The following is a 144,179-nucleotide window of genomic DNA, read 5'->3' on the forward strand; positions in this document are numbered from 1 at the left end:
CACAACACAACACACCACAACACAACACAACACAACACAACACAACCCAACACAACACAACACAACACACCACACCACAACACACCACACCACAACACACCACACCACACCACAACACACCACACCACACCACAACACACCACACCACACCACAACACACCACACCACACCACACCACACCACACCACAACACAACACACCACAACACACCACAACACACCACACCACAACACAACACAACACAACACACCACAACACACCACAACACAACACAACACACCACAACACAACACAACACACCACAACACACCACAACACACCACACCACACCACAACACACCACACCACACCACCACACCACAACACACCACACCACACCACAACACACCACACCACAACACAACACAACACAACACAACACACCACACCACACCACACCACACCACCACACCACAACACACCACACCACACCACACCACAACACACCACACCACACCACAACACACCACACCACAACCCAACACAACACAACACAACACAACACACCACACCACACCACACCACAACACAACACAACACAACACACCACAACACACCACACCACACCACACCACAACACACCACACCACACCACAACACAACACAACCCAACACAACACAACACAACACACCACACCACACCACAACACAACACAACACACCACAACACACCACACCACACCACACCACACCACAACACACCACACCACACCACAACACACCACACCACAACACAACACACCACAACACACCACAACACAACACAACACACCACAACACAACACAACACAACACAACACAACACACCACAACACACCACACCACACCACAACACAACACACCACAACACACCACAACACAACACAACACACCACAACACAACACACCACACCACACCACACCACAACACACCACACCACACCACACCACAACACAACACACCACACCACAACACACCACACCACACCACAACACAACACAGCACAACACACCACACCACACCACAACACAACACAACACACCACACCACACCACAACACAACACAACACAACACAACACACCACAACACACCACAACACAACACACCACAACCCAACACAACACAACACACCACACCACAACACAACACAACACACCACAACACACCACAACACAACACAACACAACACAACACACCACAACACACCACAACACAACACAACACAACACAACACACCACAACACAACACACCACACCACACCACACCACACCACAACACAACACACCACAACACACCACAACACAACACAACACAACACAACACACCACAACACACCACAACACAACACACCACAACACACCACAACACAACACAACACACCACAACACAACACAACACAACACACCACAACACAACACACCACACCACACCACAACACAACACAACACAACACACCACAACACAACACAACACACATTCAGGATTATAAATTAAAGGGGCACTTCACCAAAACAGGGCTCTAGGGGGCACTAGACCAAAATGTATTTTGCACATGATCTGAACTCTAAGCCCCACATTTCCCACATTAATTTAGTTTGACAGTTATTGAGAGTAAATTAGTTTGAATATGGTCATGAACAACAGTGTGCATCTGGTGTGCTGACCTACAGTGTGAATCTGGTGTGATGACCTACAGTGTGAATCTGGTGTGATGACCTACAGTGTGAATCTGGTGTGATGACCTACAGTGTGAATCTGGTGTGATGACCTACAGTGTGAATCTGGTGTGATGACCTACAGTGTGAATCTGGTGTGATGACCTACAGTGTGAATCTGGTGTGATGACCTACAGTGTGAATCTGGTGTGATGACCTACAGTGTGAATCTGGTGTGATGACCTACAGTGTGAATCTGGTGTGATGACCTACAGTGTGAATCTGGTGTGATGACCTACAGTGTGAATCTGGTGTGATGACCTACAGTGTGAATCTGGTGTGATGACCTACAGTGTGAATCTGGTGTGCTGACCTACAGTGTGAATCTGGTGTGATGACCTGCTACAGTATGAATCTGGAGTGCTGAAACACAGTGTAAGGTCAAAGGTCATCCAGGGTTGAAGAAAGTCTTACCAGGTCCAAAAAGCAGCATTATGTAATTTCTATTCTCATTGAGGTCTGGGATTAAATGGCAGTATTTCATATTCATAAAGTCTCTGACTAAGGTGTGAAATATTAGACACACCGCACTCACTCAGAGCATCAGTGACAGTAATACATTTACATTTAGTCTTTTAGCTGACGCTTTTATCCAAAGCGACTTACAAGTTCTGTTACGACAAGACAGCAATAATAGTAATAGTAATAATCACAGTGATATAAGCTGTCCAGACATGTTTTCCTGTAGTGGCTGGACATTAGAGGCTGTATTTTACCAGATTATGGCAACAAGGTTGAATGACTTTGTATAGAATATCAATACCTCACGCTGGTGATGTGAGCAGGTCTCCAAGTCGACGAAATCTAACCGGAAAATACATCAGAGGTATTATTAAACCTACACTTTCCCCATTTCTAAAGGTCCATTTGTCTGCAAAACAATTGGTATTAGCAAACTAAAGATGTTCACTGAGGAACGCGGCGCTCAGGGGGAACTTGGCACACAGGGTCGTGGAGTGTAGCAACAATCCCTCTTGCTCCAAGTTCCTGATAAGCAGATAGTCGCCCCTATCTGCCCAACGGACCCAGATTACAGCACCCATGGTCACGTTTCGTTGGCACGAAATGTGATCCGCGACGAGCCGTTAATGTTTTGACACGACTGATTAACTAAGACTAAGTGAGATTATGGCAACGTGCAGCAGGAGGAAGTGGGATTCTGGAGGAGGGGGGAGGAGGAGGGTGGGGGTGAGGGGTGGGGTCCTCTACATCTGTGTGAATGTGTGTGTGTGTGAGAGGAGAGGTGGCAGGGGGGGCCGGGTGGGGAGGGGGGGGGGGGGGGGTCACAGAGGATAGCGGTTGCTTTTCTTAGAAAAGTGAACTCATCTCTCCCAAGAGACAGATGAGCAATGTGGTCGGGTTCTGCGGTTTTATGGACAGAGAACAGACTCCTCAAGCTGCCGGGGGGGGGGGGGGGGGGGGGATGTTCTCGCAGAAATAAAAGAAGAAAGTCTTTACTCGGAAATAACTGACAGTTGTGTGCCGGTTCACACTGGCCTCGCAAGAGTCTAAATATTAAGGTGTCAAAACAGCTTGGAGGATGTAATATTAAAACTATAGCTTCTCCTCCACTAAAGACATCCTTATAGAGATATATTATTAAAACTATAGAGCTTGTCCTCCACTAAAGACATTCTTATAGATATAATATTAAACCTATAGAGCTTGCCCTCCACTAAAGACATTCTTATAGATATAATATTAAACCTATAGAGCTTGCCCTCCACTAAAGACATTCTTATAGATATAATATTAAACCTATAGAGCTTGTCCTCCACTAAATACATGCTTATAGATATAATATTAGAACTATAGGGCTTGTCCTCCACTAAAGACATTCTTAGTCTATGAATAGTTAAGGACAAATTGACCAGTTGATTTAAATTGTGTTTCACACACATGCAAATGTGCAGAAGGAGCTTTTTAAATCTCGTACAGGTACACTTACCAGAGATGTTCTTATCATCTTTCAAGGGAGAAGAAATTATTCTATTACTATATATTACTACTATATACTATTTGGAGGCCGATGGATGTTGTAAGAATGTGTTTTATTCAAATAATTAAAACCAAAAAACCAAACCCTCATGTCTTCATCAGGGTTACATACAGTAATGGTCTGTTTCCCCTGTCGAGACACATTTATAGGATGCTCGATATTGGCTTTTTTACCGATACCGATATACCGATATTGTCCAACTCTTAATTTCCGATACCGATATCAACCGATATCAACCGATACTGATATATGCAGGGTTCCCCCCCCCCCCCCCCCCCCCAAAACTGAATTATTTCAGGTAATTAACATTACATATCTCTTGTTGTGGAATTAACACAACATTATGCATACTTTTGACAATAAATAAAATCAGAATTTGTTCTTACTTGCTTGCCTGGGTAAATAAAGGTTATAGAAATGTAAAAAAAAAATCCGATATCACATTTTAATGCCAATATCGGACATCCCTACACTTTATTGTTCATTCTTTGTCATGTAACCTTGATGAAGGCATGTTGTCGTAACGCATTGGATGTAATTATATGAGTTCTTGTTTCCAGTTCATACACCTTGATTGAAGGACGAAATTGCAACGGATCTTTTGTTTCTCTTATCAGGAAATAATTAACTCATTATGGGGAAAAAAATACATAAAAATCTACTAAAAGACTAGCAAGGTTTCGGTCGACACAAAAACCAAAACAATCAATGAATTGATGAATGGACTACGAGGGGACAACCCTAATTTAAAAATATTCCTAAATTAAAAGAATATTCCTTAGAACAATAAACACAGTCAAACACCTGTCTTCTGAAAATGTAAGCAAGTTAGACTTTTTTTTTAACAAGGTCCTAACCCATGTCTCAAAAATGAACATACATCTTTGAGACGAGACTGTACATCACCGATGGGTGTTTTCTCATGCGGTGCGCGAGCATTAGACAACACTCACGTTGACCTCTGACCTCTGTCATATGGTCCGCAGTATAGCCAGACTGGAATCTGTGACAAAAGCGAGCCACACGGGGTGATATTATATGATTGATTATTGAATGTTTGCATGTATTTGTACTGTTTTTGACAGTGCATGGCTCAGGAGGTAAAGCAGTCATCTGGTTCCCGGTTCGATTCCCGCTCCTCCCCGGGCAGCGTGTCGAAGTGTCCTTGAGCAAGACACTTAACCCCCAATTGTTCCTGATGAGCAGGTTGGCACCTTGCATGGTTGCCTCCGCCATCGGCGTGTGAATGTGTGAGTGAATGGGTCAAATGTGAGGAACAAATTGTAAAGCGCTTTGGTTTTTGGGCCATTTACCATTTATTATTGCTATAATTGATTGGCCTATGTGCTATAGCCTACTAAATTGGCTGACAGTGATGTCAGTGTGATGTCATTGGCTTTAATACCTATATACACCTTCTACCCATTTGCCTGATGAATACACTGCTGGGTTGAAACGTTGCTTTTGTCTTCATTATCAATATCAAGTGTTGGGAGCTGTAATCCAGTGATATACATTCTCTTCAACCGCTGTTCTAAAGCCAAAGGAATAAAGTCCCTGTTGGGTAACATTTACACATGTTTACACTTATTACAGTACATTTTACTGTATATTTTGGGCTGTATAAGATAAGATAAGATATTCCTGTATTGATCCCCTTGGGGAAATTCAGGTGTAGTTTATATTTTATATTTTAGAATGTATGTCCCGGTCCCGGACCGTATTTTATTCTGTATTCAATTCTTACTTTTTTTTTGTTATATTAATATTTTAGTCTTATTGACTACCTAAATGTTTAATGTTCATTTTGCTGTATATTTAGTGCTGTATAAGATAAGATATTCCTTTATTGATCCCCTTGGGAAAATTCAGGTGTAGTTTATATTTAATATTTTAGAATGTATATACATAGCAGAATGTATATCCCGGACCGTATTTGATTCTGTATTCTATTCTTACTTTTTTTTTTATATATGAATATTTTAGTCTTATTGACTACCTAAATGTTTAATGTTCACTGTGAGCGATCGGGTAGTGCCGAATTTCCCTCGGGATAAATAAAGGATTTCTATTCTATTCGATCATCTCCAAATAAGGACATGGTCATTTTTATTATCTTATTAATCATACTACTTGACCGCACCTTTGAAAATGTAAATAGATTCTTGTGTTAAAGGGAAAACGTCAACATTATGGGAAATGTGCTTACCGTCTTCTCCAGAGTCAGACACGAAGATGCATACCAATTTCCTCCCTGTGGGTTTAGTAGTGAGCTATCCGGCTGCAAGCTTGCCTAGCTTAGAGCAAATTAATGGAAGCTTTTCAAATAAACGCTGACAAGTCCATAGCGTGATTAGACATTACTATTACTATTACATGGGGAGTGGGGACTCAACTCACAGGGACTTGAGTCTGACTCAAGTCATGGCTTTACAATTCCATTTGGTCATTTAGCTGAACCTTGTATCCAAAGCGACTTACAAGTTTTGTACGACAAGTCAGCGGGAAGGGTACAACTCTATCAGCTGAGTAGCAATGTTCATCAAAGTGTCGAGTGCTACAGTGTAGGTTAGTATATTAGGACGAGTGCATGACAGTAAGAAGGTTAGTTTATATTTTTTTAATTTCAGATATCGATTGAAGAAGTGTGTCTTTAGTCGACGGCGAAAGATTGGACGGGTTTCGGCTGTCCTAACTGTGGTGGGAAGTTCGTTCCACCATTGTGGAGTGAGGACCGAGAATAGGCGGCTTCTCTTTGATGACCCTCCCGGAGCTCGGATAGGAGCGGGTCTGAGGCGGCCAGAAGATGCAGAGCGTAGTAGGGGTCTTGAGGGTGTGTAGTTAGAGACCATTGACTGGAGGTAGGCGGGAGCCGTTCCCTTCGCTTTAATGACTTAGAGACTTGCTTGACATACAGTAAGGGGAGATTTTCCGAGGCTTGCACTTTCTAGACCTGCGGGGGTCCAGGAGGTAGAGCGGCGGTTGTCTGGTAATCTGCAGGTTCTCAGTTCAGTCTCGCCGCCCCCCCAGGAGTGTGTCGACATGTCCTTGAGCAAGACGCTGCAGGACATTGCCCCCCTCGACGCTTGTGGCAGCCCACTGCTCCTGGGTAATTAGGATGGGGGTCAAATGCAGAGGAATAATTCACCCTGTGCTCCCATGAATACGACTGCAATGAGGGAAAGGTGCTCTGATTATTTCACATTATTCACTTAAATGACAATTTCTATTTACAAGTATAGTCCATTTAGGCAACACCAGATTGGAGCTCATATCCACAAGTCATAGAACTACATTGTTGTCAGAAAAGGATATGACTGCAATGAGGGAAGGGCTCCACTCTGATTATTTCACATTATTCACTTAAATGACAAGGCCAGTGTCATTTTATACACTGCTCAAAAAAATAAAGGGAACACTTAAACAACACATCCTAGATCTCGATGAATGAAATATTCCAGTTGAAAATCTTTATTCGATACATAGTGCAATGCGTTGAGAACAAAATAACATAAGAACGATCAATGGAAATCAAAATCATTAACCCATGGAGGTCTGGATTCAGAATCATACTCAAAATAAAAGCGGCAAAATCAGATCACAGGTTGATCCCACTTCTGTGGAAATTCCTCAAGACAATTCAAAATGAGGCTCAGTAGTGTGTGTGTGTGTGTGTGGCCTCCACGTGCCTGTATGCCCTCCCTACCACGTCTGGGCACGCTCCTGATGAGACGACGGATGTGCTCCTGAGGGATCTCCTCCCAGACCTGGATCAGGGCATCAGACAACTCCTGGATAGTCTGTGGTGTGACGTCATCATCAACCTTTATTTATTCTCGAAATTACAATTGAGGTCGCCCTCATTTTCAATGTAGTCGAGACTTGACATTTCAATGCACACATTTCTACATAACAATAATAAATATGAATAACTATCTACATAGTACTCTCAGTCCAGAGTGCACCACAGCAATTAGTATAAAAAATGAACATAGGCATAAAATCAGCACACAAATTGACAAAATAAAAAAAGTTGCATTTACGTTTCAGACATAAGAATAGGTATAAAAGACAATAAAAGTAGTGCAATGTAAACGTGCAGATTTAAGAATAGGCATAAAATAAGTAGAATAGTACAATGTCGCTCAAAGGCATGTGAACCCCCCCGGAACAGTCAGTCCCCCGAACACCTCACACATCAATCCCTACCGCATCCCCATCCAAGACACACCCCCCGATAAAGCATGTCAGGACTGAAGGAAAACACAAATGTGGCGTCGGTGGATGGAACGAGACATGATGTGCCAGAGGTGCTCGATTGGATTCGGGTCTGGGGAACGGGCAGGTCAGTCCATAGCATCAATGCCTTCGTCATGCAGGAACTGCTGACACACTCCAGCCACATCATGAGGCCGAGCATTGTCACTCATGCATGAGAAGGAACCCAGGGCCCACTGCACCAGCATATGGCCTGACAATGGGTCTGAGGATCTCATGCCGGTACTTCTGTCTGCACATGGAGGTCTGTGCGGCCCTCCAAGGATAATGCCTCCCCAGACCATCACTGACCCACCACCAAACCGGTCATGCTGGAGGATGTTGCAGGCAGCAGAACGTTCTCCATGCCGTCTCCAGACTCTGTCACGTCTGTCACATGTGCTCAGTGTAAACCTGGAGAGCACAGGGAGCCAATGGCGAATCTGCCAATCCTGGTGTTCTCTGGCAAATGCCAATCGGGCTGCACGGTGTTGGGCTGTGAGCACAGGCCCCACTTGTGGACGTCAGGCCCTCATACCACCCTCATGGAGTCTGCTTCTCACAGTTTGAGCAGAAACATGCACATTGGTGGCCTGCTGGAGGTCGTTTTTTGTAGGGCTCTGGCAGTGCTCCCCCTGGTCCTCCTCGCACAAAGGACCAGATAGCGGTCCTGCCGCTGGGTTGTTGTCCTCCTACGGCCCCCTCCACGTCTCCTGGCGTACTGGCCTGTCTCCTGGTATCTCCTCCTCCATGCTCTTGACACTGTGCTGGGAGACACAGCAAACCTTCTTGCCACAGCGTGCATTGATGTGCCATCCTGGATGAGCTGCACTACCTGAGCAACTTCTGTGGGTTGCAGACACCGCCTCATGCTACCTACCTCAAGTGGTGAGGGCACAGGGCAAAATGCAAAAGTAACCAAAAATCAGCCAGAGAGGGTGAGGACGGGGAAATGGTCTGTGGCCACCACCTGCAGAACCATTCCTTTATAGGGGTTGCCTCAGCAGGTGAAATTGATTGAGAGGGGTTGCTTCCTGGACAGGTTGATAATATCCCAGAAGTGTGATTGACTTGGAGTTACATTGTAATGATTATGTGTTCCCTTAATTTTTTTGGAGCAGTGTATTTTTCTTATTGGCAACATACCGGTAGCCTATGTAAAGACCAACACCTACCATGCATTTCTCCTACTTAAAAGTATAGTCAATTTTAGGCAACACCAGATTAGAGCTCGTATCCAGAAGTCATAGAACTCCATTGTTGTCAGAAAAGGGTTACAAGAGGTCTCAGAGCCATACTGTTGCTTTGGTCAGTATATATATAAAAACACAACAAGAGATATGTAATGTTAATTACCTGAAATTATTCCGGTTTTTTTGGGGGGGGGGGGGAACCCTGTATATATCGGTATCGGTTGATAATACATTACAATTAGGGATGTTCGATATTATCGGCCTACCGATATTATCGGCCAATATTGGCATTAAAATGTGATATCGGAAAATATCGGTATTCAATTTTTATTTATTTTTTTTACATTTCTATAACCTTTATTTAACCAGGCAAGCAAGTAAGAACAAATTCTGATTTTATTTATTGTCAAAAGTATGCATAATGTTGTGTTAATTCCACAACAAGAGATATGTAATGTTAATTACCTGAAATTATTCAGTTTTTTTGGGGGGGGAACCCTGTATATATCGGTATCGGAAATTAAGAGTTGGACAATATCGGTATAATATTATCGGTATCGGTAAAAAAGCCTATATCGAGCATCCCTAATTACAATATTTAAAACTGGAAATATATGTTTGCAAGCTGTATTTAATGATTTTAGTATACAAGGGGAAAGTATGGCTTCCTGGTTGAGAGCTGCTATAAAGGTAGGAGAGTAGGATGAGTAATGAAAATGAAAGTAGAAGAAATGCATTGTAGGTTTTGTTTTTTAGGCTATGTTGATAATAAGAAAAACATTTAATTACACTGACCTTATCCTTTAATGCTTTGAGATTGACTTTGGTACATTTGGTACAAGGTTGACTTGGCCATGCCTCTCTGTTACATAATCATTGTTTGCTACAACTGAGAATGGGGTTTTAAATCAGATAGGATGGACGATGGTCATCCAAACCGCTAAGAGAATTCCACATAATGGAATTAAAGATGTACAAGATGGCAGCTGAGAAAGCACATCATTCATCCAGATGTTTAACTTCCTATGATAGACTTTTAATAATGTTTTCATCATGTCATGGAAATTAGATGGAATGTTCATCCAAATGATGTTGTTGCATTGGCGAAGGAACAGTTAATCGGGCCGATATGTGGCATTTTGAAACAGCACTGGCCAGATAACCACACCCGCATGGCCAAATGTTAGCACTCCTCCTAGTGTCAATCCCATGTCAATTGATACAATTTTTTTTTTTTTTTACATTTGTGATTTTTAAATAATAGATAGAGTGCAGATATACTAAGGAAAAGAAGATTTTTTTGTGTCTCATTTGTTATTATTACAATATTAAATTCTTGTATTTTGTCACAAAATCATTGTAGCTATATTGGTCATCGGCCGCACTACCTCTCGGTATTGATATCGCGTCGGCCATCGAAAAACCTAAATCTAAGTCGACCGCTAGATAACACCTCAACCTTCTGAGTCGCATTCACCAAAGTCACACCGATTTCCATATTGTACAAGACCAAAAAATATATATAATAAAACACTAACTGTCCTATACTACCATGCACTCCTCCTACTATACTAATAATGTCTTATGTCTATGCACTCAATACTGCAGCGCCCGCACGCTTCAGCACTGTTTGATGAACATTGTTACTCAGCTGAAAGAGATGTACCCTTCCTGCTGACTTGTCGTACAGAACGTGTAAGTCGGATAAAAGCGTCAGCTAAATGACTAAATGTAAATCTAAACGTAGGCTGTTCCATCAGTGCACAAGCAACTTTCACCAGCCACACCCAGACCTCGCTCTCCCTCCTGTGCTCCTCAAGGACCCCCCCCCCCCCCCCCCCTCTCCATTCCTTCCCTCCCGGCACATCTTAGTGCAGTGATGCTGCAGAGCAGACACACCCAGCCACGCTCTGCTCCCTCTCACCCAGAGAAGTTCTCCCTCCCCAACACTGCAGACAGATCTCTCTGAGAGATAATGCTGCAGTGCCTCCTCTCCATCTCTCTCTAAAGCACGATTGAAGGGATAGAGGGGAGAAAGAAAGGAATATAAAAGGCCTTGAATGTCTCAAGTCGTGTTTCGTTTGTGTGCAAACTCCTTTTGGGAGTGGGAAAACGGTGGCGATTTTATGACATTGAATCAAATTGAAATGCTTTTTGAGGCGGTGTGAATGAAACGTGAGCCTATATAGGAGATACTTCTGCGTATAGCAGGCTATACCTATACTGTACGTATTGAACAGAAACCGTAGGCCTTGTGCGTGTCACGGTCAAACTGTTCACTTCCTGGGAGGCTCCCCTTCCTCCCAGGACCCTCTATTTATTCAATTATGGAAATGCATCATGGATTTTCTTTTATCTGCCGAGCTGCATGCTGCCCACCCAACGCCACGGTGCAGCTGTATTCCCCTCCAGTTACACTGCCACTTCAGAAACACTGCCACTTTACTGCCATTATTTTAGTTTAAATTATATTAGTTTACTGCCGTATCCATCATCTCACTGCCATTATTTATCAGTTATACTTACTATGTACCACTGCTGCTAAAAAAGATTTGCACTAAGTTCTCTTTTACCTCCTATTTATTTCAATCATACATTAATTTTTTTGCCACCGTTTATACTGTATATAGTCCTGTATAGTGTATGTACATCGTGTCCCATGTTACTTATGTTTATAGTGTCCTATATGTTACTTTATGTTTATATTAGATATTTTTTATATACACCGTGGGAAGGGGGAAAAACGCAATTTAATTTCTCTGCATGTCTTGCACATTATGAGAAGCGACAATAAAGCCGACTTTGACTTAAAAGAGAACGCGAGGGAAACTATACCGTCATGGGCGAACGGCGAGGGTTGGATGTGAAAAAGCTTCTCTCACGAGGAGAGAGGAGCACGACAACACTCCTCATATTGATCCCAATCGTATTGATCCGTGCACCTAATGAGCCGGCAACTAGAAAAGATGATCACAAAAGGGAAGAGAGAATCACTTGAATGTCCCATACGCCGGTTACGATAAACACAAGATTAAATACGGATAAATACAGTTGAATGTATTATTTCCTCAACAATTGCTTAGTGCACAATGTTTGCCTGTGGAGGAGTGACATCGGCCTCTGATGGGCTTTTTTATTGAATGAAGCCCAGAGACTAAAGAAACAATGACCTCGTCTGGCCTCTGGCTGAACGGTGGCGTGAGGGAGAGGGTGTGTCAGACACGTGTCTCCGAGAGAGAGAGAGCGAGGGTGGAATACAGATGCACTGCGACAGAACCTGACTAATACGGACCGAATGGGATCAGAGTAGAGATAGTTACGCTGTATCACTGTAGTACATACATCTGATTAGCACTACACTCTGTAGTACCAATTTGTATATGTTGTGTACCCAGTTTAATCACATGTACATTGTATATTGGTGTTGCACTTTACTGCACATTTGCATTCTGATTAAATATCAAATTTATTTTCGTTGTACTGTGTACTTGTGTGCTGTATAATGACGACAATACATTTGAATCTAATCTAACCTAAATGTAAAGGTTGCATCCACTCAAAAACATGTTACATATGATGACAATATGATACATATTTTTAAAACATGTTTTCTTATGGCCAACTCCTCTCGGAGACATGACTTCTTTTTTTTATCCACTTTTTCTCCTTATTTTTCTGTTTTTCTCCCATCCCAATTTCGTATCGCCAATTCTCCCCTCCCGTCTTGAACGTTGCTAGACTATGCCTCCCACTGGTCGGCTGTAGTGAGGATAGAAGCCTTGTATCACGTGTCCCCTCCGCGTGTATGCCTTCTACAACAGAACTTCGTTTCCGCGTTCGAGTTTTGCGCTCCGATTGGCCAGGTCATGTGACATGTGCGCCAATCGTGGGACAGCAAGTTCTGCGCCTATTTCCGGGTCTAACAGCCTGCAAACTACCTGGCGTTCTATCGCCATGCTCTAAGACAAACTCTAACCAACTTCGAAAGAGCGCCTAAGCTTAACCAGTGTAGAAACTTGCGGTCCCACGATTGGGCGTACATGTCACATGACCAGAAATTACCTGGCCAATCAGAGACGCGGAAACAAAGTTCTGTTGTAGAAGGCATTCAGGCGTCCCCTCCGGTACACGAGGAGGCAGCCTGTCGCATCTTTTCACCTGTACAGCGCGGACTCAGTGGCGAGGAGTAACGCGTGGGAGGCTCACGCTGCCCCCGATACTTCCTGTGCTGTGCAGGCGTCACCCAACCGACCTGTAGGAGTCGCTGTCCACAACGTCCAATCCCCACCCATCGACTTTCCACCCGCTACCTCTGTCAATTGAGATAGTATGACGACTGGCCCAAGCCGCAGGCAATGCTGACTCTGGGAGTCGAGACCGGAGTCTCTTGCATTGGTGACGAGCACAATCTCCGCTACGCCACCCAGCCGCCCTGCGAGACATGACTTTTAAGACTATACATATTGTTAATTCTTCATATTCTTCTCACGGTCCTCCCAGGCAGCGTGTCGAAGTGTCCTTGAGCAAGACACTTAACCCCGAATTGCTCCTGATGAACAGGTTGGCAACTTGCATGGTTGCCTGTGCCGTCGGTGTGTGAATGTGTGAGTGAATGGGTGAATGTGAGGAACAAAATTGTAAAGCGGTTTGGGTAAAAGCGCTATATAAATCCACCATTTTACCATTTACATGTCTTGAAAGAATATACAGTAAGCTGCCGACTCTGTTCTTGTTGGCAATTTGTATATTCACTCTCAATGAGGGTAAAGGTGTAGAGATGATTTAAGCCATTTTCAGTAGTTAATTAAACAATTTGGTAAAAAAAAAAAAAAAAAAAACATTCAATATAGAAAATCTTTCAAATACATCTGGAGGGGATGTTTAAAAAGGAGGCAGGTATAGAAAACAAAGAGTACTCTTTTTTGTTTTATTTCTTTCTTCCAGCTGCGACATACTGTCCTGTACATACTGTCCTGTACAGCACAGTACAGATTCCCAACTTGTCATTGGATTTTGCACACGTCACAGTTTGAAATGTTCAAAAAAAAGAAGAAAAAAAAGATGATAATCTACAACACAACTATGAAAAAATGACATACGCACAAATCAGAACCTATAAAAAAATATAAAACAAACAGTACTCTTAATAATCTCAATTTGACAAGTACCATTTCAATAAACATTAAATGCACAATTGAGCAGACAAATTAAAACGGAACCATTCGTTTTTTTTTCGTTTTTTTTCTTTTAAATAGGAGGGGGGAAATACATAATTGTCATCATGCAGAAGATGTCATATTAAATAATGAATCAAACAAAAAATAATATATAATTTCTCTATATATTTCTCTATTTTTTTTTTCTTTTTTAAATTTCAAGTCAGAGCACTCCCGTCCCGTACACAGGGAGAAAAAAAACAACAACACAAAACATCTTAAAAACACCAGAGAATCCACAATGCTTTCCATAAAGATAGCTGCCGCATGGCCTTTTTTTTTTATCGAAAACATTTACATCTCTTTTTTTTTTGGCACCGAAAAGACGTAGATAATGGCAGTAGCATTTTGCATTATATAAAAAAGAGGGGCGGAGCTGCAGCTCTTATTCCATAAAAAAAAAAAAAAAAAAAAAAAAACATTCTGTGCACCGACATCGTTCGGGAGGGGGGGGGGGAGTGGCGTCTCCCTGACGACCTGTGAGGCAAGCGGTTGTACCAGAGCACAGCCCTCCTTACTGGAGCATGCTCTTGATAGTCTTGTTGGTCGATTCATCACTCAAATGCTTGGTTGTGTACCTGCAGGGTGACAGACAGACAGATATGTGATATGTTGTCTCAGTCATAGGATGAGGGGGGGGTACATGGCCTCGTCAACTGTAGGGGCTGCGAGTGTGAGGCGAGGGGTGAGACTGGGGTGTCAGAACTCACCTACTTTGATCTTTAATTAAGAAACACTTCAGGACACAAACCCAAATCTAAGATCGAGGCTTAAACATTGCTGACTGACCTGACCTGGCCCGTCAAAATGAATGAATGGTTATTGTGTGTAGACTAGAGAGGAACGTGAACTGAGGTGACATCCATCACACCAGAAATATAAAACCAATTATATATTTCAGTCAAGCAATTTGTCTTCATGTGTAACCAGATTAATCTATTTGGCACTGAAAAGGGGCAGCTTTGATATAAATGTACTTAAAAAAAATCTAAATAAACACAGCATCATAGATCATCAAGCTAAATGGTTTGACACCGAGTTCACTGCTTGTGAGCTGCCACTAGGTGGCAGAGTGGCTAACCGTGAGTTAATAACTGACTGAGCATATAGATACTTAGAGTGATGTCATAGAGATGTATAGAGTGATGTCATAGAGATGCATAGAGTGATGTCATAGCGATGCATGGAGTGATGTCAGAGATGCATGGAGTGATGTCATTAGGGTTGGGTACCGTACTTTTAAGGGTACCGACCGAATTACGTCGGTACTACAGAGTAGCGATTCACTTAAGATCAATCTGTGCCACATTTCGGTACCCAAGACCCGCCCAGTTAGAAAATAATCAGAATTCCAATGACACGCAATTGCCATTTCATTATAGACACAGACCAGCGCGGACCTTCAATGACACGCAATTGTCATTTCATAATAAGACAGACCAGCGCGAGCAACGGGTCCAATGTGTCTAACATGCTTTGCATCCTCGCCATTCCTGTATGTCCGCGTTGGGGTAAAAACCTTAACTAACGTTAGCCGCTAGCGCTAACTAAGATAAGCTAACTAACGTAATTAAGCTAACCCTGGAAACGTTCACAGCGGAGTGACTCCACGACACCAGTTTAAGTTTCGAGTTCCATTAGTGAGGAAAGGGGGGGGGGGGGGGGGGGGGGGAGGCTGAGCCTCTCTCCCTCCCGCTCTCTGTCTCTCTCTCTACGTTCAATGATTTAAAGTAGCCAAACGTTACACTATAAAAACGAACTGGATGATAAACATTTAATTTCATTAGCTGAAGCATTCTAAAATCATTACGTCTGCTATAAGCCATTCTCCCTTTCTGTGTGTGCGTGTGCGTGTGTGTGTGTGTGTGTGATCTCTGGTCTGGAAAAACCAGATGCGGTCAGAGGAGTTTGATAGTGAGGATGACCTCAGGTTCCACAACCGTGGGCATGGACTGCTGCCAATAGTTGGAGAACTAACGGCGGAGAACTAGAGAACTGTTAGGACTGTCTGACTCTTAATACTAAACACTGAACGGACTCTGGTGGAGTGTGCTACGATATATATATATATATATATATATATATATATATATATATATATATATATATTTACATTTACATTTAGTCATTTAGTCATTCAGGCTTTTATCCAAAGCGACTTACTAGTTCTGTACGACAAGTCATCAGGAATATATATATATATATATATACCATGTGTACTATATTACTAAATTATTATTATTGTTATTATTGATTGATTGAATTCTGCCACTCATGATCTTTTGTGCCTGTACCCCCCCCCCCCATGCTGCTATGACACCTGAATTCCCCCAAGGGGATTAATAAAGGTTAAAAAAGCTTGTATAACAGAGCCAGGTTTACCTGAGAGCGTTGAGAAGACCTTCTACGCTGTTAGGAGGCTGATCTCGGAGGACTTTGATGCACCCTTTCATCTGCAGAAACAGAAACACCAGGTGAGTCCGAGTCAAGAAGACAGTCGTGACTCCGGGTTCACCGAGCTTATAGCAAACACTAAAACCAGGCGTGAAAAAGAACATACACTTAACAGAAATAAAAATAAACTAGATCTAACTAAACGAGATAATTTTGAAACAATAAAAACTATAAGATTTTAAGGTGCTATATAGATAACATTCGGCCACTAGTTGTTGTACCAGCACTTCATTTATCCAATCAGGTGCGTTCCACGTGGATAAACAGGAAGTAGGGAGGGGATACATGCATGCAACAGGTAAACAACAACGTTGATTTTGCGCCCCGTCACATTTTTATCAATAACTTTTTTGTGGGAAAAACAATACTCTTATTCTGCACCTTTCTAAAAGCTCTGTGAATGTATTATTTATATAAAAATAAATACATTAAATAAAGGTACTCTATATAGTATCTATAGGACCTTTAAAATTTTTTTTTTTATAAAACCAATGGCTAAGCTAGGGCTGACCCCTATTAGTCGATTAGTCGACTAATCGGTCGAAAGGAGCCGTAGTCGACTAACCAACCTCTTAGTCGAATAGTAAATTTTCTTTTAAATAATAATATAATATTTTTATTCATTATAATTTTTTTATCATTCTTTCCAAAAGAAAAGAGGCCTAGAAGCATGGCTACTGCTAATGGCACGCATACCAGAGGCTAACTGCCTACGAAAACAGGCACAGAGGCACTGAAAGAGGATTTCACCCATCTAATGAACACACTAGACTAGACAAATATCAAGATGTATCCATCAGTGGACCAATTGCATGCTTTTGCAGAGGACAAGAAGCCTTCAGTCGACTCCTTCAGACATTAAGCACCCCCCACAGCCCAAATGGAACGATAAACATTTTTTTTTTTTTTTTTTTTTTTTATATTTCCTTTTTTTTTTTTACTAACAGACAATTTTGGCCAATCATAGTCGACCATCCATTCCAAATCCTTAGTCGGGGACAGCCCTATACTCTATGTAGTATCTATAGCACCTTTAAAATATAATTTTTTTTATAAAAACCAATGGATAAGCACAACGTGATGAACTCACGTCGATTTTAGACGACTTGGCGAAGGCCCCTACTGGATGGACGTAGTCGTACAGGATGATGACCCCGACCATGACACGTAGACAGAAGGAGACCGTCTCCTCGCTGGCGAAACGACTGCGGTACTCCCTGTGGACGCACACACAGAAAACATTACACAGGGTTACAGTTACAGTACAGTAGAAACATTCATCAAAGTGTCACTACAGTACAGTAGAAACGTTCATCAAAGTGTCACTACGGTACAGTAGAAACGTTCATCAAAGTGTCACTACAGTACAGTAGAAATGCTCATCAAAGTGTCACTACAGTACAGTAGAAATGCTCATCAAAGTGTCACTACAGTACAGTAGAAATGCTCGTCAGTGTCACTACAGTACAGTAGAAATGCTCATCAAAGTGTCACTACAGTACAGTAGAAATGTTCATCAAAGTGTCACTACAGTACAGTAGAAATGCTCATCAAAGTGTCACTACAGTACAGTAGAAATGCTCATCAAAGTGTCACTACAGTACAGTAGAAATGCTCATCAAAGTGTCACTACAGTACAGTAGAGTATAATTATTTTAAGTGATTTAGCCAGGAATTAAACGCTGGCTAAACGAACCCATGGGTTTCAGTTTCACCTGGTCCGTAGACTGTAACTATAAAACCATCTGAATATCACATGAAACAAAACAGAGAAACAAGAATCATCAATTAAAGGGTCAGTTTACCCAAAATGTATATACCGTAATTCCTCTAATAGTAACCCCGGCTTGTATTTGTTTCAACTGTAGCGGATACCAGGCTTGTATTAGGAGGAGGCATGTATAAGAGAGAGGCCTATATTTCTAATTTTCAAACAGATCATAATGAATAAATCAACATTTTGTGTCAATTTGAACCCAGTAAAATGTACTGGGTGCATTTATTGAAACCAAGTACTGTATGAAATACGGTAGTAAACAGTGCAATTACAGGTGGTCAAAAAAGTTAAATAAAGTAAAATAGTGCAATCACAATACTGGTATAATAATAATAATAATAACTTCGTTTTATACAATTCTGAAGTAGGCTTACTCTTACTCTTACTCTTGGTAAACATTAACACCATACCATTATATGGTATTTACTACACAGCCAGGCCAGCATATAACAACAATAACTAAATATACCCGGCTTGTATTAGGAGGCCGGCTTATAATTGCTTAGCTCAACAGCGCACCCGGTCATTAATAGAGACCCGGTTTTTAATTGAATACCGGTTACTATTAGAGGAATTACGGTATATATATTAATATTTCCCCTATCCATCCAGATCGTTTCTGTGATTCCCTGAGTTTTGGAGACACCTGCAGCAGAGATGTTCACGGTCACTCCTATACAATGGAGCTGAATGGCACTGAACAGCAACGTCTCTTCCCAAAGATCACAACACGGTTACACAAGAGAATCACAGACCTTGTTGTGAGCAGTTTCATGTAGGAACTATTTTCTAGGGCTGACCTTCGAAGCTTTTTTTGGCAATCGAAGCTTCGGGCCGAGCTTCGATTTTAATTTGAAGCTTCGAGAGATATTTTTTTTTTTTATTATTATAATTTTTTTGTATCTTATGTTGTGGGACTTGTACAGCACTTTGGTAAACTTTGTTGTTTTTAAATGTGCTCTATAAATAAAGTGGATTGGATTAACGAATTAAGTAGCCCCTTTCGTGACTGTGACGCAGCCAACAAGGTTTCACTCGGCTGTGTGATTTAATTCAAGGTGGATCGCTGTTGTCGTTTGAACCACTTCAGATTTCATGGGAACTACCAATCCCCCAAATCAAGAATGTTTAAGATGAATGAAGTAAGATTTTGATTATTTGAAATATGGCCTGTGTAGACTAAACTATGCACAGAATTATGTCAGTCTACAAGGTCCGGATTCTACAAGGTCCGGATTCTACATGGTCCGGCAATGTAGACCTTGTAGACTCCACTACTGACCAATTATCAGTGAATGTTCATGCATTTTTAAGAAGGGCTACTTCCACAAAAAAACAAAGAACTCACCAAAACATCTCAGTAGCACCTTATCTAAATGTTCTATTTCATATATGGAGATTCATATTTATTTATGTATTGCATGCATTTCTACATTTTATTTCCTATTTTGTTTATTCATCCCAGTATCTTTCTTTCTTATGTGTGGAATTCTACAAGGCATGTAGGTGTATATGTGTTTGAGGATGATATCCTTCAAACAGGCAATAGTGATGATATAATTTGGGCAGTGCTGAGCTGGGTTACTTTCCTCCAGTGTGTATTAGTCCCCCGGCCCCACCCAATGGCCCCATGCGCGCGCACCGCGCACGCGCACACACACACACAAATCGAAGCAAAAAAAATCGTTGAACTTTCTTTTTTTGAAAAATTAAAATAAAAAAAAGGTTTTTAACTTCGATTTTTTTTTATGTTCGAAGCTTGTGCCATCGAACGAAGCTTCAAAGTATTTAAGACAGCCCTACTATTTTCTATAATAATATATGGTGGGTGTACTTAGAAACTGGACTAATCACACCAAAACTATGTGGATGGATAGATGGCATACTCAACAAATAATATGTTGTTTTGGTTTTTGGCGCGACCAGTACTTGGAATGGCGATCAGATAATTGGATTCTTTTTTTTGCATTACATCAGAGACAAGGTAAGGACACTATATATCCAATCTTGCGTTGATCGGATCTTTTTTTCTTCCGTGATCAAAGCCGTCTGTGTGGACTGTGTGTGTGCTGTTTACCGTTGGTCACAGCACGCATGGGCGCCCCGCTACAAGCCCCCTTCCATGGGTGCATGAGGAGACATAATAACGATAATCTAGCGTTGATTTCAGGAAGATTCAATAAGCAGGGCGAAAAATTACAACGTGATAACTGGATTTCACTAAAGGCCTACTTTTGAGTATTTTCCTGTGATTACTCAGAATCACCCAAACTATACTTATATTCACCACGGTATAAAACGGAAATGTACGGATGAAAAAACAATCTGTTTTTTGCATGTTAACCAGAAGAAACTCACTGACAATCGACAGCGTTATTAGATCCATAGCTATAATATTTCATATAGTTTAAGCACTCGCAAACATGGCATTCTCTCCATTGAACAAAGCGCTGGCACGCAACGGCCCAATGCCCATAGCGCCCTCTGGCGTCCAATGTGTTAAGCTAATGAAGAAAACAGTGAAAACAGACCTACAGGTGGTTTCAACAGGAAGTTACTTACGGTGTCTCCAGCATGACTTTACAAACGCTTGCCATCGTGCTTAAACAGTCTGTCGTGTTCTCGATAGGGAGGTTCTTATTCTGAAAAACCAACGACAGGGTATGTTTGTATGATGCCAGCGGGTGGTGTAGCTTCTGACAACCAGCCAACAGATGCTAGAGGAGGCTAGGACTGTCACTCTTTCCTAAACATGTTTAATCCCTATATCTGATACTTGATGCTGTATATCCTGTCTGAGTTACAGAGCACACCAAAGAGAGAGAGAGAGAGATAAGAGAGAAAGAGAAGAAAGAGTGAGAAGCCATTAGGCAGAGAGCAGAGAGCAGAGAGAGAGAGAGAGAGGAGAGAAGAAAGAAGAGAAAAATAGCAGAGAAGAGAGGGACAGAGGAAATAGATAGAGAGAGAAGATAGATAGAGATAAGAGAGATAGAAAGAGAAGAAAGAGTGAGATGCCTGCATTAGGCAGAGAGGAGAGGATATGAGAGAGATAAGAGAGAGATAAGAGAGAGAGAGAGAGAGAGAGAGAGAGAGAGAGAGAGAGAAAAGCCATTAGGCAGAGGAGAGAGAGAGGTTTGTGGAGCAACACAGCCCTACATAGCTTTACCTGTAAAAATACAAGTAAATACAAAGTTTGGGAAACAATTGGTTAACTTTTAGCGTGGTTACATCACACTGGACACTGCGACGCAGATTGTGAAATTAATAGAAGGGCCAACTGCCCTCCATCTTTGAACACATCATTACAGTTCAAACATTTTACATTTCACCAGGTTCAAACCATTATTTGAACTTCAAAAAAAAAAAAAAAATCGCCTTTGTCACCATCTCACCTCCGAGACAAACTTAGTGGTGCCGTCGCTTAGGGCTTTCAGCATGGGCGTGGCGTCGGCGTAAAACAGAGATATCCGATTGGCCAGTTCGTTGTTGACCTCGTTCTCACATTCCGCCTGCAAGTGAAAAATAAGGTTTGGGGGAAAGAAATACCATGTTGAAGACACCAGGTGGAAACACAAAGGATCACGCTGTTGACCACTGCACTCTTCCGCATGCGCAGAATGCCCACGGAGTCTCCCTGGATTGTCCAGAGATCTAGGTTTATCAATCTGTTCGGGAGCAGGTGCGGAAAAGTGACTAAAGCTCGGCCGAGAAAGTGCCGATCGACTTGGGATTGGTCTCTCCGTGTTCAGGAGACTCAGGCGTAATACATGTCTATTGGATCATGTCTCCAGCACCCTGACAGATGTAGCTACAACGCTCTCATCCACATTCATTCATTTTCTCCCCCCCCCCCCCCCCCACACTCTTGCATGATTTCAGTTGTTGCGGTGGTCTATTGCTTCAACAACATGTTCTAAATCCATATACATAATTCAACGATAACAGTCTAGTCTGCCTTCTTTTATAAAGATGACACAGAATGATATAAATTATCCATCACAACGTTGAGGCAAAAAAACAAACACAAGATCACACCGACTGAACAACCACGATGCAACCGTCTGTGAGGCGACTAAAACATAGCTGCCTAGTGCTGAGCTACAGGGAAGGACGGCTCGCTATAGAGCCTACGTTCACATTGGCCTGAATCAGATTTGTTTTTTTGTGAATGTGATATTTTGAGCTCCGAGCCTCGACACTTAGCCGTTATCCTATTTTCATACTAGCGTTCGTTTGTTTCCCTATGCTTTTTCTTTTGTTGTTCTTAGCTCTATTTTATTTAAATCTTTCAAAATTTTTCTTATGTGCCCCAGTTGCTATTGCATGTGTACATATGTGTTTTATTACACGTATATGTTCATACATACCAACTATTTTCGCCTGTTTTATTCTCCACCCCTTGATCATCCAAGAAGGGGGATCCCCCCCTTGAACGGCCCTTCTAAGGTTTCTCTCCTCCACATTGCCTGTGGTGCTTTTTTCCTATTGCTAGGTTTTTAGTGAGTGTATCCGTACCTTTGCTGGGGTATGTCTGGGAGTGTTGCATTTATTCATTTTACATTTATTTTGGATTTCATGGTGGGTTTTTTGTTCTTGATTTATTGTGATGTTTCTTCTTGACTTGTTTAAAGAAGACTTGTCCCATGGGGACATTAACTTGTGATTTCGGGCTCTACAAATACATTTCATTTGATTTTGTTTTTGTTCATACAGTATGTGACTCAGATAGTGTACACACATATCATAGAATCTGATCTTTTTCATTCTGATTTGGGCCACTTTCATATGTGGTTCTAAATCAGATACAGGTCTGATTTTTTGCAATGTGAACACAGTCATATGAGAATTCATGCGACTTCTACATCACTCTGGATCGACATTCGTCACAATTCTGTGGCGGGAGTCACTCAGTGACAGCTGTGATGGAGGGACAGTGGAGGGACAGTGAGGTGTTTATCTTACAAGTACCAGAGCTGAGCCTGCCTCCTAGGTCGTTACTTTTAGTCCTTTTATGCCCTATTTTTGTATTCTACTGCACTTTTCTTTTTATTCTTCTTTTATTTTTATTTCTATCTGAACCACTGCACTTATTTGTATTTGCACTTTTTGCACCATTATATTTAGTGTATGTATTATTGTATATGTATTTTTTCTTTGTTCTATGCTTTTATCTGTGAAGCACTTTGATACAGTCACAACTGTTGTAAATGTGTTATATATACCGGTAAATAAAGTTGATTATGATTAAGTATTTCAGTTCTGGTACAAGCTAAACTTGAGGGTACGCATCATTAACCACACTTAATGTTTGAAAGCATATTGAAAGAAGAAATGTCTCTTTCCCCTCTTCTCGCCCCCCATTATCAAATGCTTACAAATTGGCCTCCACTGCACAACTTAAATAAATTAAACCATAATTGCATCACATCAGATCCGAGCAATGAATCAGAGTTGAGCACCAAGGCTTGCAGTGTGAACGTAGCCATAGTGGCGTCCTAATAGCAGAGACGTTTTTGATCTGTAACACTAGATATATTCAGAGAAATCCATTCAATGTGATATAGGAGTGCCCTGGCGTGCAGGTAAGCTTGTGGATCAATGCATTGCATCCTGGGACACAGTCACCTGGAAACACTCCCCTCTGGCGGGAGGCTGCGGCCCTCTGTAGTCTCTTCTCTAAGTGTGTGTTACAGAGGCACGGAGAATAAATATCTGTAAGGTCAACCAGTGTTGCGGTGAATTAGGGGTTTTCCTTTCACAGTTAATAGGCCTCAGTGGTTCTGCTCCGCTGACCCCGGATCAGCTGCCGGTCCCACGGAGACCTCGAGTCTCCCGCCACGCTACTGATCCGGGGTCAACCGCTTTGCTGCGTGCCGCCACGCACCGCTGCACTGCAGGCAGGGCCCCCAGCTCGCTCCACTGGTGCTCCCCGGGGAGATCCTGCTCGCCAGTCACCACACATCCTCACAGATACTAAGTCTCCATCCTTCACTCCTGCCGTCCCCAAGGTGCTGTCCACCATGTGATGGGATAATAATAACGGTTTGTTCCTGAATGTCCATCATGTGATGGGATAATAATAACCGTTTGTTCTGAATGTCCATCATGTGATGGGATAATAATAACTGTTTGTTCCTGAATGTCCATCATGTGATGGGATAATAATAACAGTTTGTTCCTGAATGTCCATCATGTGATGGGATAATAATAACTGTTTGTTCCTGAATGTCCACCATGTGATGGGATAATAATAACTGTTTGTTCCTGAATGTCCATCATGTGATGGGATAATAATAACTGTTTGTTCCTGAATGTCCATCATGTGATGGGATAATAATAACTGTTTGTTCCTGAATGTCCATCATGTGATGGGATAATAACAACTGTTTGTTCTGAATGTCCATCATGTGATGGGATAATAATAACCGTTTGTTCTGAATGTCCATCATGTGATGGGATAATAATAACCGTTTGTTCTGAATGTCCATCATGTGATGGGATAATAATAACCATTTGTTCTGAATGTCCATCATGTGATGGGATAATAATAACCGTTTGTTCTGAATGTCCATCATGTGATGGGATAATAATAACCGTTTGTTCTGAATGTCCACCATGTGATGGGATAATAATAACCGTTTGTTCTGAATGTCCATCATGTGATAGGATAATAATAACCGTTTGTTCTGAATGTCCATCATGTGATGGGATAATAATAACCGTTTGTTCTGAATGTCCATCATGTGATGGGATAATAATAACCGTTTGTTCTGAATGTCCATCATGTGATGGGATAATAATAACCGTTTGTTCTGAATGTCCATCATGTGATGGGATAATAATAACCGTTTGTTCTGAATGTCCATCATGTGATTGGATAATAATAACCGTTTGTTCTGAATGTCCATCATGTGATAGGATAATAATAACCGTTTGTTCTGAATGTCCATCATGTGATGGGATAATAATAACCGTTTGTTCTGAATGTCCATCATGTGATAGGATAATAATAGGATAATAATAACTCTTTGTCCATAATGTGATAAGATAATAATAATAATAACTCTTTATTCTGAATGTCGAAAATGTAATAGGATAATGGTAAATGGCTGCATTTATATAACAGCTTTTATCCAAAGCGCTTTACAATTTTGTTCCTCACATTTTTACCCATTCACTCACACACAGAGGGCGGAGGCGACCATGCAAGGTGCCGACGCAATGGTTAAGTGACTTGCTCAACTTCGACACGCTGCCCGGGAGGAGCGGGAATCGAACCGGGAACCCCCGGATTACCAGACGACTGCTCTACCTCCCCGAGCCACTGTCGCCCAGATTTAATAACTCATGTATTTATTAAATACATAAGTGTCCCACAGGAGGATATAGTAAGTATAGCAGAATGACGGAGTTAAAATTGTATATTGTATAGTAGTGTATACATACACTACTAAGGAACCAGTGCCTTCTCAGGAATTTAGCATGTCTATTTTTATCATGCACATCTTATGTCTTCTTATTACCTGTTTTTTTTATGTCTATTTTATTATTGTATTATTGCACAATCGATGCGGGCATGACCACCCGCATTTCACTGTACATTAGGGGTGGGGGAAAAAATCGATGGGTAGTAGTATCGCGATACTTTGCGTGGCGATACTGTATCGATACAGGGACGCCAAGTATCGATATTTAATTTTTCATAAAAAAAATTAAAAATAGTATAAGGAAGTTGGCATTGTTCATTTCAATACCTGTAATAGTACAGTAATCCACACACACACGTGCATTCAGTTAAGTTGGAATACGACTGTAATACAAACAGTTCAGTTTGTCAGGTACATGCAACACAGATTTCTGCTCGAGAAAATACCACGTTCTGCCATAAAAATTATTGAAGTGAGATGAACAGACTGAACTTTATTTTATTAGATAAAACATATTTTCTTAGATAAAACATTACTTTGCAGTAAAAAAAAAAAAAAAAAAAATTAAGATATCGCAATATTCGCGATATATATCGAGCATCGCGATACTATCGCATCGCGGCTCAAGTATCGCGATAGTATGGTATCGCGAGGTCTCTGGCGATTCCCACCCCTACTGTATGTATACACCCTGGTATGTATGCGACAAATAAAACTCTTGAATCTTGAAGCTCACCGGCACGTTGTTGATCCTCATGCGGCTCAGCGTCCTCCTGTAGTAGCTGAAGTCGTTCTGAATGGCCGGGTTTATCATCTGCAACGAGAAGCAACACAATGTACATCTCAAAAAACGGAACGTCTCAGCGCGCGCGTGCGTGTGTGCGTGTGCGTGTGCATGTGTGTGTCTCCCCTCTCAGCAGGACACTGGGTTCACCATCACATGGCAGGGTTTTTTTAGCAGACAAGGCAGAGACATACAGAAGAACACGGATACGATGACTATTTTATTATATGCAGCTGAACTGGATGTGATTTACATGTCTGCAGGTCTCCCCCCCCCCCCCCCCGGCTCTGTGGAGGGCTTATGTGCCGGGGTGGCCGTTATGGACCGTCTTCAAACTTGCCGTAATAAGTAATGGAGGACCACCAGACGGAGGAACCATATATACGTCTGTTTTAAGTTTTCAGAGAAACAATGTTTTCAAACGTTACCATCTAAAAGGTGGTAAGTTCGAGTGTTGTGTTCATTCATAGTTAAAGACGGTATAGAGACTGAGTCATGGTTATAATCGTAGGTATATATGCTTGTGAAATAAAGACTATAGGCCTTCATCCAATCTTTAATCAAGTTAAATAGGGGGTCGCGGACAAGCATCACTCACACACACACACACACATTAGTTGATCTGATATCATGCGACTGCTTCCTATGAAATATGAATCACAGATGTACAGTATGGCCTGGAGGTGAGCCGACTCCGCCAGGAAGAAAAGAAAAAGAAAACGGCCAATCACACAGCCCCCCCACCAGCTTCATCAACAACCGACTCCACCAATGACGAGGGGCCGTCGTCTGGCTAACTATCCCCTGTCGTTGCTACATCAGCAGCCTGTTACAGAGAGTGCTGTGGTGGCGAGACTGGCAGCAGGACGCACGACTGGTAGTAAAGTCCATGTCCACTTAATGCCAGGCGAGGCGGGCGGCTTCACCGGGGAGCGGCTGAGTGCCCCGATGACGCGGTAACTAGGTCAGGAGCCGGCAGAGCGGAGTAAAAGATTGATGAATGGGCCCGGCGTGCCACCTTGTACCCCCCTACCTACATGCTTTTATCGGCCTGGGCACTGGGCATTAATTGGGGCGTCGCGCCAAGAGTGCCTGAGGGTGTCGGGGTGCGGGGGGAAAAAGGGGGGGGGGGGTTCAGAAGGCATCCAGGGGAATGGGTTCACCCTGCAACTAACAAGGCCTGTCTGACGAGATGGGAGCTCTCATTGGATTGTCTCTTTTTGACAGCGTTAGGGCTTTTGTCCCCGATACTTTGTTTGGTGCTTCGAAGCTTCAGCGCCAATTATTCAAAAGGGGCGGGTGGGACTGTTATGTACTTTTCTTCAAACTCGCTGTTATTATTAATCCATTATGTCTTCATCACATGCCACCATTGGGCTTTATTATTGTAAGCATTAAGCTATCCGACAAAGGCAGAATCTGACTTCAAGGTTTTTTTTTATTGGCTACAAAATGGGCAATAATCAAATTAAATAAATGACAGCCTTAGTCTACAAGAAACAAATAGCTCATAGACATGATGGAAAAGAAATAGCCTGTGCAGCCTATTTGTTGACCGCAGTAGGCTAACCCACTAAATACATAGTATTTGAGTAGAGGAGAGTATTTTAGTAGAACAACATACAGTCTCAAGTTCAAGTTTGTTTATTATTTGTCATAATAAAATACAGAATACGTTATGATGAAATGCTTATTTCTCTATGAGCCCCATGAGAGTGTGCTTCATACAGTAAAAAAAAATGTAAGTATATATAAAAAAATAAATAATCATAATAATAAAAAGGTATATCTCTTTATATAGGCTTAATCAAAGTGAGTCTATCGAACAGCACGAAAAAAAAAAGGAATAATAATAATAATAATAATAATAATAATAAAATAAAGAACGAACTAAAAAGAAGGAAGGAACAAAGGACAGTAATGGGCTCTTACTTTAAGCTCGTCAAAGCGCAGGGTAAAGTGTAGTATCTCAGCAAACTGCTTGGCCAGCGCCTGCTCCCGCTCCAGGTGCTGGGTGGGGTCGTCGTACGTCTCGCTGGTCAGAGCTCCCAGAAGGCTGTGCAGTGCTGCCTCTGTACAACACACACACACATGGGGTGGGGGGGCAAGGTAGGTGTCAATGAGTTGTCTAAATCTATGATTACTGTGTTCTAGGGCTGCACAATTAATTACATATGAATCGTGATCACGATCATGTGATCACTGAGCTAAACGTGTGTATGGAACTAACTGTTTTCCAACATGGAGAGTATATGAAATGTATCTACCGTAATTCCTCTAATAGTAACCCCGGCTTGTATTTGTTTCAACTGTAGCGGGTACCAGGCTTGTATTAGGAGGAGGCCTGTATAAGAGGGAGGCCTATATTTCAAATTTTCAAACGGATCATAATGAATAAATCAACATTTTGTGTCAGTTTGAACCCAGTCAAATGTACTGGGTTCATTTATTGAAACCAAGTACTGTATGAAATAGTAAACAGTGCAATTACAGGTGGTCACTGGTCATTTCAACGTTTTCAAAGTGAAATCAAGTAACTAGCTCAGTATGCAGCTCAGTATATTAGTAACCCGGCTTGTATTAGGAGGCCGGCTTATAATTGCTTAGCTCAAGAGCGCACCCGGCCATTAATAGAGACCCGGCTTGTATTTGAGACCCGGTTACTATTAGAGGAATTACGGTATATGATGTTGTTTTGTATATGTGATGTAGTGTTTGTAAACTAATTAATGTAGATGTTTTATCTTCCTGCCCAGGGACCTTGATTATGGCCAAAGACGAGGTATCTGTGCTTTTAAAAAGAGCATCGCCTATCATTAGGAATAATTTTTTGTGCAATGAAGGTGTTAAGAGCATGGTCAACACCGACTGATTTCCCCAAGGGGATCAATAAAGGAATATCTCATCTTATCCTGCACCACAGAGGTAGGCTATTAAACAAAATTCCACACGCCAACACTCTGGTTTAGCCTGTAATGGTCACTTGTCACTAGGGGTGTAACGATGCATCGATTCTAATGTGACGATTCAACTGCATCGATTTGAAAATGTTAGAATCGATTATAATTGAAAATAACCGGGAAAAAAAGAAAAAATATTTTTTTTTAAATGTTTTTATACATTTTTTTTATTGCCCTATAGTCCATTCATGCTGAGTGAAATAGTTCCCCCAGCCACATTTGTGTATTCACATTTTTTGGGGGAATTAACTGATAGAAAATGTATCGAATCGAATCGTGGTTTCATGATGCATTGAAGCGTTGCCTGAAGAATCGTAATCAAATTGAATCGTTGCGCGGTCGCATCGTTACACCCCTACTCGTCACTGCTCCCGTTTCTATCCCACATTTCAGGTAATTCTCATTGATCATTAACAAGCGTCTTTGCTGTGAGCCGCATCACACGTTCCTTCAAACATTAAATACACAAGGAGCGATATGGACTAAAATAATCTATAGTGGGCTAAACATTTGCGTATAAATAATGGTCTAACTTTGGGATAAGGACACACTGTAAGAGAATCACCAAGACCCAATCTACTAGAGGAAGATGACAATTACATGTATTATGACATCAGACAGCCTGAAAACGAGACTTTGGTATCATCTGGCTCTCGGTTTGCTTTATAGGGCGGCACAGTGGTCAGCACTGCTGCCTCACGGCACGAAGGTCCTGGGTTTGAACCCCAGCAGTGTGGAGTTTGCATGTTCTCCCTGTGTTCACGTGGGTTTCCTCCAGGTACTCTGGTTTCCTCCCACACCATGAAGACATGCATGTTAGGCAGGGACTACAGATGGAAACTAGCTCATTAGATAATTCTGGCACATTTACATTGATGTGGAAACTGAAGATGTTGATTAATAGACCGGGAGCTAAAGCAGAACAACATGGAGCTAAAGCAGAACAACATGGAGCTAAAGCAGAACAACATGGAGCTAAAGCAGAACAACATGGACCGGGAGCTAAAGCAAAACAACATAACATGGATTCACTACCATTATCTGAATGTCTGAGTGCTGCAGTGAAGCTCATTCCTTCAAAAGCCCAGTCTGGCAGAGTGCCCTGATTAAGACAGAGATAGATAATAGGGCGGTGGTGGTGGTGGTGGTGCCCAAACCGGCCCAGGGCCCCGTGCCAGAGCACTGGGGGGGGGGGGGGGGGGGGCTGTGTGTAGACGAGAGGGGTAGAGATGTGTGGCGGTGGGGGGGGGGGGGGGTGTAGAGGCAGGGGTAGGGCTTTGTGTAGAGGGAGGGACTAGGGCTCTGTGTGTGTGTGTGGGGTGTGTGTGTTAGGGCTGTGTGTGTGTGTGTGTGGTGTGTGTGTTAGGGCTGTGTGTGTGTGTGTGTGTGTGTGTGTGTGTGTGTTAGGGCTGTGTGTGTGTGTGTGTGTGTGTGTGTGTGCTGCTTTCCTGAGACATGAGCCTAATTATGTCATTGACACAAGGGGGGAGGGAGGAGGGGGGGGTTCATCCAGGATTACACTCATTGTTTTGACAGTGAGTAAATGCAGGGCCTCGACATGGTATCCATCATTAACCAGGCAGAGAGAGACAGACTGTGGGGGAATGTGCCGTTCATTAGATTTCCATCAAGAAGATGGTGAAGGAAACACCTTTCAGTAACAAAACTGGTCTTGAACTCTAATCCGTGTGTTCGTGCGTTATTAGATCATACAATGGCAACACCTCAAACACCTAGATGAGACCACCCCCCCCCCCACCCCCCCTTCCCAAATAATGCAGATGGCATTATGACTTCAGAGTCTAGACGCTGCAGATCGCTTTCAATAATGAGATAAGGATATAATCCCAATGAGCCAAAGCGGATCGTGTACTAGGATTGTTGACGTTTTATACACTCGATTGAGCGCGAGCAGCCGACAGACAAGTGCATTATACCCTGGACGCTGCCCGGCCGGCGGAGAGAACCGCCGAGAGGGCAGTGGGAAGGCGGACAGCGGGGGCTGCCGGGGTGGGGAGGCAGTAAATTGTGCACGTTTGCCATTCGGTAATGACCCCCATCTGCTTGGGCCAGCGTTTTGCAGACGAGCGCCTGATTAAAAATGGTCTGAGTGGTGCGTTTTTTTTTTCTCCCCCCTTTTTTTTTTTTCTTCCGCCGTCGTCAAAACAGAAGTTAAAAGATGGGAGCAGCTTTCGGGTTTTTTTTTCTCCAGAAACTAGCCACTCTAGTATGTCTGGAGTCTGGGGGGGGGGGGGGGGGGGGGGGGGGGGGAGAGGCAGGGAGGGAGGGAGGGAGGGAGGGAGAGAGTGAAGGAGGGAGGGAGGTAGGAGGGAAGGAGGCAGGGAGATTGAAGGAGGTAGGAGGGAAGGAGGCAGGGAGAGTGAAGGAGGGAGGGAGGGAAGGAGGGAGAGAGTGCATGAGGGAGGAGGGAGGGAAGGAGGGAGAGAGTGCAGGAGAGAGAGAGTGCAGGAGAGAGGAAGGAGAGAGTGCAGGAGGGAGAAGGGAGAGAGTGCAGGAGGCAGGAGGGAGGCAGGAGGGAAGGAAAGATGGAGGGAAGGAGGGAGAGTGCAGGAGGGAGGGAAGGAGGGAGAGAGTGCAGGAGGGAGGGAAGGAGGGAGAGTGCAGGAGGGAGGGAAGGAGGGAAGGAGGGAGAGAGTGCAGGAGGGAGGGAAGGAGGGAGGGAAGGAGGGAGGCAGGAGGGAAGGAGGGAGAGAGTGCAGGAGGGAGGGAAGGAGGGAGAGAGTGCAGGAGGGAGAGTGCAGGAGGGAGGGAAGGAGGGAGAGTGCAGGAGGGAGGGAAGGAGGGAGAGTGCAGGAGGGAGGGAAGGAGGGAGAGTGCAGGAGGGAGAGTGCAGGAGGGAGGGAAGGAGGGAGGCAGGAGGGAGAGTGCAGGAGGGAGGGAAGGAGGGAGGCAGGAGGGAAGGAGGGAGAGAGTGCAGGAGGGAGGGAAGGAGGGAGAGTGCAGGAGGGAAGGAGGGAGAGAGTGCAGGAGGGAGGGAAGGAGGGAGAGTGCAGGAGGGAGGGAAGGAGGGAGAGAGTGCAGGAGGGAGGGAAGGAGGGAGAGTGCAGGAGGGAGGGAAGGAGGGAGGCAGGAGGGAAGGAGGGAGAGTGCAGGAGGGAGGGAAGGAGGGAGAGAGTGCAGGAGGGAGGAAAGGAGGGAGAGAGTGCAGGAGGGAGGCAGGAGAGAAGGAGGCAGGGAGAGAGTGAAGGAGGGAGGGAAGGAGGCAGGGAGGGAGGGAGGCAGGGATGGGGGGGTGGAGGGAGGAAGGGAGGCAGGGAGAGAGTGAAGGAGGGAGGGAAGGAGGCAGGGAGGGAGGGAGGCAGGGAGGGAGGCAGGGGTGGAGGGAGGAAGGGAGGCAGGGAAAGATGGTGTCTGATGGCATCAGGTCAGGGTGGAGCAGGCGAGCGGAATGCAGGTAAGCAGGCGGTAGAGGGGAGGGTCAGGGCAGTAGAGAGGGTCAGGGCAGTAGAGAGGAGGGTCAGGGGGTGGCAGTAGACCTCCGGAGGAACCCACGCTTTACACCCCTGGTGGTGGAAGACCCTGAATGACTACGGCCCGATCCCAATCCCCTTCCCTTGGCCCTACCCCTCGTTCCGGAGTGCCCTCGACTGGGTAGTGGGCCTTCAAAACAAAGCTACAAGGGGTAGAGGTTGAAATCTTTACCTAGGAAATGGGGCACCCCTCGTTTAATTTAATTTAAGGACTTACGTACTATGTATCAGCTTATTTGTTTTTTTTCAGGGCCTAGAAACTACGTACAGTGTAGTTACATATAATAATGATAGGCTACATATCTATTGTATCAAACATGGCACTTTATTTACAGCGTATACATTTAAACTGAAATGTTGTGAAGCTGAAATATTTGAAACACTGCATCTCGAGAAAAAGCCTGGGTTTTTCCTCAATATCTCTGCAATACTTAAAACCTGCGATACTCTTAATCTGCAGGGGTCGTATACGGGCACTCTCGGCACTTTGCGAGCGTCTACCGGCTCGGGCTGCATTTTTCGCCGATCATGTAATATACCGTTTGAAAAGTTTAATTTGCCACCTTTCGATCGCCACCTCACTCGACCAATTGCGTGCCTCGGTTCTCGAGTTACACGACGATATGTCAGGCGAGTGTCTTTTTACAGGCCGCGTGTCAAATGACCACGTCTGACTGTATACACTCTCGAACTGACCAATCACCGCTGATGGGGGCGAAAATTATTGGTCAGCATTGTAGCCAACGAGCGTCCACTTCCAACGATGGAGGGGTTGTCCCTGATGGCATGGAGCTTAGCCAGACTCCTCCTCTCCGCCACCACCTCTAGAGAGTCCAGTTCCACCCCTTCCAGAACTAAGTGAATCACACCGCAATGATCTGGATGCATTAGATAGCATGTGTGTCTGTCCTCATCAACAGCATCTCACATCCAGGTAGCCAGGAGACATGGCGATGCTGGGACCGAGGCTCTGGGGTGGGGACACACTGTGGCCCCTGGAGCCTAACGTCAGCGTGGTGGACCCTGGGCCTGGGAGGTGACCTACTTCATGACATAACAGCAGAGGCAGACTGCGTCTACATGGATGGGCTCACGGTCCACTTACTTTGTATGTATGTAAGGGAGGGGGGTCATGTATGTGTATGTAAATGTCATGTACGTGTATGCAAGGGAGGAGGGCCATGTATGTGTATGTAAAGGTCATGTATGTGTATGTAAGGGTGGGGGGGGGGGGGCATGCATGTGTATGTAAGGGTGGGGGGCAATGTACTGTACGTGTATGTAAATGTCATGTAAGTTTATGCAAGGGAGGAGGGGGTCATGTAAGTGTATGTAAGGGAGGGGGTCATGTATGTGTATGTAAAGGTCATGTATGTGTATGTAAGGGTGGGGCGGGGGGGGGGGGTCATGCATGTGTATGTAAGGGTGGGGGGTAATGTACTGTACGTGTATGTAAGGGTTGTGTATGTAAGGGAGGAGGGGGTCATGTATGTATGTAAGGGTCATGTATGTGTATGTAAGGGTCATGTATGTAAGGGAGGAGGGGGTCATGTATGTGTATGTAAGGGTAATGTATGTGTATGTAAGGGTGGGAGGGTCATGTATGTGTATGTAAGGGTCATCATGTATGTGTATGTAAGGGAGGGAGGGTCATGTATGTGTATGTAAGGGTCATCATGTATGTGTATGTAAGGGAGGGAGGGTCATGTATGTGTATGTAAGGGTCATGTATGTGTATGTAAGGGTGGGGGTGTAAATGTATGAATGCATGCGTGTTAATTTGTGTAGCTCAGCAGCCAATACTGCAGATGGGCGTTCAGACAATTAGGTCATAGAAAGAGCATGTGTCTATATTAAACCTCTAGTATTAACACTTTGAATGCCATCCACAAGTTTTCTCGTGTTTACCCCCCGCGGGTTGAATGCCCACTCACGAGAATATTCATTTTATTCGTTTTTTTTTTATTAGCGATCTGAAATCATATTGCATCAAGCGAGTCTACCGTTGGAGATCCAGTCACCCCAGGCGCTCAGATGTGAAAAAAGCGCCCCCTATCGTCTCCCAGATGGTAAATCACCCTTTTGGATTGGACCCAATGAAAAAAAACCCTGCACTCCACATTTTACTTCTCACTCATGTAACCGGGGTCTACCAGAGTTCACTCTGGAGCCTCGGAGCCGCGGGGAATATGTGTTTTACTGTATACACGATGGATCAATCAAATGAGCGATTTATTCGAATGGCGATCGGGAATTGGAATAAACCATTTGGATACCATCTGATCTCAGGTAAGGAATCTATGTTATCAGTATTAGGATAATCAGACTCGTTTTCACAGAGATATAAGCTTTTATGTGATTGTGTGTTATCGCTGTTTGACTGTGCGCGCCGTCAGGAAATAAAATACTCTATTTTCGGCTCGCCGCAAGAGCATGCGTGCGTACACATACTATCGATAATCTAGCGTTTATTTTAAAACGATTCATGACATGGCCGAACAATGACAACGTTCTAGAATATTCCAGTAAAAGGCGATTATCATGGAATGTGTTGTTTTTTCCGTGAAATCGAGTGATTTTCAAAATGCTAGAAAACGGAAATTAAGCGATAAAAAAAAAACAATCTGCCATGACAATGTTGACTGGAAAATGAGTCTTTGATAAGTGACGGGCAGATTAGACACATAGCCATAATTTAAAACATAGATTAGGCGATATTAACGTTAACATTGGAGTGGATGTGGGCATTCAAGGGACTAATAAGAAATTACACTTGGGCAGTCAAAGTGTTAAAGGGCATGTGTCTATATTAAACCTCCAGTATTAAAAATCATGTGTCTATATTAAACCTCTAGTATTAAAGGGCATGTGTCTATATTAAACCTCTAGTATAAAAGAGCATGCGTCTATATTAAACCTCTGGTGTTAAAGGACATGTGTCTATATTAAACCTCTAGTATTAAAGGGCATGTGTCTATATTAAACCTCTACTATTATGCAGCCAACATGTGTCTATATTAAACCTCTCGTATTATGCAGCTAACATGTATTGCAGCCATGTATATGAAATTATTTTACATCCAGAACAGCGGTTGACAACCGTTATGCTCCTGAGGGACACTTTGGCAAAGTGCATGTTTCCAAAAGGCACACCAAGGTCTTTGACCCCTCGACGCACATCAAAAACTATTGATTGTTTAGAAATATCACACAAAGCCTGGCAGGATCACACCGGAGGGCAAACGAGCAACGAGACAAGAGCTAAACGGTGTGAAGCTGCTCGTCACTACAGGAGTTAAATGGGCACGTACGCACCATCCAACGAATGCACCCATGGAGCGCAGTGGATATAGAGGTAGGGCTGATATGGAAGCAGGGACCGAAACTAAAGCCCGCCGCCCGCCAGGGGCGGTCTGTTTTTACCTTTGGCGCATGACACTTAGAGGGCTGCCCGCCGTGTGGCGTGTAGACGTGTAGTTCATAACGATACTCTTGTGCGAGTACAGATTATAGCCGCTCGTCTTTTTTTTCTCCGCCGCGAGATCGTTAAAAAACTACAAGTCCCACATTGCACTCAAGTCAACGGTCCAATCACAGTAGAGTGACGTGACTGGTTTCATGAGAAAAAAAAAGCAAATGACCAATCGGAAGCTATCATTTGGCTTGTTTACTTCCGTCTGCTCTAGTCTATATCGGACCTCCATGAGCTAACGTTACTGTTTAAACAATGACCCAGTCAACTATTCACTTTTAGTTTAATACATGACGAGGCATTGTCTAACGGTATCTAGCTGGCTAGCTACTGATAGCTTCTGATATCAACAAATGCTCCAGCAATAGTCTACTCGAGTGCATAATACCTCCGTTCCCTCGTTAGCTAGCTTAGCTAGCTCTCGTTAGATCCATCTGTCCCAGTAAACTAAATTGTCTTAACGTTATCTACCGGGCTAGCAGTAGCTACAGATAGCTCCTGATATCAATGTCTTATAACATTGATTGAATGCGTATTCTAGCTGAGGGCATGTTGAATGTGATTTGACAAAAGAACCGTAACGTTAAATAGGGTCCAGCTGCATCGCCGGAGAATCCTTGCATGCTGAATGTAGGGTCTAGCTGAATATAGGGTCTAGCTGCAGGGCCGGAGAATCCTTGCTGGAGCTGGAGGCTACTCAAGTATACACACAGACAGTGGAGCTGTTTGCAGATAGCAAGCATTTTGACTTATTGCGTGGTGGCGATGTCTCGCAGATAATACAACTACAAGTATGATTATATAATATATATTTTATTTAAAAAAAAATGTATATAAAATATATATATATTTTTTTTTAATCAAAAAAAATGTTGGCAGGTAAGAAATATGCTTGGCGGGTAGACTCTTCCCATCTACCCGCCACTGGCCGGTGAGTCAAAAAGTTAATTTCGCTCCCTGTATGGAAGATATTAATATCACAATAATCATAAGGACTTTTTCTCTCTCTCTCTCTATATATATATATATATATATATATATATATATATATATATACACACCATGGTATCTGATCATGTATGTGAAATCACAGGTTATATAATCAATTTGTTAGTCTTCTTGAACTGTGTGGTAATGTAGACATATTGAATCATCATCCAGCCCCTTGGGAGTCTTCCTCCATTCACGTCAGATACATACCTAATCTCTGGGAAAACTCAAAGAACTTCTTCAGTTTCACCACTAGGGGGACCACCGCTGCCCACGCCTGCTCCTGCAGGCCCTCATCGGACGGATTCTGGATTGCCTTTGGGGAGTCAAAGAAAGAAAGAAAGAAAGAAAGAAAGAAAGAAAGAAAGAAAGAAAGAAAGAAAGAAAGAAAGAAAGAAAGAAAGAAAGAAAGAAAGAAAGAAAGAAAGAAAGAAAGAACGAACGAACGAACGAACGAACGAACGAACGAACGAAAGACACACACACAAATACAAATGCAATTAAAAAAAATAAGAAATACTGTTGTTCAAAGTCAGATAACAAAGATAAACTATACTGGTCATGGTAACAAGGTTCTGATCATGTTGGTGGAAAGGGGTTCTACCTCTCTATCTCCTGGCCCGCTCCCTTCATGTTTTACCTCTCTAATCTCCTGACCCGCTCCCTTCATGTTTTACCTCTCTAATCTCCTGGTCCGCTGCCTTCATGTTTTACCTCTCTAATCTCCTGGCCCGCTCCCTTGTGTTTTACCTCTCTAATCTCCTGGCCCGCTCCCTTGTGTCTTACCTCTCTAATCTCCTGGCCCGCTCCCTTCATGTTTTACCTCTAATCTCCTGACCCGCTGCCTTGTGTTTTACCTCTCTAATCTCCTGGCCCGCTCCCTTCATGTTTTACCTCTAATCTCCTGACCCGCTGCCTTGTGTTTTACCTCTCTAATCTCCTGGCCCGCTCCCTTCATGTTCTACCTCTCTAATCTCCTGGGCCGCTCCCTTGTGTTTTACCTCTCTAATCTCCTGGCCCGCTCCCTTCATGTTCTACCTCTCTAATCTCCTGGGCCACTCCCTTGTGTTCTACCTCTCTAATCTCCTGGCCCGCTCCCTTGTGTCTTACCTCTCTAATCTCCTGGCCCGCTCCCTTGTGTTTTACCTCTCTAATCTCCTGACCCGCTCCCTTCATGTTTTACCTCTCTAATCTCCTGGGCCGCTCCCTTGTGTCTTACCTCTCTAATCTCCTGGCCCGCTCCCTTCATGTTTTACCTCTCTAATCTCCTGACCCGCTCCCTTCATGTTTTACCTCTCTAATCTCCTGACCCGCTCCCTTCATGTTTTACCTCTCTAATCTCCTGGCCCGCTCCCTTGTGTTTTACCTCTCTAATCTCCTGACCCGCTCCCTTCATGTTTTACCTCTCTAATCTCCTGGCCCGCTCCCTTGTGTCTTACCTCTCTAATCTCCTGGCCCGCTCCCTTGTGTTTTACCTCTCTAATCTCCTGGCCCGCTCCCTTCATGTTTTACCTCTCTAATCTCCTGACCCGCTCCCTTCATGTTTTACCTCTCTAATCTCCTGGCCCGCTCCCTTCATGTTTTACCTCTCTAATCTCATGGGCCGCTCCCTTGTATTTTACCTCTCTAATCTCCTGGCCCGCTCCCTTCATGTTTGACCTCTCTAATCTCCTGGCCCGCTCCCTTGTGTCTTACCTCTCTAATCTCCTGGCCCACTCCCTTCATGTTTTACCTCTCTAATCTCCTGGCCCGCTCCCTTCATGTTTTACCTCTCTAATCTCCTGGCCCGCTCCCTTCATGTTTTACCTCTCTAATCTCCTGGCCCGCTCCCTTGTGTTCTACCTCTCTAATCTCATGGGCCGCTCCCTTGTATTTTACCTCTCTAATCTCCTGGCCCGCTCCCTTCATGTTTGACCTCTCTAATCTCCTGGCCCGCTCCCTTGTGTTTTACCTCTCTAATCTCCTGGCCCGCTCCCTTCATGTTTTACCTCTCTAATCTCCTGGCCCGCTCCCTTCATGTTTTACCTCTCTAATCTCCTGGCCCGCTCCCTTGTGTTTTACCTCTCTAATCTCCTGACCCACTCCCTTCATGTTTGACCTCTCTAATCTCCTGGGCCACTCCCTTGTGTTTTACCTCTCTAATCTCCTGACCCGCTCCCTTGTGTCTTACCTCTCTAATCTCCTGGACGCTCCCTTCATGTTTTACCTCTCTAATCTCCTGGGCCGCTCCCTTCATGTTTTACCTCTCTAATCTCCTGACCCGCTCCCTTCATGTTTTACCTCTCTAATCTCCTGACCCGCTCCCGTGTGTTTTACCTCTCTAATCTCCTGGCCCGCTCCCTTCATGTTTTACCTCTCTAATCTCCTGGCCCGCTCCCTTCATGTTTTACCTCTCTAATCTCCTGACCCGCTCCCTTCATGTTTTACCTCTCTAATCTCCTGGCCCGCTCCCTTGTGTTTTACCCCTCTAATCTCCTGACCCGCTCCCTTCATGTTTTACCTCTCTAATCTCCTGGCCCGCTCCCTTGTGTTTTACCTCTCTAATCTCCTGGCCCGCTCCCTTGTGTTTTACCTCTCTAATCTCCTGGCCCGCTCCCTTGTGTTTTACCTCTCTAATCTCCTGGCCCGCTCCCTTGTGTTTTACCTCTCTAATCTCCTGGCCCGCTCCCTTCATGTCTTACCTCTCTAATCTCCTGGGCCACTCCCTTGTGTTTTACCTCTCTAATCTCCTGGCCCGCTCCCTTGTGTTTTACCTCTCTAATCTCCTGGCCCGCTCCCTTGTGTTTTACCTCTCTAATCTCCTGGCCCGCTCCCTTCATGTCTTACCTCTCTAATCTCCTGGGCCACTCCCTTGTGTTCTACCTCTCTAATCTCCTGGCCCGCTCCCTTGTGTTTTACCTCTCTAATCTCCTGGCCCGCTCCCTTCATGTTTTACCTCTCTAATCTCCTGGCACGCTCCCTTCATGTTTTACCTCTCTAATCTCCTGGCCCGCTCCCTTGTACGCCTGCAGCTCATCCAGGACTCCCTTGGCGTCCTTCAGCACCACGTCCACCTGCTCCCATACCTCCCGCTCCGCTTCCGTGGGCTGGGCGTCTAGAAGGAAAAACAAATAAACAAACAAACAAACAAACAAACAAACAAACAGGCAAACAATCAAAAACAGCATGAGGGTCAATGTGGGGCACATCAACTGGGAACGAGGCATCTACCATTATGTATTATGTTCTTATGACGCACATGTGGGGCACAATATACAGGAGTGAGAGCTTCAGTGCTATAGGCTCTCTAGTGCAGTTCTATCTTGATTGATATTCCACACACACGCGCACACACTTCAGCATGGAAGAGCTTGGCGATGGAGAAGGAGGGTATTCGTTACTACTGGATTGGATTATGTTGCCCCTGGGAAGAACATACAGTACATGTAAAGTATATGTAGGGGGGGCTTTAAAGGGATATTTCACTTTCGTAGAACTTTCAGCAGCAGAAAATGCAGCAGTCTTACCTCTATCTAAGGTCATCTACAAGTAAGCTAGCGACCACTACTGTCCCTGTCATCCGCTGTCAACACCACCATTCCTCCCACGTGTCTCATTCACTTCCATTCATTTTGGGGGCCTTGTCTAAATATAATACTTCTGAAGTATAAAGAGAAACTATGCAGCAATATTATTTGGTGTAATATACTTTTCACAGAATGTTTAAAATCTTTCTTCCATCAAGACAGCAGGTAACCAGGTTTCAAGTTTCTTTAATAGTTGTCATACAGAAGTACAGAATACTTTTATACAAAATGCTTCTTACTGTTACGCTCCAGAGACTGTGCAAGACAAGATAAGTATGAAATAAAATAACATAGTATAGCATGTAAATTAGAAGTAAAAGTGTTCAGTATAGACATATGTACAATGTTCGATGCATAATAGACGTAACTGAGTTACCATATAACAATATACTATGCAGTGTACTAATATACAATACTATATAGTGCAAAGCAGGTAACTGCTCCCTGAACGTTCCATGTAAGGCAAAGATACACAGCACACTCAAACCTACAACTAATTTACTGGATCCGCTTTTATTTTTCACGATTTTTCAAATTTGCCAAAACAAACACATACCGTTGACTCAGAATTGTCTGTTTTATTGAAATATGAATGGAAGTGAATAAGGAGCCTGCCACCTGGGAGGAATGGTGGTGTTGACAGCAGTGGTCGCTAGCTCACTTGTTGATGCACTTACATAGAGGTAAGACTGCTCAAACCTGACAAGTTCTACTAAAGTGAAATTTCCCTTTAAGTTTTTTTTTTTTTTTAAACATTATTTAAAAGATATTCATGTAGTCAAAGTTATCAGGAGAGAGAGGGCAATTATTTTTAATAAACTCACTTTCAAAATCGAGGAAAAAGTTGGGCTCCTGTTCCAGATCTGTGCATGTTAACACTTTCAGGAGGTTTCCCATGTTATCAGACCTGTAGAAAAACAAGAAACATTACAGTTAAGACACATTCTCGAAGTCAACTTCCTGTCTGTTGTTGCTACGCAACTGCAGCGTGGGGGGAAACTGGCCCGTCTGGTACATTGTGTACACTTCATTTAGTGGAGAAACGGATCGTTAAAGCGGCAAATTAAAGACAATCAAGCGGAATTTTCTTCAGTCCTTCACAATGCCAAAGAGCTGCTGTGTTACGCGTTGCACTAATGACAAAAACAGAAATCCAAATCGCAAGTTTTATACCATCACAGAGGGAAAAAGTGGCTGGTGGCTAACGTTCGGCTAACTAGCTCTGGTGTTGTGGTCGTGGTAATCAGGGGGGAGCTTCTTTGACTCATATCTCGCCTTAGAATCACCAGAAAGGCTTTCGAAATAGTGAAATGCCATGTTGGCCTCAATATTTTCAAAACAAAATCGTATGAAAATGTTATGAAATGAACAAGAATGTGATAAAACATGTAATAAAAACAGAGCTCAACGCATGGATTTGATGGTAGAAATCCGTATGGTCCCCCTATACCAAGATGGCGGCGGTCTCGTGACATCAGAGTGTCTTCGAGAATGTGAAATAAAGGCAGTGGACGGACATTTTGGATAATCACGCTGAATTATTGCGGTACACACATTACAAAAAGCTGTAATGTAAAGACTTCAGGCTATGGAACCGTTATGCTTTCAAGCTCCTACCTCTCAGCTGTAACTTAAAAACAGCAACCACTAAACAGAAATGTGAGTACACACCAACTTTTACTTCAGTGTGTACTCTATTTCATTAGCACTCAATGTGATTTTTCTTTATCGTGTAGAAACTTTGGAATGTTAACCTTTCAAAAGAGAAAAGGTCATTTCATTTGTGCTATATATTATTCCAAAAATGTCTGCACTGTCAAATTGCATTGATCCGACTGTTGGGTCTGTGTAGTCGATTTTTCTGCTTAAAACATGTATAATGTATATTCATTGATTCACTCGTATACCAAAATCAATTTGTATTGAAAAATGTTGCTTTTCGCATCAAACATTGATATGCGTAAAATTGACCACACATTTAATTTTTTTTTAATAATCGAATATTCAAATATTGATACGCCTTCAAATGTCCTACTTGGTATCCTCGGGCCTGTCAGGTGTCCCTGCTCTGGTGTCTGCATGAACCCAGTGACCTGCTGTGCCCAGATGTGCCCAGGTGTGCCGTGGTGTGCCTGATACCCAGCAACCAGAGGTCCCCCTGGGCTCAGTGTGGGTTCCCTCTCTGGCTTAACAGATGTCTCACAATAAATCCCGCCTCACCCCACACACACTCTTTATCTGAAAATAAAAGACAAAATTGCAGGAATCTCTCCGGATCTTAGAAAAAGCCCAACTGAGTGTGACTCTTAAGCTGGACTAATTTATTTCTCTCCAATTGGCTTCAAGCCACGTCGTTGCAGCCAGGCAAACCAATCCATTTCACTCAGCTCCCCAGGGTCACTGCAGCGCCTCCTGGTGGTGCACTACTCTCTCTTACATGACGACCTGTTTCACTACCGTCTCCTACATGACGAGAGACGACCTGTTTCACTACCGTCTCCTACATGACGAGAGACGACCTGTTTCACTACCGTCTCCTACATGACGAGAGACGACCTGTTTCACTACAGTCTCCTACATGACGAGAGACGACCTGTTTCACTACTGTCTCCTACATGACGAGAGACGACCTGTTTCACTACAGTCTCCTACATGACGAGAGACGACCTGTTTCACTACCGTCTCCTACATGACGAGAGACGACCTGTTTCACTACCGTCTCCTACATGACGAGAGACGACCTGTTTCACTACAGTCTCCTACATGAGGTAGAGAGACGACCCGTTTCACTACCGTCTCCTACATGACGAGAGACGACCTGTTTCACTACCGTCTCCTACATGACGAGAGACGACCTGTTTCACTACCGTCTCCTACATCAGGGGTTCCCAAACTTTTCAGGCCGGGACCCAGAAAATAAGGCGTCAGAGAGCCGCGGCCCAATGCACATCGTCAGGCGTTTTTTTTTGCCAGGCGACCGATTTTTTAAGCCAAATATCACTTCAATCCTATTAAGTTAGTTCAAGTTAGTTATTCATTTATATGTGCTATTTATGAGAGGGCTAACTTGTTGCAAAATAATAATCATAATAATAATAGCCTCATTAAAATACTATTGTTGCTTCGGTTGTTTTCAGCGTTTTATGTGCATAATCTGTTATTTAGTTTGAAATGTTCGTTGAAATAAGTAGATTTTTCGTTTTTGTTTATTTATTAAGTTAATATAAAACCATATAGTCACATTTTAGAATACAATAGAATAGAATTTTAGAATACAACTAGAAACACTGTCCTGGCCTGCTTCTAAGTTCAGTGGCATGACCAAAAAAAATAAAAATAAAAAATGTGGATTATTTTTTATTTTTTTTAATCATCTCGCGGCCCTCCCGTGGCTGCTCGCGGCCCACCTTTGGGTCGCAACCCCGACTTTGGGAACCACTGTCCTACATGACGAGAGACGACCCGTTTCACTACCGTCTCCTACATGACGAGAGACGACCTGTTTCACTACCGTCTCCTACATGACGAGAGACGACCTGTTTCACTACCGTCTCCTACATGACGAGAGACGACCTGTTTCACTACAGTCTCCTACATGACGAGAGACGACCTGTTTCACTACAGTCTCCTACATGACGAGAGACGACCTGTTTCACTACAGTCTCCTACATGACGAGAGACGACCCGTTTCACTACCGTCTCCTACATGACGAGAGACGACCTGTTTCACTACCGTCTCCTACATGACGAGAGACGACCTGTTTCACTACCGTCTCCTACATGACGAGAGAGAGGTCACTCCAGAGCATCGAGCCCGTCTAGATCTGTAGAGAGTAGAGCCATATGAAATCCGTTTTATTTTTTTCCAAATTCCATTTTATTTTTTTCCAAATTCAGTTTTTTTCGTTTTAATATTTCAGAATTTTGTATTTTGCTTTGTACGCTCATTTTACCATCAGAAATAGTGTCTAATAAGTGGGAATGAATAAATGTCCACAATTTAATAAGATATAACAGTCCATTTAATAGGGCTGTCTTAAATACTTCGAAGTTTCGAAGCTTTGTTCGATGGGCATGGGATTCGAATATGAAAATAAAATTTGATTATTAAAAAATATAAAAATATAAATGATATATATATATTTTTTTGCAAAATCAACTCTGCCTCTCTTTGTTAACTACAACAAGCAATGCTGTTTGTTAATTAAGATGAGGTCGGACTCGGCACTGACAGATGTGTTCATTGTGCTGCTTTTATAAAGCCTCAAATGACGGCTTACAATATTTCATGAAAGCAAAGTGTTTTGTTTGTCTAAGATTTAAAAAGGTTTAAACTTTACAGCACTGACAAAGTTGAACAAAGTGCTGTACAAGTCCCACAACATTAAAAAAATATATATATACCGGTATATATATATATATAATTCTTTATTTATTTTTTTAATTTACAGTTGATTCCATTTTTATTGCTCAATTCCGCGATTCCGTCCGCGATTCCGTGATCGCGGATTTCATATGGCTCTAAGAGAGAGGTCAACAACCATTATGCCAGGCTAAAGATCCATAGCCCAAGCAGAGGAAGACTGCTGACACAGTTAACTCTTAGTGACAGGCTGGCGATTGGCAGGATGTACCTGCAGAGGCTCGAGGGAGGGAGGGAGGGAGGGAGGGAGAGTGAAGATTGAGTACTAGTAGAGACAGAGTGAACATTGCAGGCAGGCGTCACCTCGGATGACAGACAGGTGAGAAGCCAGTGACTGAGTGGAGGCCAGCGGTAACGCGCTACATCACGCTAAACACACGGGTGGAAGCTGTGACAGGAGGCACAAGTGCACAGTCAGCGGTAACCAGCTGAAAAACAGATGGTGAGGGAGTGAGAGAGAGAGGGAGAGAGAGAGAGAGAGAGAGAGAGAGAGAAGAGGGAGCGTTTGGAAATGAACGCACAGGAGGGAAAAGAGCTCAATAAAAATCTTAAGTAGTTGAATTAGATCTTAAATTGAGTCTTAAATTACATTTTACATTTAGTCATTTAGCTGACGCTTTTATCCAAAGCGACTTACAAGTTCTGTACGACAAGTCATCAGGAAGGGCACGACTCTATCAGCTGAGTAACAATGTTCATCAAAGTGTTGAGTGCTACAGTGTAGGTTAGTTTATTAGGACAAGCGCACGACAGTAAGGTTAGTTAGGATTCGATTTTTTTTTGTAAATTTTTAATTTCAGATAATGGTTGAAGAAGTGCGTCTTTAGTCGACGGCGAAAGATTGGACGGGTTTCCGCTGTCCTAACTGGGGCGGGTAGTAGTTCATTCCACCATTGTGGGGCAAGGACTGAGAAAAGGCAGGTTCTCCTTGATGACCGTCTTAAAAAAGGGAATGCCACCTATTTTAAGAATTTGCATAAATTGTGCCTATACTAGTGCCCCAGGACAGTTCAGTCAGTATGATGTTCTTCCTGTGCCCCAGGACAGTTTAGTCAGTATGATGTTCTTCCTGTGCCCCAGGACAGTTCAGTCAGTATGATGTTCTTCCTGTGCCCCAGGACAGTTCAGTCAGTATGATGTTCTTCCTGTGCCCCAGGACAGTTCAGTAAGTATGATGTTCTTCCTGTGCCCCAGGACAGTTCAGTCAGTATGATGTTCTTCCTGTGCCCCAGGACAGTTCAGTCAGTATGATGTTCTTCCTGTGCCCCAGGACAGTTCAGTCAGTATGATGTTCTTCCTGTGCCCCAGGACAGTTCAGTCAGTATGATGTTCTTCCTGTGCCCCAGGACAGTTCAGTCAGTATGATGTTCTTCCTGTGCCCCAGGACAGTTCAGTCAGTATGTTCTTCCTGTGCCCCAGGACAGTTCAGTCAGTATGTTCTTCCTGTGCCCCAGGACAGTTCAGTCAGTATGATGTTCTTCCTGTGCCCCAGGACAGTTCAGTAAGTATAACACACTCCACTCTCTCTTAAACCTAAAAATCAGTGATGTCACTGGGATGTAAAATCTGAAACTGCTCCATAGACAACAAATGGGGCTCTGACTTTTACGAAGGCATAAGATGTTTGTATGGCATTGAATCAGCAGATAGGAGAATATATGTGTTAATATTATACAGTAGCATTGGCCTAAGAGACCGATAAGAATCACTTTTCCACCTTTTCCCCTCAAGAGGAAATTATTTTAAGTGAATCACTTTTCCACCTTTTCCCCTCAAGAGGAAATTATTTTAAGTGGGATTCCTTCCTTCATTCACCCAGCGGCCACCTGGACTACCTGCCTGCCAGTCTCGTCTCAATGCCCTCCGCTAATGTGACCTGAATGTTAGAGTGCAGCCACACACTGGCACCTCATAGGCTGAATGTTAAGAGTGCCTCCTCCTCCTCCTCCTCCTCCTCCTCCCCCTGCCTCCTCTTCTTCAACCTGCCCCCTCCTCCTCCTCCTCCTCTTCTTCACCTGCCTCCTCTTCTTCAACCTGCCTCTTCTTCTTCAACCTGCCCCCTCCTCCTCCTCCTCTTCTTCAACCTGCCTCCTCTCTTCAACCTGCCTCCTCTCTTCAACCCGCCTCCTCTTCTTCAACCTGCCTCTTCTTCAACCTGCCTCTTCTTCAACCTGCCTCTTCTTCTTCAACCTGCCTCCTCCTCTTCAACCTGCCTCCTCTCTCAACCTGCCTCCTCTTCCAACTCCCCTCCTCTTTCTTCAACCTGCCTCCTCTTCTTCAACCTGCCTCCTCTTCCTTCAACCTGCCTCCTCTTCTTCAACCTGCCTCCTCTTCTTCAACCCTCCTCTTCTTCAACCCGCCTCCTCTTCTTCAACCTGCCTCCTCTTCTTCAACCTGCTCCTCTTCTTCAACCTGCCTCCTCTTCTTCAACCTGCCTCCTCTTCAATCTTAACCTGCCTCCTCCTTCTTCAACCTGCCTCCTCCTCTTCTTCAACCTGCCTCCTCTTCACTCCTGCCTCCTCTTCAACCTGCCTCTCCTCTTCAACCTGCCTCCTCTTCTTCAACCTGCCTCCTCTCTTCAACCTGCCTCCTCCTCTTCAACCTCTGCCTCCTCCTCAACTCTGCCTCCTCTCTTCAACCTGCCTCCTCTCTTCAACCTGCTTCCTCCTCTTCAACCTGCCTCCTCTCTTCAACCTGCCTCCTCTCTTCAACCTGCCTCCTCCTCTTCAACCTGCCTCCTCCTCTTCAACCTGCCTCCTCCTCTTCAACCTGCTCCTCCTCCTTCTAACCTGCCTCCTCTTCAACCTGCCTCCTCCTCTTCAACCTGCCTCCTCCTCTTCAACCTGCCTCCTCCTCTTCAACCTGCCTCCTCCTCTTCAACCTGCCTCCTCTTCTTCAACCTGCCTCCTCTTCTTCAACCTGCCTCCTCTTCTTCAACCTGCCTCCTCCTCTTCAACCTGCCTCCTCTCTTCAACCTGCCTCCTCCTCTTCAACCTGCCTCCTCCTCTTCAACCTGCTCCTCCTCTTCAACCTGCCTCCTCCTCTTCAACCTGCCTCCTCTTCTTCACCTGCCTCCTCCTCTTCAACCTGCCTCCTCTCTTCAACCTGCCTCCTCCTCTTCAACCTGCCTCCTCCTCTTCAACCTGCCTCCTCTTCTTCAACCTGCCTCCTCTTCTCAACCTCCTCCTCTTCTCACCTGCCTCCTCCCCCCTGCCTTCTCCTCCCCCCCCTGCCTCCTCCCCCCCTGCCTCCTCCTCTTCCCTGCCGCACCCCCCTTGCCTCCACCTCCCTCCTCCTCCTCTCCCCCCCCTGCCTTCTCCTCCCCCCCTGCCTCCACCTCCCCCTGCCTCCTCCCCCCCCCCCCTGCCTCCTCCTCTTCAACCTGCCTCCCCCCCCCCTGCCTCCACCTCCTCCCCCCCCCTGCCTCCACCTCCCCCTGCCTCCAACCCACCCCCCCCCCCCCCCCCCCTCCTCCTCTTCCTTGCCTCCCCCCCTGCCTTCCTGACTGTAGTTAGTGTAGCTGCGGTGCCAGGCAGCCTATGGGCCCAGTGCCGCTCCTCTACTGTAGGAAACGAGGTCATTTTAAGGACGGGGCTTTGCATGGCTGCACTTCAAAGTCCAAAAAGAGAGAGATCCTGGAGCCGACTGAGAAATCGTCCAGGGAGAGACTAAATGAGATTAAATGAGGACAATTTACAGCTTCTCGTTTTTTGCCATGCCAGCAAAAAAAAATGCTTTTACGAAATAGCCAAAATGACATGCTGAGACTATTTGCAGACCATATTTATACATATTTAAATGTTTTAATAATTTATCAAGCACCGAGTGAGAATACTCTGTAGTCTATATACATTCTAGGCTCATTTATGCTGTGTTTTCAGCCTCGACAATATTTGCAAGTGATTTGAGGGTAACTGCAAGCATGCTGATATAGTATGTGTGGGTGTGTCAGTAGCTATAGTGGTGTCGGGGGGGGGGGGGGTTGTTGTTGTTATTGTGGACCCCCACCCCTACATCGCGTGCTCACAGAGGAAGGGAGGGTTGCCTATAAGGCCGGGGGGGGGGGGGGGGCACCCACGCTGCTCTCCCATTGGTTAAGCGGCTCTACCCAACAGCTTGCTGTATCCATGGAGTCGAGAAAAAAAAGAAAAGAAAAAGAAGTTGCTGCCATTGAAAAACACTTCAGCAACCAATCAGAGGCCGGCCCTGGGAGAGCAGCGAGTGCAGTAGTAGTAGTAGTAGTAGTAGTAGTAGGATTTGGAAAAGCACATGAATATATTAATACATATGAGGTAATGCGCCAAAACCAGCGGATTAGGAGAGGGATCTGGGCGACGACGATGAAGGAATATTTAATTCCTCTACAGAGCGCTGAGCTTCCAATGATCTAAGTGAGGCAGCGGTGCACTGTTGCCGAGCGGCAGAGAGCAAATTAACACCGTTGTTGTTGTGATGTCGATATTGTATTATTTAAATGAAATCAGCGGGGGAAAAAAATCTAAAAGAATATATTAATGAATATGAGCAAATAAATATGTTCCGATGATCAATCCAATGAGTCGGGAATTAGGATATTGCACATCAGTCAGAAAACGAAACCCAGATCATAATTATAATAATTCACATCAATAGATAATATAATAAAAACATGTAATAGATGTTTAAAGAAGAATTTAACAACAAACAAATCGACGAGCCTAAATATTCAGTGTAGTACAGGAGGAGGGAAGAGTGCCGAGGAGGAAGATACCAAAACAGTGCCACGCCCCATGCAGCACAGCACCCCTCCACAGCACAGCTGCCGCCGCCGCTGCCCTTCAGCAAGGCAGCGACGAGACACGGAGCCACTGCAGCAGCGGCAGCGGCGATGCTCGGGGTGCCGTCCGGCTGACGGGAGGAGGGAGGGATAGTGCTGACATTCCAGTACTCGGGCCGCAGCGTGACGCTCCACGCCAAGAACAACACCCTCCCTCCCTCCCTCCCTCCCTCCCTCCCTCCCTCCCTCCCAGACACAGACAGCCCGTCACGTGTCCCCCCCCCCGCCACGGAGAGGCTGAGCGCTAGCCTGGGGCGTGGAGGAGGAGGAGGAGGAGGAGGAGGAGGCTGGGGGAGGGGTGCTGCTGGGAGTGTGTCTGTGTGTGTTTATGTGTCTGAGAGGGTATGCAGGTCTGGATAGGATACAGTACACGTACAGGCCGCAACAGTAACTGTATTTGATGTGGCAAATAAAAAAGGGGAATTTAAGGATAGGAGTAGCGCACGTAAGGATTGAGCAGTGTGTGTGTGTGTGTGTGTGTGTGTGTGTGTGTGTTATGAGCTGTGCGCAACGTGCGTTTCAAGGCGGCAGGCAGGGATGGGCGAGGCGGCGGCAGCAGACTGTGTGGCGGTGGCGGGCCCCAGCCGAGCCAGGCGGCTTTAAACTTGACCTAGATTCTCCTCCCGGTGACACGCCACATCGCATTAGCCCACTCGGCCGAGCACCCGGACCCGCTGGAGCTCGCTGTGACGCTGGCCCGATCCGACAGGCAGAAAATGGGGGAGCACTTCCCTAGTAGTGGGGCTGCTGGGCGATACCCCCCCCACCCCCTTGCACCCTGCAACCCCCCTCAACCTCGACCCACCTCCTTGCCATCCCTTGCCAATCCTGGGGGGGCTCAGGAGGAGTTCTTTGCGTATGGGGTGAACCTAATTACCCCCATGGCCACGCCCCTCCCTGCTGCTCTACTACAGTAAACATCATCTAACGCCCCCCCCCCCCCCCCACCCTCACCCGCAGTGTAGTAAATCAAAACAAACGCGCTCGACTCCACTATAGGGCTTCCGTGATCACAACAGCTGACGGTAACGTTACGTTAACCCGCTCGTCTTATTAATAACAATATCAACACTGTGACACCGGTGGCGTCACAGGACGACACGCTACAAATACATTACAACACATCACCACCACCACGTCTACAAGAGCCGCAGACGTGAAACCGCGATGAACCCCCCCCCCCCCCCCCCCCCCCAAAAAAAGAAATAAACAACAGCGATATTGCAGCCTCGCGGAGCTCGTGGAGAGAAGAAGCCGATTGAGATGAAAGCCGCCGCGTTGGCTACGAGCTCTCTCTCCTCCTCTTTAGACGGCGTCTGATGAAAGCTGGAAACCATGGCAACAAGCATATACACTACACACACACACACACACACAAGAGTCGGCAAAAAAAAAAACAAGTGAAGAGCGCCTCTCTCGCCCCGCTCCTTTTCAACTACAACCATGGATGATCCGACGCTTCACATCATCAGAGCGCCGCACGGCACGCGGAGATACTGAAGGCAGGATGCACCGCTGGATCAGCAGCACATCACAGCGCCGCCGTCTAGTATCTAGTCACCGTGAGCTCACGGGGGGCCACGTGATATTCAAAACTAGGGATGTCCGATATTATCGGCCGACCGATATTATCGGCAGTAAAATGTGATATCGGAAAATATCGGTATCGGTAAAAAGAAATTAAAAAAAAACAACAATTTTTTTTTTTACATTTATTTAACCTTTATTTACCCAGGCAAGCAAGTAAGAACCAATTCTTATTTTATTTATTGTCAAAAGTATGCATGTTGGTTTAATTCAACAACAAGAGATATGTAATGTTAATTTTAACTTTTTTAATGATCATATTTTGCACAGATAATGCTTACATTTAGAAAGCCTTTTGAATGCATCCAGTGAAATTATTAGTTACCTGAAATTATTCCGTTTTTTTGGGGGGGAAACCCTGCATATATCGGTATCGGTTGATATCGGTATCGGTATCGGAAATTAAGAGTTGGACAATATCGGAATATCGGTATCGGTAAAAAAGCCAATATCGAGCATCCCTATTCAAAACCCATTAAGTACCGTCGGTTCCTCCTCCACGGCAGATATAGAGACCCCCGAGGAACTCCGATGGAAGAGAGTGTCCTCGAGGCCAACGAGAACACGCGTAGGAGGAGGAGGACCGGTCCTGAGCGGGAAAGATGTCTATACCTTTAGAACAGTGCTTCCCAATCCTCTCCTCCAAGCACCCCCAGCCGTTCCATGTATTTGTTAAATTCCACCACCAGCCACACCGGATTCAACTTAACAAGCCCTTTAGTAGTTTAATCAAGGTGTGCTGGTGGTGGAGTTTTAACAAATACATGGAACGGGCTGGGGGGGGGGGGTGCCTCGAGGAGAGGTTTGGGAACCACTGCTTTAGAAGAACAGCGCTACCCCCAGATAACCCTCATCCTGCCCTTCAGAATCCTTCCGACTCCCTGAGCCTGTGTGGCATGTAACTGTAGTAAAGACGAGCGAGAGGTGCAGGTGGACTCTATGCTAAAATGGACCGCATTTATATAGAGCTTTTATCCACAATCGCTTTACAGCTTTATGCCTCACATTCACCCATTCACTCACACACACACACACAGACGGTAACCATGCAAGGTGCCAACCTGCTCATCGGGAGCAGTTAGGGGTTCAGTAGTGTCTTGCTCAAGGACACTTCCGACACGCTGTCGGGAGGAGCCGCAATTGAACCGGGAACCTTTTTGCGATTACCAGACGACGAGCGCTCTACCTCCAGAGCCTGTGGGGTGTATCAGGTTCAGGTCGACTCACTGCCGTGGGTCTGATGTCCCCTGGGAGGCAGCCAGCTAGTACATCTCAACTCCACTCACACCCCCAAACCATCGTTATACCAGTGACCTTTGACCTGAAGTGTGCCTCGGCTTGCTGCGTCCTTCAGATCTCACTGCTCCCTACGCTATAGAAGGCAGCAAACTGCATTTATTATAGGACCTGTATTAAGCAATAATAAGGAAGTACTGTGTTTCACTTCCACAAATATTACTCATGCCTAAACGTTTTTCTCCGCGTAAGATATTCCGGGCAGGATTCAGGGTGGGGCCGTGTGGAGCGGAGACGGGGATCTGGAGAGATGATGGGTTTTGGCAGAGTGGTGCCAGGCATTTATTTGTATTCATCAGAAAGTGAGGACTGCCATCTGGTGGATGGAAAGTGTATAGCATAAAAGCCCATGGATTATGAGAGAGACCCCTCCTAGCCCGCAACTCCTGAATACAAATAAATATAAATATGTGTGTACAAAGCTGTGTACTGAACTAATACAACGGTATGTTAACCACTAACGACTGCCCACGGGGGCAGTTTCTTTCACAATCTAATATAATTATTATAATTTTTTTTACAAGTCGATTATTAATTTCAATATAGAATATTCGTTGACAGCCCTACAAGTACAATTAGTTACTGCACACTACATCACCCCTGAGTGGAACATGGAAATCCAACCGAAAACCGTACCGAACCGTGACTTCAAAACCAAGGTACAGTGGTTTTTGTGTACCGTTACACCCCTAATATATATATATATGTACACACCCACAGAAAGCTGAGTAGGTATTGACATGTCTTGAAAGAATATAAGCTGCCTACTTGGAATTCCTGGTAAATAACAATGGATGCTTGTTGCCAATTTGCATATGTATGAGGGTACAGGTGTAGTAGTATATTGAACAATTTGGTGAAATCCATCTGGAGGGGATGTTTAAAATCGAAAGACAAAGCAATCAAAATTCTCTATAACGCTACTAGTGCTAGAAGATGGCCTGGATGCAGTGCGTTATTTAAGAGTGTCTCTCGTTTTTATTTTTGGATTTGAGTGCTATGCCTTGAAGTGGAGCATGTTTTGCCCTGCTGAATGGACGTTCCACATTGTATTTAACCCCCTGAGACCCACACAGACCCATTTTTGTCTTTAGAGCAGCGGTTCTCAAACTACGGGTCATGACCCAAAGTGGGGTCGTGAGTAGGTGACAGTGGGGTCGCGCATTGGCAAGAAAAGAAAAAAAAAAAAAGAGAAAGAAATATTCTATAATTTATTTTTATTATGTTCAGGCAACATATTTTGGCTAAATATGCCTCGTTTTATAAATGTGTATTGATAACATAGTGCTGTAATTACATTTCAAGTTCAAGTTCAAGTTCAAGTTCTTTAATAGTTGTCATACAGAAGTACAGAATACTTTCATACAAAATGCTTCTTACTGTTACGCTCCAGAGACTGTGCTAGACAAGATAGTATCAAATAACATAATAACATAATATAGCATGAATTTAGAAGAAGAAAAATGAGGTCACAGTGTTCGGTATAGACATATGTACAATGTTCTGAGTTACCATATAATATACAATACACAATACTATGCAGTGTACTAATGTACAGTACTATCTAGTGCAAAGCAGAAATGGGATGAGGTACAATTTTAGGTACAATTTACAGTAAGGTGTACAAGTTGTAGTGCAATCCTTCATCCATAAATATAAAGTGTGGGGAGTGGGTGCTACAGTGTGTTTGTTTAAAGTGGGTGTGTGCTATAAAGTGTGTGGAGTGGGTGCTACAGTGTGTTTGTTTAAAGTGAGTGTGTGCGTGTGGATGTGTGTGCTATGTGCGTTTGGTGGTTGTTGTTGTGTAGTGTTCATTCATTGTTCGTTTAGCAGCCTGATGGCCTGGGGATAGAAGCTTCTTCTGAGTCTTTCTGTGCTCGCCTTGAGACTCCGGTATCGCTTGCCTGACCGCAGCAGTTCAAAGAGGCAGTTGTTCGGGTGACTGGAGTCTTTAATGATTCTCTTAGCCTTGCCCTTGCAACGCTTGTAGTAAATGTTCTGGAGGGTGGGGAGCCCCCCTCCAATTGTGCGTTCGGCTGAACGTGTCACTCTTTGTAGTCTGCTTCGGTCTTGTGCAGTGCTATTCCCAAACCAGGAGGTGATGTTGCCGGTCAAGATGCTCTCTATTGTACATGAGTAGAAGTTCTTAAGGATCTTCTGGCTGACTTGGAACTTCCTTAGGCGCCTGAGGAAGTAGAGGCGTTGTCGTGCCTTCTTCACAACACTGTCAATGTGTGTGGTCCATGTCAAGTCCTCGGATATGTAGGCTCCGAGGTACTTAAAGCTGTTGACTCTCTCAACCGGTGCCCCGTCGATGCTGAGGGGGCTGTAGTCCTTGACCCCCGACCTCCTGAAGTCCACAATCATCTCCTTTGTTTTGCTGACGTTCAGGGAGAGGCTGTTTTCCTGGCACCATCCCGCCAGGACCTTGACCTCTTCCAGGTAGGCCCTCTCGTCGTTGGCAGAGATCAGGCCCACCACCACTGTGTCGTCAGCAAATTTGATGATTGTATTGCTACTCCGCTGAGCCACACAGTCGTGTGTGTACAGGGAGTAGAGGAGGGGACTCAGAACACAGCCCTGGGGGGCCCCTATGTTGAGGGTGATGGATGAGGAGGTGCAGTTGCCTGCTCTCACCACCTGGGGTCTGCCAGTCAGGAAGTCCAAGACCCACTGGCAGAGGTCATAGCCCAAGCCCAGGTCCCTGAGCTTGGCTATGAGTATGGAGGGGACTATGGTATTGAATGCCGAGCTGTAGTCGATGAATAGCATTCTCACATAGTTCCCCTGCCTCTTGTCCAGGTGTGATGCTGCTGTGTGCAGCACATGGGCTATGGCGTCCTCCGTGGACCTGTTGGGGCGGTATGCAAATTGCAGGGGGTCCATGTTGATGGGGAGGGAGGAGCAGATGTAGCCCTTTACTAGCTTCTCAAAGCACTTCATGGCTATGGAGGTGAGAGCTACAGGGCGGTAGTCGTTGAGGCAAGCAGGCTTGGATTTTTTGGGTACAGGGATAATAGTGGACTTCTTCAGGCAGGTGGGGATGACAGCCTGTTCTAAGGACAGGTTAAATATGTCAGTGAATACTGGGGCCAGTTGGTCGGCACAGACTTTTAGGACGCGGCCGGGGATGCCGTCCGGACCTGCTGCCTTCCTGATATTCACTTTTTTAAAGGTCCGCCTCACCTCATGCTCTGTTACCCTGAACACTGCGCCTCCATCAGCAGCCGACCCCCCCCCCCCATTGCCGAGGCTTGTGAGCTGGTGTTGTTATTACCAGCATCAAACCTCGCATAGAAGGTATTGAGGTCATTTGCTAAGGAGATGTCACTGTTCAGTTTGAGGGAGGCGCCTTTGTAGTCTGTCATCGTTTTGAGCCCCTGCCACATAGCTCTAGAGTCAGCTTGTTCAAACTGGAGTTCAATTTTATCCCTGTAGCGCCGTTTGGCCTCTGACACTGTCCTCCTTACGTTGTATCGCGCCACCTTGTGGTCATTCATGTTGCCTGCCACTAGGCCGTCGTTGTATGCTTTGGTGCGCTCTCTCAGAGCTTCACGGACGGATTTGTCTACCCAGGGTTTTTGATTTGGGTAAACTTTCATTTTGGTAGTGGGGATTGTTTCTTTCACCCTAGTACAAACATAGTCCAGCACTGTTTCCGTGTAGACATTAATGTTATCTGTGTCGCGGAACACATTCCAGTCTGTGTAGTGAAACACTGACCGGAGCGTCTCCTCTGACGTCAAATCCCATTTCTGCACCTCTCGCGAGACTACAGGAGTACTTTTAATTCTCTGTTTGTACTTTGGTGAAAGAAAGATGGACGCGTGATCTGATTTACCAAAGCCACTATCAGAATGAGCCTTGTAGCCACCTTTAAATTGCGTGTAACAGTGATCTAGGATGTTACCGCCTCTGGTGTTGCAAGTCACATGCTGATAGAAGTCAGGCAATACCTTTCTCAGATTGGCGCTATTGAAATCTCCCAGCACTAAAATGGCGGCGTTAACATTCGCCACTTGTATTCTATTTACCTCGTCGTGGAGTCTGGAGAGCGCAACCTTGTTGCTGGCTTGCGGTGGAATATACACCGATCAGGACGATCGCCGTTAACTCCCTCGGGAGGAAGAAAGGACGACACTTGATGGTTATATATTCCAGTTCTGGGGAGCAGTGGTTGGATAATTCCTTCACGTTAGTTGGATCGCTCCAATTTTTGTTAAACATGAAGGCAATACCTCCTCCACGTTGTTTACCGGACTCTGCTGATGTCCGATCCTTGCGATGGATAAAGAAGTGATCTGCCGGTTGAATCGCGTGGTCTGGAACCTCCGGTGTGAGCCATGTTTCGGTGAAGCAGAGGACGTTGCAGTCCCTAACGTCTCTTTGATATTGAATCCTTTTTCTAATAAATATACATGAGCAAGTTCAACAACGTGTGCTTTTATTTTGATATTCCTCAATTCCACGTTGAAATTACGTGATAGATTAAAGTGTGGGGTAGCCAAAAAGAAATCCTAAATAAAATGGGGTTATGGTATAAAAAGGGTTGAGAACCCCTGCTTTAGAGAGATAGCAGGTCAACAGTAGAAGCCACATAGAAGTGGTGACATCATCTAAAAGCAGGGAACCTAAAGATTAATTTACGATGCAGTCAAGGTTTCCAAGTCATACATCTGTAACACACAATAGTCCTCATTCACCAACAGACTTGCGAGAAAGGTTACGAGCAAATTACATCTTAACTCCACTTATGAGCTTTTCGGGCCGATTTTGGTATTCACGAAACGGTTCCTTCTCGGGGATTCGCTCGTAGCTAAGAGCAGGATTTACGAGCGCGGAGAGGACGCAAGTCGGACAGACTGGTGTGCGCCCGTGTTCTTAAGGGCTTCATTTAGGAGAAATCATTGATTCACGTCGATTCTACAGACATACAAATATATAGTTTATTAGCAGCGATGCACTGTTACATACATTGTATTGTACCTGTGCTGTATAATGACAATACATTTTAATCTAATCTAATTTCGATCAGTCACAAATCGCTTCCACACTACCTGTTGAATACAGGGGTCAGTACAGCAGAGGTGCAATGCTGAGCCTCTCGCTTCCGGTATAAGGAGCTGTTGAATCAGTTTGCACACAGTCCTTCATGCCCTTATAAGGACCTGGCGGGGCGTTTCTGTATGCAAATTCAGGTGTACAAGAGCACGCTTTCAATTTAAGAATGAGTGACGTTCTTCATTCAGTTGCAATCAGTTTGGCAACTTAAGAGCACCTCTCCATGCGTTCATGAATCCGGGGAGGACTGTCGTAGGTTTCCTCTAAATAACAACATCCACTGCTTAGTAATAATAATAAACCACCCACTGATCTACAGGATACAAACTCTTTAACCATGCTATCGCCCCCAGATATCCTCCTCGTTGAACAGGCCACACTGACCAGTAAGAGTCGCTAATGCAACAACCAGGACTCGGGACTCTTACCCCACCGGCTAAAGCTCCTACATTCCAAAGATGCAACTACTACACTTGATTGCAATAGCCTACACCTGTGCCTTTATTCAAAACCCATGCGCTCTGCGCTGCCACCCAGTGATGAACTTAACAACTACAGACTTAACGCAAAAACAATCAAATAGCTCCTACAGCTCTAATCTCTATAAAGCTGAGGACAGCTCTAAAGTCCTCGACTATTAGTCGACTAAGAATCTCTATAAAGCGGAGGACAGCTCTAAAGTCCTCGACTATTAGTCGACTAAGAATCTCTCTAAAGCTGAGGACAGCTCTAAAGTCCTCGACTATTAGTCGACTAAGAATCTCTCTAAAGCTGAGGACAGCTCTAAAGTCCTCGACTATTAGTCGACTAAGAATCTCTATAAAGCGGAGGACAGCTCTAAAGTCCTCGACTATTAGTCGACTAAGAATCTCTATAAAGCTGAGGACAGCTCTAAAGTCCTCGACTATTAGTCGACTAAGAATCTCTATAAAGCTGAGGACAGCTCTAAAGTCCTCGACTATTAGTCGACTAAGAATCTCTATACAGCTGAGGACAGCTCTAAAGTCCTCGACTATTAGTCGACTAAGAATCTCTATAAAGCGGAGGACAGCTCTAAAGTCCTCGACTATTAGTCGACTAAGAATCTCTATACAGCTGAGGACAGCTCTAAGGTCCTCGACTATTAGTCGACTAAGAATCTCTATACAGCTGAGGACAGCTCTAGTCTAAATAGTCGGTCCAGAGAGCTCCTCCTGGGAATAGAGGCCAATATAGGAGCATCCTGATTCCTGGCATCAATAATACATGACTGAGGAGGAGATGAGACCTTTTAGCTGACTTAACAAGCCACTCTGCATATATCACACACTCAGACATATCATTTCCTATTATCTATTCATAAGAGCACGTGTGGGTGGTGTTGGGAGTGTATGCACACCTCTCATATGCTGACTTAAGAGGAAAAGCGATGCAACATTTGTTTGCAGCAAACCAATGTTGTAGATATTTTTAGAAAAACCTCTCACCAGGTAACGTACCTCAATATCATGGGTCGATAACAAAATTAACTTCATTTGATTTGTAATACTGTCCTCTCCATGAGGACGTGAGGGAAGTACATTTCTTTAGTAAAAAACGTTGGATTCATGGCAGGATTAATATGAAAATGTTTTAATTGTGGTTCAGTAAGGGAACTTGCCAAGCTTGGGAGAGAAGGCGGAACACTTTGTTTAAAACAAAGTTGTAATATGTATTTAGGTAATGAATTGTAATATCAAATCTACACCCTCAAATCGCATTCCCACTATCTGACCACTATTGCATGCTCTTCTCTGCTCCCCTGCCCTCACCCCAAAAAATGCACCATCTCTTTCCGTAACATCCAATCTGTTGACCCCCTCACTCTGTCCCAGTCCATATCCTCTGCCCCTCCCCCCCGACTCCGCCCCCTCTAACCCCGGCGACTATGCCATCATGCTCAACTCCATTCTCACCGACTCCCTTGACTCACTGGCACCCCTGAAAACCATTACTGTCTCTTTCCCCACCTCCTCCCCCTGGTACACCCCTGAACTCCACACCATGAAGCAGACCGGCCGTAAACTGTAACGACTCTACAATAAAAACCCATCTCACTGTCACACACTGACCTCTACAAACAGCACAACTCCTCCTACCGTGATGCACTCCAAGCTGCCAAATCCGCCCACTATTCCACCCTCATTAACAGCAGCAACCGAAACCCCCGGACCCTCTTCTCCACCGTTAAGAAACTCCTCCAACCCCTGGACAATAACACACTCCTCCCCTGACCTCTGCAACTCGTTTCTCCACTCTTTTAATAACTAAATCTCCCAAATCAACAGCTCACTGACCGCTCACATCACCTAACCCAGCGGTTCCCAAACTTTTTTGGTCACCTCCCGACCTAGCTGACGCACCCCCCAATGGGTTTCTGTTAGAAAAAATTGTTGCTGGTGCACAGATGAAGCACACCTGTGTCAGACACGGCCGAGACATTATTGTTTATTATTATGATTAAAACGTATGTTTTTTTTATTAAAACGTTTCTTGAATTTCATGATTTACACAGTGAAAATCCATTTGAAATAATGTATATTAGTTATATTTATTAGGCATAAAAAAAATATTGTTTGGTTCCTGTTGGTTGTCAGTTAAGGCCATGAGTAGGTAGGGAATTTATTTTATTTAATTTTTTATTTTATCTCTTCCCACGGTGACTATGGATAGGGAATTTCTTTATTTAATTAAAATGTTTTTTTTTACCACCATTCGCCTTTTTTCATGTCACGCACCACCTAGAGGGCGCTCGCGCACCACAAGGGGTGCACGCACCACAGTTTGGGAACCACTGACCTAACCTATCTGGTGCCCTCAACATCCTGATCCTTCCTCGACATTAGTGCAGCCTTTGATACTCCATCCTCCTCCAAAGGCTGCACCAACTGGGTGTTGAGGGCACTGCACTCAACCTACCTCACCGACAGAAATCAGTTCATCTCTCTCTCCGGTCACACCTCTCTCCCCTCCTCAGTTACGCAGGGGTCCCCAAAGGCTCAGTCCTCGGCCCCCTGCTCTTCATCTGCTACATACTCCCCTTGGTCACATCATCCACAAATTCAACCTCCACTTCCACTGCTATGCCGACGACACCCAAATTTACATCAGCACAAAATCCTCCCATAACGCACCCCTCAGTCACATCGAGTCCTGCCTATCCGAAATACAATCCTGGCTGACCCACCACAACCTCCTCAAACTCAACAGTGAAAAGACTAGAACTATTCCTCATCGGCACCAAATCCACCCTCAGCAGATCCGGACCCATCACACTCACTATCGATGACTCAACCATTACCCCCCTCCCCCCTGCTCGCAACCTCTGCGTCATTCTGAATCCCACCCTCTCATCATCAAAACCTCTCCCCCAGCTGCCGAATCCCTCATCCACGCCTTCATCTCCTCCTCACCGGCATCACCTCCCACTCCCTCCATAGACTCCAAATGGTCCAGAACTCTGCTGCTTGCCTGCTCACGAACACCATTACTCCATTACAGTTCAAACTACTACCCCTCACCTTCAAAGCCCTCCATAGCCTGCGCCCCCCCCCTACCTGACTGACCTCCTTCTCCCTTACCGCCCCAACCGATCCCTCCGGTCCTCTTCCACTTCCACCTCATCGTCCCGTCATGCAAATTAAAAGGTTTTGGTGATCGGGCTTTCTCACGAGCTGCACCCCGACTCTAGAACACCCTCCCTCAGACCATCAGAGACTCTCCCTCAATCTCCACCTTCAAATCCCGACTCAAACCCCACCTGTTCTCCCAAGCATTCAACCTCCCCTACCCATAACCACCCTCCTTTAAACTACCACCTCCTTTTCCCCTTCCTTACCCTCTCTCCTCTCCTCTCCTCTCCTCTCTCCTCTCTCCTCTCTCCTCTCTCCTCTCTCCTCTCCCCTCTCTCCCCTCTCTCCCCTCCCTCCCTCCCTCCCTCCCTCGGTTTCCCTTACTTACTTCCCTGATTGTCTCCCCTACTGGCTTCTGTATTTGTTTGTTACTCGTGGTTTTATGTTCTTGTGTACTCATATTGTTCCCAGTTTCCCTGTGGTTCTATGTTTATTTGTTTTTGCCTATTGTCAGCGAGGGGTCTTTGAAAAGCGCTATACAAAATAAATAAATTATTATTATTATTAATGTAATAATGGAACACTGGAACAGTATGTGTGTCTTATTATGAACCCATGAGGGTTGGGCATGATTTTATGTTTATGTTTATTTAGGATCCCCATTAGCTTTTGCACTTGACAAAAGCTATTCTTCCTGGGGTCCGGCACTTACAACAATACAACAATATTCAATACATTACATCATTATCAACATAAATTACATCATCAATTACATCATTATCAACATCAGTTAGGATGATATTGTACAAGATATTTATTAGTAAAAAGTATTAAAATAAAATTTAAATCAAATAAAGTGCTTCCTGAGCAGCACTTACTGCCATACAACATAAATACAATTAACAGTCAATTGGTTTTCACCGCTATGCCATAAGGGCTCAGTGCATGCTCGTTAGTAGATGGTATTTGAATTTTTTCTTGAAAGTGGTTTTGGATTCTATTTCAGTAGAGTAGCTTGGCAATGAGTTCCATTCCATGATAGCTCTGTAAGTCACAGAAGATTTTAGTAGATTTGTTCTGGGTTTAGGTGCCATTAGATGGCCTGACATAGCTTGTCTGGTCATATGGTCATGTTCTTCTCTTATGTAAACTATGATCATAAAAATACTGTGTTTTTTTGACAACTTGAACATTTCTGAGAAAAGTAATGAGACGGGATTGCAGACGTTTCTCAACCGGAAGCCATGATACATTTCTGTGCATAACTCCAATGTTAGTGCGCTTTGAACAGTGGAGAGCTAGTCTGGCAGCCTTGTTTTGAGCTATTTGTCATTTCTGTATATGCGTTTTTGCTGCCGATGACCATATGACGGGACGCGTGTATGCTTTTACCAACGCGTTTGTGTTTCCGGGTTCCCGTTTTGTGCTCCAATTGGCCACTGACCTATGCTATTACGCCCCCCTTTACGTTCTCGCCTGAGACGCGCTGTGAAGCACCAGCGGGGCAAGGCGGTGGTTTCTCCCCGGCTCCGTGCGCCTTGCTGCCGCCGGCTTGTCTCACATGACTCGGTCCAGCTCCAGCAGCAGCGGCCGTCTTCCGCCTGCGGTATCCTCCCTCCAGGCCCCCGAGGCGGCTCGTTCTTATTATTATCCCCCATTGTTCAGGTCGACATGGTCGCACAAACACGTAGGTTTCAATCACTGAGCTGTCTGTCTGTTGTTGTGCGTCTTCTTAGGTTCGGCTACTGTACATGGAGATGAGACCCCCCGCCTCTCTCTCCATACAGTACCAGCAGCTGCAGGTCTGACGAGCACAGAGTTGCCAGTCGATAATTCTTGCTATTTAAAAATATTCCTATTCTTCTCCCCCACTACTCCTCCAACGGGTGGTGGATGGTTTTATGTTGATGGTAGATGGGGAAACACAACTAACACTTGTCTTTATTAAATGTTGTTTCGGGTTTTCCCACGAGAATGCACGCCTGGTTGCGTCTATTATGGAGAGAGAGGCGGGGGGTCTCATCTCCATGTACAGTAGCCGAACCTAAGAAGACGCACAACAACAGACAGACAGCTCAGTGATTGAAACCTACGTGTTTGTGCGACCATGTCGACCTGAACAATGGGGGATAATAATAAGAACGAGCCGCCTCGGGGGCCTGGAGGGAGGATACCGCAGGCGGAAGACGGTCGCTGCTGCTGGAGCTGGACCGAGTCATGCGAGACAAGCCGGCGGCAGCAAGGCGCACGGAGCCGGGGAGAAACCACCGCCTCGCCCCGCTGGTGCTTCACAGCGCGTCTCAGGCGAGAGCGTAAAGGGGGGCGTAATAGCATAGGTCAGTGGCCAATCAGAGCGCAAATCGGGAACCCGGAAACGGGAACCCGGAAACACGAACGCGTTGGTAAAAGCATACACGCTGACGGCGTAGTACTCAAGATGTGACAAAACCAGAGCCTGGATGACTTCTTTCAAAGTGGTTGGTGTTAAATACTTTGTGCATTTTCTTGTCACAGCTATGCTCCTTCCTATTTTTGTTATGATACTGTCAATTTGCTTTGTCCACTTTAAACCAGAATCAAGAACCATGCCAAGCAACTTAGCCTCTTTTACCTGTTCCACTGGCTGACCACTGACCAGCCAGAGTCAGGCTTAATTGTGGATCGCTGCTTAATATGTGCCTGGATCCGAACACCAGTTTGTGCAGTTTATGTGCATGACATGGAAATAAAAGAATCAACCAATCGATCGATGTGGTGAAGAAAGTATCCTAATGGGCAGCAGGGCACAGAGCAGTAAGTTGATTCTCCACCGCTGTGAGCCTGTTTCAGTCCATCAGTTTACTTGCATTAGTGTTTTACTGGAAGGAGGCACTAAAATATACTCTTTGATTGGAAGCAGAAATAAGGGCAATATGGTCAATCTTTCTTTATTAATATTTTTTTAATACTGCTTCAAAGCAAATGTTTAGATTAACTTTAAAAATGAAATACAAGTATAATATTATGATATATATATATATACACACAATATTAGGGGTGTAACAGGTGCACAGCAGAAGTCATGGTACAGGGGCACTGCACCACTATGACAACTCGCCAGTGCCACCATGTGTTTAAAATATATATATAGTAATAATAATAATAATAATAAATAATAATAATAATAATAATAATAATAATAATAATAATAATAATAATAATAATAATAATAATAATAATAATAATAATACTTGGGGCCAGCTTATACATTATACACTGTACTTAATACAATTATTTGGAATTATGTTTTTAAGTTGCAAGAAATTACAGCAAATGGCTCTTTTATTGCAAAGGCCCCCTCCGGTCATCCTCTTCCAACTCAGTTCCAACTCAGCACCAGGGCTGAGCCCAAACGTTGAAAGATTCTGACCTCCGTTCGTTACGTTGGCACTCGAATTTTAATTAATGGGTTCGAACCTCCGCTTTTTTATTTTATTTATTTTATTTCTTTATTTTACACGAAAAATATATATATCAGAATGTGATATATATCAGAATATCACAGTGTAAATGTTGTGTTTACAATAATTTGAAAGTCACGCACGAACACAGATGAGGAAAGGTCACAGTCGTACATTATCAGGCCATTAATCAATGCTATGCACGTTAGTCGCGCTATGCACGTTTAGCTTGCCAATGTTAAGAGTTAAGAGCTGTCGGCCAACAAAGATGTTGTTTCAACAAATGTGTTCACAAAATGGATTACCATCCAAAAGTTATTGAAGAATCCTGTGACCAGTAACGGATACTACTACTTTTACTAAAAAAAAATTACCCGCAGCAATATGCGCATATGTTCTACGTTATACTGTAAAATATACTGCGTAAATGTGCGCAATGTGCCTAAAGTCAAGACTCGACACTACTGAACCGGAATTTATTTTTTATTTTGTGAGGGTTGGGAGTCTCTCTCTCGCTCATATGATTAAAAAACTATGGTTCAAAGGTCCGTTCGAAAAACTCTGTTTTTTATTTGTCACACATATACCAGGGCATACAGTGAAATGCGGGTGGTGGTCATGCCTGCATTGATTGTGCAAAATACAATAATAAAATAGGCATAGAAAAAATTGATTATTTTTGACCCCCACTATTATAGGAGGTAAAATTAAAAAAAATTTAATAAATGGAAATGTATAGGGGTCGCGACCCCCACTTTGGGAACCACTGGGCTAAGCAAAGGATGGGATACTGCTGGAGCTCTCTATGGCCACCAGAGGGCAGTATTGACTACTGTACGCCACGCTGGCAAAGCAGCCAAGAAAAGCATTGCCTCAGGATACTGCACCTCCACACACACACACAGACCGCACCTCCCCCTGGCTTAGAGGAGCTAATCCAGCCCCTGTCTTCACATGGCACGGTAACTCCTTTTATATAAGGACAATATCACGGTCTTGGCAAAAATAGTTCACCCTCCAGGCTAAGCTGTACGGAGTACTACTCGCACCACTACACACCGACATGGCATTAGCCTGTAAACAACACGCCGTAGGGACTACACCCGTGACGCGGTGAAAACTAGATGTGAACAGATTTAGTGATCCTAGATGTGAACAGATTTAGGTATCCTAGTGTAGAAACAGAAAGTCAATCAATTAAACCATTTAAATGAATTAAAAAACAACAACATACCGAGGTGAAACGGTCGGCTATTATATAGCTTTAAACTGACTTAACGGTCGGATACTAAAGCGTCGAGTTTTAAAGTGCTTCATGAAACGTCCCACGTGTCGGGGGCACAGAGGCTAGAAGCAGATGTTCCTAATTCAGTGCAAACTCTGGGGACCCGAAGTGCAAAGCTAATGACCAGAGCGAGCGTGATTTGATAAAGGTACAGAATTCCAGTCGAGTGATGTAGGGTGGAACTGGAAGATCATCAATAATGGCTTTATACAGAAACAGACGCCGGTGCAAGTCACGTCCCACTGCCAGAGAGGACCACTGTACACACTAGCAGGTACAGTATACACACTAGCAGGTACAGTATACACACTAGCAGGTACACTATACACACTAGCAGGTACACTATACACACTAGCATGTACACTATACACACTAGCATGTACACTATACACACTAGCAGGTACACTATACACACTAGCAGGTACAGTATACACACTAGCAGGTACACTATACACACCAACAGGTACAGTATACACACTAGCAGGTACTGTATACACACTAGCAGGTACAGTATACACACCAACAGGTACAGTATACACACCAGCAGGTACAGTATACACACTAGCAGGTACAGTATACACACCAACAGGTACAGTATACACACCAGCAGGTACAGTATACACACCAACAGGTACAGTATACACACTAGCAGGTACACTATACACACTAGCAGGTACACTATACACACTAGCAGGTACACTATACACACTAGCAGGTACACTATACACACCAACAGGTACACTATACACACCAGCAGGCAGGGTTCGAAATTAACGGGGGCTTGGGGCATAATGCCCTTGAAAATGGACAAAATGCCCTTGAAAACCAGTTAAGGGGGGCACTTAATGCCCCCGACAGTTTACTAATTATATATATTTATCCGGTAATGGAGCGTCTGTGTATCGTACGGTTCAGATGACGCGCAAATAAAAAAAAATCATTTGGCGGAGCCTGTGTTCTGCACTGGCTGCAGGCAGCAGCAGCAGCAGCAGCAGCAGCAGCAGTCAGTTTGTGTAAAAATGGCACGCACAATATAACTCAATCTTCATTACGACTTTAAAAACATAGCCATTAACATTACATAGGCCTACACACATCTTGCCATAGTGTTAGCCGTTTGTAAACACAACGCACGTTTTAACTATGGTAGCCCGACGCAGCCCGCAAGCTAATACTGTACAGTCAATGAAATGTCACCGTAGCTACTAGCTACTGTAGCAGAGGAGGAAATGGGAGTCTGAGAGGCGGGGTGTTTAAAGACAATGATAGGCGTTTATTCAACATCCAAGAAGGCTAACATACAACTGTGTTTTACTAACTCCAACCGGGACTATTGCCGCTTTCGCGCTGCTTGTTGATGTTATGAACGTGACCGGAACTGAAGGTGCCACACGCTAAAATGTCCGTGGGGACCCGGCGCCAACCCATAGATAGTTCCAACTCACCGAATTACGTAATCCACCACAGTTGCACTCAATATTTAAATAATGTTAGTCTAAATAAATGTAGACAGAAACATAATAATTTCAAGCAGAAAATGAATCTTTCCATTAAGAACTGACAATCAGGGAATTGGGCGGCGTGGCTCAGGGGTAGAGCGGGTTGTCCAATGATCGAAGGGTTGGTGGTTCGAATCCCGCTCAAGCCCATGTCCATCCCACTGCCGTTGTGTCCTTGGGCAAGACACTTAACCTACTTGCCTCGTATGAATGTGTATGCATGTGAATGAATGTTGGTGGTGGTCGGAGGGGCCGTAGGCGATGATTATTCGCCACGCTTCCGTGAGTCTGCCTCAGGGCAGCTCTGGCTGCAATTGTAGCTTACCACCACCGGTATGACTGTGTATGAATGAATAATGGACTCTGTGAAGCGCTCTGGGTCTCATGAAGAGCGCTATATAAATCCAAGTCATTATTATTATTATTATTATTATTATTATTATTATTATTATTATTATTATTATTATTATTATTATTATTATTATTATTATTATTATTATTGTTTTTGTGTGTTTATATTAATTAAAGAAAGGAAAGTCTAGTGCTGGCTGAGCATATTGTTTGTTTGCACTAAGTTAATACTTTGACAAATGTAGCCTATATTTTTCAGTCAGTTCGGTCTTTGTGTGCCAAACATTATTTAAGGCTGTAAACACTGTAAACCTTTTATTTTATTTTTAATAAATGAGAAGCATGTTTAGATTTGAGTGTTACATTTTTTTTAATAAAAATTAACGTATATCGAACTGAAAACCGTGACCCCAAAATCGTGATACGAACCAAACCGTCCATTTTGTGAACCGTCCCACCCCTACCGTTTATCATAAAAATTCAGTGCCCCCGAAATACAAAAAAAAGCCCCCGAAAATCAATTAAGGGGGGCAAAAAAAGCCCTTGAAAAAAAATGTTAATTTCTAACCCTGCCAGCAGGTACACTATACACACCAGCAGGTACACTATACACACTAGCAGGTACACTATACACACTAGCAGGTACACTATACACACTAGCAAGTACACTGTACACACTAGCAGGTACAGTATACACACTAGCAGGTACAGTATACACACTAGCAGGTACACTATACACACTAGCAGGTACACTATACACACTAGCAGGTACAGTATACACACCAACAGGTACAGTATACACACTAGCAGGTACAGTATACACACTAGCAGGTACACTATACACACTAGCAGGTACAGTATACACACTAGCAGGTACACTATACACACTAGCAGGTACACTATACACACTAGCAGGTACAGTATACACACTAGCAGGTACACTATACACACTAGCAGGTACACTATACACACACTAGCAGGTACACTATACACACTAGCAGGTACAGTATACACACTAGCAGGTACACTATACACACTAGCAGGTACAGTATACACACTAGCAGGTACACTATACACACTAGCAGGTACACTATACACACTAGCAAGTACAGTATACACACTAGCAGGTACACTATACACACTAGCAGGTACCGTATACACACTAGCAGGTACACTATACACACTAGCAGGTACAGTATACACACTAGCAGGTACAGTATACACACTAGCAGGCACACTATACACACTAGCAGGCACAGTATACACACTAGCAGGTACACTATACACACTAGCAGGTACACTATACACACTAGCAGGTACCGTATACACACTAGCAGGTACAGTATACACACCAACAGGTACACTATACACACTAGCAGGTACACTATACACACTAGCAGGTACACTATACACACCAACAGGTACAGTATACACACTAGCAGGTACAGTATACACACTAGCAGGTACACTATACACACTAGCAGGTACAGTATACACACTAGCAGGTACAGTATACACACTAGCAGGTACCGTATACACACTAGCAGGTACACTATACACACTAGCAGGTACAGTATGCACTATGCACACCAGCAGCAGGGCTTAGTCAATGGATAGATTGATAGCCGCGTACGCCATGGTAACCCATCTCCAAGGAGACTGGGAGGAAAACACAAACAGGGGATTGGCCGGGCAGACGTGTCGGAGAGGAGGGGAAGTGAAGTCGTCATAGAGACACACAGTCGTTTCTGACTGGGACTGTCTGTCTGTCTACTGAGTTTTTTATTTTATTTTTTGGGCTGGTTCTGTCTGGGGATGTTTTTTTTTTAAAAGAGGAAACCACAGTCAAACCCTCAGCCTAGATAAAGCCTTAGCCTGCATAGGCTACACACACAAACACAAACACACATACACCTAAAAAAACAGCTTTAGCCTGCATAGGCTACACACACAAACACACCTAAAACAACAGCCTAGGTAAAGCCTTAGCCTGCATAGGCTACACTACACTCACACAACACACGAAACAACAGTCGAGATAAAGCCTCAGCCTGCTGTTTGTGTCACTGTTCAGTGGCGCATGTTCGTTAAACGTATCGGTCTGAATTATGGTCCAGATTACCCAATTACCACGGCGGCAGCGATGGAAGCATTCGGGTCGGCCTTAATGTGAATATTGAAAATAACAAAAGCAAAAGTGTTTTCACGGTTGGTCATCTCCAGCACCAGCGCTGGAGGCGGTGACCTCGTTGTCCTCCAGTTACATAAGCACTGCCGCTCTTAGGGGAACAGGAAGCGGGTGCACCCACATTACTCAACGCATTTTTATGGCCCACAATGCACTTCATTTCCTGAGCTGGCATTTTACACACAGACACAGACGCACACACACACACGATTATGTCAAAGGTAATTGTGTGGTATACTATGAAACGGTACTGTACACTAAGGGCTTGTGTCCACAGCGGACGTTTTATGAGTTGTCAGCTCCTTTCTGTCATTAATTTCTATGCTACAGACGCGACAGGCGCGCTCCTTTTCCCAGTGCCGCGCCTCGCGTTTTAGCGCTCTCGGCGGCAGCGTTTTTGGGCGGAGCGCTCCCAGCGCCTAAAGTCAAAACTAGTTCAACTTTTGGAGAGGAGCGCCGCTCATCAAGGTAACTTTTTTCGACCGACCAATCAACATCGAGCAAGTGGGGGAGCCGCGGCAGTCGCAAGACTCAAAACGCTCTGAGCTTTTTTTTTTGCTTTTCAAATCGGTCCGCCTTGAAAAAAACGTCCACTATGGACACAAGCCCTAACAGTGCTACAATTAAGGTATAATGTAGGCTAACAGTGCTACAACAACGAAGATATGCTGTCGGCTAACAGTGCTACAACGAAGCTATGCTGTAGGCCAACAGTGCTACAACAAAACTATGATGTAGGCAGTGCTAGAAAGAAGCTATGCTGTAGGCCAGGGGTGGCCAACCAGTCAGAGACTAAGAGCCACAAAAAAATTACTGTGGTACCACAAAGAGCCACACCATATACCAGCGTTTCTCAACCTTTTTTTCCAGTCACGGCACCCTTCATGTGTTTATAGGTCTCACCCTCTGGCCTCTGAAGTTGCTAATGTCTTTTTTATTTGGGCCTCACAGGGTTAAAAGTACCCTGTGAGACCCACGGTTGCAAAATTACAAAATCACTTTTAGCCATTTAAAAAAATTATGTTTATTTAAAAAATGTTAAAGGGGAACTATTTTACTATTTCTTTCACTATTTGGGCACTTTTACACAATTCCTGTGAGTCTATGGAACACCTAGGTTTTTTTTTTTTTTTTTAAATGCATTGTTTTGTATTTCTAATCAAGTACTAAAAACCGCATTTTTCTACCTCAAGATCTTAAGCCGTTTTGAGGCTGGGCTCCAACCACTGTGTGGCCTGGTGCCAACTGCCACATCAACTGCCACATTATTATGCAGCTGAGAAATCTCTGACATCACAGATATGCACATTTTCAGATGACTCAGTTCAGTGAGGGTGAATATTGTGAGAGGAGAATTGGAAGAATTCGCCAATATGAGAATTAGAGATATATCCTATTAATATAAGTCCACATAGCTAAGAAACAATGGTAAACACTGAAAAAAGCCATTTATAAGATAGTTCCCCTTTAAGCACATGTATAGTCAATTGGTCCTGTTGTTCAGCCTCACAATGCTATTTGATAGTAAATGTGTTTATATGTCCCACCCTCTGGCCTCTGAAGTTGCTAATTTCTTTTTAATTTGGGCCTCACAGGGTTAACCTCTTAAGCCCGAGATATACAGTAAAAGTGTATATTTTCAGCATTATGTTTGTTTACCAATTATTTTAACTGTTATTAGTGAAATATAAGATTATAGAAATCTCAGGGCATTGAGTCGGAAACCGGCGCATATTGACAGGAGGAAGTGGCACAGCCAAAAGTGAGTGTAGTCTTTTGAAGGAAGAGACTCAGGGCTTTCAAATTTCGAAAAACTACCCTACCCAGCTCACACCAGCCCCTGTCAATCATCTGACTTCTGGATTTACTTTTTAATTTCTCTTATTTTTTGGGATTATCTCCCACAAACCTGAACGTTATTGCCATAAAACAGAACGCAGTTAGTTTCTCTACCTTTCTGTGAACGTCTTGCAAAAAACGGTGTTGCAATATGATGAAGAATGGTGGAGAAATTTACATTATAAAAAAGATGGCAGAATTCAGTACTGTATCTACAAAACCTTCTGTTTAATCATCTTCCCTTTATTCATTTGCTTAGATTTTTCAGGTCTGGTCAATTTTAGCATGGTGTTATTTACAGTCAAAGATAATTTTTTTTTAAATAGAATTGATATTCTCCTTTGGTTCATTACAATTTACTCAAGCCTAGTAACAGACACACTATTTCTGACACTGATCCATATATGTCCCTAGATTCAGATACCAAGAACATGCAAATGGACCATTTAAAAAAAAAATTTAAATGTTTATTCTACGTCCTTATGGAATGAGTGACATAAAAAGAAAAAAAAAAAAAAATTATGGGTGGAAGAGCCGCACATTGATGGGCAAAGAGCCGCATGCGGCTCGCGAGCCGCGGGTTGGCCACCCCTGCTGTAGGCTAACAGTGCTACAACAAAGCTATGATGTAGGCCAACAGTGCTACAACAAAGCTATGCTGTAGGCTAACAGTGCTACAACAAAGCTATGCTGTGTAGGCTAACAGTGCTACAACAAAGCTATACTGTAGGCTAACTGTGCTAAAACAAAGCTATGCTGTGTATGCTAACAGTGCTACAACAAAGCTATACTGTGTAGGCTAACTGTGCTAAAACGAAGATATGCTGTGTATGCTAACAGTGCTACAACAAAGCTATACTGTAGGCTAACTGTGCTAAAATGAAGCTATGCTGTGTAGGCTAACAGTGCTACAACAAAGCTATGCTGTAGGCTAACAGTGCTACAACAAAGCTGTGCTGTAGGCTAACAGTGCTACAACAAAGCTATGCTGTAGACTAACAGTGCTACAACAAAGCTATACTGTGTAGGCTAACTGTGCTAAAACGAAGCTATGCTGTGTAGGCTAACAGTGCTACAACAAAGCTATACTGTGTAGGCTAACTGTGCTAAAACGAAGCTATGCTGTGTAGGCTAACAGTGCTACAACAAAGCTATGCTGTAGGCTACGCTTACGTTAGTCAGTGACCTCATTTGCAATATGAAACTGACGTCAAATTAAATGCAAGTCTTACCATACATGACAAACGTTTCTGGCATGATGATGATAGCATGTACTGTCTTGAAAGGTGCTTCTAAAAATATATATCAATAAAATAAACATAGGATTCACCAACGGGCCAACATGCTGCAAAGAATCTCACACACATCCAGAAACTCTAAACAGTTTTGCACACATGAATTTAGTTTGAGTTATTGAGAGTGAATTAGTTTGAATAGGTAGCGGTCCCTATAAAGGGGTCCCCACACGGCGAGCGATTTTAGCCAGGCGACCGATTTTTTTAGTGAGCCGACCGACAGAATTGTATCGCCTCCATTGTTATGAATGAGAGAACACACACGGCAGGAGATTTTGAAGCGACGGTCGGCAAGCTATTTCTGTCGCCTCGCTAAATATCGCCTCAATCCTATTTTTTGAGGCGACGGCAGGCAGGACAATGAGGAAATAACATGACTTCTACAGTAGAAGTAGTGCAGAAGTTCTACTGGTGTATCATTTGTACACCTTTAATGTATCAATACATTCATTGATCAATAACCTACGTATTATTACCATGCTACTTATGCTCATTATTATTAACGGGAACAATTTAAATAAATAACGTTAGTTTGAGAAGCTATAGTGGCCGCTTGTCATTAACTAATAAATGAACAATGCGCCACGATGCACCTATAGTGTTTTAATACTCGGGTAACAAAAGTGGATGTTGACAGAGTTTAATGTCCAGGCTGCAGCTGATGTAGTTTGTAAGGTTTATTGTCCAAAGAAAATGATGGTTGAGAACAAAACAGTTTGCGTCTTCCATGTAAAAAACACTCTTTCAGCAGCTGCATAACAATACTTGTCCAATCGGTGGTAATGAACGTATCGTAGGAGCGATCAGGCATGCATAGTAATGTCAGGAAGAATGAGGAGAGGTTGTATTCGTATATGGTGGTTTAATTCCAGCTCAATATGGGTTTTACAGGTTAATACTCCCTCGTAACGCACAACACAGCTACCTGCTATTAAATACACTTGCTTCACAACAACATAACGGGTCCGTCGTCCTATATCTCCCGGGGGGAAGCAAATAACCACACCCCCAGCTAGACAGAGCGACAGTCGCCCCTGGTGTGGAGGGGCAAGCGATTGTCGTTGAGCAACAGGTCGCCCGCCGTGTGCAGACCACTTAGGACTAGGTAGGGCTGACCTTCGAATTTCTTTTTGGCATTCGAAGCTTCGGGGCCGAGATTCGATTTTAATTCGAAGCTTTGAGATCAATTATTATATATATATTTTTTTTTTCTTTTAAGAATTTATGTTGTGGGACTTGTACAGCACTTTGTTCAACTTTGTCAGTGGTGTAAAGTTTAAACCTTTTTATTAAATCTTAGACAAACGAAACACTTTGCTTTCATGAAATATTGTAAGCCGTCATTTGAGGCTTTATAAAAGCAGCACAATGAACACAAACCTGTCAGTGCCGAGTCCGACCTCATCTTAAATAACAAACAGCATTGCTTGTTGTAGTTAACAAAGAGAGGCAGAGTTGATTTTGCACAAAAAAATGAATTATTATAATTTGTTTTTTTATATATATATTCGATTTTCTTTTCCCATTCGAATCCCATGCCCATCGAACGAAGCTTAGAAGTATTTAAGACAGCCCTAAGACTAGGTATTGCTATTTTTGCTGCATCATTTCACAGTGCTGTAAAGTATGTCCCCGGGTGGCGTCTATTCTTTTACCAACGGATTTCCAGTTCCGCGTTCGCGTTCTGCGATCTGATTGGCCACTGACGTTTCTGGTGCGTTCCGATTGGCCACTGACATTTCCGGTCATGTGACATGTGCGCCCAATCGCGTGACGCGCCCATTTCCGCCTCAAACAGCCTGCAAACTACCTAACGCCTAGTTTATCACTGGTTAAGCTTAGGCGACTCTTTCGAAGTTGGTTAAGGTCAGAGTTTGGAATCAGGGCTGGTGGTCTATCGCCCTGCTCGAAGACAAACTCTAACCTTAACCAACTTCGAAAGAGTGCCTAAGCTTAACCGGTGGCAGAACTTGCCGTCACACGATTGGCGCGACCAGAAACGTCAGTGGCCAATCAGAGCGCAGAACGCGAACGCGGAACTGGAAATCCGTTGGTAAAAGTATTCAGGCCCCCCTGAGTGTCTGAGCGGCAGGCAGGCCTCACCAGCGGAGAGTGGCTCTCAGTCTGGAGCAGGAAGGCCCGGCCTGGCAGGTGGCCCCGCGTCACAGTCCTCCAGCTATCAGCCTCTGCAACACACAGCAGGACACACCTCATCAACCACACAGCAGAGATATTAACAACCACACAGCAGAGATATTAACAACCACACAGCAGAGATATTAACAACCACACAGCAGAGATATTAACAACCACACAGCAGAGATATTAACAACCACACAACAGAGAACAACCACACAACAGACTAGAGCTGACCCCTATTAGTCGATTAGTCGGTCGAAAGGAGCCGTAGTCGACTGGCCAACCTCTTAGTCGAATATATATATAAAAAAATGTATATTTGTATCATTCTTTCCAAAAGAAAAGAGGCCTAGAAGTGTGGCTAACGCTAATGGCACGCATACCAGAGGCTAACTGCCTACGAAAACAGGCACAGAGGCACTGAAAGAGGATTTCACCCGTCTAATGAACACACTAGACTAGACAAATATCAAGATGTATCCATCAGTGGACCAATAGCATGCTTTTGCAGAGGACAAGAAGCCTTCAGTCGACTCCTTCAGACATTAAGCACCCCCCACAGCCCAAATGGAATGATACAAAAAAAATTATAATAAAAGAATACAAATTAAAAATATTATACTTTTTCTTTTTTTTCTTTTTTACCAATAGTCGACTAACGGCAAATTTTGGCCAATCATAGTCGACCATCCAAATCCACCACCCTAGTTTGCGGTGACCAACTAGAAGATACGATTATCAAAAGAATCGTGATTATTATTATTTTTGCCATAATCAAGCAGCCCTAGCCCACTTTTAGTTTTTTTGTAATAGCACTTTATTGTCAATCATCCCTCAGGGTAAAACTTCTAGATATAATAATGAATCAGAAGCGCCATGCAGGTCTAATGGTTTGATTACTATTTCCCTTTTCATGTCAAGGAAAATATATCGTTCCATGTTTATCACACCTTGCTCAGAGACGCGTTGTTGTGTGAGAGAGAGATAATTCATTATTCTACATGTATGCTGGTGTAGAAATGTTGATCTTAAAAGGTAATTTATTTTGTTTACATAATGCGCAATAATAAATATTTGAACGATTCAAACCTATGTATTTTTTAGAAGGAATGGTCGAATGTTTGATGCATCGCCCTTGTGTTGTTATTTAGAGGCAGTGATGCCAGTAACGCGTTACTAAGTAACACGTTATTGTAATCTGATTACTTTTCCCCGAAAATAGTAATCTAACGCGTTAATCTTTAAAAGCCAGTAATCTGATTGCAGTTACTTGTCCAAGTGGCTGTGCATTACTATTTCGTTACTATCTCATCATAAATTCATAATGCAGGCGGAATGCAGTATTTTATTTCGTTTTCGACAGTCAAAAATACATTTTGAGCTGTTTTTCTTATTTGGGAGTGACGTGGTGTGGCAGTGAAAGGGTTAAATACAAGAATGTGTCCCGCGGCGTGACTGGTCCCTCTGTCTGTGAGTGACTCTGCTTTGGTCCAATCACATTCCCCATCCACAGTCTGCGAATCAGAGGCAGAGTAGGGCGGGTCTTCACAGCACGTCATGTGACATATGCGCCAATCGTGTGACAGCAGGGCTCCGTCGTCGGAGAATTCCACCCCAAAACGCTTGGCAAAATTAAAAGTGAAACCGCAAGATGACTTTTGCGGTTTCTGTTCAGAATTCCACCCCAAAACGCTCGTCTAAACTTAGCCTCAGTCACTACTTCACGGCGGAGGAAACAAAATACTGTCTACCGCTAAAAACAGCACATCCAATTGCATTGAAAGCATCTGGAATCACAACACTAGCCGACGCTTCGACTAGGTACAGGAGGGTTGATGGTGGCAGAGCAAAAGCTCTTATTTGCCAGATTTACAGTTAATTTACATGTTAAAGAGAGACTGATTGTATGTTTATAGAGAGACATTTATAAAAACAATTTGATAGTTACAGTTGATATAATTGAATAGTTCAGCCTGCATTTGTTAGATGTGATACACTGGTTTTGTAAAACCACTGGCTGGCTGCTCTAATGCTGTGATGAGCATCATAGACTGTTGCTTTACCATACTTGATGGTACAGAAGCTGAAGCACTAGTGACTAGTTTAACAATTTACGTTATGTGCAGAGAAACAAGTTAAAAACAATTTATGCACTTTCAAAAAAGCGTTTAAAAAAAACTGTTGGGGGAACGACGACGACTTCGTAACCTAGTTACTTTCAAAGTAAAACTAAGTTACTCTGATAATCAAGTAATCAGTAAAGTAACTTAGATTACTTTTTAAAGGAGTAATCAGTAATCAGTAATCAGATTACTTTTACAAGTAATCTGTGGCATCACTGTTTAGAGGCACCTCTGGTTTGCATTTGTGTAGTGATGCATCGATGTGAAAATTGTGGCCGATACCGATAACCGATATTAATATTGCTGTTCTGGCCGATACCGATATTTACCGATGTCGATATCTCTGTATAGATACCTTTGTAAGTTATTTTCAGAAATGACTGATATTTAGAAACTATTTAAGACCAAAACATTAAAAAAAAAAAAAAAAAAAAAAATAAGATTTAAAAAAATATATATTCTTTTTAAATACAGCCCAATCTTGATATCGGACCGATACCGATGTGTAAAAAACGGCCATATCGGCCGATATTATATCAGCGGACAATATATCGTGCATCACTAACTCCGTGTTACATTTGTTAGCATTTATTATTATTATTATTATTTAATCAAATTACACCGCAACATTATGTGCTTACCGGAAAGCTCTCTACTGAATGCACAGTGTCTATCTTCTTGTCTTCTGTGACCCCTAGCCCCATCTCTTACTGACAAGCTGACTGAGGCTCATTGAGTAACACAGCAGCTCTCAGGGTTTGACCAACAAGGTCTAGTTTCCATAAGGGGGGCAATCGCAGGACGTCTGATGGAACATGGAACAAACGCGCGCGCATAAAAAAACACACCACTTCCTATTGTGCAGCACTTCCTCTCATTCAGCGAGGCTCCCTGCTTCCTCCTACGATGTTACATCACATGACTTGAAGAGGTAGAAAGGCCATTTCCTAGTGCATGACTAGACTAGAGTAATATGATGATGAGGATGACACAACACTGTTCCTAGTTTATGAATAGAGTAATATGATGAAGAGACAGCACTGTTCCTAGTGTACTGCTATGATGAAGATGAGACAGCACTGTTCCTAGTGTATTGCTAGAGTAATATGATGAAGATGACACATCACTGTTCCTAGTTTATGACTAGATTAATATGATGAAGATGAGAGGCAGCACTGTTCTAGTGCATTGCTAGATTAATATGATGAAGATGAGAGGCAGCACTGTTCTAGTGTATTGCTAGATTAATGTGATGAAGATGAGAGGCAGCACTGTTCCTAGTGTATGACTAGAGTAATATATATAATAAAAAAAAATATATATATATCCATCGATGTTTGATCTCTGCCAGCACTGTAAGTCTATGGAGATGTTCACCTTATTTGCAGGGCTATAACTTTTTAAATTGTATTGCTAAATTGACATTACTATGGCCCATTCAACATCGATTATCTATCGTTCAGGATGTAGGAACGTTTTACTTTTTCATTCACACATTCATACGAAAATACCGTCTCTAGAGTATAAATATGTTTTTATCGTTTTCTGCAGTATTTCCTAGAACGTGAGATATAGACATAAATGCATATATTAGATTATCAAATGCCGTTTGATACCGATGCACGCTATATAAAAAATGTCAACTGTACATGGTCCTAAACGTTATGACTGATCATGCGCGGGTGAACGGAGGGGGGGGGGGGGGGGGGGGGGGTGGTCGTTTATAATTCCGTGATCGACGTTAAATGATTTATTTTTTGTATTTTATTTTTTTATTATTTTTTAAACAAACATATAAACAAACATGACAACACACGATAAGATATACAAGCATTAATTGTCAGGGCACATCCAATGAGTTCACATTTTAGTTAGTTGTCTTATATAAGATATACCCCTAATACCTGTTATCTAAAAAAAAACCTACACACATATGCTCAGCTCGAACCCCCCCCTCCCGGACCCCACCTTGAGAAGTACCTCCACTATCCCTCGCACCTAACCAGACACTACCATTATAAGCTAGCTTTTATTCTCTCCACCACTTCTAACCACATTGACATTTTGGATTCATTGAGACCCAGAATTCTTGTGTAGATATTTCATGGTAAATTACATCGAGATATGTAAGAAACCAAACTTTACGGCACATTTTTTCCGGTTGAAACCAGCGTGATGCGATCAGCTTTTTGGCTACTGTGATACCCGATAAAACCAATCTCTTTAGCTGTGGATTCACTGCAAACTCAAAAACATCATTCAATAGTAATACCGAAGGGTGTACAGGTATATTCCAAGATACGAGTTTTGATATTTGTTGGGTCACATCTTTCCAGAATGCCTTAACTGGTGAGCAGTCCCAATACATGTGCATAAATGTCCCTTCGTCCCCATTTGTACATTGGGTGCATTTGGAATCCTGTTTAAGCCCCATTCGGCACAGTCTTATAGGAGTCAAGTATGTCCTGTGAATATAGTTAAGATTGATTTGTTGATGATACGGGTTCCTTGATGTAAGTCGGACATTTGCCCAGGCTCCTTGCCAATCAAAGTAATTTTCCAGGTCTGGTATATCCCTCCTCCAGACAGAGTCAAGTTGGAGGGTTTCATACGAGGACGTTAGTAATTGATGATAAAATTCTGAAACAAAACCTCTCGATGTCTCTCTTGCGTAGAAGAATTTGTGGTATCTGTGGTGTTCAATTGGTCTGTCTAATGGAACACCGTGAGACTTCAAACGTTAAATGATTTATGTAGTATTGGTGATATATTGATCAGAGCAGTTTGTATCGATAATGATAAACACTCACGCTGAAACTCACGGCATTCTCCTCTTAGCGTTGGGCGATGATACTGGAGCAAACAGATCCCAGTTATGTGATGGGGATCGAGGCGATCTATTTCCGGTTTGTATAATACGAATACACACCCAAATCATGTTGTTTATTGAGTTATGGCAACGATCCATATCCATGGTGTGTGTATTGAGTCCCGGGACAATATACGAGTGGCCGGACGGAATAGGGAGACGCACCGGGATCACAAGAGATCCACTTCCGGTTGCAACTCGCCGATCAGCCACCAGGTGGCAGTATTGAAGCGTTGCAGAGTTGTGCTGGCTCAGACAGCATCAGACCAGCCTCCGTGATGGAAATATGAATACCATGGCGAAAATATGAAATATGATCAGAATAACGTTGTGCGCCGTGATCTGGCAGAATTCGCATGAACTTGAAACACGTCGTAAGCCGTTTCCGGCGGAGAAAGGGTTAAAAATATATATATACAAATACAATTATTATAAAATAAATATATAATATTTATAATAATTATTTATAATTAATAATATAATATAATTAAAAAAAGAACAAACATCAAACCTCCTCTAAGGATGTTGAAAGGGTTTCACACCAGAGTTTTTGGTTCTGGGAAAATGGACATCTGCTTCATGTTAGCAATATGAAATCATTACCATCCCATATGCTTCCACCACAGCTGCAGTAATGGTAGGATTAATAGAGGAGTACTAGTAGTTATGCAGGAATACTAGGCCTACTTAGGCAGTTTTAAGAGTGGTTTCTTTAGACTTGCAAATAAATGCAAACGATAGGCTGGTGCCAATTTCAAAAATGTTTACTGGTGTGAAAACGTTTTCAAAGTCATAAGAGGGGCCTGAGGTCTTCTGGGCCTTTTAACAACATGATGTAACAGTAGCAGTCCTCCTGAACCATTTTAAGACAAGTCATTTTCTAGGGCAGCGGTTCTCAACCTGGGAGGTGCAGGGTCTCGTGATAATAGCCTGAAAAAAGTTTTAAAATAACTCTTTCAGCCATTCTGTCTGACTCTCGCAAGCTGCCATCCCTTTGGGTCACAAACTAAAACTAAAAAAAGTATGAGAACAGGGAGATTAAATGAAATGCTTATGACCATTACTGTTATGTCTGAGTGACCATCTGGACCCTCCATCTGGACCCTCCATCTTTATCACGGTCTGGGAAAACGTAGTCTCAATTATCCAGTAGGTTTATATCTTGTTCCTTTCTTGTGGATATGGGAATTCCGTCTGGATGACTCTGCTCCCATAAGGAAAACTATGCATCATGGGAAGTCGGTGATCACTGGTCTGAGACCCTGAGTCAATACAACTTCCTCAGCCTCAAATGGGATGATTGATTTCAGGGCTAGGATTTATAAAAGGCCATGATGAGTCAGTGTCGTCATATAATGGTACTAGGGCCGACTGGGACTGCTTCAAATCACTGCCAGTGCCATGGTAATCAAACCTCCTTCAATCACTGCCATGGTAATCTGTTGATAAATCAAATAGTATTTGGTAAAAAATAATTATTATTTGCAGACAATGTATTAGATGAAAGCATATAAGGAACACACACTTCTTGTCTATTATCAATCGTGCAATTCTGTCGCTGTTTAATTCATCTCCATCGTAAATTAAACTAAATCTGTAATGCGCCCCAAACAGCAGATTTAGATGCTGGGGAATATTATGTGGTAGCCTATAGCTCGTCTTGTCCACTTAATGTTACCACTGTAGCCTAGTAATAGTCATTTCTGAGACAAACTGACTGACGCAGCTGCACTCGGCACCTCACCTGGACAAACCGAAAGGTCCCGCTCGGTTTTGGATTTAAATGCTGCGGGTATGAATTACTAATGTTAACTGAACTAAGTAATAAGTATTCCTTATCCTTAGCGTTGTACGACAGTAAATGGAAATAGTCAAAGGCCAGTTACAAAAGCACTCTATATTACACACCCAGGAGTGATGAATTAGACTACAGCAAAGGGTTCTACATAGTACCAAAGTAAACCCAATGTGATGTATTCAACTAGAGCAAAGGATTCTACACAGTACCCAAATAAACCCAGGAGTAATATATTAGACTACAGGGAAGGGTTCCACAATACCAAAGTAAACCGAATGGTCTCTAGGGGCCCCCGAAAGGATGCACGATACGACTTGTTCAGTCCCGATACGGATACCTGGGCTTAGTAGCGACTCCTATTAGTGGATTGCAGCACCTGTTCTGGGGGAGGTAGTGAACCTCCACAGGTGTTGCACTCAGTGAAACTCGTAGCTGGTCAGGTGAACAGAAGCGGCTGGTGATTGCACATGTTTTGGAGGATGCATGTGGTAGTCTACACACCCTCCCCAGACCAACAGTAAGGCAGCACAATTACCAGGAGGTAATTAGCATAACAGCTCAATTGGGGGATGGGAGAAAAACATGAAAACCATCTGCATGTTGTGGTATTCTTACGACAGCCGGTATGGCTGGATCTCAGTCACTGCCTCAAAAACCACATCCCTCCCTGAGGTGAACATAGCTATATAAAACACAGCTGCGTTGACAGTGTCAAGACAGCTCCATGTAGCTACAAGAACCTGTATTATTGATTCATTAGCCCATGATTACACATCACAACAAATCTATAGTTGAAGACAGTGCACATGAAGAATGCATAGGATCAATAGCAGGCAACATAAGAAGAGTATAGGGGGAAAAAAGGATAATTGGTTTTAAATTAACTCAACCACACAGTCATGTGGTCAATATGTGGGGCAACATGTGTAGTTGGTAAAGAGAACAGGAGACATGGTCACTACAGATGAGGCCGTCGAGAAGATCAATACAATCTAAGCTATGTGTGGACGGTAGGGGTGTAACGAGGCGACCTCACAACGATTCATTTCGATTACGATTATTCAGGCAACGATTCAATGCATCATGAAATCTCTTCATTTGACCACGATTCGATTAATTTTCTATCAGTTAATTCCCCAAAAGAATTTGAATACACAAATGTGGCTGGGGGAACTGATTCACTCAGCATGAATGGACTTCTACAGGTCAATAAAAACAATACACAAAAAAAGAAACCTTTTCTAATCCCATCCTTTCTAATACTGCCCATAGATAAGAAGATAGATTGATATGATTAAAGTATTATACAAAGACCCATCGGCCATGATTACAACAGGTATAATCACCTCCGGAATCTTTCCGGTATCACGCTCTTCTAGACAGGGTTGCCCTCTTAGTCCCGGACTATTCGATTTATCATTAGAGCCTTTAGCACAATATATAAGACAATCCCAATCCATAGAACCAATCGCAATCAAGGGCACACAACATAATATTAGTTTATATGCGGACGACGTAATACTGTTCATGCAAAACCCTAACACCTCAATGCCTCATCTTCTCGAGTTGATTGATGACTTTGGCAATCTATCTTGGATTTAGGATAAATTGGCCAAAGTTGGCTTTCCTTCCACTTAATGCCCCTGCAAAAAATATACACCTTCCAGAAGAAATAACAATGGTTAAACACTTCAGATGTTTGGGAGTTGAAGTATTCCCTACTATAAGCCATACGGTGAAGTACAATTACATAAAAATCCAAGATAAGATCAAATACGACTTTGACAGGTGGTCAAAACTTAAAAACTCAGTACAGGCACGGGTATCTATAGTTAAGATGGATGTCCTACCTAGAATCAACTTCATTAGCTCAATGCTACCGTTACACCCTCCAGATGGTTACTGGAAAAAATTACACTCTACCGCATACAAATTTATTTGGAATAACAAACCTCCACGTATAAAAAGATCCACCGCACAGAGAAACAAAGCCGACGGAGGTATGGCATTTCCAGATTTCTACCACTATTTTAAGGCGTACACTTTAAAACCACTGACAAGTTGACAACCTGGTTTGATCCCCAAGCATCAGTATCCTGGAGAAATTTAGAAGTAGATATAGTAGCACCACATAGACTGCAGGACATAGTATACACCAAATTATCAATTAAGCAATGCGAATTGAAATTTGGCCCCATTATTACTCATGCGATCCGGATATGGCGTGAAACAAAAAAAATATTCTAACCCACATAAATGGCATAGTCATACTCCCCTATTCAATAACAATGCACTCCTGATTGGAAAACGACCTATAAGATACCCTAAATGGGAAAAGCAGGCCATACACACATTAGGAGATGTTTTCAACAAACAGGGTTTTTGTAGATATGAAGACATACATAAAAAATGTAATCTCACCAGTTCCACATATTATTTTTACGCACAGTTATTGGTATGTTTGAAGGCTCATGGAGTCCCATTAAGGATACCAATTGAACACCACAGATACCACAAATTATTCTATGAAAGAGAGACATCGAGAGGTTTTGTATCAGATTTTTATCATCAATTACTAACGTCCTCGTATGGAATCCTCCCCCTAGACTCAGTCTGGAGGAGGGATATACCAGACCTGGAAATAAATTTTGATTGGCAAGAAGCCTGGGCAAACGTTCGACTTGCGTCACGTAACCCGGACCATCAACAAATTAATCTTAACTATATTCATAGGACATAGGACATACCCGACTCTTATCTAGAAATATCTACAGCAAGAATTCTAGGTGTCAGTGAAACCAAAATTGCAATGTGGTTAGAAGTGGTGGAGAGAATAAAAGCTAGCATATGAATAGTAGTGCCTGGTTAGGAGCGAATGATAATGGATGGATTATCCAAGTGGGGGTCCGGGGGGGGGGGAGCGAGCGAGAGCATATGCATGTAGGGTATTAGATAGCAAGTATTAGGTGTATATCTCGTATGCTACATTTTTTTAAATGGCGATTTCATTGGATGTGTACTGTTAATTAATGCTTGTATATCTAATTGTATGTTATGTTTAAAAAATAATTAAAAAAACAAAAAAAATAAACATTAAAAAAAAATATATATACATCTCTTTTTTTATTAATTTTGATTATAATCGTTTAACATTTTCAAATCGATGCAGTTGAATAGTCACATTAGAATCGATGCATTTTGATTAATCAATGCATCGTTACACCCCTAGTGGACTGTGGATCTATAGCAGGATAGCAGTAGCATTCATTGACAAAGTATTCTGTGCGGCTGCTGGCCCACGAACCCCCAGTGATTTTCCTATTCGGCCCCACTTGCTATTGAAGTTGAATAGCCCTGATCTATAGTGTGCCACTTGTCCTGAATCATGGAGCCTAGGCTACAGCAATGGTTCTCAACGTGGGGTACAGAGGGACCCCCGGAACTCCCTCTGGTGGAACGGTGGTGGTCTTTGGACTACAAACAGAAGAATAGAGGATTGATTTAATTAAATTCACAAAAACTTTGCCTAATGGCAGAAGAGTGACCATTCTGATGAATGGATCATATATTTCACTTTGTCCACTGTAATCTCTCAACTATACTAGACACTGCAATTGCTAATCAAATCCTAATCCAACTATAAAAAGGAGGAAATCTCTGCGTGCAGGCTCGTCAAGCACAGCGAGTGTATTACTGAGGACCCAGGAGAGTGCAGTGTCGAGTGTGAAGTGAATCGAATGAGGTCTCAAGTCTCAACTAGTGATGCACCGATGTGAAAATTGTGGCCGATACCGATAGCCGATATTAATATTGCTCTTCTGGCCGATACCGATATTTACCCATGTCGATATCTCTGTATAGAAAACACTTTATGATAATCAAATAAAGAGCTATTTTCCTAAAGACATTTTTTTTTTTTATTATTTTCAGAAATAACTGATATTTTGAAACTATTTAAGACCAAAACATGTAAAAAAATTATAATAATTTAAAGATAAAAAAAATATATATATATAATTTTTTTTTTTAATATCAGCCCTATCTTGATATCGGACGGATACCGGTGTAAAAAAATTACCATATCGGCCGATATATCGTGCATCACTCGTCTCAACACAACACTGCAAGCAGCCGTACCACCACAGGTCTCTACAACACTGCAAGCAGCCATACCACCACAGGTCTCTACAACACTGCAAGCAGCCATGCCACCACAGGTCTCTACAACACTGCAAGCAGCCGTACCACCACAGGTCTCTACAACACTGCAAGCAGCCATACCACCACAGGTCTCTACAACACTGCAAGCAGCCATACCACCACAGGTCTCTACAACACTGCAAGCAGCCATGCCACCACAGGTCTCTACAACACTGCAAGCAGCCATGCCACCACAGGTCTCTACAACACTGCAAGAACGGGCACTGCACTAGTTAGGCTATATCTAACACCACAAATCTCCTCAGATGAAGGTCAGATTAGGGTCAGATTAAGGTCGGTCAGGTGAGGGTCGGATGAGGCCGGGTCACGCCCACTTCACGTAGTAGCGCTCATAGACCTTTGATATGGAAATATGCATCGGGCAGGCTATATTATTGCCGTTCATCGTTATTGCTGCCAACATGCTCTTTAAGATGCGTTCTAAAAATAGATTTCCCTAAACAAGTGCTCAAGCACGACTACTTGAATAATGCATGAGAGTAATTGATCTGGGAAAACATTACTGGTGCCCATCCCCAACATACACTTTATGCATACGAGTTTATAATCATATTCCTCTCTCTCTCTCTCTGTTAGTATTCCACCTCCACCCTCCAGTCTATGGAACAGTCCCAGCACCACACACTACGGAGGGATGGAAGCTTGGTGAGCGTGGGCAGCGTGGGCAGCAGTGTGAAGCTGAATCTCTCGCCTGCTGATCTGCCATCTGTGGCTGCCTCCCTGCTCCGTGGGTCCTGCTGCCACGTGTGGGAGGCCTCCGGAGGATACTGGATTAAAAAAGCATCATCTACCTTATTATTACATGTACTGTACACATATATAAGAGAGAGAGAGAGAGAGAGAGAGAGAGAGAGAGAGAGAGAGAGAGAGAGAGAGAGAGAGAGAAAGAGAGAGGACAGAGAGAGAGAACAGAGAGAGAGAGAGAGAGAGAGAGAGAGAGAGAGAGAGAGAGAGAGACGGAGAGAGAGAGAACAGAGAGAGAGAGAGAACAGAGAGAGAGAGAGAGAACAGAGAGAGAGCGAGAACAGAGAGAGAGAGAGAGAGAACAGAGAGAGAGAACACAGAGAGAGAACAGAGAGAGGAGAGAGAGAGAGAGAGGAGAGAGAGAGAGAGAAAACATGAGAGAGAGAGAGAACAGAGGGAGAGAGAGAGAGAGAGAACAGAGAGAGAGGACAGAGAGAGAGAGAGAGAGAGAGAGAGAGAGAGAGAGAGAGAGAGAGAGGACAGAGGAGACAGAGAGAGAGAGAGAGAGAGAGAGAGAGAGAGAGAGAGAGAACAGAGAGAGAGGACAGAGAGAGTGGACAGAGAGAGAGAGGAGAGAGGGAGAGGACAGAGAGAGAGAGACAGAGAGAGAGAGGACAGAGAGAGAAAGAGACAAAAAGAAAGAGAAAGAAAGAATGAAACCCAGCTTTTTATCTTTCAAAGAGGCAACGTTATTTATAGCCTTATGTGGAGTGTTTCTACTTCTAGTATGTTGCAAAGGCCATTTTGCATTTGTCCATGATGTCTATGATAAAGATGCAGACAAAATAAATAAAGCACATCCTCCGTTCCATGGCGCTGAGCCAAACTGTAGAAACAGTAGCACGTGAAACAAGGCGGGGCTCGCAACTCACTTTTGATGCTCCCAGGTGTTTTAATTGTGACAAATAATAGCAGCATAGATACAGCGTTTCGACCCTGCTTCCGGTCTTTTTCCAACTTCCAAGTACTTGAAAAAGACCGGAAGGGTCGAAACGCTGTATCTGCTGCTATTATTTTGTCACAATTAAAACACCTTGTAGCATCAAAAGTGAGTTGCGAGTAGGGATGTCCCGATCACGTTTTTTTGCACCCGATCCGATCCCGATCATGTGATTTTGAGTATCTACCAATACCGATATTTCCCGATCCGATCAATTTTTTTTTATTTTTATTCAACAAACATGACCATGTTCACGTCTTAAACTCATACTGAGGCCTTAGTTTTGGTTTTAAATTGCATATCATCATTCATTTATTTATTGTCACACAGAGCAGAAGAATTTTGCCAAAACAAACCAATAGTATCCAGCTGCAGAACGGCAGACCAGCCACACTCTCGGACCCAAACGCATTTCCTTTGATTTAATTATACATCAAATGATTTATGAAGTTAACTTTTCACCTGGATAACGTCAACATTCAGGGTAAATGTAATGTGAGAAATTGGGATAAAAAATAAAATAAAATAAAAAAAATTTTGGGTCTGAGAGTGTGGCTGGTCTGCCGTTCTGCAGCTGGATACTATTGGTTTGTTTTGGCAAAATTCTTCTGCTCTGTGTGACAATAAATAAATTAATGATGATATGCAATTTAAAACCAAAACTAAGGCCTCAGTATGAGTTTAAGACGTAAACATGGTCATGTTTGTTGAAAAAAAATAAAAATAAAACAGTTTTTATTTTAATTTTCTTTGCCGATCCCGATCTTCGGGAAATCACATGATCGGCCCCGATCCCGATCACGTGATCGGGACATCCCTAGTTGCGAGCCCCGCTTTGTTTCATATGATGAAGATGCACCATAACAAGACAGACCGGATCTTGATCCCTCAGCTTGACTACATCACGACAGCCCCTGTCTCTCAGCTTGACTACATCACGACAGCCCTGTCTCTCAGCTTGACTACATCACAACAGCCCTGCCTCTCAGCTCGACTACATCACGACAGCCCTGCCTCTCAGCTTGACTACATCACGACAGCCCTGCCTCGACCTCTCAGCTTGACTACATCACAACAGCCCTGTCTCTCAGCTTGACTACATCACAACAGCCCTGTCTCTCAGCTTGACTACATCACAACAGCCCCTGTCTCTCAGCTTGACTACATCACGACAGCCCTGCCTCGACCTCTCAGCTTGACTACATCACAACAGCCCTGTCTCTCAGCTTGACTACATCACAACAGCCCTGTCTCTCAGCTTGACTACATCACAACAGCCCTGTCTCTCAGCTTGACTACATCACAACAGCCCCTGTCTCTCAGCTTGACTACATCACGACAGCCCTGTCTCTCAGCTTGACTACATCACAACAGCCCTGTCTCTCAGCTTGACTACATCACAACAGCCCTGTCTCTCAGCTTGACTACATCACAACAGCCCCTGTCTCTCAGCTCGACTACATCACGACAGCCCTGCCTCGACCTCTCAGCTTGACTACATCACAACAGCCCTGCCTCTCAGCTCGACTACATCACGACAGCCCTGCCTCGACCTCTCAGCTTGACTACATCACAACAGCCCTGCATCGACCCCTCAGCTTGACTACATCACGACAGCCCTGCATCAACCCCTCAGCTTGACTACATCACGACAGCCCTGCAACGACCCCTCAGCTTGACTACATCACGACAGCCCTGTCTCGACCCCTCAGCTTGACTACATCACAACAGCCCTGCCTCAACCCCTCAGCTTGACTACATCACGACAGCCCTGCAACGACCCCTCAGCTTGACTACATCACGACAGCCCTGTCTCGACCCCTCAGCTTGACTACATCACAACAGCCCTGCCTCAACCCCTCAGCTTGACTACATCACGACAGCCCCTGTCTCGACCCCTCAGCTTGACTGGGGAAGTGAGCCGGTTGAGAGGAATGTGCACTGCAGGAATCAGACCGGGCTGTTCTGCACATAGTACTGACTCATGCACATCGGAGACGCAAACATCAAAACTAACACCCCGACTCAAGGCTGCAAAGTGCAAACACAGCACCACGACTAGGAGGCCCTTCACTGCATCCTTTTTCATCATTTATCGCCCTCTGCTCGAGTCAAACAACAAAGTCTTCAATAGACATGCACATTAGAGGGTTTCACAATTAGAACTCATGAGTCATGGACATTTTGCAGACATTGCCCAAAGAAACCACACGGCATTGTGACATTTTGGAGTGGACTCGATTCAAAATGATTTACATACAGTAAAGCTCAATAAATACCATACTATATGCATGCAACCAGGTGTGAAAGGTACACTGTACACTGTAAAAGAAATAAAATAATAAATAAATAAATGCAGTATTTAAATACTGCAAATGACCTTTTATCAAAATATTGATGAGTATATGCATGAGTTATCAGGTAACCTAAGGTCTAACATTAGTTTCAGGTAAACCCCTAAAGTCTAGCATTAATTATCAGATAACCTAAGGTCTAGCATTAATGATCAGATAACCTAAGGTCTAACATTAGTTATCAGGTAACACCTAAGGTCTAGCATTAATTATCAGATAACTTAAGGTCTAACCATCCAAAGTGGCCATGACATTAAAGGGATAGTTCAGATTTTTTTTAAACTCCAACCCGATTTGCAATGATGACGTTGAACGGTCTCGTCCTTTCTCAGCACAACAACATGCTGGTCCTCATACTAGCTCCGTTAGATAGTTAAGCCACAAACCAATGCAAAGTCAATGGGGTCGAGCTCCTGTCTGTACAAGCTGACTGAGGCTCACTAAAATTGAGTAAATGAGTAAATTCCATTGCGCTTTCAATCAGCTTGTACGGACAGGAGGAGCTCGACCCCATTGACTTTGCATTGGTTGGTGGCTAACAGGATTGCGCTGAGAAACAAGGACTCTACCGATCGACATCATCATTGGTAAGAAATAGGGCCAGGGTTACAAAAATGTGAAGTATCACTATAATACACCCGAATACCGAGGGTCTTGTCATTGAATGTGGAGAACTAGGTAGGCATGCTTTGGGGAGTGGGGGCCCCACGTGGCTGCCTCTCCTACACGGTGACTGAAGTGTGTCACCGTTTCCCCAAAGAGCTGGTAGTGAACAAGACGAGACATGCAGTGGAGCTGGGAGAGAGAGCGGGCTGGAGCTAAGAAGGGAGGAAGATTACCCTTCTGCACAGAGACACTACCAAAGTCCATAATAATGAACTGGGCCGTTTCTTGTGGCTGGTGCCACGTGGTGAGATTCCGAATTCTGCAAACATTTTTGTGCCCAAGCAAACAAAAACAAAGCACGTCAGCGACACTTTCCAGAGTCAACACACGGCGAGACTACGATGTCGCATTCCTAGTAGTATCACAAGGCAAGTGCTTTTAAAATAACGGGGCCAGTGTTTGTAGGAACACTGGTGTCAGAGACCCAGTAATTCCTCTGGATTAAGGGTTGGCAACAGAAAAACACACAAGGCGGCGGCGTTGCAGCAGAGGGCTGAACAAGCCACATTAATCCTGCAGCACAATAAGCATTAGGCTTTGCTACAATGCTATAAAGTCACTAATACAGTGATCTGCACAATAGGCCTAGAAGGAGATGCTTCAGACCAGGCTTGTATGACGTCGCAAACTGAGGTTTTCACGTGGTGTGCGACACCACAACGAAGGACAGCAGGACTGTAGGCTACAACAAGTATGTGAAGAAGGTATTACTACCTAGTGCTCAGTCACGGTGTGGCTCAAAGGGCTTTCAAACAAAGGTTGCTTCTTGATGGTGCAGTACGACCGTAGATTAGCACTCTTAATCGGAGGAGAGGAGAAACCTTTTAGACAAGTTCATTACAAACACATTCTGCAAACCTGGAGGTTTATAAATGGGTCAGATTTGACCTTGAAGACTTTGACTTCACTATACTTTTACTATATTAATAAACACTACCTTAAGGGTTACCTTAATCCTCATTTAATAGCAAGGCTACTTCAATGGTTTATTAAAAGGTGTAAAATGGGCGTGCTTGTTCCCTAGTGGATATTAAATCTAAAATGGCAAAGGTTTATGGATCAGTGTTGAGGTATTATCCTGCCTGGTCCTCCTGACAGCGGCCTCATCAACCCGAGTATCTGATGTATCTTCTACTCGAGGAAGAGCGTAAAACTAAAACGATAAAAAACCCACAGCCAGCTCATATTAAACTACAGTACAACACCGAGCTACTGGTTTGGTTTCCTGGCCATTTCACTTCGACTTGTAGGACCCGTGGCAAGTCAAGTTTATAGTCCAAAATCACAGCCACGTGTCTCAATGGGCTTCACACAAGGCCCCATGTTTCAAGGGGGGAAAACTCCCATATAAACCTTGAAAAGGAAGGCAATTGAACGAGAGAAACTGCCATGTCATCCGGTATAGGCCTAGTTGTAGAAGGCTATACTGACCTGACAAAATATAATTTAGACGAGAGATAATGTGAGAAGAACAGATGTCTTTCCTTTGCAAATGCAGCAAAAAAAATGTATCGATTAGAATGACACGGCGAAGTGTCATCATTAATGTAACTTATGTTTGATAATAATACAAAGTCAGTAGATCCATGTCAGACACGCTATATATGTCACTGTGTTGGGGTCGGTTTATCCTTTTAGAAAAGCTTGCAATATCTTGAAAGCATTTGTTACCTATACAAACTCAAACGTCTCATCGATGTGGCTAACGTTTGTACTAAAAATGGCACTTCACCAAAAAAACAATGATTCAACGTCCCTGATGACATCACTGATGGCCATATTATTCAAACTAATTTACTCTCAATAACTGTCAAACTAAATTAATGTGTGCAAAACTGTTTAGAGTTGCTCTGTGTGTGAATGAATGAAAACTGTATTTAACAGATTGCAGAATGGGTACAATACAGTACGGCTCAATACACACAATTGTTAAGGGGATACAGACCAGAGAAATATGTTTGTCTTGTTTGGGGATAGAGACCAGAGCAAGATGTTTGTCTTGTTTACATCAGGGTCCCCCATTTTCAATTCATAGTGACATTTATGACATACACAACATACATGACATGTATGGCATAGGGACATACATGACATACAGGTATTTAGTACTGTGTGTGTGATTATGTGCAAAATAAATCAGCATTGGTTTTTTTTGGGTGACGTGCCCCTTTAAACAACAGGATAATCTGACTGGCCATGTAGCCTAGCTGAGGTCACATAACCTAATATGGGTCAGGCATGGTCACATTAACACAGAGGTTACAGAATCTGTGCTATGCTGACTATTGCTCTGCAGAAAGGGGAAGTTAGCAGTAAATCGATAGGGTGTGTAACTGTAACACCATCCCGTGTCCAGCATCATTTGCATTCGCATAATAATTATAAAATGAACGTTAGCTACATCATTTTGATTTTCTCATAATACATTAATCATCATGATACTTGGGATCTTTTTTTTGTCTCTTGAGGAGCACATTGTCACTCGAAAACGGATTGAATGGCAACCGGTGGAAAGAGGAAGCGATCGGTTAAATTTAGATATGTTGAGATGAATCATTCATAACAAGTGTTAAAATTATATCTTTACCTTGACGCTCGTAGAGGAACAAGAAGAGGAGTCGACGACTAACAATAAACATCCACCACGCTAGCTGTACTAGCGGCGCACGGCTCAAAGAGAAAAGCTCTTTGGATTTTGCCCCGCCGCTATTTCCGGGTTGCGTGAACACTTTAGGCAGAAGAAGAGTGCTTCCGCATTGGCGTTTTGCGCTCTGATTGGCCGAGCGCGCGCATGCGCATGAGCCGCGACGCGCTCCTCTAGCCAGGAATCAAGCTCCAGAAAGAGAGGCTGAAAACTCACAGTTCTTGCCTGACTGATGGGGGCCGAATCCCGGATCCGAGTTTTCTGATGAATACCCCCAAAACATGGAGGTCGCGAACGCAATTTATACGCATTTATACGCTGTAACGAATCATTAAAAAAAGTACCGTACTATAGGCAGGGGTGGGGGAAAGAGTGAAATAATCTCATTGATGACTTTCTTCCACAGCCACAGCCGTGCTAGAGAGTTTTCTTTCTGTGTTTTTAGTTCTTTCTTTACTTCTTTTTATCTAAATATTTGTGCATAATACAGATGGGTCTAATTGATATTATTATTGTTTTTTGTTTTTCTTTCCCAGTAGCATCTATGCTGTTTGATTGATTGATTGATTGAAAAGTGTATTAAGAGATTGCAGAATGGGTACAGTACAGTACAGCTCAATACATACAATTGTTAAGATCGGATGCAGACCTGAGAAAGACTTTCGTCTTGTTTCCATCAGGGTCCCCCATTTTCAATTCATCATATGACACACACGACATACAGATAGACAGTACTGCTACATCTATACATTTATGACATACCAGATTTTCAAATACAGTACTGTTTGTGATACTAACATTGGGTACATTGGAATACTGACAAAGCCATGCTTGGGCTTTATTGTACAACTGGGTTAGGACATTTGTAGGGGCCAGTTTTGAATTGCAGTTTCCCGTAGGTGTTCTTTGAGAGTGTTTTTGAAGGAGGGTAGTGATTCACATTCCTTTACAGCTTTGGGTAGGGCGTTCCACATTGATGTGGCATAATTGCGAAACGTGTTTAGTCCCTTGTTTGAGCCGAATCTGGGTTTTACATGATTTGTGGAGCTCCCTCTGGTGTTGTGATTGTGGTATTCACTGACCTTTGGGAAGTATTTTGACATGTACATGGGTACCTTGGTCGTGTAGTGTATCTTGTAGACCATGGCCCATTGCAAGTTGCTGTACTCTGTCGTCTACTCTAAGCCATCCTAGGTTGGCAAAGTGTGCAGGGGTGAGGTGGGTTCTAGGAGTCAGGTCAAGCAGTAGTCTGACTAGTTTGTTTTGAGATGTTTGTAATTTGGTTTTTAGTGCCTTTGAGGTGCTTTGGTACCATGAGGTGCAAGCATAGTCGTAGTACCCTTGAATGAGTGCTCCTGCCAGAGTCTTCAGGGTATTCTTGTTTACCAGAGAGGAGATCCTGTACAAGAATCGAGTTTGTTGATTGACTTTTTTTTATTACATTGGATGCCATTTTGTCACAGGAAAGATTAGCCTCTAGGATGGAACCCAGGTAGGTAATTTCATCTTTCCTTGTGACAATATTGTCACCCACTGTAACTGAGAAGCCGTCGGTCTTGCTGAGTTTGTTATTTGAACCGAAGAGAATGGACTCTGTTTTGCCCATCTGTAATGATAGTTTGTTGTCGGCGAGCCATATGCAGATTTTGCCTAGTTCCAAGCTGAGGTTTTTTTCAACCTGTAACTTGTTCTTGTCAGAGACCAGCAGGGCTGAGTCGTCCGCAAACAGGAACAAGTTGCAGTCACAAGCTGACGACATGTCATTTGCATAAATTAGGAACAGTAGTGGTCCTAGTATGCTTCCTTGTGGAACACCACAGTTCACTGTGAGGGGGGGGGATAGGGTACCGTTTACCTCCACCATCTGTTCTCTCCCCTCCAGGTAGGATTGTATCCAGCTCACTGATAAACTATCAAAACCAATTGCTTTTAGCTTGTCAATCAGAATGGTGTGATTGACAGTGTCGAAGGCCTTTTGTAGGTCTAGCATGACCATGCCGCAGTATTTGCCCGCGTCCACCTCTTGCTTGATGTGGTCGTTCAAATAGAGAAGGCATGTGTCAGTGGAGTGGGATGTTCTGAAGCCAGATTGGAATTCGTAGATCAGATTTTTTTCCGCGAGGTACTTTTCGACCTGTTCGTATACTATTTTTTCCATGACTTTCGAGATGGATGTAAGGATAGAAACAGGGCGGTAGTTGCCTGGGTCTAATTTGCTGCCCTTTTTGTGCAGGGTTGTTACTCTCGCAATTTTGAAGTCCTTGGGGACGTGTCCCTGTTTTATAGAGAGGTTTATTATGTGTGTCATGACTGGGGTGATGGCGGCTGCTGAGTCTCTGAGGAATTTGGAGGGGATGTTGTCATGGCCAGTGGCCTTGTTCGGTTGGAGGGCGCTCAGTTTTTTGAGTACCTCATCTGTAGTTACCATTTCCAGTTTGAAATCGTCTTTGTGGACGCCTAGGTTCTTGTAGTATGCTACTATGTGTTCTACCCCATACTGCCCTGAGTGGGAGGGTAGTTTGTTTACCAGTGTTGTGGCTATGTTTGTGAAGAAAGTGTTTAAGTAATTGGCTACATCCAGTTTGTCTGTGATGAGCGTGTTGTCCGTCTTTATGTTTATGTTTGAGAACCTGGTTTTAAGTTTTTTACAGCAGCCTAGTTGATTATTGAGTAATTTCCAAAGTTCACATGGTTTATTTTTGTTTTCCTCAGTTTTGTCACTGATGAATTTTTTTTTGCAGTTTTTATCATGGAGTTTACGTCATTTCTTAGTCTGTTTCTTTCTAGTTTGAGTTCAGTCACGTGGGCTTGGAGTTCACTGCTTGTGCTTTTGGTAAGCTTTGACTGACTTTTACGAAACTCAGAGCATTTTTTGTCTCTGGCTTTCATCAGCTACTGTATGTACATTGTTTTCAAAGCATGATGAGATATAAATTATGAAAAACTTTCCCTTCATTGCAACTTGTGATTCAAGTTGTGAACGGTCTTTCTCACCAAGACGAAACGTCGCATTTATCTGCATTAAGGTAAGACAATGGTTAATATTGGATGCCTTCATTTGAACACTTAATTTGCACTATATGAAATGAGTGGGGCTCGCTGTATTAGCCTAGTAGTGTGTGTGTGTATATGAAATCAGAACCTGGACAGCATCATTTGCGTGCAACCAAAAAAAAAGGGGGAAACATTTCTAATAATAGCCTTCCCTAATGTTTGAATATGATTACAGAAAATTATCACTAAAGTGCTATCTGTTGCAGCTGCAGTTTTCCCTAAAAATACCATATTTGGATAAGTTTGACCATTTCTCAAAACTGAAAATCATTCTTTTAAAAATGTTCTTTAATATGTCTTTGGTAGCTTTTTCATTTGTTTATTGGACAAGTCCGGCAGAGAGGAAGGATGGGAGAGAGATATGGGGGAAGAAATTCAGCAAAGGTCAGGACGGCCACGTTGCACTGCAGCAGTTACAGTACGTTATTAACAGATTGCAGAATGGGTACAATACAGTACGCTCAATACAAACAACTGCTAAGAGGATGCAGACCAGAAAAAGACATGTCTCGTTTACATCAGGGTCCCCCATTTTCAATTCATCAAGACATTTATGACATACAAATATACAGTAGTTTCATCAAGACATTTATGACATACAAATATACAGTAGTTTCATCAAGACATTTATGACATACAAATATACAGTACTGTTTAAGAAAGAGAGACCATAAAAAATATATACACATTCGAAGGGAAAGAAACTGTACATTGGAGGGGGGGGGGGGGGGGGGGGGTTGGACATTTACCAGGGCCAGTTTCTAATTGCAGTCTCCTGTAGCTGCTCTTTGATAGCGGTTTTGAAGGTGGGTAGGGATACATTTAGTTTACAGCTGTGGGTAGGGTGTTCCACATTGATGTGGCATAATTGACACGTGTTCAGTCCCTTGTTTGAGCCTAATCTGGGTTTAACATGATTTGTGGAGCTCCCTCTGGTGTTGTGGTCGTGGTATTCACTGACCTTTGGGAAGTATTTCGACATGTACATGGGTATCTTAGTGGTGTAGTGTATCTTGTAGACCAGGCCCATTGCAAGTTGCTGTACTCTGTTGTCTACTCTAAGCCATCCTAGGTTGTCAAAATGGGCAGGGGTGAGGTGGGTTCTAGGAGTAAGGTCAAGCAGTAGTCTGACCAGTTTGTTTTGTGATGTTTGTAGTCTTGTTTTTAGGGCCTTTGAGGTGCTTTGGTACCATGAGGTGCAAGCATAGTCATAGTACCCTTGAATGAGTGCTCCTGTTAGAGTCTTCAAGGTATTCTTGTTTACCAGAGAGGAGATCCGGTACAAGAATCTTGTTCGTTAACACGAAAATACACGATTTCGTATAGCCCACAGTTAAAATTATGTGAAAATGATACCTTCTTCAATAAAAGTGCGAAGAAAACCCATACGTCATCGTCGTCGTGGTCATCGATCTGTTGAGCCTCCGGACAGTGTAAACAACATAATTAACTCTGAATATAAAAATATGAGGAAAATAAACAGCGTAAACAACGGTGCAGATGAGGGTCTGTATGCATTCCCTATCGGTTATCGGTAGGGATGCACCGATCCGACTTTTTCAGTCCCGATACCGATACCTGGGCTTTGGGTATCGGCCGATACAGAGTACCGATCCGATACCCATTGTTCAATTAATAAACTGTATGCCTCACTGTGTGGAAGACACTGGGATCGTTCTTTTGTGCAAGGCAACATCAGGCATGACTTAGAACATTACTTTCCTAACTTAGTGAAACAAAATGTAACAAATTAACACATAGATATAAATGTACTGAATTGTTATTTATAATTGTAGTTATTATTAAAAAAAATATATATATAGATTTTCTTTTTTTTACCGATACCAGATCCAGCTATTTTAGTCATATCGGGCCGATATCAATATGGGATCGGTGTATCCCTAGTTATCAGTTATATGTCTATGCCTGCTCTGCAGGGAGGTGGGAAACACCTGCAGCTGGTCTTTCCTCTCCAGGGCCTTGGCGATGGCCTGCGCCGCCTCCACTCCGACAGTGTTCCCTTCTAGCCGCAAGGCTCTGAGACCTCGGCACCGCTCTATGTCTCGCACCAACTCCTCCACTGAAAACACAGGGGGACAGTTTTAAAGATGAGCACGGGACACGTTCTTCACCGGCGTATACGGGGTGACAGATAAAGACTGTGCTTTCACCTGAGTCTGCGTTGTCCAGCTTGAGTCCCCGGCCTTTGTAGCTCAACTCTACGTCCCCGACGTGGGTCTTGGAGAGAGCGTCGGCGAGCTGCGCGATGTTGTGTGCGAGTCCATTGTGTTGCTATGGAGACGAGATCAGATCGCATTCAATGGGAGAAAGCCTTTTGCCGAAGATTAGCGGCTGGACACGCAAACGAACACGCGGACCTTCAACACCTCGACCCTGGTCAAGAAAGCTCACCATTGAGACTGAGGAAAGCCCACCTGTCTCTTCGGATTCTCATTAACGTCTACCGTTTGCGCCATATAAATCATATTTACTAACTGCATCACAGTCTGGTTTGGCAACTGCTCTGCCTCGGACCGGAAAGCACTGCAGAGGTGGTGGAAACCGCCCAGCGCATCACCGGTACATCACTCTCTGCTACTGAGACTGTTCAGCATGAACAGTGTCTGAGAAAGGCATGCAGTATCGTCATGAGGACACCTCTCACCCCAACCACAGACTGTTTTCCCTCCTTCCCTCTGGGAGGCGCTATAGGAATCTCAGTTCCAGGACCAGCAGGGTTTTGATTGATTGATTGAAAACTTTATTAACAGATTGCAGAATGGGTACAATACAGTTATGGCTCAATAGAAAACAAACTGCTAAGAGGATGCAGACCAGAAAAAAGCTTTCGTCTTGTTTACATCGGGGACCCCCATTTTCAATGCATCATGTATTCAAGTACAACTACCTACCTCAATCTATAGTCTATCCATATAACTGTATGATAGCAATCTACAATAACACTGTATATACATGTATCTATATATTCTTTTTTTGTTTGTTTATAGATGTGTGTATATGTATATATATATACATACACACACACACCTATATATACACACACTGAATATTTATCCATATCTATCTACCTTAGTTAAATCACTGGCTAGTATGGTTTATTACCATAGTGAATTCATACTCGTACCACTGTAATACTGTACACAGATTAGCTTAACATATTTACTCCGTAGCTTCGTCACAGATATACTCCACATATTCATGTTATATACTGTATACTGCTATGCACTTTACAGTTACTTTGCATTAAGTTGTACGCTATACTTACAGTACACTTGTGCATGGGGGACCCTGATGTAAACAAGACAAAAGTGTCAAGTCTTTCTCTGGTCTGCATCCCCTTAACAATTGTGTGTATTGAGCTGTACTGTACCCATTCTGCAATATGTTAATACAATTGTCAATCAATCAATCAATGCAATGACAATCAAAATATAATAATGAAACCAGTAGCTTTTGGAGCATATCATATAATGCAGTGGTAAATGCCAACTAATTGTCAACTGTAAAGGGATCCCTTTTAAATAGCGTTAATTGTCAGTTTTGATCAACAGGAAACATTAACGTTAGCTTAGAGGACTGTCAACACAGTGACGTCGGTTGGCTAGCGTCCACGTTTCTAGCTACCTAATGTTACAACATGAGCTGATGAATGAGCTGATGAATTGAAAATGGGGGACCCTGATGTAAACCTACTGCTTGACCTGACTCCTAGAACCCACCTCACCCCTGCCCACTTTGACAACCTAGGATGGCTTAGAGTAGACGACAGAGTACAGCAACTTGCAATGGGCCTGGTCTACAAGATACACTACACGACCAAGGTACCCATGTACATGTCAAAATACTTCCCAAAGGTCAGTGAATACCACGATCACAACACCAGAGGGAGCTCCACAAATCATGTAAAACCCAGATTCGGCTCAAACAAGGGACTAAACACGTTTCGCATTTATGCCACATCAATGTGGAACGCCCTACCTAAAGCTGTAAAGGAATGTGAATCACTACACACTTTCAAAAACACTCTCAAAAAACACCTACGTGAGACTGCAATTCGAAACTGGCCCCTACAAATGTCCTAACCTAGTTGTACAGTAAATGACCAAGTAAGGCTTTGTCAGTATTCCAATGTACAGTGTAAAATGTGTGTGTGTCCCCTACCCAACCCCCCCACCTCCAATGTACAGCCCTCACCCACCCACCCAACCCCACCCCACCCACCCAACCTCCTCCAATGTACAGTTTCTACGCCAAATGTATATACACTCTTTTTCTGGACACTTTTGTATCACAAACAGTACTGTATTTGCAAATCTGATACGTCATAAATGTATAGATGTAGCAGTACTGTCTATCTGTATGTCATATATGTTATGATGAATTGAAAATGGGGGACCCTGATGTAAACAAGACGAAAGTCTTTCTCTGGTCTGCATCCCCTTAACAATTGTATGTATTGAGCTGTACTGTACTGTACCCATTCTGCAATCTGTTAATAAACTTTTCAATCAATCAAACAAGACGAACGTCTTTCTCTGGTCTGCATCCCCTTAACAATTGTGTGTATTGAGCTGTACTGTATTGTACCCATTCCGCAACCTGTTAATAAAGTTTTCAATCAATCAATCAATCAGCTACCGGTAACTAGCTGGCACGCAACATGTGAGTCCGGCCAGTACAAAATAAGGTTAATGTTTTGTTTGAATGAATGAATGAAAACTTTATTTAACAGATTGCAGAATGGGTACAATACAGTACGGCTCAATACATACAATTGTTAAGGGGATGCAGACCTGAGAAAGGCGTTTGTCTTGTTTCCATCAGGGTCCCCCATTTTCAATTCATATAGACATTTATGACATACACAACATACATGACATTTATGGCATAGGGACATATAGGTATTTAGTACTGATACATTTGTGACATAACGGTATTCAAATATACAGTACTGTTACCCCTAGATCCTGACAGAGTATATACATATGATGGGGAGGGGACTGTACATTAGGAGGGGGTGGGTGGGTGGGAGGGAAATATACATACGGCGGGGAGGGAATATATACATGCGGTGGTGAGGAGACTGTCTATTAGGAGGTGGTGGGGGTTTTGGGCATTTACGGTGGCCAGTTTCGAATTGCAGCCTCCCGTAGGTGCTCTTTAAGAGCGGTTTTGAATGTGGGCAGGGATTCACATTCCTTTACAGCTTTGGGTAGGGCGTTCCACATTGTTGTGGCATAATTGCGAAACGTGTTTAGTCCCTTGTTTGAGCCGAATCTGGGTTTAACATGATTTGTTGAGCTTCCTCTGGTGTAGTGGTTGTGGTATTCACTGACCTTTGGGAAGTATTTTGACATGTACATGGGCACCCCGGTCGTATAGTGTATCTTGTAGACCAGGCCCATTGCAAGTTGCTGTACTCTGTCGTCTACTCTAAGCCATCCTAGGTTGGCAAAGTGGGCAGGGGTGAGGTGGGTTCTGGGACATCATGTACCCAGTATTACGAAATCGGTGACAAATATGATGATATAACTACTTTACCACAGAAGAGCAAATCCAAACTTGTTTTTAAACACCAAACAGCCCCTTCCGTGCGGCGCGGCGGTTGGCTGCAAAAAGTGTGACGTAACGTCTTTCTTCTTCTGTGGTCACTTCACTTGACTCTTCTTCTAATTCATTTACTACAGACTGGCACCTTCATAGATATCTATAGAACACTAGATAGCTTAAGGAGGAGTCACCAGCGTCACTGAACCGCCGCCATCTTGCTCCAGCTAGCCTTGAGTGAGAGTGAGTGAGCTGCACAGACAAAAATACTCATAAGTCATAACTCGCTGAAATATTGACGGATTTAGTCCCTGGAATTCCCACCCACCCACCCCCTCCTAATGTACAGTCTCCTCCCAATCATAATTATATACTCTGTCAGGATCTATGGGTAACAGTACTGTATATTTGAAAATGGGGGAACCCTGATGTAAACAAGACGAAAGTCTTTCTCTGGTCTGCATCCCCTTAACAATTGTATGTATTGAGCTGTACTGTACTGTACCCATTCTGCAATCTGTTAATAAGGTTTTCAATCAATCAATCAATGGTGCCATATTAAATCAGTTTCAGTAACTACAGTATATAACCAGACCTGGTGCCATATTAAATCAGTTTCAGTAACTACAGTATATAACCAGACTTGGTGCCATATTAAATCAGTTTCAGTAACTACAGTATATAACCAGACCTGGTGCCATATTCACTCAGTAACTACAGTATATAACCAGACCTGGTGCCATATTCACTCAGTAACTACAGTATATAACCAGACCTGGTGCCATATTCACTCAGTAACTACAGTATATAACCAGACCTGGTGCCATATTCACTCAGTAACTACAGTATATAACCAGACCTGGTGCCATATTCACTCAGTAACTACAGTATATAACCAGACCTGGTGCCATATTCACTCAGTAACTACAGTATATAACCAGACCTGGTGCCATATTCACTCAGTAACTACAGTATATAACCAGACCTGGTGCCATATTCACTCAGTAACTACAGTATATAACCAGACCTGGTGCCATATTCACTCAGTAACTACAGTATATAACCAGACCTGGTGCCATATTCACTCAGTAACTACAGTATATAACCAGACCTGGTGCCATATTCACTCAGTAACTACAGTATATAACCAGATCACTTTAACCACTTTACTGACATGGGACAAAAAAAAATTACGGTATGGTATTTAGACAATTTTGTGGGCAATATAGAACAGCTGACAGATTAGATTACATTAATGAACCTTCGTCACACCCAGCTAGGACAGATTCTCTCTGCTAACTACTGATTGGAATTTCCTGTCTCATATTTTGTTTAATTTGTTGCATTGATTTGTTCCATAAAATGCAAACAGTTCACCATTAGGGCCTGATTTGAGAGGATGAATACAGGACGTGAATATTGGCCAAAACATTTTGAAATACATATAGTGCAAGATGAGATTTGTTGATTGAAGGCACAAGTCAAAGAAGCATAGTGGGTCTAATTATGATGCGTATGCCCTGTGTATAAGCAGTTTGTTATTAAAATGACCCAAAAAAAAGTATTAAAATGACAAAAAAAGTACTTGAAATGTATTTTATTGGGAATTGCAGGAACGGCAGGGGTCCCTGAGGGGGAAAAAAGGTTGGGAACCCCTGCCGTAGATCATTTACATGTCATCATGTCATCGTTCGCAACTTTTAAATAATAATAATAATAATAATTTCTCTAGAGTATCGATAGCAGTACCGAGGACGTCGGAGCTTATAAATACTCCGGTATTTTCTAATATAGTACCGGTTCCCGTTTAAAACCGGGGTCCGGGGGGCATCCCTAGGACTGTATCCGTTATGCAACGGGGTGGCTCTGTATGCCAGCAGAGCACGGTATGGGTCGGCTGCCTTTTTCAGGAGGCCTTTTATCGTCTTGACAGCACGTTCTGCCTCCCCATTACTCTGGGGATATCTCGGGCTGCTTGATGTCGAAAAAAACGCTGCAAAGGCCATTCCGGAGAACACATTAACATAACACCACATAGTCGACCAACTTAATTTTATTTTCAGATATATGTCAAAAAAGAAGGGAAAAGTACTCACTGATCAAAGAAGACTTGTGCCAGAGTAAGCTGGTTATTAGCATTAGCCATGTTCTTAGCTTACTGCTGGCGTTTGCTGGTGCTATAATGTGCGTCTAGCTTCGTTACGTATTATCGCGTTGGCACCGTTGTGCGGAGTCTCCTCCCCATAAGAAGCTGGGCTGGAGTCGGATGGGTATCGTTAGGATTTTATCGATACTACTACTCCTATCGATACTGCTTAACGGTTCGGTACTTTATCGATACTCTTATCGGTTCTTTTTGATACTTTTTTTATGATTTTTATATTTGCAGTTGAGAGCATTGGTCATCTCCCTACAGTAAAGATTAGAAATGATTGAATTATTGTAAATTTGTGTGGAGTGGTGGGAATAGCTGCTTCAATAATAACTTATAACAACAACAGACAAGTTAGACAACTATGTATACAAAAAAAACGATATACACTGAATGATTAGTTGTTACCTAAAGTCCTTGGACTCCACTGTAGAGAACGGGTGCAGGCCTTTAACAACAAACTTTGTCACAGCCCTAACACTCGTTCACCCTATCCTCTGTCATCTTTCCTCTAGCTGCTAGGGAGAAAGGACTTTGGGTGGTGGAGGTAGAGGGAGGATGTGTGGTGGGCTCACTGGCCTGGGACACATTGGTGGCTGACCTCAGCTTGACGATCTATAAAAAGTTTTTAGATTGTAGTATTTGTAGCTAAACAATTATTTTGTTTATTAGCCTATTTGTAATAATTCGTTATTAGCCTAGGAAACTCCGTATCTTGGCTTACCGGCTGCAGTGGACGTGGATGCAGATGGACCACTGCGCGCAAGGCAGTCGAATACGGCGCATTTCTGCACACTAATATAGTGTTTTGCAAACAAATGTTTTGATAGATTGCTCGTATTGCCACCCTTACTGGCAAATGTTTTGTTGCACTTGTGAACGCTTAGCTCTATCCGCCATCACGACTCAGTCCATGCAGACTCAGAGCTGTCTGTGTCTGTGTGCAGCGCGCGTCAGCACGGCAATAGGGTCCAGCTGCAGACTCGGAGCCTCGAGGTCCAGATTGGTACTTCCGGCCTGCCACAGGACTAATGCGGAAGTATCTCGAAGTACGTCTGACGTAATAGTCCTGTGGCAGGACTATGCGGAAATATCTCGAAGTACGTCTGACGTATCTCGAATTACGTCTGACGTTTCTCTACGTTAGCTAAGCGAACATTAAACGTTGTATTCATAAAATAATATAAAATCAGCAGCATGGGGAGGGCCGGGGGGAGGGGAGGTACAGGTAGTAGAAGACATAGAGGTACAGGTCACATAATTATAGTACAGTGGAGAAGTAAAAATGGAATAAAAAGGCAGTGTAAACAATATACAATATTATTAACTCTAATAATAACACGCCTCGCGGGCTCATTATAATACGAGAGCCGTGGGTCTGCATTGTATAGAGCGGATCCCCCGGCCGTATTCAAGCGCTGGAGCGCTTTGCGATGGATCAAACTGTATTAATATAGTAGTAATAATAGTAGTTGGCTAGTTGCGCGCTTCTGGCCACCTCCCGCAGTGCGCGCATACACACATATACTGTCTGTAGCTATACAGTACGTGCAAAATTAATTGTCAAGAGCCAATCGCACAGGTTGCCTCATCTCATCTGGCTCTGCAAATAGATCTAGAGTCTGAATATCATATAATAGCCTGCTGATGATCTCTCTCTCGAGTCAAATCCATTCTGAGAACGGAATGCAGTGCCCGCGACGAGGGTCTTGATTGATTGATTGATTGATTGATTGATTGAAAATTGTATTAACAGATCATGCTGGACCTACAAAAGGCCTTTGACACTGTCAATCACTCCATTCTTGATTGAACATTTTATTAACAGATTGCAGAATGGGTACAGTACAGTACAGCTCAATACACACAATTGTTAAGGGGATGCAGACCAGAGAAAGACTTTCGTCTTGTTTACATCAGGGTCCCCCATTTTCAATTCATCAGGACATATATGACATACCAGATTTGCAAATACAGTATTGTTTGTGATACAAAAAGAGTCCAGAAAAGAGAGTATATACATTTGACGTAGAAACTGTACATTGGAGGAGGTTGGGTAGGTGGGGGGGGGGACTGTACATTGGAGGTGGTTGGGGGGGGGGGGGGGTCGGGTAGGAGGGGTGGGTGGGGGGGGGGGACACTGTACAACTGTACAAGCAAAACTGTACATTGGAATATTGACAACCATACTTGGTCATTTACTGTACATTGGAGGGGGTTGGGTTACAACACAGGAGCAGAGTATAAACAACAGTACAGTACTGTTTCTCATTCCTGTACTGTTGTTTATACTCTGCTCCTGTGTTGTAACCCAACCCCCTCCAATGTACAGTAAATGACCAAGTATGGTTTTGTCAATATTCCAATGTACAGTTTTGCTTGTACAGTTGTACAGTGTCCCCTACCCGACCCCCCCCCAAGGCGAAAGTCTTTCTCTGGGTTTGCGGTTCGCGAGTTACAACTCCCTGGTACGTTGTACCAGTTTGGTATAGAGAAGTCGGTCGCTTAGTGGCTCACTTTCGTTTGCCTCTAGTGCACTCTCCTAGCCCCTTGCTCGCACATCCCACTGGGTCTAGAGGCAGAAAAAAAGAACTATTATGGGCTCAAGGGACCACTCCAGTTTCCAGATTCTTTTCCTAGTCGTATCTTGTTTAATTGGGTTCGCGAGTTACAACTCCCTGGTACGTTGTACCAGTTTGGTATAGAGAAGTCGGTCGCTTTAGTGGCTCACTTTCGTTTGCCTCTAGTGCACTCTCCTAGCCCCTTGCTCGCACATCCCACTGGGTCTAGAGGCAGAAAAAAAGAACTATTATGGGCTCAAGGGACCACTCCAGTTTCCAGATTCTTTTCCTAGTCGTATCTTGTTTAATTTAGCTCGTGATAACCCGTGCGTTGTTTCTAACAGACAAGAGAGAGGTTATCATGTAAAGTAATCCTGTTTCTTTTATTAAGCTCATAATAACCAGTACGTTGTTCCTAGCAGACAAGAGAGAAGTCATCATGTAAAGTAATCCTGTTTTATTTAGCTCCTAGTAACCAGTACGTTGTCCCTAACAGACAAGAGAGAATAGTTTAGAATGATTGATTAATTGATTGATTGATTGGTGTCAATTGTACGGATAGACTCTTCAGTAATGTAACTCTGGGTCATCAGACGTTTCGGCCGTAGTGCAAATCCGTGTATTAGTATACACGAGTTTGCACAACATCATACGTCCTCGCCTGAGCCCGGCCCGCCCTGTGAGGTGATCAACCTCGGGCTGTCATCCGTATTCTGTCAAATGGTCCATTTTGGGGGGAAGTGCCGGGATAGATATATTTGTTTTGGAATATATAAGTCTTTGCAAATAGTGTTTAACTCATTTATGGACCAGCACCTTCCTGCTCGGTTCGGAGGCGCTAGTCCGCGTGGTCTAGGCAATATTTATCTCGTGGGTAGGTTCTATTTGCAGATTGTAGAATTATGTAGAGTGAGGTCATCATTTTAAAGGTCCTCATTTAGCTAATACTTACCTGCGGTTCTATTTAGCTAATACTTACCTGCAGTTGTGTTCCAATTCCTCTGCAGTGCCGCGGCGGAAGGGCTAGGGCCAGGGTTACCCCAACCCTAACCCCAATCCCAACTCCACAGCAGCACAGGTAAGATGTGACATTATTTTAATCTATACAGTTGCACAGGCAAGACGTGATATTATTTTAACCCATTCCTCTGCAGTGCCGTGGCGGAAAGGCCAGGGCCAGGGTTACCCCAACCCTAACCCCAATCCCAACTCCACAGCAGCACAGGTAAAATGTGACATTATTTTAATCTATACAGTTGCACAGGCAAGACGTGATATTATTTTAACTCATACCGTTGCACAGGTAAGACGTGACCTTATTTTAATCTATACCGTCGCACAGGTAAGACGTGACATTATCTTGACCTATATAGTTGCATAGGCAAGATGTGACACCACTTTAATCCCTTCTGTCCCCCTCTCAAGTTCTAACAGACAAGAGAGAGGTTATCGTGTAAAGTAATCCTGTTTTGTTTAGCTCATAATAACCAGTACGTTGTTTCAAACAGACAAGAGAGGTCATCATGTAAAGTTAACCTATACAGTTGCACAAGTAAGACGTGATATTATTTTAGCCCATACAGTTGCACAGGTAAGACGTGATCTTATTCCAACCTATACCGTCGCACAGGTAAGACGTGACATTATTCTGACCTATACAGTTGCATAGGCAAGATATGACACTACTTTAATCCCTTCTGTCCCCCTCTCCAGCGTCGTCGTTACCAGACAGCCTTCGAAACGTGGGACACGAAAAGCGGTCTTGGGGGTCAAAATGGTCTCTATGTGGACCAAAATATTTTTTTCGTTGCTCTACCCCATGTGCCTAGTGTTCCTGGCCCCGTTTGCTATTTTTACTGGGGTCAGGACCTCTCCTGTCCCCCTGTACAAGAGGTTTAATGTGCTCATTCAATGGTCCACTGGCCATGCCTTTCTCTCTTAATAGATGTCTCTGTGTTCCGTCGTACGAGTGAAGTGAGCTGTCTCCCTTCTACAAGGAAGGAGGGATCTGTTTTTACAACACTAGCCCTCTTCTAATTGGTCTCCCCTTGTTGAGGGGCGTGGTCCCACTTGATTGACAGCTGACTGCACTTTCCCAAACCAGCTGTTAACCCTTTATTCAATGTCCTAATTGCCTGTATTAGAACAGAGTATTTTTTATATTAAAATTAATCAAATGTTATCCCACCACCCAAGGTTATGCAGGGGCAGTTTTAGCTCATTACAGTGACCGCCCATCATTAGAACCGCATGGAATATGTCCTTCGACCAACCAGTGTTGGATCAATAAACGCGATCGATACTTGGAGTGGCGATCATGAATCGGAAAAATCCTCTAGCAAGACCATCCGACTCTAGTTAAGGATTCTTCCTGACCAGTCTTGGGATAATCAGAGCATTCTAAGGCACTCTCGTAACCATTGGGCTGAGACGCGATCGATACTTAGAGTGGCGATCACGAATCGGAAAATTCCTCTAGCAAGACCGTCTGATCCTAGTTAAGGATTCTTCCTGACCAGTCTTGGGATAATCAGAGCATTCTAAGGCACTCCCGTAACCATTGGGCTGAGACGCGATCGATACTTAGAGTGGCGATCACGAATCGGAAAATTCCTCTAGCAAGACCGTCTGATCCTAGTTAAGGATTCTTCCTGACCAGTCTTGGGATAATCAGAGCATTCTAAGGCACTCTCGTAACCATTGGGCTGAGACACGATCAATACTTAGAGTGGCGATCACGAATCGGAAAATTCCTCTAGCAAGACCATCCGATCCTAGTTAAGGATTCTTCCTGACCAGTCTTGGGATAATCAGAGCCTTCTAAGGCACTCTCGTACCCATTGGGCTGAAACGTGATCGATACTTAGAGTGGCGATCACGAATCGGAAAATTCCTCTAGCAAGACCATCCGATCCTAGTTAAGGATTCTTCCTGACCAGTCTTGGGATAATCAGAGCCTTCTAAGGCACTCTCGTAACCATTGGGCTGAAACGCGATCGATACTTAGAGTGGCGATCACGAATTGGAAAATTCCTCTAGCAAGACCATCCGATCCTAGTTAAGGATTCATCCTGAACAGTCTTGGGATAATCAGAGCATTCTAAGGCACTCTCGTAACCATTGGGCTGAAACGCGATCGATACTTAGAGTGGCGATCACGAATCGGAAAATTCCTCTAGCAAGACCATCCGATCCTAGTTAAGGATTCTTCCTGACCAGTCTTGGGATAATCAGAGCCTTCTAAGGCACTCTCGTAACCATTGGGCTGAAACGCGATCGATACTTAGAGTGGCGATCACAAATCGGAAAATTCCTCTAGCAAGACCATCCGATCCTAGTTAAGGATTCATCCTGAACAGTCTTGGGATAATCAGAGCATTCTAAGGCACTCTCGATCCTTGACTAGGATCGGATGGTCTGCTAAGAGGGTTTTTCCGATTCGTGATCGCCACTCCAAGTATCGATCGCGTTTATTGATCCAACGCTGGTTGGTCGAAGGACATATTCCACGCGGTTCTAATGGTGGGCGATCACTGCAATGAGCTCGGATGGCATGACTGACAAGTAAAATATGGAATACCCTATGACCTGGACCTGAAAGCCAGCTCTAACCTTAACCACCAGCCTCAGAAGGCCTAAATCCTAACCCAAGGAAAGATAATTGACCCTAGGACATTCATGATGTCCCACTGGAACTTGGAGCCGCCAGACTTCGCCACTGCTTTGCTCTGGAGGGGACAGAGGCAGAGACAAGAGAACGCAATTGAGCTTATCTTTTATTTAAAAAAAAATTAAAGAAGAAGAAATTGGGATACATGCTTGTTGGGTTCTAGTTTTAAACTGCCCAGAGCCCAACAGAACTACCCCCCATTCAAAACAAGGGGAAACTTGATTTTTTTTTAAAAATGTCCTGCATTGTCTGATGTGAATGAGACCTTAACACTCACTGACCTCACAATTCCTGGAAAGGGTCCAGCTCAACTGACAAAGTTCAGAGTTGTGTTTTGGTTTGTTTACAAGCAAAAGACCAAAAGATTAAGAGAGACTGCCTCACCTTCTTGCTCTTCGCCTTGTCCTTGATGATGATTTCATCGTCCACATTGGGCTTCTCCTCCTCCTCCTGCTCCCCTGGGAACTGGGGAGGGTATCCATACAGCTCCATCTCTCTCTTCAGTTTGTTGGAACAGGCCTGGCGGATGAGGGCGCGGGGGAAATTGGACGGTAGAAAGACCCGTAGCTCTATGACAGTGTAACTACGTGGTTTGTGTTCCGCATTATGGTCTGAAAGGAGAAACTCACCTTGATGGGCATTCCTGTGCAGTGAAGCCCAAAGGGGAAAAGGCACTGCTTCCCTCTCATACGCTACAGCAGGGGTGTCAAACTCATTTTCACAGAGGGCCACATCAGCATTATGGTTGCCCTCAAAGGGCCAAAGACCGTATAAATGTTAATGTAATGTAAAATAAATGTAGCTACACATTTACATATTGTTAAACATGGTGTTTCTGTATTTATTACTTATTCAAGTTATACATATTGCATATTAATTTGCATAAACGTAAAAATATATGTTAGCTTATGTTATTTTAACAAATAATTTTAGTTTATCAGAACCCCATATTACTCCACCAATCAATGATCAAACCATTCAAGTAAATAACAAAGAAGAATATCATCAAATACAAGCTATGACATTAAGTTTGTTCAAAACCTTTTTGTCACAGTCAAGAGGGGCAGAACTAACAACTGTGAGCTGCAAAGAACACGTGGGACAGATGTAGCAGATGTTACAAAAACAAATGGCTGCACACAACCTTGCAGAGGCCATACATCCAACTAATGGAAGATAGTTTAATTAACTTTAATTAACAGATTGCAGAATGGGTACAGTACAGTACAGCTCAATACACACAATTGTTAAGGGGATGCAGACCAGAGAAAGACTTTCGACTAGTTTACATCAGGGTCCCCCATTTTCAATTCGTAATGAAATTGCTATTATGTGTCTGCATGAACACACAACTGTAACTGTACTCAAAAATAACAAAATAAGGGTTGTCTCAGTTCACAACTATATTGGTCAAGTTTTGGGTGGGACTTGTTTGCGTCCCTACAGCTTCTTATTCAATTGAGCGAGATGCTCGGTTATGTCACACAGCCAGTTTGTATCTGACAGTTCAGACAATATTTCTTCAACCCTTTGTTACCTATTCCGCCTGGATCTTTTTTGTATTTTGGGCTGTAAAATTGTCAAAGAATGTCTGAGGAGTAAGTGCTTTTGGCTTTTTTCCTTTGTTACCTCAGATGTTCAACATACATGTATGTGTAAGAATGTGTAATAACTAAGGCTGTCAAAGTTAAAGCTTTATTAACGCATTAACCTACAATTATTTTAACACTGCTATTTTTTAACCCAATATTAATGTAAATTTTTTTTTACCTGAGCTCTTGGGGGGCCACATCAAATGACGTGGCGGGCCGTGAGTTTGACACCTATGCGCTACAGTATATAACCAGACCTGGAGTCATATTCACTCAGTAACTACAGTATATAACCAGACCTGGTGCCATATTCACTCAGTAACTACAGTATATAACCAGACCTGGTGCCATATTCACTCAGTAACTACAGTATATAACCAGACCTGGTGCCATATTCACTCAGTAACTACAGTATATAACCAGACCTGGTGCCATATTCACTCAGTAACTACAGTATATAACCAGACCTGGTGCCATATTCACTCAGTAACTACAGTATATAACCAGACCTGGTGCCATATTCACTCAGTAACTACAGTATATAACCAGACCTGGTGCCATATTCACTCAGTAACTACAGTATATAACCAGACCTGGTGCCATATTCACTCAGTAACTACAGTATATAACCAGACCTGGTGCCATATTCACTCAGTAACTACAGTATATAACCAGACCACTTTAACCACTTTACTGACATGGGACAAACATTTTTTTTTACGGTATGGTATTTAGACAATTTTGTGGGCAATATAGAACAGCTGACAGATTAGATTACATATATATATATATATATATACACCCTTTCTGGATTTTTTTAGTATCACAAACAGTACTGTATTTGAAAATCTGGTATGTCATAAATGTATAGATGTAGCAGTACTGTCTATCTGTATGTCGTGTGTGTCATATGATGAATTGAAAATGGGGGACCCTGATGTAAACAAGACGAAAGTCTTTCTCTGGTCTGCATCCCCTTAACAATTGTATGTTTTGAGCTGTACTGTACTGTACCCATTCTACAATTTGTTAATAAACTTTTCAATCAATCAATTCAATCAAACCGGTCAGCAGTAGGGGGTTGGATACCGTTCACATTTGAACCAATACCGGTACCTTTTTTCGGTACTTTAGTCTCTAAAAATTGTATCTACCTACCTCAGTTGTTAGATTAAACCTTCAAATGTGAACGGTACCCAACCCTAACGCTGATGCTCATCCAGCTAGCATTTAAATCTAGCTTTTTATGCTTTTATCGTCCTTAACCCTCCTTTTGGCTGTCGACCCCTTGTTTCCTAACAAGAACACACCGTGTTCATAGATGTGAACGAGTGGCTTTGCCAAGGCTATGAGCTCCGTCTAAAAACACTACAGTGTATAATATCAGGCATGTGTCTCTAAACAACAGCTGTTCTCCCTGTTGACCGCAGGTGTTTGAGGTGGAGACGGCAGACCTGTTGCTCTACACACACACACACAGACACAGACACACACACAGACGGGCAACTTTTCTTTTTTTCTCTTTTTTGAACCTACTTTCTATATAAGCATCTAAGAATGAAGTGAGCGTGTGTTATTGGAATGATTGATTGATTGATTGAAAATTGTATTAATGTCCGCCTTGTTTCGAACTGGTTATGCTTAGAGTTTGGAATCAGGGCTGGTTGTCTATCGCCCTGCACTAAAGATAAACTCTAAAGTGGTCTGCACACGGCGGGTGACCGACGTCGCCTGGCGATGCGATTGTCTGTCGCTCAACGACAATCGCATGGCCCCCCACACCAGACCCGACCGTTCACAGGTATAATAATGTGTCGCTCTGTGTAGCTGGGGGGTGTGGTTACTTGTTTCCCCCCGGAGGGAGATCTAGGAGGACGGACCGGACGTTAGGTTGTTGTGAAGCGAGCGTATTAGCAGGTAGCTGTGTTGTGCATTATGAGGGAAGTATTAACCTGTAAAACCCATATTGAGCTGGAATTAAACCACCATATGCGAATACAACCTCTCCTCATTCTTCCTGACATTACTGCATGACTGATCGCTACAATACGTTTACTAGGCACCGGTGTACAACTGATACACCAGTAGAAGTCATGTTATTTCCTCATTGTCCTTTCTGTGTCGCCTCAAAAAATAGGATCGAGGCGATTTTTTGCCAGGCGACAGAAATAGCTGCGCGATCGTCGCTTCAAAATCTCCTGCCGTGTGCGTTGTCTCATTCATAACAAAGGAGGCGATACAATTCTGTCGGTCGGCTCGCAAAAAAAGTCGGTCGCTTGGCTAAAATCGCCCGCCGTGTGCGGAGCCCTTAAGCATAACCCACGTCGAAAGAGGGCCTAAGCATAACCAGTTCGAAACAAGGCGGACATTAATAAAATGTTCAATCAATCAATCAATCATTCCAATAACACACGCTCACTTCATTCTTAGATGGCATGCACCTCCGAGTTGCTTCACAGCATGCCGTCTAACAGTGAAGTGAACGTGTTATTGGATTGATTGCTTGAACATTTTATTAACAGTGAAATTAGTGTCCTTTTGACGAATGGCATCTAACAACAGACTTCCCGCGATTTATATTTTGTTCCACAATGAGTCATGACCAACCAATTACATAATCCAACATTGTGTAAGCAACTAACACATTCCACGTGACAGAATCGTTTTTGAATGAGTCGTTATGACGATATCAACACATCCATTCGTAAAGATTATTGTCCTCCTTGGTTTCATTTCTAAAAACTCGAACTGGCGGAGTGATTGTAATTCGGTTGTGGGCGGGTTCTGGGATCACAAGCGTGTGTTATGAGAAATAACCACGTCTAACTTGACTGTTTCAACCAATCAGAATCAAGACATTTGCATGCCATTGTATAAGTGCTGTCGTTAAGGAACAACTTTTTGTGAAATTTGTTTATTTGCCATCTACCCTGGAGTTAGACAAGCAGATACATACCCTTTTCTTCTCTGTGCATGCATTAGGCTTAGGGAACAGCCGCACCGTTAGCCTAGCTTAGCGTCATTCACTGGAAGTAGGTGTGCCAGTGTAGCCTAGTTCCCAACAGTCACGAAATACACTCCAAAACCTTCCTGTAAACATGTTGTGACCTGTGTATTTACCACATGGAGACCCATTGTTGGGAACGTTGTACTCTGCACTGTCGTAATGGCTTACGGCCGTGCCAACCTGTACACGCCCGATCTCGTCAGATCTCGGCCGCTACGCAGGTTGGTCTTGGTTAGTACTTGGTTGGGAGACCTCCTGGGAATACCAAGTACGGGGTGCTTGGGGCTGGTTCTCCATTCTTTTCGCTCTTCTCTTACGCATGGCGAAGAGGGGCCTGTTGGGGTGGTCTTTGACCTCCTCGGGGGACCCTGTGCTCCCCGTATCGCCGGGCCCGGTCCGAAGTAATGTTTCGTCGACCCGTAGGCCTGGGATAACCCTGTTGGAAACTGAAACACTTGTACTGCGGTAGTGCCCGCAGGTACGTTTTGGAGTTTTTTCTTGAGGGGTTATGGGACCAACCACCGCATAGGGTAACGACTGGGTGGTTGGTTCTCTGGTGTGTTGGTGCAGTGTCAACTCCCGGGTTGCCCGGTTGAGTGTGCCCCTGCACGTTCATGACGTCTGCCAATCGTGTCAGCCTTCGCTGCCTCATTGAGGGAGGCTTTGTCATGGTGGTCAACAACGCCAGCATACGCCCCTTCCGCCGGGGCGGCTGTTTTCAGCTGACCCCTCTGGCGCCTGTCTCGTCCGCAGTACTCCAGGCTCGGGTTACAGCCTGTTGCCTGGTTTCCCCGGTGCGCTGCCTGCTTCCGTGGTAAGCCTTTGGTTCTTACGGCCATGCTGACTGCCTGTCCTGCAGGGTCAGTGTGCCAGGCGGTGTGCTATTGGGGGGACAGGGCCCGCTCTTGTGAGGGGCCTTTGTCCGAATACGCTGGCGATGTGGGGGGCGGGGTCACTAGGTGACCACCTGGTGGGGTCTTGATGCTGGCATCATGGACTTCTCCGGGCCCCCGTTTCCAGGGGGTCCAGTCCCTTTGGTGGGTCTGGGTCTTCCTGGGCTGCTACGGCCTTGCCACGGGGTTGGGTTTGCTCTTGACCCCGTGATTTCTGGGGGCAGTAACGAGGTCGTTCCTTCCGTTCGTTCCCGGGTGGCATGCGGGTTGTGCGTGTGGGTAGTCGTGGGGTCAGGCCACGGTCTGCTCACCCTGTGCGTTGAGTTGCTTGAGTGCCTCTTCGCACGGTTGGGTCCGTCGATCTCCCGTGATCCCCCAATAGGGGGGGTGCCCTCCATTAGGGGGGGTCGGGGGGGCTCGGTCCTCCCTGATCTGATGGTTGTGGGGGGCCTCAGCGGGGTGTATTTGTCGGCCGATGGCTCTCGCTCTGCCTCCCTTGTGCGTGAGTGACGCCGAGCGAGAGCCGTTACGATACAGAACGTTAGGTTATAACTATAACCAAGTTCTGTTAGTAATGGTGACGCTCGGCGTCCGGCGCCGCTGCAGCCCTTGATCTCACCTTGTGGTGAAAGCTTGGGAAGGAGGCGAGTAGGTGGCCACACACCTGCTTATGAGGGTAAGCTGATGGGGGTGTGGTCAGACGAATATTGGGATATAAAGGTACATTGTGGAATTTTATTCAGTGCGCGTGCACAAGCGAGGTACAGTGCGTGAGTGACGCCGAGCGTCACCATTACTAACAGAACTTGGTTATAGTTATAACCTAACGTTATTACAACATATTAAAACATATTAAAACATTTAGAAGGGAAGGAAAGAAGAAGTGTTTAAAGTCCGGTCGGGACCTTCCTACCCTGAGCGCAGGCCAAGAGAACTGCAATCTGGCTAACGGGACACCGAAGTTGAACACAGCATCTCCTGTGTTGGCGACGAGGGTGACGTCGCTGCGCCACCCAGCCGCTACGTTTCCCCATGTTGACGCAGTCCTCGTTGGCAGGGCTCCCGGTGTAGGTTCGACTAACATCCTCTGTCAAAGATGACGTCGTAGTCAGAGTGTTTAAGGCATGTTATAGTCATAGCAATGTTCAACAGTGTAGCATCAAGCTAACAGCCGCTCTCGACTGATAGCAACAAGCTAACGTTTCCTAGCCTAGTGACACAACGGGCTAGCGCCGCAGCTAACAGCTGACTGGCTAACAGGTAGGCCAGAACTAGCACGCAAGCTAAGCAGCTATCACCTGAACTGTACACAACGACATAACAAGCCACACTTCAGACAGGCCGCCGTCTGAAACCCTCCTCATCCTTTAAGAGAGACGAGAAAAAGAGATGTCAACACAGTTTACAACAGTGATTTAACCAGCCATACGGCGGGGCCGGCACAAGTCCCATCTGGGCTGCAGCCGACTTGAACATGGATCTTCCGATAACGAACATCCATGCCCACATTTCCTCGTTAGGGTGTACTTTCACTTTTATGTGAAAGATGGGGCCTGCACGGGACAGAGAAGCATCCGCTTGTCCAGAGAATCCTGGGATCACCAGGTCCTGGTCGCGGCCCACTAGTTGACCATAATGGGCTTCAGACCAAGATCCTCCGCCGTCGCCTAAGAGGCCGAACAGAGGACCCTAATCTGGGGCCGGCTTTCGTAAAAATTGTCAGCTAGCCCTCATAGCACTAACAGACAACTGGCGCTCGCAAGCAAACATTACTCACCCAGGCTCGAAAACCAACCAGTCCCTCACAACAGACGTCCACAGTCCAGCTGCATGGCCGGAGGGCCAAACCCATCCAGCCGCAGCAAAGGAGGACTGCAGATTGGGGAGTATATCAGCGACGCGAGCCCCTAATACGAAAAAACCGGTGGAGGTTTAGAATGATCATCATCTTCCAGACACTCCAGTGACGAAGACAATATCGCCGTATTTTCTCGAAAATAGTGATAGAGAAAATAAAGATATAATGTCAACGTATCTCCTTGTTCTTCTGTTTTCCTTTCCTCAGACTAATATTTTCTCCACGTCAAGTGGGGTATATAACAGGCACTATCTTTGTGGATGAAATTTGAGAAGGAGATGAGTGTGTGGCCCCACCCCTGCTTATGTAGGCAGCAGATGGGGGTGTGGTCAGACGGATGTTGGTATGTAAAGGTACATTTTGAAATGTATTCAGTGCATATCCACTGAAGCGAGATATTATGCAACTGGTGCTGAGCGTCACCATAACTCATAGAACTTGGTTATATACATAACCTTACGTTTTGGGGGATTTGTACTTTACTCAAGTATTATTAGGTTTGTATACTTTGTACTTTTACTCCATTACATTTCAGAGAAAAAAAACATTGACGTCATAAATCAATCTGTCTAGATTGTATGACATAATGTTGTGTTTTTTTTTTCAAGTGTATCCAAGAGTAAACATATTTAAAAAAAAAAGTAACTATTTAGGTTGTATATGATGAACTTGAAGTTAGCTATTTATGTTATAAAAAGGAGGTAGGACCATGTAAGTGTATATCCTTCCTACTCCTTTTGGGACATGTAATATCTATTTATTTTGTTTATGGAGAATTTGCTTTATATGTTTACTCCTAATTCTATTGGCTATTCTTTTTGTGTGTGTTTGTTGTATTATTATTTGTTACATGTTAATTTTTTTTATCTATTCTATTCTAAATTGTCTTAAGAAATATTATATATTTTTTATTTGCCGCTAAATGACTGTAAATTAGATAATCTTGGTTGTGTCTAATATAAGGTTTAGCTTTAGAGGTTTTCAATCTCAGCTGTGTGTGTGCAATGTGCATATAGTTGTCTATATGGAATGAATTACTTAATCAATTCATCTATATTTCATTTGTTCTTTTCTTTTCTTATTTTTCTCTTATAAACTATGATTTATTTTACAGTATGGTGTTTTATATGTATTTTATTCTATGTAATGTCCTGTCTTTTATATGGACCCTGAGTCCATAATAAAGTTTTGATTGATTGATTTGATCGTGATGACACTGGTGAATCCTACTCACCTAATGGCTACAATTAATTATAGTCACTTAAGTCAACAAATAATATGAAACACCTAGTTGGGCTTACGGTTTAATTAAACAAATAGGTTAACAGTTAAGCTAATTTAGCAGCAATCTATCAGCTAAAAGATTATTGTTTAGAGTGCCTTTTAGACTGGTACATTTTCCTCAGTCCAGCGTCTTTTTTGTTCATTGCAAACAACATTTTCTGACCATTCGCTTTGTTTGTTTGCAAAGGTTTGTGGTGAACACAAAGCTAACGTAAAAAATCTTTTTTTAGTGCCTTGGATCCTGTCTTCTTTATTATATATATTATTATATATATACCTACCCTTCTAACACATTTCCTTAACCCTTTAGTCATTTAAAACGTGAAAATAACCGAGGAAGAACTTTTGCTCAGCAACAAAATGGGGAAAACTTTTTAGGTACAGAGTTTCCAGTGATGCGATTTATAAATAATAGCCTTTCTGAGATATCCATTAATTTCCAGTATATTTCTTTCCCACCCACCCACCCCCTCCTAATGTACAGTCTCCTCTCCATCATATGTATATACTCTGTCAGGATCTATGGGTAACAGTACTGTATATTTGCATATCGTATATGTCACAAATGTAACAGTACTATATACCTGTATGTCATGTATGTCCCTATGCCATAAATGTCATGATGTCATGTATGTCATAAATGTCACTATGAATTGAAAATGGGGGACCCTGATGTAAACAAGACGAAAGTCTTTCTCTGGTCTGCATCCCCTTAAATTGTGTGTATTGAGCCGTACTGTATTGTACCCATTCTGCAATCTGTTAATAACATTTTCATAAATGTCCTCAGGCATTCGTTCTCTCGTTCGGTGTAAACAGTGCCAATCAGGATGCAGCTTCATGTCAACCAGATCTAATTGAGCAGCAGTGCAGCTGTCTTCAATTAAGGTGTTGTGGTATTTAATCTCTTCCACTGTGATCATTCATGGTCTCATTCCTTTTGAGACGGAGAAGGTTAAGTGTTGTTCTGCTGTTCCTGGATATTTTACAGTGATCTTGTTTATCAAACCCTGCTGCTATGGGGAAAGAGAAAACCCACATCAACGTGGTGATAATCGGCCACGTCGACAGCGGCAAGTCCACCACCACGGGACACCTCGTCTACAAGTGTGGTGGCGTCGACCCGAGAACTATCGAGAAGTTCGAGAAGGCTGCGTCTGAGGTATGGAATGACTATTAAAAACAAATAATAATTATAGGCCATGTAGGCTATTGTATTTGCTGTTTTAAAATCGATTCAAATCACTTGTGAATGTGATATCACAAGAAGGCACTTGGCCTCTACTGTTTATTTATTTGATCAGGGACATTTCATCAAGTTATACATTTATAAAAAAAAAAATAACTGTACATATGCCAGTGTTGCTTTTTCAGTCCCTGGGCTAGATGTTTTTCGTCTGAAAATATAAAACTAGCTTGTATGGATAACACGCAGAAATGAGGGCTGTGGCAAATGCTGGATCTGTATCATTTGGTCCAAGGAGTAAATTAGTATTTGGCTAGTTCATAATAGAAATGTGTCATTGTAATGCCTCATGAAGGCTGTGTATGGCTGTTGCATGTTGGTCTCTTTTTGTTCCTTAATCATGTTTCAACTTTTAAAAGTGCTTTTTTTTGGCTTTTATATCAATCTTATGTTTTTGGTTCTACAGATGGGGAAGAGTTCCTTCAAGTATGCCTGGGTCTTGGACAAGTTGAAAGCTGAGCGAGAACGAGGGATCACCATTGACATTTCATTGCTGAAATTCAACACTCACAAATACAGCATCACCATAATTGACGCTCCAGGCCACCGTGATTTCATCAAAAACATGATAACGGGCACATCACAGGTAAGGCGTTGGGCCCACTCTGTGTATTTATGCCCTTTCACTATTTATGAATGGTATGATGTTTGTATTTTCTGTAGGTCTTGACAGTAATTTGTGCTAATGATATACCTTAAGGAACACACAAACGCTACGGGAAATGCGCTTACCATCTTCTCCAAAGACCAACAAGATGGATGCAAATTTCCTCTGTGCGGTCGGTAGAGAAGGCTATCGTTCTGCAAGGTAGCCTAGCTTGGCACAAACGATGAATGGATGGGGACCACTAGCCTAGCTGTTGACAAAAACATCTCTCCTGGAGTTTTAAGCTAGGCTAGTGGTCCGTATCTGCTTTCATTTGTGCTAGCTTGCAATCGGATAGCTCTACTGAACACAGAGGAAATTGGTATCCATCTTGTCTGACTCTGGAGAACGGTAAGTACATTTCCCAAAATGATAGGTCTTCCTTAATTGAAGCCCCACTACATTATAAATTCCTTTCCAGGCTGATGCTGCTCTCCTGGTGGTCTCTGCAGCCAAAGGGGAGTTTGAAGCTGGCATTTCCAGGAAGGGTCAGACTAGAGAGCATGCCTTGCTGGCTTACACTCTTGGTGTCAAGCAAATTATCGTCTGTGTTAATAAGATGGACGTGACTGAACCACCGTACAGCCAGCCACGTTTTGATGAAGTGGTGAAAAGCGTTAACATGTTCCTTAAGAAGATCGGCTACGACCCCACCGCTGTCCCTTTTGTCCCCATCTCTGGCTGGACCGGGGAGAACATGATCACCGCAACTCAAAAGGTATGTTTTGACAACATGGGGAACATGTATTTTCTTGTATCACTTGCAGCATCCTGACTATTTTGTCTTGGCAGATGTCTTGGTTCAAAGGCTGGAAAGTGAGGCGCAGGGATGGTAATGTAGGTGGCAGGACTCTGCTGGAAGTCCTAGACTCCATCCGCCCTCCGGTGCGCAACGTCAACAAGCCACTACGTCTCCCTCTGCAGGACGTCTACAAGATTGGAGGTCAGCTGTGCTCTTTATGGCTTGACCAGTCCCTCGCCTTATTAAAGCACCTCACCTGTTCTAAATTGTACAGTCTCATAATCTCCTTCAGATTCACAGCAGGGGAATTATAATGAGCACGCTTGGCAGTGTTTGCAGTTTGGAATGATTTTTCTTGTAAGATGCATCTTCAGATTGGTATACTTGTGTGGCTGACTTGATGCCCCTTCTGTTCAACTCTGCAGGGGTTGGGACTGTGCCAGTGGGCAAAATTGAGACTGGCATCCTTAAACCTGGTATGACGCTGATGTTCTCCCCCGCCAAGCTTACTGCTGAGGTCAAGTCTATAGAGATGCACCACCAGGGGCTGCAGACTGCTCTGCCGGGACACAACGTGGGCTTCAACATTAAGAACGTGTCCGTGAAGAACCTGCGGCGTGGGGATGTAGCGGGCAACGCCCAGCAAGATCCTCCCTCTGATGTCAACAGCTTTGTGGCTCAGGTTGGTTTAACGGGTTTGGGTTTGGTCACTGCTGACATCCTGACTGAAGGCTACTGTTAAATTTTCGTCATTGCTGTCTCCCATTAGGTCATCATTCTGAACCATCCAGGTAAGATCAAGGCTGGCTACTCTCCTGTCCTTGATTGCCACACCACCCACGTGTCCTGTTGCTTTGCTGAGCTGAGGGAGAAGCTTGACCGCCGCTCTGGGAAGAAACTGGAGGACTCTCCACAGACGCTGGTGTCTGGCGATGCGGCTACTGTAAAACTGGTCCCCATCAGGCCCCTCTGCGTGGAGAGCTTCTTCACATATCCTCCCCTAGGTATAGTATCCTATAGTCCTTCTGGTTTTTCTACATGAGATGTATGTATTTGCTAAACTGCTTTTTGCAGCTTCACTGGGACCGAACATTGTCTCAATAAAGCATAATGTCACTCTTGGTTTGGCACACTATACTGCTGTTATGTTCTAGACGTGTGTTGAGTATCATCAAACTGTAGGCTGGCTTGACGAGACGTGTTGGTTCTCCTTTCCTCAGGACGGTTTGCTGTGAGGGACTTGAAGCAGACTGTCGCGGTGGGTGTCATCAAATCGGTGGAGAAGGACAAGACATTGAAGAAACCTCAGAAGGGGCCACTCTGTAAATAATTGTATTTTAAGTCAGTCTGGTAATGAGAGTTTTGTTTACCAGTGTCCTGGTATGAAGGAATTTCCTTTTTCAGATTTTGTATAATTTTAATGTTAATTTTGTGTTCTACACAGGTATTTTTATGTTGTGTCTGTAAAATTAAGCTGCTTGAATTTAATAGTCCTGAAGGACTAGAACTGAATGACCTGTGTTCAAATGGAAAAGTAAAGCTTCTGATTGAAATAAACAAGCTTTCAAAGTAGTTTGTATCTTGGTGTGGCTGCTTGCTTTCTGAATGGTTGTATTTGACAATCTTGGCCTAATGGCTAATTCCTTGTAGTGGGTGTTTCTGGCAGGTGCTTGCTTGGTTTGGCTGGTTCCTGTCTGTCAACTCTCTGACCATGAACTCTGCCGATACCATCTACTGCACTATCATAACTACCTACCTCATCCTATAACACTATGATAGCCATGTACAGTATATAGATATATTTCTTTACATACCCACTATCTATACATCCCTTACCTACTACTTGGTTATACCACTGGCCAACATGGCTTAGTATTTATACTTTAGCATTTACGCAGTAGCTTTGTTACAGTATATACTTATGGTTACTGTGTGCTCTGGTTGGATGCCAATGTTCATACTGTACGATGACTAATTGGATTCGAATTGAGGTACAGTAAGATGTTGGACTGAAGTCGCAAGGTCTGTACACTTGGAACTACATAAAACGCCAGTTTAATTGTTTGCTTCCGTGTGCACTCAAAACTACTTGGTATGTGAACCCTATTTGGCAGTCATCTTGATTTATACATGTAGCAGTCATCTGACTTGCATATAGGTGTGACACTCATCTGACTCTTATCCATATAGTGGCAGGGACGCGTGTAGCCGTTCCGCAACAGTAAGTTACTTCCGGGGTAGGCCTGATTGGCCCCGAAAGCACGTGACAGGCGCGGCCACGCCCCCGCGGCCGCCTCAGGACGCGCAACGAGGCTGCTGCTTTCCGCCTTCAACGCCGCCCGCCGCAGAGGAGGAAGAAGCAGGCGTTCGCGTATGAAATAAAATAGTATAGAGACATATGTACAGCGTCGCGATCGCAGTCATCAGTCATAACATTTGAAAGGCATACATTGTTGTATGAAATAAAATAGTATAGAGACATATGTACAGCGTCGCGATCATCAGTCATAATAACATTTGAAAGGCATACATTGTTGTATGAAATAAAATAGTATAGAGACATATTGTACAGCGTCGCGATCATCAGTCATAATAACATTTGAAAGGCATACATTGTTGTATGAAATAAAATAGTATAGAGACATATGTACAGCGTCGCGATCGCAGTCATCAGTCATAATAACATTTGAAAGGCATACATTGTTGTATGAAATAAAATAGTATAGAGACATATGTACAGCGTCGCGATCATCAGTACTGTCAGTACATCAGTACATTAACAGTACTGTATTTGCAAATCTGATATGTCATAAATGTATAGATGTAGCAGTACTGTCTATCTGTATGTCATGTATGTCATATATGTTATGATGAATTGAAAATGGGGGACCCTGATGTAAACAAGACGAAAGTCTTTCTCTGGTCTGCATCCCCTTAACAATTGTATGTATTGAGCTGTACTGTACTGTACCCATTCTGCAATCTGTTAATAAAGTTTTCAATCAATCAATCAATCAAAAACCTTATGTGTGTTGTCGCTCTCAAAGAGCACCTACGGGAGACTGCAATTCGAAACTGGCCCCTGTAAATGTCCTAACCCAACCCCCTCCAATGTACAGTAAATTACCAAGTATGGTTGTCAATATTCCAATGTAGTTTTGCTTGTACAGTTGTACAGTGTCCCCCACCCACCCTAACCACCTCCAATGTACAGTCCCCACCCCACCCAATTACCCAACCTCCTCCAATGTACAGTTTCTACGTCAAATGTATATACTCTTTTCTGGACTCTTTTTGTATCACAAACAGTATTTGCAAATCTGGTACGTCATAAATGTATAGATGTAGCAGTACTGTATCTGTATGTCGTGTATATCATATATGTTATGATGAATTGAAAATGGGGGACCCTGATGTAAACAAGACGAAAGTCTTTCTCTGGTCTGCATCCCCTTAACAATTGTATGTATTGAGCCGTACTGTACTGTACCCATTCTGCAATCTGTTAATAAAGTTTTCAATCAATCAATCAATAATAACATTTGAAAGGCATACATTGTTGTATGAAATAAAATAGTATAGAGACATATGTACATAAATGTATAGATGTAGCAGTACTGACTATCTGTATGTCATGTATGTCATATATGTCCTGATGAATTGAAAATGGGGGACCCTGATGTAAACAAGACGAAAGTCTTTCTCTGGTCTGCATCCCCTTAACAATTGTGTGTATTGAGCTGTACTGTATTGTACCCATTCTGCAATCTGTTAATAAAGTTGTCAATCAATCAATCAATACAGCGTCGCGATCATCAGTCATCAGTCATAATAACATTTGAAAGGCATACATTGTTGTATGAAATAAAATAGTATAGAGACATATGTACAGCGTTGCGATCGCAGTCATAATAATCGCGCCGCAGTCGGCAGTCATGCAATCATTTATCATTTAACATTTGAAAGGCATACATTGTTGAAGGCAAGATCTACGCATTGAAGCGCTGAGAGAAAAAGACAGCCAAGATTGTACTTTAAACTAAATTACTTTTATTTGCCTGTATTCTAATTACATGCGCTGCTTTGGTCCAACATTAAAACGTCAAAGTAGAACTATTATGTACTTTCTCATATTATTAACATTGACAAACATATTTACAATTAGCATTTTATAAAGTAGAACTGTAATGTGTACTTTCTCAGACAGTGCTAAGTGCAGTCAGTGCTAAGTGCAGTCAGTGCTAAGTGCAGCATCATTTTCACATCAAAACAAATGTAGAACTGTAATGTGGACTTTCTCAGACAGTGCTAAGTGCAGTCAGTGCTAAGTGCAGCATCATTTTCACATCAAAACAAACGTAGAACTGTAATGTGGACTCTCAGGGTAAGATAAAAAAAAAAAAAACTTTGACCGTTACACTATTAGCTTCAATGTTTTTTTGCCCCACTAGTGTTCAAAGCCACCGACGCGCTCAGGCTGTGTTGCTTTGCAGGTCGCCCAGCTTGAACGCGTCTCCTTGAGCCAGCTGGCAACTTCCTGCGCGCCACTGCAGTTGGCTGACAGCCAATGATCGGGCCTTGCCGCCGCGCAGCCCGGCGTAATGTGAAAGCCCTCGTTGACAGGCTCCCGGACTTGCCGAATGTGCGTAAGGCTGACGACATTGCGGAAGGGTTCCTCTTCAGCAGCTGATACTGTTTTGACCAGGCCTTGCAGTCAGCAGTGAAGAGGGGGTCCTGACTGCGTCGCCGCATATCTGACAACGACTCCTCGAAATCACAGTCGTCATCATCTGAATGTGTGACAATAAGAAGGGAATAGGTTTATTTTGAATGTCACAGGGTTTGAACAACTTCAAGATGTACATCCTTCATATTATTATATCCTATTTAACACTTGTGGCTGGAGTAGGGAATACACGCGCATATCAACAACTACAGTATCTCACATCTTATGGTGTGTGTGTGTGTGTGTGTGTGTGTGTGTGTGTGTGTAGGCGTGTATTTATGCTTTTTGGGGGGTTTTGGTGATCAAATATTGAATATTGAACTATAATCAGTGCACAAGCTCACTTATCCTTGAAAGACACTTTTATCACTGACTTAAAAGGCCCATACATCTCCATAAATGTTCAGGGGGGAGGGAATAAGTGCTGTATATTCTGTATTGTTTAATATAAATGCATTTTTTATTCCAATCCCGATTTGTATTTGAGATTCCCAAATCCCATCGGACTTGACTTCTTCGTGTCCCTCAATGAGTAATACCAGCATTCAACTGTATGCGCCACAGCGGTTTCTATCATCACCACCCACGCTATGCATAAAATATATAGGTCCGCGGAGAGGCACGCTGAGGAGGCCGTGCAAACTGCAATGGAATATGGGGCATCTCTCTCTCTCTTTACCTAATATTTTGATTCTATCCTGACATTTTTCAGTTGGAAGGGCAGTCTATATGCGTAACGGTAAAACGTTTTTAAATTATTTTCAAAAAGGGCACTTTTTTGATGAGGCTCAAAAAGGCAGGTGCTCAAGCACCCCTTGGCCTCTGTGTGCACGTACCTGTATAGTGGTAGCAGTCATCTGACTTATACATATAGGTGTGACTCATCTGACTTATACATTATAGTGGTAGCAATCATCTGACTTATACATATAGGTGTGACTCATCTGACTTATACATATAGTGGTAGCAGTCATCTGACTTATACATATAGGTGTGACTCATCTGACTTATACATTATAGTGGTAGCAATCATCTGACTTATACATATAGGTGTGACTCATCTGACTTATACATTATAGTGGTAGCAATCATCTGACTTATACATATAGGTGTGACTCATCTGACTTATACATATAGTCATAGCAGTCATCTGACTTGCATATAGGTGTGACACTCATCTGACTCTTATACATATAGTGGTAGCAGTCATCTGACTTATACATATAGGTGTGACTCATCTGACTTATACATATAGTGGTAGCAATCATCTGACTTACATGGGTGTGGCAGCACAAGATCCACATTAGTTTGTACTGTTCAAGGTGTAAACGAGAGCTGAAAGTGTGCAGGCTTTTTCTCAACGCATGCATGTCCAGCATAAAAAAAATGGAACCCCAAGATGTTTTAAGTACAACACTTTAATAATACAATGGAATAATTGGTTGCGGCTTTTACATGAAGGGTGGTGGGGGGGGGGGGGGGGGTGGTGAGTGCTGACTTAGTACAATAACATCCGTTCCCTCGATCCGTCTACCCCTGAAGTCAAACCTAGCAAGGAATATTGACGGGGTAAACGTTCTGCTCAATTACAGCTGAAAGATCCGCTGAACAAGATCTCATAATGTGACGTAATTCTTCTTTTTATTTCAAGTTTTAAATGAGTGGTATAAAGTGACACAAACAGACGCGTTCATAACTGACCGGTTTCTTGCAGCTCATCTGTCGCCGTACCGCTTGGCCCAGGGGTGGCGTCTGTTTGATCTGTCGCCGTACCGCTTGGCCCAGGGGTGGCGTCTGTTTGATCTGTCGCCGTACCGCTTGGCCCAGGGGTGGCGTCTGTTTGATCTGTCGCCGTACCGCTTGGCCCAGGGGTGGCGTCTGTTGACACAAAGACACGCGCATATCAACAACTACAGTATGTCACATCTTATGGTGTGTGTGTGTGTGTGTGTGTGTGTGTGTGTGTGTGTGTGTGTGTGTGTGTGTGCATGCTGCAAGGGTGGTATTACTTACCCTGGAATGACTGGCATGCTGGCTGAGCAAGTCTCAGGGGCTGAGCAAGTCTCAGGGGTTGAAGGAAGCCCAAGGGGACGGTTGCTATAGTATACAGAATATAAGAATAAGCGGCATTGCGTTCAGTGTAGGAAAGGTCTATTATGGTTTATTGTAGGGATGTGCGATATTATCGGCCTACCGATATTATCGGCCGATATCGGCATTAAAATGTGATATCGGAAAATATCGGTATCGTTTTTTTTTACATTTCTATAACCTTTATTTACCCAGGCAAGCGCGTAAGAACAATTTCTGATTTTATTTATTGTCAAAAGTATGCATTAATTCCACAACAAGAGATATGTAATGTTAATTACCTGAAATTATTCCATTTTTGGGGGGGGGGGGGGACCCTGCATATATCGGTATCGGTTGATATCGGTTGATATCGGTATCGGAAATTAAGAGTTTGACAATATCGGTATATCGGTATCGGTAAAAAAGCCAATATCGAGCATCCCTAGTTTATTGTGAAAAGAAAGGTATTAGCTTTACCTCCTGCTGATGTTAATTTGAGCAGTACGACCTTCATCTCCGGAGTTGTCGGGAGAAAAGTGTTGGACATATCCACAGGGTAAAACTTGGCCACTGCTGCCAGATGTTTACAGGGGGCCCCAGTTTGTCCTGCCGGGCATGAGCACAGCTCCATCTCCGCGTCCACGATGTACGCCCCCGTCACCGAGCCTGTGACAAAGTGAATCTTGCTTGATGTGATAACTTAAGCACTTGTGACAAAGTGAATCTTGCTTGATGTGATAACTTAAGCACTTGTGACAAAGTGAATCTTGCTTGATGTGATAACTTAAGCACTTGTGACAAAGTGAATCTTGCTTGATGTGAAATAAAATACAGCACTTACTTCAATATAGATGGCTGCAGCGTCTCAAGTTATAACTTAAGCATTACTTCAACGTTGAAAAGTGATTAATATTAGATGGCTGCAGCGTGGATGACTGCCTGCACATGGGAAAAGTGAGTGAAGCTCGCGCTTTCTTGACTCAAGTTATAACTTAAGCATTACTTCAACGTTGAAAAGTGATTAATATTAGATGGCTGCAGCGTGGATGACTGCCTGCACATGGGAAAAGTGAGTGAAGCTCGCGCTTTCTTGACTCAAGTTATAACTTAAGCATTACTTCAACGTTGAAAAGTGATTAATATTAGATGGCTGCAGCGTGGATGACTGCCTGCACATGGGAAAAGTGAGCCGACTGCGGCGCGATTATTATTATTATGATATTACAATGTGAAAGGCGCCGTGAATCTTGCTTGATGTGAAATAAAATACAGCACTTACTTTACTTCAAAATACAGCACTTACTTTACTTCAACTGCCGACTGCGGCGCGATTATTATTATGTTTTGCGGCGAACTCCTGCTTCTTCCTCCTCTGCGGCGGGCGGCGTTGAAGGCGGAAAGCAGCAGCCTCGTTGCGCGTCCTGAGGCGGCCGCGGGGGCGTGGCCGCGCCTGTCACGTGCTTTCGGGGCCAATCAGGCCTACCCCGGAAGTAACTTACTGTTGCGGAACGGCTACACGCGGCAGGCGTGGGACGTGCACAGGACTTTAGAGGGGCAGGTGCTCAAAGGCTGAAAAGGGCACTACACTTGTGTGTATATATTATCCGAGCGCGCATAGCTTTTTTTTAATGGCCCTTTTCGGGAGGGGGGCCCCCTATTTATGCTTTTTGGGGGGTTTTGGTGATCAAATATTGAATATTGAACTATAATCAGTGCACAAGCTCACTTATCCTTGAAAGACACTTTTATCACTGACTTAAAAGGCCCATACATCTCCATAAATGTTCAGGGGGGAGGGAATAAGTGCTGTATATTCTGTATTGTTTAATATAAATGCATTTTTTATTCCAATCCCGATTTGTATTTGAGATTCCCAAATCCCATCGGACTTGACTTCTTCGTGTCCCTCAATGAGTAATACCAGCATTCAACTGTATGCGCCACAGCGGTTTCTATCATCACCACCCACGCTATGCATAAAATATATAGGTCCGCGGAGAGGCACGCTGAGGAGGCCGTGCAAACTGCAATGGAATATGGGGCATCTCTCTCTCTCTTTACCTAATATTTTGATTCTATCCTGACATTTTTCAGTTGGAAGGGCAGTCTATATGCGTAACGGTAAAACGTTTTTAAATTATTTTCAAAAAGGGCACTTTTTTGATGAGGCTCAAAAAGGCAGGTGCTCAAGCACCCCTTGGCCTCTGTGTGCACGTACCTGTATAGTGGTAGCAGTCATCTGACTTATACATATAGGTGTGACTCATCTGACTTATACATTATAGTGGTAGCAATCATCTGACTTATACATATAGGTGTGACTCATCTGACTTATACATATAGTGGTAGCAGTCATCTGACTTATACATATAGGTGTGACTCATCTGACTTATACATTATAGTGGTAGCAATCATCTGACTTATACATATAGGTGTGACTCATCTGACTTATACATTATAGTGGTAGCAATCATCTGACTTATACATATAGGTGTGACTCATCTGACTTATACATATAGTCATAGCAGTCATCTGACTTGCATATAGGTGTGACACTCATCTGACTCTTATACATATAGTGGTAGCAGTCATCTGACTTATACATATAGGTGTGACTCATCTGACTTATACATATAGTGGTAGCAATCATCTGACTTACATGGGTGTGGCAGCACAAGATCCACATTAGTTTGTACTGTTCAAGGTGTAAACGAGAGCTGAAAGTGTGCAGGCTTTTTCTCAACGCATGCATGTCCAGCATAAAAAAAATGGAACCCCAAGATGTTTTAAGTACAACACTTTAATAATACAATGGAATAATTGGTTGCGGCTTTTACATGAAGGGTGGTGGGGGGGGGGGGGGTGGTGAGTGCTGACTTAGTACAATAACATCCGTTCCCTCGATCCGTCTACCCCTGAAGTCAAACCTAGCAAGGAATATTGACGGGGTAAACGTTCTGCTCAATTACAGCTGAAAGATCCGCTGAACAAGATCTCATAATGTGACGTAATTCTTCTTTTTATTTCAAGTTTTAAATGAGTGGTATAAACCCATGGGAATGTGAAACAAAAACAACAGTTTGAATTGTGAACGCAGGTCGTCATGCTCTGCAGTAAAAACGTCCTTTCTCTCTCGGGTCGTCCTACGAACCGTTCCTCCAGTCATCGCTAAAGACGGACCCTTCGTTTGAGCTTCCCCACATACTGTGAATAACTAGTGGTTGTATAACGGAGCGGGGGACACCTCAGCCCCCGCCCGACAGTGGCTCGTCTTCTTCACCCCCCTGAGGGCAGTGCATTCCTACACAGCAATTCCACTCGATTCCAGTCACTGTTAACACCGTTGCACAGAAGAAGAAGGCCTGAGGGCTGTAAGAGATGACTCGACGTTACATACATGAAGAAGAGTGAACAGCGTGACGAGAGGTGGTCTAACTATTAGTGACCCTGTGGTTCTGACCCGTAGGCTCTTCATTATGACACCACACGGTAGCAGCAGATGTCTCCTCTATACTGTAAAACAATCAATACGATGTACACACAAAGCAAGCAAGAACAAGGAATACTATTTGTTTTTCTTTTGTCATCTATCTTGGGAAGATCAGTGAGAGGCTGCTCTGGCTCTTCAGTCGATCATGGTGGTACACGACGGGGGGGGGGGGGGGGGGTGCAAGACACTAAATTAGTGACACAACCTCTTTTTCCCAGGGATGTAAAAAGATATTTTTTTTAGCAGTCGATGACCAGTAAAAATGAATTACAGACTAAATGAAAAAAACGTCACACCATCCTGACACTGATTCGACTGGGGGACCCTGGCAGGCAGCTAGGGAGGGGCCATGTGTTACTTCTACATGTTTTGTACAATAAAACATGTATATACACTTACGCACAAATATATGTACATACATATATATACACAGTAACACAGCATAAACGTAGATTGTTTTTAAGGTAAGTGCTGGGGGGGGGGGGGGGGGGGGGGGGGTGATAATACTGCCTAGGAGGAGGAAACACATTCTTTGTACAAGGTGGAAGTGTGGCATCTGTGACCGGATAAGCCTATAAGCCTACTTGGGGTTTCTTCATTGTGGGTTTCTCTTTAGAATGCTTGTTTCACATCGGGGGGGGGGGGGGGGGGGGGTGTTAATAGTAGCTATGTACAAGGACCCCCCCCCCTCTATTGGGGGGAGGTTTAGTAGTGCAAGTCTGTCTGTCAGTCACTCAGGATATGCACAAAGGACATAGGGAACACCCCTTTCCGCTGCGGGTGCCCCTCGACGTGCCCGATCTGGACAGGAAAGGGAGAGAGAGAGAGAGAGAGAGAGAGAGAGAGAACATGGTATGAAAAAAAAGCGCACAACACAAGAATACGTTTTCCCCCCTCACTGTCAATGGTGCACGCAGTTAATTAAAGGGTTAGTTCTCGTTCTCATGGACCCCTAGTCCTACAGTATCTCCTTATCAATGACATTGTCGTCGGTAAGGTTTAGCCAACCAACCGATGTAAAGTCAATGGGGCCAAGCTCCTGTCTGACTGAAGGTAACTGAAATAAGATAAGATACTACTATTTTGTGTCCTCTGGGGAGTAGATGTCAGTTACTGTACAGTACCTTCAGTCAGTTTGTACAGACAGGAGCTCGACCCCATTGACTTTGCATTAAGTTGTGGCTAACTAGCCGGAGCTAGTGTGAGGAACAGCATGGCTTGTGTTGAGAAAGGACTCTACTAATCAACATTATCATTGGTAAGTAATACAATATGGCTACGGTTACAAAAATCAGGACTATCCCTTTAACTGTATGAGGAGGAGTGCAGCAAAGTCCCTCCGTTCCCTTGCCCCCCAGTACCTATCTGACCTCCTCCACCTCTGCACCCCCAGGTACCTATCTGACCTCCTCCACCTCTGCACCCCCAGTACCTATCTGACCTCCTCCACCTCTGCACCCCCAGTACCTATCTGACCCCCTCCACCTCTGCACCCCCAGTACCTATCTGACCTCCTCCACCTCTGCACCCCCAGTACCTATCTGACCTCCTCCACCTCTGCACCCTCTCCGGGAGGCTGAGATCCGCTCTGCTACATTCTTGGACTCCTGAAAACCCACCTGTTCACGAAGGCCTATGGCCTCTTGTCATCTCCCTGTCATTCATTGTTACTATTATTTCTTCTGCTTATGTTTTATTGGTCTTTTTGTTGCTTTGTAAAGTGTCCTTGAGTTTCATAACATTAACATTTTACATTTAGTCGTTTAGCTGACGTTTTTCTATACCAAAGTTCTGTACGACAAGTCAGCAGGAAGGGCACAACTCTCACAGCTGAGTAACAATGTTCATCAAACAGTGCTGAAACTTGAGTGTTGCAGTTTTGAGTGCATAGTAGTAAAGACATATTAGTATAGTAGGAAGAGTGCATAGTATAGTAGGAAGAGTGCATAGTATAGTAGGAAGAGTGCATAGTATAGTAGGAAGAGTGCATAGTATAGTAGGAAGAGTGCATAGTATAGTAGGAAGAGTGCATAAAAGGCGCTATATAAATCCAATACAACGGCGGTTTTCGCAGCAGTAAAGAAAAAAGCAGGGGCGCCCCAAGTGGCGAACCATGTAACGCGTTGCGTCGCGATGCGTCCGACCCGGATTAGATTCCCGGTCCTTTGCCGAATGTCTTCCCCCTGCTCTGTCTCCCGTTCTTCCTCTCTCTCTCTCTCTCTCTCTCTCTCTCTCTCTCTCTACCGGACTGCCCGGTAGTAAAAACAATAAAAATCTACCAAAAACATAAAATAAAAAAATAAAATAAAAAAGCCAAAGATATGCCGTTCTGACGTATTCTCGAAGTCAACTTCCTGTCTGTTATTGCTACGCAACTGCAGCGTGGGGGGAAACTGCCCCGCCTGGTACATTGTGTACACTATTTAGTGGAGAAACGGATAGTTAAAGCGGCAAATTAAAGACAATCAAGCAGACTTTTCTTCAGTCCTTCACAATGCCAAAGAGCTGCTGTGTTACGCGTTATACTAATGACAAAAACAGAAATCCAAATCGGAAGTTTTATACCATCACAGAGGAAAAAGTGGCTGGTGGCTAACGTTCGGCTAACTCGCTCTGATGTTGTGGTCGTGCTAATCAGGGGGAGTTTCTTTGACTCATATCTCGCCTTAGAATCACCAGAAAGGCTTTCGAAATAGTGAAATGCCATGTTGGCCTCAATATTTTCAAAACAAATCGTATGAAAATGTTATGAAATGAACAAGAATGTGATAAAACATGTAATAAAAACGGAGCTCAATGCATGGATTTGATGGTAGAAATCCGTATGGTCCCCCTATACCAAGATGGCGGCGGTCTCGTGACATCAGAGTGTCTTCGAGAATAGCGACGTGTTTGACACTCACCCACCACTCCAGGTCCTCCTCTCCCGTCACTATGATCACTTCTCCCTCCACGAACGTGAGCTCGTCATCGTTGTCGGCCTGGCAGTCGTAGATGGTTTTCACCCTCCGAGCTTTGCTTTTCCCCTGGACACACATTGCAGACAGTCAGTAGAGTACGGTAGTTTGTAGCACATATATATTTGACACTAAGGCTAGGTTCACACTACAAGCATTGCTGAATTTTGATTTATTGCTCAGATCAGATTTTCTTTGTTTGGCCAATATCAGATTCCAGTGTGAACTGGTTACGCTCCTGAACTGACCCACAAATGCGCAAATGAACAATAACGAAGTTGGACGTAAAAACATGGAGGACACTGAAGTAATAGTTTATGGTTTAATTTTTAAGTTGATGTGCAGTGGAGATCAGCTAATTGGTGAGCAGATGATAATGGTGGCGAGGAGGTGAATGAGAGCTTCTTTCCTCTTTCAATTATGTTTTAAGACACAGACCGGTTATGATACGTCCCCTCAAGATCTTCTTGTACAGAAGTATCACCCCAAATACTTATAAGGTAAACACCTCACTGGCCCTCCACTGACCACCTCCAGCTGTCTTCCATGTTTGTATTCATGAGTCACTCCTGCCAGTGCAAAATTGTGATGAATGTCAATCTAGTGTGAGGTAAAAAGTCACATCATTCCGACATGACTGTTCACACTGAGGTCACATAGCAAATAATCTGACTTGTATCTGATTTAGGACCAAATCAGAATTGAAAAGATCAGATTCGATGTGATTTGTGTTGTTCACACTGTCATAAAAAAAAGAAAAAGATCTGAGTCACAAAAAAAAAAAAAAAAGCAAATAAATCTGATTCAGGCCAATTTAGTCTGCAAAGTGTTCATCTTTACTGTCAGGGCTGTGCTGTAGTTCTACTGTGTTCATCTTTACTGTCAGGGCTGTGCTGTAGTTCTACTGTGTTCATCTTTACTGTCAGGGCTGTGCTGTAGTTCTACTGTATTCATCTTTACTGTCAGGGCTGTGCTGTAGTTCTACTGTATTCATCTTTACTGTCAGGGCTGTGCTGTAGTTCTACTGTATTCATCTTTACTGTCAGGGCTGTGCTGTAGTTCTACTGTGTTCATCTTTACTGTCAGGGCTGTGCTGTAGTTCTACTGTGTTCATCTTTACTGTCAGGGCTGTGCTGTAGTTCTACTGTGTTCATCTTTACTGTCAGGGCTGTGCTGTAGTTCTACTGTGTTCATCTTTACTGTCAGGGCTGTGCTGTAGTTCTACTGTATTCATCTTTACTGTCAGGGCTGTGCTGTAGTTCTACTGTATTCATCTTTACTGTCAGGGCTGTGCTGTAGTTCTACTGTATTCATCTTTACTGTCAGGGCTGTGCTGTAGTTCTACTGTGTTCATCTTTACTGTCAGGGCTGTGCTGTAGTTCTACTGTGTTCATCTTTACTGTCAGGGCTGTGCTGTAGTTCTACTGTGTTCATCTTTACTGCTCAGGGCTGTGCTGTAGTTCTACTGTGTTCATCTTTACTGTCAGGGCTGTGCTGTAGTTCTACTGTATTCATCTTTACTGTCGGGGCTGTGCTGTAGTTCTACTGTATTCATCTTTACTGTCGGGGCTGTGCTGTAGTTCTACTGTATTCATCTTTACTGTCAGGGCTGTGCTGTAGTTCTACTGTATTCATCTTTACTGTCTGGGCTGTGCTGTAGTTCTACTGTGTTCATCTTTACTGTCAGGGCTGTGCTGTAGTTCTACTGTATTCATCTTTACTGTCAGGGCTGTGCTGTAGTTCTACTGTGTTCATCTTTACTGTCTGGGCTGTGCTGTAGTTCTACTGTATTCATCTTTACTGTCGGGGCTGTGCTGTAGTTCTACTGTATTCATCTTTACTGTCAGGGCTGTGCTGTAGTTCTACTGTATTCATCTTTACTGTCAGGGCTGTGCTGTAGTTCTACTGTATTCATCTTTACTGTCAGGGCTGTGCTGTAGTTCTACTGTGTTCATCTTTACTGTCAGGGCTGTGCTGTAGTTCTACTGTGTTCATCTTTACTGTCGGGGCTGTGCTGTAGTTCTACTGTATTCATCTTTACTGTCAGGGCTGTGCTGTAGTTCTACTGTATTCATCTTTTCTGTCGGGGCTGTGCTGTAGTTCTACTGTATTCATCTTTACTGTCAGGGCTGTGCTGTAGTTCTACTGTGTTCATCTTTACTGTCTGGGCTGTGCTGTAGTTCTACTGTGTTCATCTTTACTGTCGGGGCTGTGCTGTAGTTCTACTGTGTTCATCTTTACTGCTCAGGGCTGTGCTGTAGTTCTACTGTGTTCATCTTTACTGCTCAGGGCTGTGCTGTAGTTCTACTGTGTTCATCTTTACTGCTCAGGGCTGTGCTGTAGTTCTACTGTGTTCATCTTTACTGTCAGGGCTGTGCTGTAGTTCTACTGTATTCATCTTTACTGTCTGGGCTGTGCTGTAGTTCTACTGTGTTCATCTTTACTGCTCAGGGCTGTGCTGTAGTTCTACTGTGTTCATCTTTACTGTCAGGGCTGTGCTGTAGTTCTACTGTATTCATCTTTACTGTCTGGGCTGTGCTGTAGTTCTACTGTGTTCATCTTTACTGTCAGGGCTGTGCTGTAGTTCTACTGTATTCATCTTTACTGTCAGGGCTGTGCTGTAGTTCTACTGTGTTCATCTTTACTGCTCAGGGCTGTGCTGTAGTTCTACTGTATTCATCTTTACTGTCAGGGCTGTGCTGTAGTTCTACTGTATTCATCTTTACTGTCGGGGCTGTGCTGTAGTTCTACTGTGTTCATCTTTACTGTCAGGGCTGTGCTGTAGTTCTACTGTGTTCATCTTTACTGTCAGGGCTGTGCTGTAGTTCTACTGTGTTCATCTTTACTGTCAGGGCTGTGCTGTAGTTCTACTGTGTTCATCTTTACTGTGAGGGCTGTGCTGTAGTTCTACTGTATTCATCTTTACTGTCAGGGCTGTGCTGTAGTTCTACTGTGTTCATCTTTACTGTCAGGGCTGTGCTGTAGTTCTACTGTATTCATCTTTACTGTCGGGGCTGTGCTGTAGTTCTACTGTGTTCATCTTTACTGTCTGGGCTGTGCTGTAGTTCTACTGTGTTCATCTTTACTGTCAGGGCTGTGCTGTAGTTCTACTGTGTTCATCTTTACTGTGAGGGCTGTGCTGTAGTTCTACTGTATTCATCTTTACTGTCAGGGCTGTGCTGTAGTTCTACTGTGTTCATCTTTACTGTCAGGGCTGTGCTGTAGTTCTACTGTGTTCATCTTTACTGTCAGGGCTGTGCTGTAGTTCTACTGTATTCATCTTTACTGTCAGGGCTGTGCTGTAGTTCTACTGTGTTCATCTTTACTGTCGGGGCTGTGCTGTAGTTCTACTGTGTTCATCTTTACTGTCAGGGCTGTGCTGTAGTTCTACTGTGTTCATCTTTACTGTCAGGGCTGTGCTGTAGTTCTACTGTATTCATCTTTACTGTCAGGGCTGTGCTGTAGTTCTACTGTATTCATCTTTACTGTCAGGGCTGTGCTGTAGTTCTACTGTATTCATCTTTACTGTCAGGGCTGTGCTGTAGTCCTACCGTGTTCATCTTTACTGTCAGGGCTGTGCTGTAGTTCTACTGTATTCATCTTTACTGTCAGGGCTGTGCTGTAGTTCTACTGTATTCATCTTTACTGTCAGGGCTGTGCTGTAGTTCTACTGTATTCATCTTTACTGTCAGGGCTGTGCTGTAGTTCTACTGTGTTCATCTTTACTGTCAGGGCTGTGCTGTAGTTCTACTGTATTCATCTTTACTGTCAGGGCTGTGCTGTAGTTCTACTGTGTTCATCTTTACTGTCAGGGCTGTGCTGTAGTTCTACTGTGTTCATCTTTACTGTCAGGGCTGTGCTGTAGTTCTACTGTGTTCATCTTTACTGTCAGGGCTGTGCTGTAGTTCTACTGTGTTCATCTTTACTGTCAGGGCTGTGCTGTAGTTCTACTGTATTCATCTTTACTGTCTGGGCTGTGCTGTAGTTCTACCGTGTTCATCTTTACTGTCAGGGCTGTGCTGTAGTTCTACCGTGTTCATCTTTACTGTCAGGGCTGTGCTGTAGTTCTACTGTATTCATCTTTACTGTCAGGGCTGTGCTGTAGTTCTACTGTGTTCATCTTTACTGCTCAGGGCTGTGCTGTAGTTCTACTGTATTCATCTTTACTGTCAGGGCTGTGCTGTAGTTCTACTGTGTTCATCTTTACTGTCAGGGCTGTGCTGTAGTTCTACTGTATTCATCTTTACTGTCAGGGCTGTGCTGTAGTTCTACTGTATTCATCTTTACTGTCTGGGCTGTGCTGTAGTTCTACTGTATTCATCTTTACTGTCTGGGCTGTGCTGTAGTTCTACTGTGTTCATCTTTACTGTCAGGGCTGTGCTGTAGTTCTACTGTATTCATCTTTACTGTCAGGGCTGTGCTGTAGTTCTACTGTGTTCATCTTTACTGTCAGGGCTGTGCTGTAGTTCTACTGTATTCATCTTTACTGTCAGGGCTGTGCTGTAGTTCTACTGTATTCATCTTTACTGTCTGGGCTGTGCTGTAGTTCTACTGTATTCATCTTTACTGTCTGGGCTGTGCTGTAGTTCTACTGTATTCATCTTTACTGTCTGGGCTGTGCTGTAGTTCTACTGTGTTCATCTTTACTGTCTGGGCTGTGCTGTAGTTCTACTGTATTCATCTTTACTGTCTGGGCTGTGCTGTAGTTCTACTGTGTTCATCTTTACTGTCTGGGCTGTGCTGTAGTCCTACCGTGTTCATCTTTCGGGGGAGGGGCACAGGTGTGTCTGGGGTCCCCGGCGGGCTCCCATTGGTGTCCTCGCTGGGCTGCGGCGGGGAGGGGCTCGTGATATCCACGTGTTGATTGGGCGACGGCGAGTCCCGGGGCGGAGGCTGGGGTTTAGGAGCAGGCTCCGCGGGTGGCGGCCTGGGACCGGCCTCAGACACTCCCGGTTTAGGACCGGGACCGGGCTCAGACACTCCCGGTTTAGGACCGGGACCGGGCTCAGACACTACCGGTTTAGGACCGGGGCCGGCCTCAGACACTACCGGTTTAGGACCGGGGCCGGCCTCAGACACTACCGGTTTAGGACCGGGACCGGCCTCAGACACTACCGGTTTAGGACCGGGACCGGGCTCAGACACTACCGGTTTAGGAGCGATGTCCGAGAGGTGAGGCTTGGGAGGGAGATCTTTGAGCTGGGGTTTGGGCGGCAGATCTCCCAGCTGAGGTTTAGGGGGCAGGTCTGAGAGCTGGGGCTTGGGGGGCAGTTCTCCGGGCTTAGGGGGCAGGTCGGAGGGCTGGGGCCTGGGGGGCAGGTCCGCCAGCGGAGGCTTCTCCGGCAGAGGAACCTTCTGGTGGGGGTCAGATCCCGGCGGGGATTTGGGGAAGACCTCCGGAGGGAGGCTGGCTCTGTCCATGGAGGGATGGATGGTGTCGATCTTCCGCAGTGCCACTACAGAGGGAGATACAGACGGCATGCAGACGTCATGGCCACATAACGATATTGTGAATGTAATACTGGAAGCAACTAGGGCTGTCCCCGACTAAGGATTTGGATGGTCGACTATGATTGGCCAAAATTTGGCGACTATTGGTCGACAAAAAAAAAGGAAAAAAAAGTATAATATATATATATTTTTTTTATCATTCCATTTGGGCTGTGGGGGGTTCTTAATGTCTGAAGGAGTCGACTGAAGGCTTCTTGTCCTCTGCAAAAGCATGCAATTGGTCCACTGATGGATACATCTTGATATTTGTCTAGTCTAGTGTGTTCATTAGATGGGTGAAATCCTCTTTCAGTGCCTCTGTGCCTGTTTTCGTAGGCAGTTAGCCTCTGGTATGCGTGCCATTAGCGTTAGCCACGCTTCTATGCCTCTTTTCTTTTGGAAAGAATGATAAAAAAAATTATATATATATATATATATATATATATAATAAATCTTAATTTTTTTTTCTTTTGTATTCGACTAAGAGGTTGGCTAGTCGACTACGGCTCCTTTCGACCGATTAGTCGACTAATCGACTAATAGGGGTCAGCCCTAGAAGCAACTACATGTATTAGGTTCAAAATTTGCCGTTGAAATGCTGGGAACGCCTGTACCTTTCTGAGGTAGTTTGGGAAGAACCCTTGGACCGAGCGTAGACTTCGTGTTGGCTAAAGTAGTGCTGAAAGCAGAGGGTCATAAAAGGTTAAAGGGGCCTTTGACAAGAGTTTTAACCTGAATCCTATCGTTCTGTTGTGAGGAGAGGATGTGTGACAATCAGACATAGAACTTAGCCGTGTGTTCGGCGTCTCCAGAGCTTCGGTTGATGTTACGCAGAGGGGAGCAGATCTGTAGTGAACCGCTGACACTATTTCCTCAACTTTACTGGAGTCGGGCCTGGTACTACAGTTTAAAATAGTTTGTAGTTCACTAGAGGTCCAGGTGACGGAGGCACAGCGTGTTTTACATTTGATTCTCATGTGTCCTCCTCACAACAGAACAATACGATCCAGGTAAAAAATCTGCGGAATGCCTCTTTAATCAAAAGCCAAATCAAAGTGGTTACATGTCCCATATTATCAGTTGGGCAAAAACACATAAGTTGTACTGTAAACGGATATGGAGCTGTGGCTTCAAAGTATGCAGTCGAACTATTTACATTATGACCACTTAAACGTCTAATAACGATAGGTTATGTAGATAACCTAGTTATATTAGTATAGGCTAAGCTCCCGCTCTGAGCCTTACGAGATACTCTATATCGCCTGTGATACCTAATGTATCTCCCACGAACAAAAACACATGCACCCCACCTGTATGGGGCCCCGCCCCTTATGGTGGCACCACCCATATAATCATGACTCTGGTCATGACACACCCTTCCTCGCCAAAAACCCGTCCCAGGAAAAGATCCCTCAAGAGGGAACTCAGGGCGCGCAGAGCGGGAGCTTAGCCTATACTAATATAACTAGGTTATCTACATAACCTATCGTTATATTTCGTATGGCATCGCTCCCGCTCTGAGCCTTACGAGATAATGGGGAAGAGCGGGTGCGAGACCCGACAGATGTACCCCCTGAGGACCCGTAAGCCCACATCAAGGGGTGCGGGGAGCCCTGTCACCCCATCCTTCCTAACGAAGGGGGGGCGCAGTCAACTCCACCTGAATGCGAACAAGAGGGAGCCAGAACCCCTTGAACACACCGTACAGGCGGAACCACGTGTGACTCAACACACTGCGGCCCATACCCATACACTCCCGCTACCCGACCAAAGGACGGGAAGCAGGAAAGGCCACAGACCCCAGAACCGCCTGGGAGACAGAACCCCCGGTCATGTCCATGAGGTAAAACCTTACAAAGGAGCCCGGGGAGGACCATGAAGCTGCAGCACAGATGTCCTCCACCGAGGCCCCACCCAGGAGAGCGGCAGAGGCAGCCACCCCACGAGTGGAGTGCGCCCGACGCCCCCAGGGGGATCCTGCCCAGCCAGCGTGTAGCAGAGGGTAACACCCTCGCACAACCAATGGGACAGGCGCTGCTCCGACAGTGCCTTACCAGCACGAGCCCCACCGTAACAGACAAAAAGCTGGTCGGTAACCCTGAAATCCTGAGTACGGCTGAGGTAAATCCCCAAGCACGGACTGGACATGACAGGTGAAGGCCCGCATCTAACTCACCAGTGTGAGGAGGAGGACGAAACGCCTGAACCACAATATCCCGGGAGCGGAAGGAACTCCGGATATTCTCAGGCACGAAAGCAGGATTAGGTCGCAGAGTGACACCGCAATCGGTCCGAAAAGACAGGCACTCTGGACGTACCGAGAGAGCACAGAGCTCACCTACGCGTTTAGCGGAAGTGACAGCCAGAAGGAACGCGGTCCTGAAGGACAGCTGTCCCAACGGCGCCCGCTCGAGCGGCTCAAACGGGGCCAAGGACAACCGACCGAGGACCAATTGAAGATCCCAAGTCGGAGCCAAGGAGCGTTGCACCGGCTTAACGCCGCAAGCGCGACAGTGGAGGGAGCATGCGCATTCCAGATGGTAACACCATCAGGATCAAGAACCTGCACCCCTCAACGTACCCGTCCCAACAACTGACCTAACAGATGTATGGGGAAGAATCCCTGGCGGCACGGCATCGGTCCCAGACCTGCCTGGCCATGTCCAGACGCAATCCTCAC

General features: G+C 43.8%; 3 protein-coding genes across 3 annotated transcripts in view; 1 reads left to right on the forward strand and 2 right to left on the reverse strand.

Moving 5' to 3' along the window:
* Positions 1–14,110: 14,110 nt before the first annotated feature.
* fam49bb (family with sequence similarity 49 member Bb) lies at positions 14,111–94,532 on the reverse strand. The gene is made up of 12 exons (XM_084326725.1): positions 94,434–94,532; positions 76,096–76,178; positions 42,147–42,229; positions 40,729–40,850; positions 37,967–38,072; positions 28,776–28,915; positions 26,796–26,873; positions 22,025–22,141; positions 21,195–21,274; positions 17,946–18,072; positions 16,784–16,854; positions 14,111–14,979 (listed from the first exon to the last, which is right to left on the reverse strand). Exons 3-12 carry the CDS (start codon positions 42,217–42,219, stop codon positions 14,916–14,918), a joined length of 978 nt encoding a protein of 325 aa, XP_084182851.1. The 5' UTR covers positions 42,220–42,229; positions 76,096–76,178; positions 94,434–94,532; the 3' UTR covers positions 14,111–14,915.
* Positions 94,533–121,147: 26,615 nt separating this feature from the next.
* eef1a1l3 (eukaryotic translation elongation factor 1 alpha 1, like 3) lies at positions 121,148–124,093 on the forward strand (the record flags this gene model as incomplete). The annotated part of the gene is made up of 7 exons (XM_084325561.1): positions 121,148–121,291; positions 121,782–121,961; positions 122,443–122,739; positions 122,814–122,964; positions 123,189–123,445; positions 123,533–123,767; positions 123,984–124,093. The coding sequence occupies 7 exons, from the start codon at positions 121,148–121,150 to the stop codon at positions 124,091–124,093; spliced, it is 1,374 nt and encodes a 457-aa protein (XP_084181687.1).
* A 9,452-nt stretch (positions 124,094–133,545) lies between these two features.
* asap1b (ArfGAP with SH3 domain, ankyrin repeat and PH domain 1b) overlaps positions 133,546–144,179 on the reverse strand; it is a 182,995-nt gene continuing 172,361 nt past the window's right edge. The window contains exons 25-28 of the mRNA XM_084326649.1: positions 142,114–142,178; positions 140,762–141,465; positions 135,956–136,078; positions 133,546–133,853 (exon numbers count right to left, since the gene is read on the reverse strand). Coding sequence (XP_084182775.1) covers positions 133,779–133,853; positions 135,956–136,078; positions 140,762–141,465; positions 142,114–142,178 — 967 coding nt within the window. The 3' untranslated portion in view covers positions 133,546–133,778. The remainder of the gene's footprint in view (positions 133,854–135,955; positions 136,079–140,761; positions 141,466–142,113; positions 142,179–144,179) is intronic.

This window comes from Notolepis coatsorum (assembly GCF_963971535.1).
Source record: "Notolepis coatsorum genome assembly, chromosome: 12".
NCBI classification, from domain to species: Eukaryota; Metazoa; Chordata; class Actinopteri; order Aulopiformes; family Paralepididae; genus Notolepis; species Notolepis coatsorum.

Bases quoted from the DNA above. Each gene is read 5' to 3' on its own strand.
- fam49bb (XM_084326725.1), bottom strand. From the start codon at position 42,219: ATGGGAAACCTCCTGAAAGTGTTAACATGCACAGATCTGGAACAGGAG. The intron at 38,073-40,728 runs GTAAAACATGAA...GACTCCCCAAAG, and splicing joins CGGGCCAGGAGATTAGAGAG to GCAATCCAGAATCCGTCCGA. The intron at 18,073-21,194 runs GTAAGTAACTTC...GTGCGTCCACAG, and splicing joins AAAGTCATGCTGGAGACACC to GGAGTACCGCAGTCGTTTCG.